This window comes from Notolepis coatsorum, assembly GCF_963971535.1.
Source record: "Notolepis coatsorum genome assembly, chromosome: 17".
NCBI lineage: Eukaryota > Metazoa > Chordata > Actinopteri > Aulopiformes > Paralepididae > Notolepis > Notolepis coatsorum.
This window is the reverse complement of record NC_140181.1, coordinates 93,540,263-93,661,196: the sequence shown is the minus strand read 5'-3', so window position 1 is coordinate 93,661,196 and position 120,934 is coordinate 93,540,263. Positions and strand designations below refer to the sequence as shown.

General features: G+C 44.0%; 4 protein-coding genes across 7 annotated transcripts; 1 reads left to right on the top strand and 3 right to left on the bottom strand.

Moving 5' to 3' along the window:
• Positions 1-3,442: 3,442 nt before the first annotated feature.
• Positions 3,443-5,879, top strand: LOC311244243 (vesicular inhibitory amino acid transporter-like; the record flags this gene model as incomplete). The annotated part of the gene is made up of 2 exons (XM_084333649.1): positions 3,443-3,832; positions 4,692-5,879. 2 exons carry the CDS (start codon positions 3,443-3,445, stop codon positions 5,877-5,879), a joined length of 1,578 nt encoding a protein of 525 aa, XP_084189775.1.
• Positions 5,880-33,604: 27,725 nt separating this feature from the next.
• On the bottom strand, positions 33,605-41,809 carry nsun5 (NOP2/Sun RNA methyltransferase 5). Its single transcript, XM_084333701.1, has 5 exons — positions 41,672-41,809; positions 40,292-41,307; positions 39,659-39,857; positions 36,059-36,220; positions 33,605-35,928 (listed from the first exon to the last, which is right to left on the bottom strand). The coding sequence occupies exons 2-5, from the start codon at positions 41,214-41,216 to the stop codon at positions 35,076-35,078; spliced, it is 2,139 nt and encodes a 712-aa protein (XP_084189827.1). The 5' UTR covers positions 41,217-41,307; positions 41,672-41,809; the 3' UTR covers positions 33,605-35,075.
• Positions 41,810-43,234: 1,425 nt separating this feature from the next.
• Positions 43,235-54,194, bottom strand: mis18a (MIS18 kinetochore protein A). 2 transcript variants are annotated; one of them, XM_084333136.1, is made up of 3 exons: positions 46,077-46,191; positions 44,662-45,332; positions 43,235-43,506 (listed from the first exon to the last, which is right to left on the bottom strand). In XM_084333136.1, exon 2 carries the CDS (start codon positions 45,258-45,260, stop codon positions 44,667-44,669), a length of 594 nt encoding a protein of 197 aa, XP_084189262.1. In that variant the 5' UTR covers positions 45,261-45,332; positions 46,077-46,191; the 3' UTR covers positions 43,235-43,506; positions 44,662-44,666. The 2 variants fall into 2 exon arrangements, with proteins under 2 accessions (XP_084189262.1, XP_084189263.1); XM_084333137.1 differs by lacking the exons at positions 43,235-43,506; positions 46,077-46,191 and adding exons at positions 50,234-50,934; positions 54,091-54,194 and having other exon boundaries at positions 45,086-45,332.
• Positions 54,195-62,160: 7,966 nt separating this feature from the next.
• Positions 62,161-116,498, bottom strand: LOC311243535 (uncharacterized protein). 3 transcript variants are annotated; one of them, XM_084332789.1, is made up of 12 exons: positions 116,448-116,498; positions 110,485-110,587; positions 106,544-106,615; positions 104,605-104,697; positions 104,115-104,335; positions 96,803-96,947; positions 91,105-91,182; positions 84,523-84,704; positions 80,033-80,738; positions 78,605-78,844; positions 74,988-75,188; positions 62,161-66,179 (listed from the first exon to the last, which is right to left on the bottom strand). In XM_084332789.1, exons 2-12 carry the CDS (start codon positions 110,584-110,586, stop codon positions 64,455-64,457), a joined length of 3,765 nt encoding a protein of 1,254 aa, XP_084188915.1. In that variant the 5' UTR covers position 110,587; positions 116,448-116,498; the 3' UTR covers positions 62,161-64,454. The 3 variants fall into 3 exon arrangements, with proteins under 3 accessions (XP_084188915.1, XP_084188917.1, XP_084188916.1); XM_084332791.1 differs by having other exon boundaries at positions 106,544-106,611; XM_084332790.1 differs by lacking the exon at positions 91,105-91,182.
• Between the last annotated feature and the right edge of the window lie 4,436 nt (positions 116,499-120,934).

The window sequence follows — 120,934 nt, the reverse complement described above, 5'->3', positions numbered from 1 at the left end:
TGCTAAATTTAGACCCTCTTAGTCTTTCACGTTTTTGTCTCGTTTTTGTCTTCCAGAGCAGCTCTAAATATTACTCCAAATTGCATCATTATTCTGTACCATTTTCTTTGTTTTGTTTGTCATAAAGTAGGCCTTCCGTTCCTAAAAAGAAAGAGGAAAGAAAAGAAACCGCCGCTATAAAACGGTATTTCCATATTACTTGATTTTTTCGCATTAAATTGAAATGTTAAAAGCTTGATAATCTGTAAGAAATGCTTTGAAGTCGATACATTCCTCACTCTCGTCGTGCCACTATATATCTCGGCAAGCAGGCGGCAGAAATCTGATGACAGTTTTGCTTCATGCGTTCAAGCTTGTCAACGCAGATTATGAAGGGGAAAAGACAAGGTGCTTCCGTGCTTGGTATTCCTGGGGATTTATTTGCGAGTGTGTGGAGCGGGGAGGGAGGGGAGGGGAGCTGAGGGGGGGGGGGGGTGATACTATTTATTTTTTCTCCAGAGATTTTCTTTCCCGCATGCAGCTCCATCCTCTCTTTGTGAATGTTAGGCGCACTAAAGCATAAGCTAATGCAGGGTGACGTGATCTGTGTCGTGTCGTGTTGAATGAGAGAGGAAAAGGTGCAACTATCATCACGTTAGCATGGGATAGTTTATCTACTGGGAGCGTCCATGCAAGAAATCTGTCTATCTGTCTGTCTGTCTGTCTGTCTGTCTGTCTGGGGGAAAAAGCGATAGCGGGAAATGAATAGCCTGCAAAAGTAGCTAATTACCGGTACAAAAGGCGGGGATTTCTGACGGCGCTGTCCACGGTCCTTATCTCACTGTAGCCGCAGCAGGCCTATAGTTACAGCCTGTATGAACAACGAGTTGAATTGCAAACAAAACACCGGGTTCCAGATCTGTACTAAAGAAGACTAAGAGACAGTTGGATAAACAGAAAACGTGAAGAATCTCCGCCACACGGCGGAATTAGTTAACGCTATATGGCTATTTTAGGCTAAAAGATTTGAGATAATTGCCATGGTTCTGAATATTTAGAGGTATACGCTATAGCCCATCCCCTGCAATAACTATTCGTTTTTTCTTTTCTTTCTTTTTCTTTTTCTTTTTCTTTCTTTTACTTTTTCTTTCTTTCTTCTTTCTTTCTTCTTTCTTTCTTTCTTTTCTTTCTTTCTTCTTCTTTCTTTCTTTCTTTCTTCTTCTTTCTTTCTTTCTTCTTTATGTATTTTTACTTACAACATAATGCCATATCATGATTGAAAGATTTATTACAATTTAAATGCAAATAGGCTATTTAGCCTCCTATATTTTCAACTATGTTTATTTTATCATTTTAAAATATATATAAAAAAAGCATATATAGTTGTGCATTAGGCAATATATATAGTATTATTTTTTCTTTTATTTATTAAAATGTTGGATAATACATTCTGTTCTCTAATTGTATGTCAAATGGGTTGCATGTGTGTGTGTGTGTGTGTGTGTGTGTGTGTGTGTGTGCGTGTGCTGCGTGCTTGTGTGTGTGTGTGTGTGTGTGTGCGTGTGCGTGTGCGTGTGTGTGTGTGTGTGTGTGTGTGTGTGGTGTGTGTGTGTGTGTTGTGTGTGTGTGTGTGTGTGTGTGTGTGTGTGTGTGTAAACATGCATGCTCCATTTCACAAATTTCGGATTGATTACATTATTGCCTTAGTCATCATGTGGAATGAAACCAAATCGTATAGTGCTACTATTTTAACAACGGCAAAAATATTAGGTTAAAGTTATTTTTTCTATTGGTTCGCCAATTAAATTGTAAATGTTATTTAAATCCTTTATAAAGGCATACGGACCAAAGTTGCCTTGAGGCTCAGGCATGGCGTTATAGTCCGACACGCTCCGAATTGCAGTCCAAAAGAAAAGATCCGATGTACTTTGTAAAATAAACGGGATTTATTTTAAACAAATTATTTATTATCACAACAGCCCCAATAGCTGCCTATAAAACAAACAAAAAAGGGGTTGGTAAATGAACTAGCTTAAGTGCGGTCAAACACTATGGTACCGCTATAGGGGGCCGGGGCCTATACCTGAACTCAAACACCTGCCATGCTGCATGGGGGAACATGGGAAGTAGACCAGGTAAATCTCCATATTGGATTTCATTATGACATATATTAATAAACACAAAGCACAAAGACGATAATATGTGGGCAATACAGATTTTTCACCCTAGAATTAGGCTCTTATCCTTAATTCGGCATTGTATTTGTTTCTCACATAAGCTGCATGTTTCCTCAGCAGCTATTTTAAAAATATTAAATTAAATTAAATATTAAAAAAGCATACATTTTATATTAGTGAGATAAGCTCATTTAAACACACAGTGGTCAAATGACCATGCAGGGAGAGCGATTCCCATGGGAGTAATGGCGACAGAATTCGCGCGCCTGAAATGGTTCCTCTTTGCTCATTCATAAAGTCAGGGGGGCAATTCTGAACTGATCGTTTTGCCCTCGATTCATCTACCGGTAAAATATTGTGCCATTGTGAGGGTCATTCTCGTGTCATTACTCCCCCCCCCCCCCCGCCCTCCCCCCCCCCCCCCCCATCCCTCCTCCTCTCTCTGTCTTTCTCCTCTCTCTCTCATGCCACCTCACCCATGTTTTCTCTATCTCTCACACACACACACACACACACACACACACATTCTCTCTCTCTCTCTCTCTCTCCTCCTCTTCTCTCTCTTCTCTCTCTCTCTCTCTCTCTCTCTCTCTCTCTCTCTCTCTCTCTCTCTCTCTCTCTCTCTCTCTCTCTCTCTCTCTCTCTCTCTCTCTCTCTCCTCTCTCTCTCTCTCTCTCCTCTCTCTCTCTCTCTCTCTCTCTCTCTCTCTCTCCATGAGGGGTCTGTGTGGTGCATGCTGAACGAGTCATTGCTCTGGCAGTGGATCGCGGACACGTGCCCGGTGACGGTCCCCCCCTCTATGTGACACACAGATTCCAACGTTCGCGGTTTGCGCCTGTCACCGTAGTGACGCGTGGTGAGAGCCAACAACCAACAACTGCTCGCAGAAGAGAGAGGAGAGGTTCCAGAAAAAGGAAAAAGAAAACCTGGGGATTTTTTTTTTTTTTTTTTTGAATGATTATTATTATCATCAGCATTCACTTGCTTCTGTTCTGGGATTTGCAGTTTCTTCTTCTTTGATTCGGATGACAGTATAAAAGGAGGGTCGTCTATTTTGATATGGAGAACCAAGACGCGCGGTTAAAGGGATTTTAACGGTTTGGATCAAACGGTTAGAGGGCTGGAGGTATAGAGAGAGCTTCGACACGGCAAGGCACGGCAAGGCAACAGGCATGGTTTTATAGTGATAGGCTATACAACACGTGCACCTGCCGCTCTCCGCTTTACTTAAATTAATAATCATCCACACATTTCCCCGTGAACAACTTCTTTGCTTCGGAAGAAAGATGGCTCACCTAATCCGACACAAGCTGACCAACAAGCTGACCAACGCCGCCCACACGGTGTCCAACAAGTCCCAGGCCAAGGTCAGCGGGGTGTTCGCCAGGCTGGGCTTCCAGGCCGCGACGGACGAAGAGGGTGTGGGTTTCGCGGAGTGCGACGACCTGGATTACGACTACAGACAGGGCATGAAGATGGACGTCCTTCCAGCGGACGAGGAAGGCGGGGGGGCGGTGGACGGAGACGGGGAGACGGACGGAGACAGCCACTACCAAAGAGATGGCACTGCGGGCCCCACGAGGCCCTCCTCGCTCAAAACCAGTGCTTCGCTGGATGAACAAAAGCCCCAAATCACCTCCTGGGAGGCGGGGTGGAACGTCACCAATGCCATTCAGGTATACACGTGTGGGAAATGTCTTGAAAATAGTGTCAAATATGTGCAATTATGCCAATACAAATGCTTACAGAAATAGACTAAAAGTCACATACAAATGATCCCAAGCATTGACTGGATATATTATATGCAAATGAGGTAAATAGTACACACACATATCTATCTAATCACAATTTAATATTTTAGAATAAAGCATTTGAGTCCAACCAAACGAATACAATTAATTGAAGTCAATTAAATACATGCCTCACTTTAAACAATTTGATCAATATAGTCTAATACAGCTATACATTTTCAATATTTTATTCACGTGGATGGTGAATTCGCCGCTGCTAAAGCCTCGTCGATTTATATATTCAAATCGTTTTATCAGCAGCAAACAGTTCCCTCAGTCTGCACGCGGGCCCTTTGATAGCCCCGAGGCATTATGACATCACAGGCTTATCAGCACCGCCATCAGATTACACGAATACATGTTAGAAATTAGATGTTCAATGGCCCTTTCGAAGGCTAAATTCAACCCATCCCATAGTGGAACGAAAATCATCTTTTCAAAATGCAAGAGAAAATAATAAATACATAAAAATACATAATTTTTTTTTAAATAAATGCTTATATCTGAAAATAAGAGAATAGCCTGCATGATTCATATTCGGTATTTTACACTGCAAATTATTATTTTTATTATGATTATGATTATTGTGGTTATTATAATAATAATTATTATTACTATAATAATAATCTTATTATTATGCAACATGGACTGTGTGATTCACTCATCACATGCCTGAGCTGGCCAGGCCTGTCACTGCGATGAGGGCCTCGTCCATTACCACTCAACTGTGCTTCTCTGTCCACAGGGCATGTTCGTCCTTGGTTTGCCGTACGCCATCCTCCATGGTGGCTACCTCGGACTCTTCCTCATCATCTTCGCAGCCGTGGTGTGCTGCTACACCGGCAAGATCCTCATCGCCTGTCTCTATGAGGAAAACGAGGACGGGATTCTGGTGCGCGTCAGAGACTCTTACGTGGACATCGCCAACGCCTGCTGCGCGCCCCGGTTCCCCGCACTTGGCGGACACGTCGTCAACGTGGCCCAAATCATCGAGCTGGTCATGACCTGCATTTTGTACGTGGTGGTCAGTGGCAACCTGATGTACAACAGCTTCCCGGGTCTACCCATCTCTCAGAAGGCCTGGTCGGTGCTGGCCACGGTCGCGCTCCTGCCGTGCGCCTTCCTGAAGAACCTGAAGTCCGTGTCCAAGTTCAGCTTGCTCTGCACCCTGGCGCACTTCGTCATCAACATCCTCGTGATCGCTTACTGCCTCTCCAGGGCGCGCGACTGGGCCTGGGAGAAGGTCAAGTTCTACATCGACGTGAAGAAGTTCCCCATCTCCATCGGCATCATTGTCTTCAGCTACACCTCGCAGATCTTCCTTCCCTCCCTGGAGGGAAACATGCAGAAGCCCAGCGAGTTCCATTGCATGATGGACTGGACTCATATCTCGGCCTGCGTCCTCAAGGGCCTCTTCGCCCTGGTGGCCTATCTGACTTGGGCGGACGCCACCAAGGAGGTCATCACGGATAACTTGCCGTCAACCATCCGAGCTGTGGTCAACCTCTTTCTCGTCGCCAAGGCGCTCCTGTCGTACCCCCTGCCTTTCTTCGCGGCCGTCGAGGTTCTGGAGAAGTCTCTGTTTCAGGACGGAGCTTTAGCGATATTTCCTAACTGCTATGGCCCCGGTGGTCAGTTAAAGACGTGGGGCCTAGGCCTCCGCGTTGCCCTGGTTGTCTTCACATTGCTCATGGCTATCTTCGTCCCCCACTTCGCCCTCCTCATGGGCTTGACCGGGAGTCTCACCGGGGCCGGACTGTGCTTCCTCCTGCCCAGCCTCTTCCACCTGAAGCTGCAGTGGAGGCAACTCTTATGGCACCACGTGTTCTTCGATGTGGCCATTTTTGTCATCGGGGGCATATGCGCCATATCCGGCCTCATCCACTCGGTTGAAGGGCTCATAGAGGCATACAGATACAATCTTCACGACTGAGAGCATGAGAGAGGAGGCCACTATTGATTAGTGATGTCCTAAAATATCCCATTCTCACCATGGTGCGTAATGGCACAAACCATCGCCATGTTGCCCACTTGACATACAAGCTCGCAAGAAGGATTTATGTGTTAAATGTTTTTAGTTTTTTTTGCCTTTGTGATAATGTGCAATAATAGACTCCACATGCATAGTGTACCTAGCCTGCTCATTACAGAAAACACGTTTTGTTAATCGGAAATGAGAGGGACACCATGTCCTTGAGGATCAGTCATTATACTGTATAGCCTATGAGAGCATTAACAGACCTCTGCAGGTCTCAATCATCATGCAAGTTTATCACAGTTGCTGTGAAAATGTCGGCCACGTGGGCCTAACTGTGAGTGTGTATGTGTTTATATCTGGGGAATGAAATTATGTGGTTCAAATATTGGAGTGAATAATTAATTATTATGGTTTTTGAGCTGCTAGAATCATTATTCTCACTCCAGAGAAAATATAGCCTATGACCAAGGCACTTGTCAGATCAGATGGTGCGTTGTGGTATAATCAATCATGAATAACTTATGTGTAGTTGTTTGAACAGAAAATTTCAATTCGTTTTTTCTTTCTTTTCAATGGTAAGTCTATAGTAGTCGGTGGCACATTTGTTTTCTTGGTGTTTCAGCTGTCATTCTGGATGAAGTGAATTCAAAGTGCAAGCAAGTGGGTCCTAAATGTTCTATGAAAATCGTTTGTCTGATAATATTATATTCCTGTTGAACTTGTTCAGTGTGGTTTAATGGTAATGATGTGTGAGGAAAAAACAAAACAAAAAACAAGAGTATTTGTTGAAATGAGAGATAAATAAATCAAATATTTTATGGCTGGTGATTCTTATGTTTCTTTGCCCCGGTGAAGTGGAAATCAACATTTAGGACTGTGCACATAGACCTGTTCGCTGTTTGCAAACATACCGTGTTCGAGCCAATTAGCAATACCAACTGAGTCACGTGACTAAGTTGCCCCCTACCTGCGCAAGCTGCTGCGCTAAAAGAAGTACAATGGGGCTCTATGGAGAAACCATGTTTGATGTTGTTTCAAACGAGAACGGCTGGATGTAATTTTGCCAAATCAGCATGGCTGTGAGTCTTTCACCTTTTACATATCTAGCTTTGGCATGGATTGATTGTTTAGATTTATTTACTACAATAAATGCAAATATATTGTAGTCTGCCCCAGTGGCGGCCGGTGTGAACTACATTTGGGTGGGCGCGGGGGGGGTGAAGGAGGGGGGGGCAAGCGGACAGCTGACCAAGCGAATACTGACTCATAACGTTACCAACGTTAAGTCAAGTTCATTCATACTACACTAGTACACGTATGACCAATCCAATAATGAACACATATCTTGTCATTTTAAACAAGTTACCATTCATTCATTCATTCATTATGCAATACCCGCGGCGAAATTAACACGCTGTGTTGAGAGAGAGAGAGAGCGAGAGAGAGAGAGAAAGAGAGCAGAGAGAGAGAGAGAGAGAGAGAGAGATAGAGAGAGAGAGAGAGAGAGAGAGAGAGAGAGAGAGAGAGAGAGAGAGAGAGAGAGAGAGCGAGAGAGAGAGAGAGAGACCGCATTAACTCACTTTGTTTAGTTGAAACGTGGTCGATAAAGTGTATATGTCCACTGTCCCACAGTCCCACTGTTGTCAATGTATATCCACTGTCCAGACTGCATCCAAATAGCTTCTTGTTAGCCAGGTTAGGCACCACAACACAACAGCATCGAACAGCCTGCAAACTACCTGGCGTTCTATCGCCCTGCTCTAAGACAAACTCTAACCTTAACCAACTTTGAAAGAGTGCCTAAGCTTAACCGTCGAAAGAACTTGCCGTCACGCTCTAAGACAAACTCTAACCTTAACCAACTTCGAAGAGTAACTACCTAACCAGTGTAGAAACTGGCGTCGGCCAATCAGAGAGCGTCTCCGAGAAATGCGGCTAGAGCGTCTCCGAGAAATGCGGCTACGGAAAGTATAGACGCTGCTTGTTTAGATGATATAGATCGCTTGAAAATGCGCCCGGCTTCCATCATATTACATCATATTTCAACGCACAGTGCGTTACGTGCGTTGACCTATTTGATTGGCTGCGAGGATACAGCGATGAAACCAGTGCACGCCCACTGTAAGCGCTATTGCGTCTAGCCCGAGAGAAATGCGGCTACGGAAAGTATAGAGGCGGTATTATTCTCTATCAGCAGTCACTTCCTGTTAATGAAAACAATTATTTATATTTGATATATTAATGTTATATTGTGCATTGGAAACACAAACATACTTAAAATGAGTAAATATTATTCATTTTAAACATGTTTATTTTATTTCTAGGGCTAAAAAAAAATTAAAAATAAAAGAAAATATTCTTCTTCTCTCTTTTAACCAGGGAGGGCGGCGCTCTAGCGCCCACTATCGGCCGGCCGCCACTGGTCTGCTCCATTGTTCTGACCAGGATTACGTTCCTTTCTGCCCCTGTGATGCGTGCACACCGAGTCTGACACATATACAGCACGGAACGTGCACAGGACTTTAGAGGGGCAGGTGCTCAAAGACTGAAAAGGGCACTATTGTGTGCGTGCGAAGCGAGCGCGTGTAGCGTGAGCGAGCCCGATTTTTGGGGGACCTTTTTGGGCGGGGGGCCCCCTTTTTATGCTTTTTGGGGGGTTTTGGTGATCAAATATTGAATATTGAACTATAATAATCAGTGCAGGAGCTCACTTATCCTTGAAAGACACTTTTATCACTGACTTAAAAGGCCCATACATCTCCATAAATGTTCAGGGGGGAGGGAATAAGTGCTTACCCTACAGACCCCAAGAAGTGCTGTATATTCTGTATTGTTTAATATAAATGCATTTTTTATTCCAATCCCGATTTGTATTTGAGATTCCCAAATCCCATCGGACTTGACTTCTTCGTGTCCCTCAGTGAGTGTAATACCAGCATTCAACTGTATGCGCCACAGCGGTTTCTATCATCATCATCATCACCACCCACGCTATGCATAAAATATATAGGTCCTCGGAGAGGCATGCTGAGGAGGCCGTGCAAACTGCAATGGAATACGGGGCATCTCTCTCTCTTTACCTATATATTTTGATTCTATCCTGACATTTTTCAGTTGGAAGGGCAGTCTATATGCGCAACGGTAAAAAAAAGATTATGAGGCACAAAAGGGCAGGTGCTCGAGCACCCATTGGCGTGAATATTAAAGGCAACCAACTTGTGTTCAGCTTTTTGTTCAGCGTTTCTCTGATTGGCCACACGGCCACGTGACCGCCCTAGCACACGCCCTTATCCGCGCTGTGTGTTGTCAGTAACAGAGAGAGACGCGGAAGACGCGGCAGAGAGTGACCGCGGCCGCGCATGCGCATGAGGCTCCCCCAGGTGCTCTGAGAGGTGCTCGAGAGGTGCTCGTTGGTTAATGTCTCGTTGTGTTTGCGTTGTTGGTTAATGCCCGTTGTTGTTGGTTAATGCCATATCGCTATCGCCGCATCACTTAACGCCATAACTAACTGCCTAACTAACTAACTAACTAACTAACTAACTAACTAACTAACTAACTAACTAACTAACTAACTATTTCGCGATGGACCCTACGTGCAAGCTTTTGTGCCAGCACAGAGCAATTTGCATGTTTCATTGATTAACGCCATTACCTGCTGTGCTGTAGGCGCAAGCAGAGGTACAGTAAGGTACAGTAGGTGTAGGTTACATGTTTCATTGATTAACGCCATTACCTGCTGTGCTGTAGGCGCAAGCAGAGGTACAGTAAGGTACATAATTGTAAGTAGGTGAATTCTACACATCTGACAACGCCATCTGACAATATCATAATGATGTGTTTTCTATATTATATCCACAATCATTCATCTAAAAAATTGTATGGGCGTAAATACATGTTAAGATATTCAAAATCGTCACAGCAGTATAGTTTGTTTATACTTCAGAAGTGATGTACAGTGACGAGTGAATCTGGTAGTTGGTTGTTAAAAACGCGAAATAACATAATAACGTTAGAGCGTACAGTTTCTAGTTCAGTCAGCAGCCTCCACTGATGTTATGACGTTACGAAATAACATTATACATTATGCTCCGCGCTTCAATTATACATTATGCTCCGTGCTTCATTCATTCATTTCATAATCAGTCAGCAGCCTGCGTCCTCCACTGATGCAGCCTCCACTGATGGATTTCATTTGGGACCGCTGCCGCTTCCTCCACTGATGGATTTCATTTGGGACCGCTGCCCCTTGTCTGCCGCGTTCGCGGCAAAAGGGGGCGGGGGGTCGTGGCCAATCAGAGAAAAGCTGAACACAAGTTGGTTGCCTTTAATATTCACGCCACCCCTTGGGCTCTATGTGTGCATGTGCCACAGGTCTATAAGGCTGTGCTGGTGCCATGCAGCAAAAATAATTTCGGGGGATGGGCAGGGAGTCATTTATTTATTTATTTTACCATATGTAGGGGGGGGGGGGGGTTGGAGCCAAATATGTGCACATTTATTGCAATATTGGAACAGAAAATGGCTTAGATAGGCCATTGGGGGATACATTTTAATTCTGGACTCGTTAGAGAGATGTGAACAAAATAGTTTACTTGGATCAATCTTTTTCCTGACAGCTGTGAGAGCTGTTGAATTCAAGGTTCTGTCTGTGGCTTGAAAAGCAGCAGAAAGGGTAACTTTTTCATCTAAATGCTGCAGTGGCTGCTGGTCACACTGGAAAATATGGGGTGCTAATTGACCCTTGAGTCTCCATGAAAAAAAGAATTCAACAATAATCCATAATCTTATCTATAATACTCAGTCACTAACGATTGCCTTCAAAGGGACACGCCAGCATTATGGGAAATGCGCTTACCGTCTTCTACAGAGTCAGGCAAGAAGATAGATACCGATTTTCTCTCTGTGGGTTCAGTAGAAAGTTAACCGGCTACAAGCTAGCCTAGCTTAGCACAAATGAATGGAAACAGATACAGACCACTAGCCTGGAGATGTGTTTTTGGCCAACAGCTATAGGCTAGCTGGTCCGTGTCCGCTTCCATTAATTTGTGCTAAGCTAAGCTAGGTAGCGTGCAGACAAAATTGGTATCTATCTTCTTGTCTGACTCTGGAGAAGACAGTAATCACATTTCCCATAATGTTGGCGTGTTCCTTTAAGGGTATGATGATAATGTCTTCTACAGAAGACCTCCTCCAAATTATTCACACACATTTCACACTCATTCTTGGCAGAAAAGGCCTCTTAAAAAAACAGTGTATAGATCATTCAAATTCTCCATTGAAACCATTACTAATGGACTTATTTTAGGCAGGGTGGCAGGGTGGATTGCCTCTGTCCCCTCTATATTGGTGAAAGTACAGTAAGGGAGACACTGTCGTTTAATGCACATTTTAATTATAGGCCCCTGCAACTTGCAGTGCATACTGTATTTGGAGTTGTAGCATTTTCTCCTATCCTGTGACACAATAATGTTTTTGTGATGAATGAATGAATGAATGAATGAATGAATGAATGAATGAATGAATGAATGAATGAATGAATGAATGAATGAATGAATGAATGAATGAATGAATGGATGGATGAATGAATGAATGAATGAATGAATGAATGAATGAATGAATGAATGAATGAATGAATGAAAACTTTATTTAACAGATTGCAGAATGGGTACAATACAGTACGGCTCAATACACACAATTGTTAAGGGGATGCAGACCAGAGAATGACGTTTGTCTTATAGGGTCCTCCATTTTCAATTCATAGTGACATTTATGACATACACAACATACATGACATCATGACATTTATGGCATAGGGACATACATGACATACAGGTATATAGTACTGTTACATTTGTGACATATATACGATATGCAAATATACAGTACTGTTACCCATAGATCCTAACAGACAATATATATACATATGATGGGGAGGAGGTTGTACATTAGGAGGGGGTGGGTGGGAGAAAATATATATACAGTGAGGAGAAAATATATACATACGGTGGGGAGGAGACTGTCTATTGGGAGGGGGTGGGTTGGACATTTACGGTGGCCAGTTTCGAATTGAAGCCTCCCGTAGGTGCTCTTTAAGAGCGGTTTTGAATGTGGGTAGGGATTCACATCTTTTTACAGCTGTGGGTAGGGCGTTCCACATTGTTGTGGCATAATTGCGAAATGTGTTTAGTCCCTTGTTTGGGCCGAATCTGGGTTGCACATGATTTGTGGAACGCCCTCTGGTGTTGTGGGCGTTGTATTCACTGACCTTTGGGAAGTATTTCGACATGTACATGGGTACCTGTGTGGTGTAGTGTATCTTGAAGACCAGATCCATTGCAAGTTGCTTTACTCTGTCGTCTACTCTAAGCCATCCTAGGTAGTCAAAGTGGGCAGGGGTGAGGTGGGTTCTAGGAGTAAGGTCAAGTAGTAGTCTGACCAGTTTGTTTTGTGATGTTTGTAATCTTGTTTTTAGCTCCTTTGAGGTGCTTTGGTGAATGTACCATGGTTATAAATCAAGTATTGCCTGATGACCACACTGCAATATAAATTATGTTACTTTCACTGTCCACTTGGACAGATCATGAGCCATGATCGGCCTATAGCTCATCAGAATGAGCATGTTAATAAATAATAAAATAAAACAGGCGGGGGGGGGGGGGGGGGGGGGTGTTCAGTATTCATCTCTTTTTTTTTCCATATATTTTTATTTCATTTTTGGATTAAAGGCACAGGTACAGGCATACAATGCACATAAAACATCATTTGAAATTATTTGCCAACTACAAGCATTGGCTTGCCCCTTGCCTCATTTAAAATAAAAAATCCTACCCCCAAACCCCTGCACCAACCACAGTTGACAAAAATTCATAATAATAATCTGCCCCCAACCCACCCCGTCATAGGCCTGAAAAGAAAAAGAATTGAGCGAAGATTTCAACAAAGACCAAAAAAAATGGGGGGAATTATACAGATATAATTAGTTATGTCATGCTAGTTATATAGTAGAGGTCCTAACTTGATAGAGAATATGGTTCCAGCTATCTATTGTTTGATCGTTTCTAGCTGTAGAAAGCTCAGTATTCATCTCTTAATTCAGATCACTCAGTTCCATTTCAGAGAGACACCGGTTGTTCGATGTTCTTCAGCTGAAGCGCAGATATTTGTTTTATCATATTGTAGCAGGGTGGATTATCCCTGCTTCGTGGGAACGGTTGCTGGCAGTCACGAGGTAGCTGGACACAGTAGAGCTCCGTCTGACTGCACCCTCGTCTTTGGGCCTGGAGCGCCGACTGGAGGCTGGTAGTGTGAGTGGATGGGGCCCGGGATTTACCAACCTGGTCTGGTACTCTGGTCTTCCTCCCCTGCAGCAGGGCGGTCAGCAGTACTCCCCAACACGCTCCCACTTCCCCCAGTTGCTCCTTAAACCCTCCCACACCTAGTGACTGAATTGTAAATAAATACCCTGAGTTCCCCCCGCAAGCAGTACCCTCCCTCAATGACCCTAGAAACCTTACAATGAAAAGGGAAAGGTGGAATAGGAAGGGGTTAATTATATTAACGTTACCCACACCAAAAGGGTTGTCAAACGCGGCTCATGGATAGACACACACACAAATCTCCCATCTAATTCTTTAATGTTACTTATTCTGGTTCGTTACAAGGATTTAATATAAGTGACCAATTGGACTGAAGTCCCACTATAGTGCTGCTTGTAACTCCATACCTCCGGAACACGTATATTCTACACCCACCTCTGGGTTACTGTCAGGGATAATATACTTCAATGTGTTTGACTCATCGCCCACGTCTGGGTCTTCACTCTGTATAATACCTCAAAAGGCTTTAATTATACGGCAAGAAGGATACCTCTCTAGGCTTTATTTATAATACACCAGGGCCCTCATGCATCAACGTGGACGTAGAACTTGACCTACTTCCACACGTAAGCACGGAATGTAGAACTAGCGTACGCACAGGGAAGTCGGCATTCATCACACGTGCGTACGCAGGCTCTATGCCCTGCCGTGTTGATGAATACCACTTTGTTCTACCGTCAATGCTCGTGCATGATTATCCATATATGGTCATGAAAATGAGGAAACACCCCCCATGGGATGTGAAATAATGGACCGACCCGAGCGGGACTCCGAGAAACTCCACGGAGAATTCACTGCTGTCGAACCAAGAAGACACTATCGCGTATTATGATTTATGGGATAAATAAAAGGCGGACTTGTAAACGGTGATGTCAGATATCAACGGCTCCCTAAGACCATTGCTGCAATTCTGCCTGGACAGCTCAAAATACTAATAAAGACCGTTCGTTGACCACTGTTTGGCGTTGGTTGTGTGTCATTATAACCGTGCTGTAATATGAATGCCTTTATTAGTTGTGTTCGATTGGCTATATGATTTTTAGAGGCATCTATTTTGTTGTCGGCTAATAAAGACCGCGCTGGAATATGACTGCCTTTTCCCGTGTTGTTTGATTAATACCCACGGATTAAAGTTCTCCTCAATTCTATTCCAAATCGCGATGGATCTCCCGTCAATTTTCTACCTGCTGCATATGATTTCTAGAGGCATACTACAATCTATTTTGATGTCAGTATTGGGTAGCCTATATAAACAATATAATACGAGAGCATATACAAGAACAATGAATCTCACTGCATGTATGATGTATCCTGCCTTTCAATACATGAACTTGAATTCCATCATGTTTGTGTGCGGGACTCAAGGCTGCTGTCACAATGGGTGGTACCGCCGTACAGTAATAATAACAGTCCACACAATATCACGATCCATGCCATAGCCTATGTTCCATTAGGACATGATCTGTGACGACAAATGTTCTAGAATGTTTGATTAAGATATCATACTCTGACAGCATGCCTATGAGCAACAAAAACTCGAACTTGAATCCCATCATATAGTCTGTCCACTATCTGCATGGTGTCATTGCAATGCGTTTTCTATTCTTTCTTGTACAGTAAAAAGGGGGAAGAACACTATATTCATATGACTTATTCTGCTTACAGCTTCGAAATTCCACTTGTTTCGTTTAACGTAAAGCCTTTTAAATATAATCAAAAGTCGTTCCCGTGTTTCGGCGGTCTGTGCGCAAAATAATAACGAGTTGAGCTTTATGATTTATGATGAATTGAAAATGGGGGACCCTGATGTAAACAGGACGAAAGTTGGTCTGCATCCCCAATTAACAATTGTATGTACTGAGCTGTACTGTACTGTACCCATTCTGCAATCTGTTAATAAACTTTTCAATCAATCAATCAATCAAGCTACGCGGAGCGCAGTCAGTCAGTAGCCTACACCCCGTATATTCCGATAACGCTATATAAACCATGCTGCATTCATTCTGAGAGAAAGATCTATTATTCCAAATGCTATTTATAGGGTTTTTACCATAATTACACTACTGTTGCTATTTTACAATGAACTATAATGAACTACGGTTCATACAGAACATCCAGTGTTATTATGCACAGAAGCTCATTTCCTTGTTGTAATAATATATTCTACCACTGGGAGCTAGGTACGCCAGGTCTGACCTGTGCGTAGATGTACGCACGAAGTCAAGTTCAAGTTCAAATTGATGAATCCCACTCTTTGCTTAGAAATGATCGTACGCACGGGTTACGCACAGATCTGTGCGTAGAACACGTTGATGCATGAGGGCCCTGGTCTGTAACTTCACCACAGGGAAAGGGTTAACTAGATGGGAAAATATTATTAAACACCAACACGGTATCACACTCAAAGGAAATGAAAAGAAAGCAAAAGGGTGGGCCCACTAATACCTTACAAAAGTCCTATCTTAATGCCGGCATATATTGTTTGGGGTTCCCTTTATGAACTGTAATAGCAACGCTGACTTCGCCCGCGGGCTGCACCACACTGTGTACGGTGTAAGGCTCCGGAGCATAGCTGCTCATTTAAACTCATCCAAAATGGCCGCCTCGCCGCGCCACTGTTGTCCGGAAGGCAAGATGGCGTTGAACACTCTCGGCGAGGACACCAGCAGGCGGAACTGGAGCAGAGAGGCAGTGCTGGCTGAGAGCGTGTGCTGGGCGATGACAACCTCTGCTGGACGGGGCGAACTCCCGTAGGCTGCAGGCAGCCAGGTGCAGATCTGGTCGCAGGTAGCCGGGGCAGACTGGTTGCAGGCAGCCGGAGCAGACTGGTTGTAGGTCCGCGCGCGTATCTGGGCTCGCACTCTATACCGTCACACTGCTACTGTAACCCGACTACTATGGACTCAGATATGCTGTTAGCCGCACGCTACTTATACCGCCACACTACTACTGTAACCCGACTACTGAACGGTAGTGCTTTGTTCTGTACCGTTTGCTCACACACTATCGCTGGTACTTCTAGGATATCACGTCAACTAGCAAGTACTTCCTATCACGCGTCGCTATCCCACGGGGCTCTTCCAGATCACTCCTTCAACGGGGCTCTTCCGGAGCACACGCCCATTGCGACTGTTCATGGTCAAGTTCACTGCCGAAGAGGCTCGCCTTCCGTCTCGCGCCTCCATATATCTCCTCCCCTCTCTCTCCGACACTCTCTGCCTGCTACCGCCCCCTGCTGGTCCCGCCTACTAGTCACACAGGGGAAAGGATGGTAGAATAGAATCCAGTACTGCCGTTTATAATCCATATTTCGGCCGGGAAAAGAAGGAGAAACTTGCATCATTGTTCGTGAGAATATCAATGATGTCTTTGTGCACCAAAGGGGAGATAAACAGCAAGTCAGCAGTTCTGAATAATAGACAATATTTTCAGGCTGCTACAATATGATGATGAAGGTACACAATTGCACACTGAAAAACACTGAATAAAGCTTCAGTTACATAAAATCTTGCAGTGTATAGCAGATGGATACCACAGTTCTAATGTAAAAGAAGAGTGTGATGATACTGAATTGAAGGTGCAGTATGATATCTCCTGGCCAGATATGGATTTAAAGGAACACTCCCAACATTTTGGGAAATACACATATTTGCCATCTTCCCCCCAGAGTCAAGACGAGAAGATTGATATCAGTTGAATCTCTGTGCGTCGGTTTTGGAGTTGTGTTTGTTGGAGCTAGGCTAGCTGCTCCCTACTGCTTCCAGGCCTTGTGCTAAGATAGGCTAGCATGCCCCTGGATGCTTCCCTTTAACCCCAGTCAAAGAGTGACTTGTTATGCAAGACAATTGTTTTTCAGAGGATATTTTAGTGACTCTCAACAAACAAGCTACTGTTTTGGACGTGTTAGACTATCCAATCAACCATTGTGATCAATATCTTTGGATACTTAACCATTTATTTACATTTCCAACACAGGCTCACCACAAGAAGACAGTTGCATAATCCAGACCACGCCAGGTAAAAAGCGGTACGTTTGATTATTTGCCCTAACTAGATTGATTGATTGATTGATTGAAAACTTTATTAACAGATTGCAGAATGGGTACAATACAGTACGGCTCAATACAAACAATTGTTAAGGGGATGCAGACCAGAAAAATACTTTCATCTTGTTTACATCAGGGTCCCCCATTTTCAATTCATCAAGACATTTATGACATACAGATCATATACAGTAGGCTCAGTCCCGGCGCCATGGGCGGGCATTAGGGGGCCGGGCCCGCCCACTGAGTCAGCTGTGCCCACCCTGGAGAAAAAAAATAAAAAATAAAAATAAAAGTTTTAATTTTTTTTTCAATCAAAGTCAACTATCCAAATCCTTAGTCGGGGACAGCCCTAGTGGGCACTGATGTCAACAACAACACTACTGAAGCTAGCACGGCACTCTGTGAGAATTCGTTTTCTACCCTCAAGAATGTCTTTACAGAACCTCGCCTTAGTATGCTTCATCGACGCAACTAAGGCCAATTTAATTCAGTTGGCATTTGAGAAGGACTTAACAAGGACTTATAAATATCTGGGCATATGGATTGATGAAAAGATGGCCTTTGATGTTCATATTGGGAACCTACTGAGAAAACTTAGACCTAAACTGGGCTTTTTCTTCCGGTTAAAGAAATGTTTCCCGTCTGAAGCCAGGAAGAGAATTGTGCAGAGTTCCTTTCTGCCTGTATTAGACTATGGCGATGTAATCTATATGCATGCTCCTTCCTCCCTGCTTAAAAAGCTGGATTCTGCGTACCATACTGCCATACGTTTTGTAACAGGTGCAGGCTCTCGCACCCACCACTGCACTTTGTATCAGTCATTAGGATGGTCCTCTCTGTACCAAAGAAGACAATCACACATGTTGATTTTTATCCTTAAGTCATTGCTAGGTAAGCTGCCCTTATATATCTCCAGACTTCTGTCCTTTTATACTTGCTTTTTTAATACCAGACGAGCAGCAAATGGGATGCTGTTAAATGTTCCTTTGATGCAGTCAGAGCTTGGTAAAGCTGCATTCTCCCACTATGCTCCCTTTTTATGGAATACGCTGCAAGTGAAACTTTGTCTACAGGCACTTCCTACTGTGAATGCTTTTAAAGGTATGCTACGATTAGCCCTTTATGAAACATGTAACTGTTTTACCTGATGCTATTGTTGATGTGATTATGCTCCTTGCCACTGCACAAATGACCCTCTGTATTTATATTTGAATTGTATGTTTTTTGTTTAATGCCCTGTTTTATGTTGAAACTTGTTGTGTGCTGTGTTGGTCAGGACTCCCTGGAAGAAGAGATCTTGTATCTCAATGGGACATTCCTGGATAAATAAAGGATAAATAAAATAAAAAAATAACAAAAAAGTTCAGGAATGAGTGGAGGGGCAGTGTTTAAGAAGATTTCACTCTGTCCCCAAACACCGCTTGCCTCTCTACTTATGATGGTGAGTAGCCTGTGGAGGAATTTTGTTTGCTTTTTTATGCACCTTATTTTTGTCAGTTCAGTTCAGTTTGTCAGTGAATTCAGAAGTGTTGAAGTCTACAGTAGGTGTAATAATGCACAGTGCTGTTTAAAAAGTAAGAGTCCAGGAAGATGGTAATTGTCACTCTGTGCTCAGTGATGCAGTGAGGCACAGTGATGCATTGTATAGTCTGATGGCTGTCGGAATGAAGGACTTCCTGTGCCGTTCAGTGCTGCATTTAGGTAGTGTGAGCCTATAACATGCTCCTCCTGTCAGCCAAGTCTGTGTATAGTGGGTGGGAGGGGTTTTCCCTGATGGCCTGGAGCTTAGCAAGGTTCCTCCTCTCCGCCACCCTCGCTAGAGTCCAGCTCCACCCCAACCACGCTACTGGCCTTCTTGACCATCTTATCCAGCCTGTTTGTGTCCCCTGCTCTCAGTCCGTTGCCCCAGCAGGTCTGTTATATATATCCGTTCAGTCTGTTTTTGTATACGTGAAAGTTCTTAAGATAGAGAGAAATTCGATTTTTCAATTGCCTCTCTGCTGTTTAGTTCAGCACTGTGGGCAGCGCCAAGCAAGCCACAGCGCCGCTGTCCCAGCTGAAACGTATAAAAGGGAACCTGTGTTGAAAAACCATTGTGCCCCCCCAGAACATTTTATGCCCCCCCACTAATTTGTTTCTGCAGCCTGGTCTGAGTAGGCTACTGTTTCATCAAGACATTTATACATACAAATATACAGTACTGTTTAAGAGAAAGAGATCATAAGAAAAAATATATACATTCGAAGGGGAAGAAACTGTACATTGGAGGGGGTAGGGTAGGTGGGGGTTTTGGCCATTTACCGGGGCCAGTTTCTAATTGCAGCCACCCGTAGGTGCTCTTTGAGAGCGGTTTTGAAGGAGGGTATGAATTCACATTCTTTTACGGCTGTGGGTAGGGCGTTCCACATTGTTGTGGCATAATTGCGAAACGTGTTTAGTCCCTTGTTTGAGCCGAATCTGGGTTGAACATGATTTGTGGAACTCCCTCTGGTGTTGTGGTCGTGGAATTCACTGACCTTTTGGAAGTATTTCGATTGATTGATTGATTGAAAACTTTATTAACAGATTGCAGAATGGGTACACACAGTACAGCTCAATACACACAATTGTTAAGGGGATGCAGACCAGAGAAAGACTTTCGTCTTGTTTACATCAGGGTCCCCCATTTTCAATTCATCAGGACATATATGACATACATGACATACAGATAGACAGTACTGCTACATCTATACATTTATGACATACCAGATTTGCAAATACAGTACTGTTTGTGATACAAAAAGAGTCCAGAAAAGAGAGTATATACATTTGACGTAAAAACTGTACATTGGGGGAGATTGGGTAGGTGGGGTGGGGTTGGGTAGGAGGGGTGGGGTGGGGGGGGGGGGGCTAGGGGGCTGTACATTGGAGGTGGTTGGGTGGGTGGGGCGTGGGGGGGGTAGGGGGCTGTACATTGGAGGTGGTTGGGTGGGTGGGGTGGGGGGGGGGGGGGTTGGGTAGGAGGGGTGGGGGGGGAACACTGTACAACTGTACAAGCAAAACTGTACATTGGAATATTGACAAAACCATACTTGGTAATTTACTGTACATTGGAGGTGGTTGGGTTAGGACATTTACAGGGGCCAGTTTCTAATTGCAGTCCCCTGTAGGTGTTCTTTGAGAGTGGTATTGAAAGTGGGTAGTGATTCACATTCCTTTACAGCTTCGGGTAGGGCGTTCCACATTGACGTGGCATTATTGCGAAACGTGTTTAGTCCCTTGTTTGAGCCGAATCTGGGTTTAACATGATTTGTGGAGCTCCCTCTGGTGTTGTGATCGTGGTATTCACTGACCTTTGGGAAGTATTTTGACATGTACATGGGTACCTTAGTCGTATAGTGTATCTTGTAGACCAGGCCCATTGCAAGTTGCTGTACTCTGTCGTCTACTCTAAGCCATCCTAGGTTGTCAAAGTGGGCAGGGGTGAGGTGGGTTCTAGGAGTAAGGTCAAGCAGTAGTCTGACCAGTTTGTTTTGAGATGTTTGTAATTTTGTTTTTAGCGCCTTAGAGGTGCTTTGGTACCATGAGGTGCAAGCATAGTCGTAGTACCCTTGAATGAGTGCTCCTGCCAGAGTCTTCAGGGTATTCTTGTTTACCAGAGAGGAGATCCGGTACAAGAATCGAGTTTGTTGGTTGACTTTTTTTATTACATTGGATGCCATTTTGTCACAGGAAAGATTAGCCTCTATGATGGAACCCAGGTAGGTAATTTCATCTTTCCTTGTGACAATATTGTCACCCACTGTAACTGAGAAGCCGTTGGCCTTGCCAAGTTTGTTATTTGATCCAAAGAGAATGGACTCTGTTTTACCCAGGTGTAATGATAGTTTGTTATCTGGGAGCCAGGTGCAAATTCTGCCGAGTTGAGAGCTGAGGGCTTTTTCAACCTGCAACTTGTCCCTGTCAGAGACCAGCAGGGCTGAGTTGTCCGCGAACAAGTTGCAGTCACAAGCTGATGACATGTAATTTGCATAAATTAGGAACAGTAACAGTCCTAGTATGCTTCCTTGTGGAACACCACAGCTCACTGGGAGGGGGGGCAGTGTACCGTTCACCTCCACCATCTGTTCTCTCCCCTCCAGGTAGGATTGCATCCAGCTCACTGATGAACTATCAAAACCAATTGCGTCAATCAGTGTAAAGGCCATATGAGTGTTTTGGTTATTAAGTAGTGTCTTATTTATGTTTGACACTACAAGACAGCCTCTATGATTAGAAAGGCTAAAGCTGAAAATGAAGACCTGGATAAAGGAATCGATGGAGGAGCAACAGTAGGACAAGCTCCCTCACCAAAAGGACTCCAGAGGTAAAGGACAAGCTCCCTCACCAAAAGGACTCCAGAGGTAAGAAGATTTATGAATAACACCTCTGTTGTTGAAGACCTGGATAAAGGAATTGATAGTAGCGTGAAGAGCTGAACCAGCCTTCCGTGAAGATGAAATGTATAGTGTCCGCTTGTCGCTCCCCAATGAATCGACAAGCGTCCACGATGCACCCGCAATTAATTATCTTACTCAATCCCACTTTATGTTCCCTCCAGGAAGAAGGACGTGTGCTGAGTGAGTACAAAGCTGGAAAAACTCACGAAAGAAGGACATGTGTGAGTATAAAGTAGAAAAATTCCTCATGGAAGAAGGACGTGTGCTGAGTGAGTACAAAGCTGGAAAAACTCCTCACGAAAGAAGGACATGTGTGAGAATTCCCTCATGAAACATGATAAAAAGGATGTGAGTATAAGTATAGGACAACTTTCCTCACAAAAGAAAGCGAGGTAAGAAGATTTGAAACCTCTGTTATTGGATTACCTGAAATTGAAATGGATAGCGTGAAGAGCTGTAAACGCCTTCCGTGGAGATGGAATTGTTTGGACGCTATGCTGTAATTGCAAATGGGAAAGTGAGTCGGGACATTGTCACATTGCTACATTGTTGCGGTTCCGTGCGAACGCCATGAGGAGGATCCTAACGTCAGTCTAATTAATTGTGATATTGTGGATTATGGAACGGACTGGAAGCCGTATTAAATGGAACGGATTGGATGCCGTATTATGTTGAACCATCACAATTAATGTCGTCTGGACGTGTGGAAACGAAATTGTTCGCTTGGACATTGCGGATGTGTGGCAATAAATTCCCAGTTCCATATAGCCCTACATCGGTGAAAATTTGAAGTTTCTTTTCATTGTATTATTACGTTACTGCATAATATATAAGCAGAAATAAAAGGAAACCCACTTTTGAAGGCTCTGACGTCACACCAAGTGAATGCAACATTCAAACTACAAAGGATAAATAAAAAGAATAAATAACATGTCTGAAGCCAAGATGAGGCCAACCAGTCATGGAGGTAGTAAGACAGCCTCTATGATTAGAAAGGCTAAAGCTGAAAAGGCAGGCCTGATGACACGTTTTGCCTATTTAAAGAAAAGGCAAGAGCTTGAGAAGCAGCAAGCAGCTATAAGGGCCTTACAAGAGGAGCTTGAGCTGCAAACTAACATCGAGGCCATAGCTGCAAAAATAAGAACATTGTCAAGTTTAGAGGAACAAAAACAGCTGTATAATCAAATCTTGACTGAGAAGCGCAGCAAGGAATTGGCAGATGAATATCATAATGATAACGCTGATAATGTTTATATTAATCACTGTGATGATTTCAGCTCCAAGGAGTGCAAGTACAAAACACTTAAACTCCCCCTTAAGCCAAAGTTGGGGTCGGAGTCCAAAGGCAATGATGACGTTGAGGATGAAGAAGGGAACGATGATGGTGAGGATAATAAGGAAGAGGACAATAATGAAGAAGAGGATGACGATTCGATTCCCTTTTATGTTCCCTCCAGGGAGTGGTTGATGAAACATAGCCATGAGGAGGAAGATGAAGATGAGGAGGACGAGTCGATCCCCATTTATGTCCCCTCCAGGGAGTGGATGATGAAGAGCCACCTGCTGGATCCTTCCCAGAGGGTTCCTCAGAATGAAGACAAGGAGGAGGACGGTGATGAGGAGGATGAAGAAGAAGACGACGATTTGATCGCATTTTATGTCCCCTCCATTCTGACTGTGCCTCAAGAGGACATCGAAGATGATGATGAGGAGGAGGAGGACGTTGATGAAGATGGGGATGACGATGACTATTCAATCCCACTTTATGTTCCCTCCAGGGTGTGGGTTGAAGGCGACCTGCTGAGTCCTACCCAGAGACTTCCTCAGAATGAACCAGACGATGATGATGATGGGGACGGTGAGGAGGAGGACAACGTTGATGAAGAGGACAACGTTGATGAAGAGGAGGACGCCGATGATGAAAGCAGAGAGGAAGAAGCAGTGACAGAGGAAATCACTGTGTCAGACGCCGAGAGGGAGAGGTACAGTGTGGCAGCTGTGGGGGAGAGTGCTGCAGAGGAAATGCAGGAAGAACCTGAAACAGCACCAGCAAAACCAACCATTGACTCTGCTACATGTGCACCTGAGGAAGACAAGGATGAGGGTGATGATGAGAGAGAGGAATCAGATGACTCCACAGATGAGGAGTGTACTGGGAAACCGATGTGCGCGGCTGTAGCTCCTCAGAGAGTGAGGCAGAGGAGGAGGAAGATGCACATAAGGAAGATGCACACAACAGGGCCACTACTGAACCTCCAGTGTTTAAAACGAGAGCTCTCAGAAGCAGGACAGCAGCAGTCGCAGCCAGTCCAGGAGGGCTGACCGGGCGGCACCGTCCTGAGGAGGAGAGGGACGGCAGCATGGAGGTGCATCTCCCAAGACGTGGCTCTGCTCTGCAAGGACCTGCTGAGGACGGGAGTGTTGGAGGAGATGACGAGCCAATGGAAAAGCAACTACCTGAAGAAGCTTATCAAGTGAAGCCCATGGAAGTCCATGGTGTTACCGGGGCCGGTAATGGCCGAACAATTTCGAATGTGCCAGTTTCCAAGAGGAGAAACTACAAAAGACGACGGCGTAAGGAAACCTGGGAAAGAATGACTGAGACTTCCCGACCGACTTACCGCCGACAGTCCCGATGACCCTGATGGAGAGTCACAACCAGTAGACATTGGCTATATGACTATCAGAGCTATATGGCTCTGTTGTTTAAAAAAGAAAAAAAGAGGCATTATTTCTTTGGCACAAATAGATCTTGTATGTTTATATTTTAGCTCAAATAGATCTTGTATGTTTATATTTTAGAACAGTACAGTACCCATAATAATGGAACCAGTTGTTGGACCAAAGCCTGACCAACAGCCTAGTGCTTGAAGTACTTTGATATTATGGAAATACCTTGACTGTTACTTGACTCGCTAACTAATTTGTTCTTCCCATGCACAGGGACAACAAGCGAAAAGCAGGACCCAATCAAGCTTATTTGTGTTTGGAATTATGATTTGAAATTGATTATGTCAGTAGCTTCTCCGATATATATATATATATATATATATATATATATATATATATATATATATATATATATATATATATATATATATATTTGTCACTGTGTTTAGTTTAAGCACAATTAGGCGCCGGTATGTAGAAGAATGGCCAGCTATAATGAACACTCACCTGACCATGTTATTTGTTTTATAATTGTGTAGACACAATTATGGGCCGGTGTAAAGGCCATATGAGTGTTTTGGTTATTAAGTAGTGTCTTATTTATGTTTGAACACTAGGGGGCTCACCGCCTCCATTATGGCCCCTCTTCTATAAATGGCTTAGCTAATTGCCGTAATCGCATGCACCTGTGATGAGGCTACATTTTCCTACCTGTCTCACCGTTTGGAACTGACAATGGAGCAATTGACAACTGTTCTGATTTAACCCTTCATTCACCATCATTCACCTTTGGACAACAATAAACCCTGTAAACCGAACCGGTGGCAACTTTGGACATTCAATTCATTCAACATCACAAACTTTGGGACTGAGTAAGATAATTAATTGCGGGTGCATCGTGGACGCTTGTTGATTCATTGGGGAGCGACAAGCGGAGTGTCAAAGGCCTTTTGTAGGTCCAGCATGACCACCGGAACTAGGCAAAATCTGCATATGGCTCGCCGACAACAAACTATCATTACACATGGGCAAAACAGAGTCCATTCTCTTCGGTTGAAATAACAAACTCAGCAAGACCGACGGCTTCTCAGTTACAGTGGGTGACAATATTGTCACAAGGAAAGATGAAATTACCTACCTGGGCTCCATCCTAGAGGCTAATCTTTCCTGTGACAAAATGGCATCCAATGTAATAAAAAAAAGTCAACCAACGAACTCGATTCTTGTACCGGATCTCCTCTCTGGTAAACAAGAATACCCTGAAGACTCTGGCAGGGGCACTCATTCAAGGGTACTACGACTATGCTTGCACCTCATGGTACCAAAGCACCTCAAAGGCACTAAAAACCAAATTACAAACATCTCAAAACAAACTAGTAAGACTACTGCTTGACCTGACTCCTAGAACCCACCTCACCCCTGCCCACTTTGCCAACCTAGGATGGCTTAGAGTAGACGACAGAGTACATCAACTTGCAATGGGCCTGGTCTACAAGATACACTACACAACCAAGGTATCCATGTACATGTCAAAATACTTCCCAAAGGTCAGTGAATACCACGATCACAACACCAGAGGGAGCTCCACAAATCATGTTAAACCCAGATTCGGCTCAAACAAGGGACTAAACACGTTTCGCAATTATGCCACATCAGAGACTGCAACGTTCTCTGCTTCACCGAAACGTGGCTCACGCCGGACGTTCCAGACCACGCTATCCAACCAGCCGAACACTTCTTTATCCACCGCAAGGATCGTACAGCAGAGTCCGGTAAACAACGTGGAGGAGGTATTGCCTTCATGTTTAACAACAATTGGAGCGATCCAACTAACGTGAAGGAATTATCCAACCACTGCTGCCCAGACCTGGAATATATAACCATCAAGTGTCGTCCTTTCTTCCTCCCGAGGGAGTTAACGGCGATCATCCTTGTAGGAGTGTATATTCCACCGCAAGCCAGTAACAACGTTGCGCTCTCCAGACTCCACGACGAGGTAAATAGAATACAAGCGGCGAACGTTAACGCCGCCATTTTAGTGCTGGGTGATTTCAATAGCGCCAATCTGAGAAAGGTATTACCTGACTTCTATCAGCATGTGACTTGCAACACCAGAGGCGGTAACATCCTAGATCACTGTTACACGCAATTTAAAGGTGGCTACAAGGCTCATTCTGATAGTGGCTTTGGTAAATCAGATCACGCGTCCATCTTTCTTTCACCAATGTACAAACAGAGAATCAAAAGTACTCCTGTAGTCTCGCGAGAGGTGCAGAAATGGGATTTGACGTCAGAGGAGACGCTCCAGTCTGCGTTTGACTGCACAGACTGGAATGTGTTCCGCGACACAGATAACATTAATGTCTACACGGAGACAGTGCTGGACTATGTTTGTACTATGGTGGAAGAAACAATCCCCACTACCAAAATGAGAGTTTACCCAAATCAAAAACCCTGGGTAGACAAATCCGTCCGTGAAGCTCTGAGAGAGCGCACCAAAGCATACAACGACGGCCTAGTGGCAGGCAACATGAATGACCACAAGGTGGCGCGATACAACGTAAGGAGGACAGTGTCAGAGGCCAAACGGCGCTACAGGGATAAAATTGAACTCCAGTTTGAACAAGCTGACTCTAGAGCTATGTGGCAGGGGCTCAAAACGATGACAGACTACAAAGGCGCCTCCCTCAAACTGAACAGTGACATCTCCTTAGCAAATGACCTCAATACCTTCTATGCGAGGTTTGATGCTGGTAATAACAACACCAGCTCACAAGCCACGGCAATGGGGGGGGGGGGGGGGGTCGGCTGCTGATGGAGGCGCAGTGTTCAGGGTAACAGAGCATGAGGTGAGGCGGACCTTTAAAAAAGTGAATATCAGGAAGGCAGCAGGTCCGGACGGCATCCCCGGCCGCGTCCTAAAAGTCTGTGTCGACCAACTGGCCCCAGTATTCACTGACATATTTAACCTGTCCTTAGAACAGGCTGTCATCCCCACCTGCCTGAAGAAGTCCACTATTATCCCTGTACCCAAAAAATCCAAGCCTGCTTGCCTCAACGACTACCGCCCTGTAGCTCTCACCTCCATAGCCATGAAGTGCTTTGAGAAGCTAGTAAAGGGCTACATCTGCTCCTCCCTCCCCATCAACATGGACCCCCTGCAATTTGCATACCGCCCCAACAGGTCCACGGAGGACGCCATAGCCCATGTGCTGCACACAGCAGCATCACACCTGGACAAGAGGCAGGGGAACTATGTGAGAATGCTATTCATCGACTACAGCTCGGCATTCAATACCATAGTCCCCTCCATACTCATAGCCAAGCTCAGGGACCTGGGCTTGAACTATGACCTCTGCCAGTGGGTCTTGGACTTCCTGACTGGCAGACCCCAGGTGGTGAGAGCAGGCAACTGCACCTCCTCATCCATCACCCTCAACATAGGGGCCCCCCAGGGCTGTGTTCTGAGTCCCCTCCTCTACTCCCTGTACACACACGACTGTGTGGCTCAGCGGAGTAGCAATACAATCATCAAATTTGCTGACGACACAGTGGTGGTGGGCCTGATCTCTGCCAACGACGAGAGGGCCTACCTGGAAGAGGTCAAGGTCCTGGCGGGATGGTGCCAGGAAAACAGCCTCTCCCTGAACGTCAGCAAAACAAAGGAGATGATTGTGGACTTCAGGAGGTCGGGGGTCAAGGACTACAGCCCCCTCAGCATCGACGGGGCACCGGTTGAGAGAGTCAACAGCTTTAAGTACCTCGGAGCCTACATATCCGAGGACTTGACATGGACCACACACATTGACAGTGTTGTGAAGAAGGCACGACAACGCCTCTACTTCCTCAGGCGCCTAAGGAAGTTCCAAGTCAGTCAGAAGATCCTTAAGAACTTCTACTCATGTACAATAGAGAGCATCTTGACCGGCAACATCACCTCCTGGTTTGGGAATAGCACTGCACAAGACCGAAGCAGACTACAAAGAGTGACACGTTCAGCCGAACGCACAATTGGAGGGGGGCTCCCCACCCTCCAGAACATTTACAACAAGCGTTGCAAGGGCAAGGCTAAGAGAATCATTAAAGACTCCAGTCACCCGAACAACTGCCTCTTTGAACTGCTGCGGTCAGGCAAGCGATACCGGAGTCTCAAGGCGAGCACAGAAAGACTCAGAAGAAGCTTCTATCCCCAGGCCATCAGGCTGCTAAACGAACAATGAACACTACACAACAACAACCACCAAACGCACATAGCACACACATCCACATGCACACACTCACTTTAAACAAACACACTGTAGCACCCACTCCACACACTTTATAGCACACACCCACTTTAAACAAACACACTGTAGCACCCACTCCCCACACTTTATATTTATTGATGAAGGATTGCACTACAACTCGTACACCTTACTGTAAATTGTACCTAAATTGTACCTCATCCCATTTCTGCTTTGCACCTCCCTCGAATATCATGCAGTATCTGTCTCTAATCCTTTCAATCTCACCATTGTTACACTCTATCGCCCTCCAGGTCCCCTCGATCACTTCACAGATGAGCTGGACATGCTTCTAAGCTCCTTACCGGAAGATGGTACCCCGCTCCTTCTATTGGGCGACTTCAACCTGCCTGACTCATCTCAGTCGGTCCCAGTGGTCTCCCTCCTACAACAATTTGACCTGACTCCCACTGCCATGCCTCCCACCCACAAAGCAGGCAACTCCTTGGATCTCATATTTTCCCGTAACTCCAGCATCATTAACACCACGGTAACTCCCCTACATGTATCTGACCATTCCTTCATATCCTTCTCACTAACTCTCATGCTTAACCGAAAAGTCTTCACCCCAACTCAAACCGTCTCACTCAGACGCAACCTGCCCTCCCTATCCCCCTCCACCCTCTCCTCTGACATAATATCCGCTCTACCTTTGAGTGACACCTTCTCTGCTCTCCCCACAGAGATGGCAACCTCCACCCTCCTCTCAGCCCTTGCAACCTCCTTCGACAAGCTCTGTCCCCTCGTTGAGAAACCTGCCCGCCGTTCCCCACCCAGTCCATGGCTGACGGATGCAGTGAGAGAACAAAGACAGGTCCTGAGAGCGGCTGAGAGGAAGTATAGAAAGTCACGCCTCACTGCTGACATCGACACATATCACAACCTCTTGTTAACATTCTCCAAAACCATTACTAATGCCAAAGCTTCTTTCTTTCACCATAGGATCGAGGCCTCTGCCAAGAATCTTCGCAAACTGCATGCTACCATGTCCTCCCTCCTCACTCCCCCCCCACCTCCTCCTCCCTCATCTTTTTCTGCCGAAGACTTTGCGATCTTCTTTGAGGAAAAAGTGGAGAACATCCGCAGCTCCTTCTCCCAACCCCCACCCATTCCAAACGCTGAATCGAGAACCTCATCCTTCACTCTGTCATCTTTCTCTCCCATTACAGAAGCCGAGACCCTGACACTGGTAACGTCGAACCGTCCGACTACATGCCAGCTGGACCAGCTACCCTCCCCACTCCTCCAGACCATAGCACCGGACATCCTCCCATTCCTAACTGCAACCATCAACTCCTCACTCAACTCGGGGGTGGTCCCCACCTCCCTAAAACAAGCCAGAGTCACGCCCCTCATAAAAAAACCAACCCTGAACCCCACCGTCATAGCCAACTATCGCCCTGTCTCTCTTCTCTCCTTCCTTTCTAAAACACTTGAACGTGCTGTATCCAACCAACTTACTGCTTATCTCTTACAGAATGACCTCCTAGACCCCAATCAGTCTGGCTTCCGGACTGGCCACTCCACAGAAACGGCCCTCATTACGGTCACAGAGGCACTTCACTTAGCAAAAGCGAAAGGCCTCTCCTCTGTCCTGATTCTCCTAGATCTATCTGCAGCCTTCGACACAGTCAACCATCAGATCCTCCTCGCGGCCCTCGCAGGAATGGGAGTGGCTGGATCTGCGCTGACATGGCTGACATCATACCTCAATGACCGCTCCTACCAAGTGTCATGGAGAGGGACTCTGTCGGCCACCCGCCCCCTCCGGACGGGTGTCCCCCAGGGCTCGGTCCTAGGACCCCTTCTCTTCTCCCTCTACACTAAATCACTGGGTAACATTATCACATCTCATGGCTTCTCATATCATTGTTATGCCGATGATACTCAACTCTTCCTCTCCTTCCCTCCCTCAGATATCCACGTCTCTGAGCGGATCTCGGCCTGTCTGTCCGACATCTCCGCCTGGATGACGACCAACCACCTCAAACTGAACCTAAGCAAAACAGAATTGCTCCACCTGCCGGCCAAATCCTCCCCCCTGACCGACCTCTCCATCACAGTCGAGAATGCAGCTGTGACCGCGTCGCCGACCGCCAAGAACCTTGGTGTTGTCCTCGACGACCAGTTGAACTTCTCTGCTCACATCGCAGCGACAACCAGAACCTGCAGATTCCTCCTGAGCAACGTCAGAAGGATACGCCCCTTCCTGACAAAAGAAGCCACCCAACTCCTCGTCCAATCAACAGTCATCTCCCGCCTCGACTACTGCAACGCACTGCTAGCTGGCCTCCCGGCCACTGCCACCAAGCCTCTTCAACTCATTCAAAATGCAGCGGCCCGCCTGATCTCAAACCTACCGAAGTCAGCCCATGTCACCCCACTTCTTAGGGACCTGCACTGGCTCCCCATTGCTGCACGTATCCGCTTCAAGGCCCTCGACCTAGCATACCGTGCGGCAAAGGGAACCGCTCCCGCCTACCTCCGGTCAATGGTCTCTAACTACACACCCTCAAGACCCCTACGCTCTGCGTCTTCTGGCCGCCTCAGATCTACTCCTATCCAAGCTCCCGGAGGGTCATCAAAGAGAAGCCGCCTATTCTCAGTCCTTGCCCCACAATGGTGGAATGAACTACCCATCCCAGTTAGGACAGCCGAATCCCGTCCAATCTTTCGCCGTCGACTAAAGACTCACTTCTTCAACCATTATCTGAAATGATAAAAAAAAAAAAAAAAAAAAAAAAAAAATCTAACCCCGACTAACCTTAATGTCATGCACTTGTCCTAATAAACTAACCTACACTGTAACACGCAACACTTTGATGAACATTGTTACTCAGCTGATAGAGTTATACCCTTCTTGCTGTCTTGTCGCACAGAACTTGTAAGTCGCTTTGGATAAAAGCGTCAGCTAAATGACTAAATGTAAATGTAAATGTAAATATAGTACTGTACATTAGTACACTGCATAGTATTGTATATTATATGGTAACTCAGAACATTGTACATATGTCTATACCGAACACTGTGACCTCATTTTCTTCTTCTAAATTACATGCTATACTATGTTATTTGATACTATCTTGTCTAGCACAGTCTCTGGAGCGTAACAGTAAGAAGCATTTTGTATGAAAGTATTCTGTACTTCTGTATGACAACTATTAAAGAAACTTGATTAAAGAAACAATGTGGAACGCCCTACCCAAAGCTGTAAAGGAATGTGAATCACTACCCACTTTCAAAAACACTCTCAAAGAACACCTACGGGAGACTGCAATTCGAAACGGGCCCCTACAAATGTCCTAACCCAGTTGTACAGTAAAGACCAAGTATGGCTTTGTCAGTATTCCAATGTACAGTGTCTCCCCCCCCCCCCCCCCCCCCCAATGTACAGCCCCACCCACCCAACCCCACCTACTCCAATGTACAGTTTCTACGTCAAATGTATATAACTGTTTTTCTGGACACTTTTTGTATCACAAACAGTACTGTATTTGCAAATCTGGTATGTCATAAATGTATAGATGTAGCAGTACTGTCTATCTGTATGTCGTGTGTGTCATATGATGAATTGAAAATGGGGGACCCTGATGTAAACAAGACGAAAGTCTTTCTCTGGTCTGCATCCCCTTAACAATTGTATGTATTGAGCTGTACTGTACCCATTCTGCAATCTGTTAATAAACTTTTCAATCAATCAATCAATCAATCAATGCCGCAGTATTTGTCCGCGTCCCTCTTGTTTGATGTGGTCGATGCGCCACCTTGTGTTCAAAGCAAACATTGCAGATATATAAAACAATTGTTTTCATCTATTACATTTAATGGGGGATTTTTTAACTGTGCATTGAATTTGAAGCCACCACTGCCACCCCTCCCAGGGTGTTGTACAATTTTGGTAACACTGTACAATAAGATTAATTAATGGTGAACACCTAACTATGGCATGCATACATATCTTCATGTTAATGAAGTACTTAACTTATATAAATGCTGTAATTGTCATGTTCCTGATAAAAATTCATACTTATGGAACTTCCTTTCATTGCATAATGATGTACTAACATATTAGCAAAGCGTTCCCAGAACTATTCATACAAAATGTTTTTATATATATTAATTACCAAAATAATGTTTAATTCATCCACCAGTTGAATAATTTGACGTTAGTTAGTGCTTGTAATGCTTAACTGCGTTTACTTTACCTGTAGTATAGCGGCAGCTCTTCATGCCTTACCAATGGCTCACTCTAATCCATCAGGACGACTATTCATTCAAAGGGGTTTCCACTTAAATGTACTTTCAGGTTGAATGTTTGTAGTTTTATTCAAGCATGGCGGCCTTTAACCAATGGTAACTGCCTTCACAAGAAAATGCCCAATTTCTAAGTGGTAGAGTAGGTAAAATTGGAAAATCATTTTACTGTTGTGAATTATTAACAAGATTCAATAATAAGAAACCAAAGGTTTTTGTTGATACATTTCTCATAAAAGCAACCATGGGCTCTTGCACAAAATGGTTGCCATGTTACAGGCAGCCATGCTGCAAGAGAACTACGGTACATAAACATTCCCTGCAAGGTCTCTTCTAAGCTATTCCTTATTAAATTATCCAAGTGGATTTATTCAACTATACCTTATTAAATTATCCAAGTGGATTTTAAGTGCTTCACACCCATGAAATAAGATTTTTCTCACCATAATGTGGCTACAAAAGATAACATCTGGTCACTCGAGTAACACTCCTTGCTTTATCTTCCGCCATCATCTCTCCCATGGTCCCCTCATCACTCTTGACGAGTTTTTAAAATACAAGGCAGCAGGGTGGACAGGGAGGCTTGGATAACAAATGTAGAATACGGAATCAACAGAATAAAACAAAACAAAGAGCCATAGAAATATCTTTATTTTTCCATTAACGTCTATGCTGTTCACAAAACTGATTTGACAACTCCATCCCCAAAGACATCTAGGGGTCAGGATCTCTCATCCAGTCCAATCTCTCTTGCTGCGCTGCGAAGCTCTACGTGAATCTAATTCATTATTATTACCCACAACTGCTAGTGTGCGGCCTTACGCAGAGCTTAATTAACATGCACAAAACAAAACACAAGAGACGGTCTCTCCTCTAGGGGCGTGCCGATTCCCTCAGTTCACAATACGATACACGACATTGGGTTCACAATCTCGATAAGATTCAATATTATAACAATATTTTATATAATGGCAAAAAAGAGAAAAAAAGGACAATTTATTTATTTTACACTTATTTTGGTGGGATTTATTGTGATGTTTCTTCTGGACTTGTTTAAAGAAGACTTGTCCGGCCGATGGGGTCATTGACTTGTGATTTCGGGCTCTACATAGGGCTGGGCGATATGGCCAAAAATTATATTGCGATAACGATAAAAAAAAAAATCGATATAAACTTTTTTTTTTATAAACAACAGATGTATGTTTATTTTGCAGCTATTCTTTGTCGTTTGCCGCCATCTTTAGTGTTACATCCCCTCACACTGCTCAGGCTGCATCTGGTTTGAAAGCGAACGTAAACGGGCTTCTCTGCTGGCTGTGGCTCCAGGGGAGTTGAACAATTCTGGCTCTGCTAGTTTCTTTTCTATCTTTTGGCGCTTTTTTGGTGGACAAACCACCGCACATGTGCACCTTGACTCATGACTGGAGACTAGCTCTGCTAGCACACATAGCCTACTGTGTACAGACGGTTTCAAACTGTATTTTAAATTAGAAGCAAACAAAATAAGAGAAAAATAAATCTCAATTTGGTCAGTATTGTCATTTGGACAAGCAAAGCCATTACTTTAAGTTGCAGGCAAGAAAGACAAGTCTGTCCACTGTCTCTGGTTTTAAAACTGCCCTGTTGCAGGTCAAAAAATAAAATAAAAAAGTTATCCCCCCCCCCATATCGATTATTAAAATATATCGCAATAATTATCGTTATCGTTATATCGCCCAGCTCTACAAATACATTTGATTTGATTGGATTGATGATGAGCATATCACTGTAAGCCCCGCGACTAGTGGGCGTTTGTGCCGCGTGGCAAAATGAGTTGTGGGAATATCTTTACTTGGCCTCATTGTCGGAAGAGACAACGATATTCATCGGTTCACTGCACATGACGCTGTTTCCTGTTTACTCTCAGCCGCAGCACCTAGGTGTTGTGGCTGTTTCCTGTTTACTCTCAGCCGCAGCACCTAGGTGTCGAGACTCTCTGCACTGTGGTTTTGTTGCGTTCCGTGCCGGTCAGCGCCCTCTCCATGTTCCTGCAACTCTCTGTCCCGATATCGGTTTTTCGTCTCTGCGACATATAACACGATATTTGGTCACACCCCTAGTTTCCTCATTCCACTTTAATGACTTCTTCCACTTTAATGACTTCTTCCGCGTCCACTTCCTTGCTGATGCTGGGGTCCTCTACGCAAGCTGTGAGCGTATTGGTCATGGTCTTCTTCTTCTTCTTCTTCCTCTTCTTCTTCTTCTTGGCTACAGCGTTGTCCGTCTGTCCTGCGGTAGGAGCGGGAGCAGGCTGGTCCCCTCCCTCCACACCGGTACTGGGCTTGTTTAGAGAATCTGCGAGCATAATGGTCAGCGTCTTCTTTTTCTTCTTCCTCCTCTTCTTCTTCTTCTTGGCTACCGCGATGTCCGTTGCTCCTCCTATGGCGGGGGGTTGGTCCCCCGTCCTCGCCGCGTTCTCTCCCTCCACGCCCTCTTCCTTGCTGATGCCCTCTAGGGAAGCGGCAAGCGTATTGGTCGTCGTCTTCTTCTTCCTGTTCCTCTTCTTCTTCTTCTTCTTGGCTCCCGTGTTGTTCGTCTCTCCTCCTACAGGGGCGGGTTGGTCCCCCGTCCTCTCTGCGCCCTCTTCCTCGCTGATGCTGGGCTCCTCTCCGTCATTGGTCATCTTTATCCTCTTTTTCTGGGGTCCCATGGTGTCCGTCTCTCCTCCCACGGGAGCAGGATGATCCCCGTTCTCTAGGGAAGCTGCGGGCCCATTGGTCGTCTTCTTCTTCCTCTTCTTCCTCTTCTTCTTTTTCTTGGCTCCAGCTATGTCAGTCTGTCCTCCGGCGGGAGTGGGAGCTCCGGCGGGAGCGGGAGCAGGCTGGACCTCTCTCAATTCTGTGTCCTCTCCCTCCATGCCCTCGCAGGTATTGGGGTCCTTTGGGGAAGCTGCAAGCTTCAGCTCTGTGCTGGGCCTACTGCAAGAGATGATGGGAAAAAGGGGCTGCATTTATATAGTGCTTTTATCCAAAGTGCTTCACAGCTTATGTCTCACATTCACTCACACACAATCAACAGCGGTTGATTCAATTCAACTGATCATCTTACAAGAACTGGAGGGGTGCCTCCATGTCCCGACTCTGGGCCGTGTGTCTCTCCAGCAGAGCCACAAAGAAGCCGTGGGTGAGGGTTCTGGTGGTGCTGGCACGCAGACACTGGGTCAGGGGCTCCAGGCCACGCTCCGGCCACTGGGGTAGCAGAGGAACCAGTCTGAGGAAAGAAGAGAAGAGACAGTTAGGGCAACGTTTGGTTTATTTTAAAGTTAAAAAAAAAAAAAAAAAAACACAAATATATAGTCGTGGATGATTCTGCATCGATGCAGTTGACAGAACATAGATTATTATAGCCTACTAATGTTGATGTGTTAAAAAAATTAACGCAATTAGCCATTTTTTTCCCGCAGTAAAAACGCTTGCACGGTCAAGTATTGACTTTAGGCACATAGCGAAGTTACGCATATTGCTGCAGTGAAAAATAGTTAGTAAAAGTTAGACGTACGTAGTACCTACTTACTGGTCACAGGAGGCTTCAATAACGTTTGGATGGTAATCCATTTTGTGAATCCATTTGTTTAAACAACATATTTGTTGGCAGACGGCACCTGCTATCTTAACTTTAGCAAGCTAAGCATGCATAGCGCGACCTGTGTATCGTTATTTCGTTAAGTAACTTGTGCTGGTAAAGACTGTTCATCAGTGCATACAACTTGGGTTTAATACAAACGTCCATTCAGAAACTTTGTATTATGAAATAAGACATTCTGCGATATCTGTGACTATTACTATGCCTTGGTGTGTTCAGCTGACTATTGACACGCCCACTACGCAAAGCTAGTGCTCCAGTCATGCATCCACTCAACTCATAAAATAGAGCATCAGGCTATTCTAAAAGTATTGATACTAATAAAATGTTGTATTGAACAGAACTTTAACAGATGAGTATTGAGATACTTTTCTAGTACCGGTGTATCATGCTGCAACTAGTAAAGACATTTATTTTGACATTCTGATTTAAGAACTTTCTAAATAAAAGTACATTTATCCGACTGCTTGTATTAATTGATGAAAAAGTAGTCATGTGCAGTAATATAGATTATAAAATTGAGGATGTAATATATTATTGAGCTGCATTGTCAGGAATGGCCAGAAGTGCACGTTACCGGCCTCAAACCTAGGTGGGTCTGAGGCGGCCGCATGTGATACACAGGCAAGGATGCACTCACTGTGGAACTGTGAAATGAGGAGGAATAGATCAATAGACACGTTACTTTTATTGTCTTGCTCAGCTGGCAGCGGTTTATTCTGACTGCATATATACAAAATATCCCTTTAATTATTCCAATACTTTGTCATTCTTATTGTACAAAAATATAATAAACCAAAGCATACAAAAATACAATCTTCAGAAAACGAAATAAAGGTGCAAAACAATAAACATTTGGCATAAATGCAATCTGTACTGTATCCTTACTTACAAAGTGCAAACAATAAACCATTTATCATAAACTCCAGCTGTATCCTTACTTACAAATACAAACGTAATGATACATAATAATGTAGTCAGAACATTGAATCACATTCAAAAAAACAATACATATCCTAAATCTAATACTTTAAATTCATAACCTTAGCTCAAATGCACGTTGACGCTAACAGTAACACGCTGTGCACGCACGCACACACACAGGCACCACGTGTGCTATCGATGTAACACTATGAGAACAGCTAGCTAGCAGTTAGCCATTATTCAAATCGATCAAATAATACTCGTCCAAACTTACAAACATATTCGTGTACACACTCAAAACGTTACACAACAGGTCACCTGACGGTTCACATTAGTTTAAACATCGTATGGAATGTTTTTAGATAATAATTTATATACCTGTGAAATGAGGAGGAATAGGCACGTTACTCAGCTGGCAGCGGGTTCTTCTGACTGTGCAGACTGTGCGTGCTGCTTGGGAGCCAAGACTATACCGAATTCCTCTATCACTCAGAGGAGCGCAGGAGCGCCATCTACTGACTTGGAAGACTAATAAGATGTAGCATCTCATTGAAAAGTAAATTACTGTAGTAGTTGAGAATAATCTTAAAAAATAGGGGGTGTATGTTTTTGTGTACAACTTTACATGGAGGCATTTTCAAACCCTCTACACACACACGCTATGTAAACCTTTACCCTGAGACAGGGAACTTGACTGTGCAGACTGTGCGTGCTGCTAGGGAGCCAAGACTATACCGAATTCCTCTATCACTCAGAGGAGCGCAGGAGCGCCATCTACTGACTTGGAAGTCTAATAAGATGTAGCATCCGATTGAAAAGTAAATTACTGTAGTAGTTGAGAATAATCTTAAAAAATAGGGGGTGTATGTTTTTGTGTACAACTTTACATGGAGGCATTTTCAAACCCTCTACACACACGCTATGTAAACCTTTACCCTGAGACAGGGAACGTTAGTGCTAGCTATCTTATATCTGATGATTTATAAGTTTGCTATAGCAATGCAATCACGGGTTCCTTTATGGACGTTGTCATTTGTAAATTGTGTGTTCCTCTGCAGGAGATCAGAGTAAGACACACACACACAGCCCCTCTCACTCACACAGACACAGCAAACAAAAGGCCTAGAAGTCTGTCTGATCTGACTCATCCTCCTCTCCTCTCCCCTACAGCTGTTGGAGATGGTGGAGCGGAGCCTAGTGAGTGGATCCACGTCACCCTCCTGGACCAGGATAACAGCCCCATCAGAACCGTGGTGCTGGGGCAGAGGCTGCTACTTATTATTTGCACATTATCTTTACATTTAAACTTGCACTTTAATTTGTATTATTTAATTTGTTTATTATGATTGATTATTGTAATCGTTATTAAATACATTTGATTAAGCAAGTAGCTTAAGATCCTAATTCAAATGTGAATTCACCTCTTGGTATAGTAGTCTGCGATGTTGCCCGCGGAGCGGGAGACCCGGGTTCGAGACTCACTCGGGGCAATCCCTCAACAGGGGTCGAACTTTAACACAACGCAGAGATGGCAAGATGAGACCGGCTACAACTGCATTATGATTAAAGACTTCTTCAAAAGTCCAGTTATTATTATATATCGATTACATCAGCCCGGCTGCTCATAGGCACGACGCAAAGCTGATGGACCAGCACAGCCCTGCTGATATGGAGCCCCAGTGGTGCCTAAAGTCTAAGGACGCCCCCTGGGTTACCCCCACACTGAGTGAACCAAATAATAATGCAGATTTCGATTAGACCTCCGTAACGAGGACATCGACTTTGTTCTCTGTGAAGTTTCTCTTTGCCATTATTCCACATTTCACGTACAGACATGTTTCCTCGTGAAAAACGCACGTTTGATAAATCAGTTTTTTTTCTGTGATTCAGAGACATTCTAAATTCTGTGCGTTGGGAGCAAAAATAGAACACTTTCTACACATTGTTGATAAATGAGGTCCCAGGTCTCTGCGGTGGTAGGCGAGTGTTTAAGACCTCTATGCGCTACCTTGCCGCACCTCTTCTTCTATCCTAAAGTTCAATTTAGCAGGTACAATAGCATCTGGTGAATTTATGAATGAAAAGGTTAAAGTTTCCTGCCCTGTAAACATCTACCGTCCACACATCCACCTCAACGCCTACCGGAAGCCAGGGTTCTGTAGCAGGCATGCAGCCACCACCTCCTCATTCTCCTGGGTGTGGATGGAGCAGGTGGAGTAGACCAGCCGCTGGAGGCGGGGGAAACGCAGGGCGTGGTTGAGGCAGCGCAGCTGGAAGGAGGCCAACGCCGCCAGGCGACCCTGGGCCTTCTGCTTGTCCTCGTCCCTCAGACACACCATACCTAGAGCACGAATACACACAATATCTTATCCGCATGTACTCAGGGGACCATAAATATGAGACGTGAATTCCAACCCAATCCCAAACTGAAATGCACTTATAGTCAGACAAGAAGATGGATACCAATATCCTCTCCGTAGAAAGCTATCCGGCTGCAAGCTAGCTTAGCACAAACGAATGGAAGAGTGGATAATGACCACTAGCCTAGCTCAACCCTTTCACTACCACACTACAAAGGGTTTTAACACTTTCACTACCACACTACAGAAGGTTAACCATTTCACTACCAGTGTGGTAGTGAAAGAAGGGTTAAAACTCCAGGAGAGATGTTTTTGGCCGACGGCTAGTGGTCCGTATCCGCTTCCATTCATTTGTGCTAGGCTATCTTTCAGCCGGATAGCTTTCTACTGAACGCCGGTCACCTGACATTATTACCTGATCCGCTACACGATGGGTCCAGCAGTAGGTACTCCACGTCTTTATACAGCGGGTCGCCAGGGTCCACCTTTAAGAAGTCCCGGTTGGCCAGCTGGTGACATGTGACCCCGGCACGGAGCAGGAGGGTGGACATGGTGGACAGACGCTTGGTATCCAGGTCGAAGGCAAACAGCTTACCCTTGTTCTTCATGATGGCTGCGAGGTGACTGGTCTTGTTGCCGGGGGCAGCGCAGGCATCGATCACGTGGCTACCGACCGGGGGGTTAAGGAGGTAGGCGGGCAGACAGCTTGCCTTGTCCTGCAGGATGATGTGTCCCGCTGTGTACAGGAAATGGTCGTGGAAGTCGGTCTTGGGACACAGGACCAGCACGTCGGAGAGATGCAGGTCCCTCACAAAGTGTTTCCCCGTCAGGTTCAAGTCGTCCAGCCTCCAGGCCTGTCCCAGATAGGAGAAACCGTCCCTCTTTAGATAGTCCACGGCATCGTCCACTGTGGTCTTGAGAGTGTTCACTCGCACGTACCGCGGGAGCTGGTCACCTTCCGGTTGCCGGACATTCTCTGGGAGCAGGTCCCGGTTCTTGCTGACGTTGCGTTTGATCTTCATGCGGGCCAGCGCCGCGTCGAGTCTGGAGCGGTGCTTCAGCATCACAACCTTCAAGGGTCCACCGCACTTCAGCCCCTGGCCGATCAACAGGTCGTACACCAACACCTTAGCCAGGGTCATTTGAATCTTGACCATTTTGAGGAGTCTGGTGGACTCTATGATCTCCTGGAGGACGGGCGAGAACTTGCTTGTCTCGCACACCAGGGCGAAGAGCTGCTTGATGTTCTCAAATTTGCTGTCGTAAACCAACGTTTTGATGGCACCCCGTTTCCTCTCCACCTTCTCCAAAATCTGGGCAGCTTTCGCGTAAAGTGCCATTATTATCAATGCCGGTTGCCTAGACAACAATGGTAAGAAGGTGGCACTGTCTTGCTACGTTAGCTAGGACGCTAACTTCCCTCTGAAACGTCTGAATGAATGAATGAAAACTTTATTTAACAGATTGCAGAATGGGTACAATACAGTACGGCTCAACACATACAATTGTTAAGGGGATGCAGACCAGAGAAAGACGTTTGTCTTGTTTACATCAGGGTCCCCCATTTTCAATTCATAGTGACATTTATAATATACACAACATACATGACATTTATGGCATAGGGACATACATGACATACAGGTATTTAGTACAGTTACATTTGTGACATATATGATATGCAAATATACAGTACTGTTGGTTGTCTCTGGTTAAATGTTTTAACTATCTGGGGAATGTCAAGTAACGTAAGTTAACTTAATTAAAGTTACGTTTAATCGTTGCGTTTCAAACATACCTCGACTTTCCACCACCGCCGGGTAACGAACACAGATGTATTTTCTCCTCATAGGACTACCATAATAAACGAGTCGATTCTCCTATAATGATACACACCACGGAGGTATATTATGAAGAACATGCATAGAACAGCACATTATGCACATGGGTAGCAGAGGAAACCAATAGGAGGAAACCCCATGAGTCCGGAAACGGCAAGGCTGTTTTGGTCTGACGTAGGGATATTTTCCAGCCAATGGCTGACTCTGCTTCTTCTTCTTCCTCTTGTGGCCTTTTATGTTTCCGCAGGTTGGACGCCCGTTTGCGTGTGTCGTATTGCTGCCTCTTACCGTTGGACTTGAGTACTGCACAGTTGTTTAGCTCCAGCTAATTATTAGAACTCTTTGATCAGATCTAACACCGCAATGCGCATGCTGTGACTACTGATTGATTGATTGTATTAACAGATTGCAGAATGGGTACAATACAGGTTGAATTGAAAATGGGGGACCCTGATGTAAACAAGACGAAAGTCTTTCTCTGGTCTGCATCCCCTTAACAATTGTATGTATTGAGCTGTACTGTACCCATTCTGCAATCTGTTAATAAAGTTTTCATTCATTCATTCATTCACAGTACAGCTCAATACACACAATTGTTAAGGGGATGCAGACCAGAGAAAGACTTTCGTCTTCATGCCAGTTAGGGTACCTTATGTATACTGCACCTGTCTGTGTATACTGTATACTTTACTTACTCATAGTATATATTCAGATGCTAAGTGATATTTACCATATTTATTGTAATGTATAATATAACTGATAGGCCATACACACTCATCTGCACCTTTGATTACACTGCCTACTTGCTCATATTCAGTTAATTATATTGTTTAGTTTATTTTTCTACTGTACTATTAGTTTATTGCCTAGTTATGTCTTCTATTACCATGCCGATACACCTGTACCCCCTCCCCCCATGATGCCTTTCCCCAAGGGGATCAGGTAGCTAGAGTAGTCGTCTGGTTATCTGGAGGTTCTCGGTTTGATTCCCGGTCCTCCCGGACAGCATGTCGAAGTGTCCTTGAGCAAGACACTTAACCCCTAAATTCTCCCGATGAGCAGGTTGGCACCTTGCATGGTTGCCTCTGCCGTCGGTGTGTGAATGTGAGGAACAAATTGTAAAGCGCTTTGGATAAAAGCGCTATATAAATGCAGCCATTTATTTATTTTAAGGAATATCTTGTCTTATCTTGACATAAAGCATTTCTAATAGGGGGTACACAAACCAAAAACATTTGAGAACCACTGCTATACAGAGCTAGGCTAGGTAGTCCTCTTAGATTTCCTATGTAGACAAAAAATAACTTGTGTCTAAAGTGTTTGTATTTAATCCAACATGAATTCCTTTCCTTTAAGCCAACAAGGCCATGGTAACGGCTTCTCAGAAAGCAAACTCAGATAGAAAGTTGTTTTATTATATATATATAAATGACAAATTTGAAGCTCATTATTATAAAGTGCAAATACAAGACAGAAGAATACAAATACAAAAAAAAAAAGTATTTTTCATACTGCTGATTTTATGTAGGATAAGGGAGAACACCTGGCACCTGACATTTCACAACTTCTTAAACAAAACCTGGAACTACTCTTCAGTGGAATCCACGGGGCAGGAAGAGAGGAAGACAGAGAACCACCCGGAGAAGAATCACAGCACAGGAGACGAAGGGCTGTCATGGCAACAACTGGACCGGAGGGCACAACACCAAGAGAGGGAGGGGTTTCATCGATGGCCTATGTTCCTTGGGGAATTTAAAGGCCAAGCTAAGTATGTTCGGGTTCCTCCTGCACCCTGCAAGCAGGAAATAGAGATCAAAACAGGGCATGGTTGTCATGGTGATATATAAAAAAAATTATTTAAAAAAAGTAACACAGGAGCAATCTAAAAAAGGGAGTTTTTCCCCAATAGATCACTGCACTTCCACGTTACATCGAGCTCATGGGAGAGATAGCGGGGGGAGAAAATGAATGAATGTGGATGAGAGCCTTGACATTAAGTGGTTGTAGCTACGGCTGTGGGGGTGCTGGAGACATGATCCCAATAGACTTGTATACGCCTGAGTCTCCTAAACACGGAGAGACCAATCCCAAGTCGATCTGCACTTTCTCTGCCGAACTATAGTCACCTTTCCGCACCTACTCCCTGAACTCCGGTGACTCAATGCATGTGTGTGTGTTCCTATGTGTCGCCCATCTCGCATGTGTGTTAATCTGCATGATGAATAAATTCTTCTATTCATTATGAATGAAGTGGTTCGTAACGAAACAGTTACAGAGCCTCACAACCACCTAGTTAGCTGATATTCATTATGCATGAACTAAACAGTTACACAGCTGCACAGCCACCTAGATAGCTGGGTAACTACGAAAGGGCTCTAGTACACATCAACCGCATCACCCCAAACAGGGCTAGGGTAAAAACAAAAACAAAAAAAACCTGTTGTAGTAGGGCTGTGCAAACAGTGCAATATATATATATATATATATTAATAAACATTTCTATTGATATTTTTCTCTAGTTTCTATCACCATTGTTGGAAAAACTGTTTTACAGCAGTATTTTAGTCAGACCCTGCTTTACTTCTCTACATGTGGGCTTGCATAACTAACACTTCCAAATAAAAAGAAGTAAAGAGAAAGTGTATTTAATTTCTATTAGTTCAGAGGATTATCAGAAAGAAGTCATGAGCCATGTGGTTATTTTGTAAAGATTTTTTTTTTTTTATTATCGAATTTACAAAAAGAATGACTATATCGTGATATCTTTATCGAGATATGAAATGACTTGTGCCCTGATAAAAGATGTTTCTTCTGCACAGGCCTAATCCATAACCACTTATGGGACATTGTCTACATGGTGGTGTTGCAGTTTGGATTAGATGAATGTGCTGATATTTTGAGTAGGCCTATTCCTACTGAGCATGCAGGCAGTATATTGTTTGTTTACCATGCTTAGATCAGCAACTCTAGGTTAGCCTCGATCTCTGTCATCCTGTTGGCCAGGGTCAACACCAGCGACTTCATCTCGTCAAGCTGTTGTTCAACAGTGCATTTGTTAACCAGGCTGAGAGACTTCTCCTTCGAGCCCACAAACACCTGCTTGTCCGCAGAGCCCAGCACGTAACTCTCAATATCCGCGACGTCAAGACAGAACTTGTACCTCTTGTAGTCCAGGCTCTTGGGTGTGGACATGTACACCATGCCTAGCAACGACGTACAGCCTTGACAGGAGAGGCGGACGACCCCGCAGACGGATTTCTTCTTGCCGTGCTCGTGTAAAACGGGTTCCTTTCCAATCAAGACACTGGCGGTTACGCGATTCAAAATTATTTGGTTCTCCTCTTCCTCGATTCGGTCCCAGGACAGGGAGTCGCCGACAGGCAAGTTGCACTTCCCACACAAGAAGACGACGGGCTGGTCATTCGCGTCGTCGTTTTCCGCCAGCGTTACATCTTCTTTGGCAGTAGTCGTTGAGTAGTCGTCCTCAGTGGTGACATCAAAAGTCATATTTTCAAGGTTCTGTGGGTATTTTGCTCTTCTTGCCATTGTGGTTGTTATGGGTCTAACGTTAGGCAGCCACGTCTAGTCGACAGTCCTGGGTCCCGCTAGCTAGGCTTACTGTAAGAAATTAATTAGATTAGATTCAAATGTTGTCATTATGCAGCACGAGTACAGTACAATGACAATAATAAGTTGGCATCCAACCAGAGTACAACAGCAATATACAATATACAAGGTGATTAAACTGGGTACAGTTGGTAGTTAGTCATAATGGCAGCGTAACTAGTAAGAGTAGGATATGTACAGATATATATCTAGAGATATGTAAAAGGTTTATGTGCAGGTAAGTACCGACAGGTGTGGATATTATGCGTTGAGAATAAATATATATGGTATAGGATTACGTATATAGAGCCTCTATATACATAATGCTGTATAGCATATCTATTAGAGGGGTTATATGCAGGTATATTCAGACAAATATGGATATATATATGGGGTAAATATAAAAATGTAAATATGCGGTATACAGCACTGTTGTACATGGCTATCATAAAGAGTATATTGGTAGACTATAGTATGAGGTAGGTTAGGTAGTTATGATTACAGTGTGGGGCAGTTGTTGTAGACAGTGAAAGCAGTGGGCAGGTATAAATTGAGTAGCTAGGTATACATTGAGTATAGCTACTCAACTGCGTTCACGGTCTACAACTACACACTGTAATGCAACAATGTAGGAAAACGAGTTCAGAGTCGTATGTAGGCATTAATGGAGTCAAATTCGACATACGTCGGGTTAGATAACGTAGCGTTATATCTTTCAAGTTCTGCATGTAGGCTACGACTTTAGAAAACACTTACCGTCTTGTTTTCTAAGCAAATAACTACGAGAGTTCAGCTTGACAACAACGAATAAACATAACTCAACCAAAGCAATTAATTCGCGGGCTGTTTTGAGATGTCCGTCTCTGGCGGCTGTATTCAAAGAGCTTCATGCAGGGTCACAAACGAATCACTAAGGTATATACCGCCACCTGTTGAGTTGGAGTGTGCACTGTTATGATTTAAAGTCCCATTCTGTGATTTCTTTACCCGAATCGTTTTATCTGTAGATGGAAAATAAGCTTTTCGGAACGTTAACTCATTATTTACTAGTTGTCTAGTCCCTATATCAAGAGCACCACTAACTGAATAAATCTACTAGATAATAATAATAAAAAAAAAATGTAACCTTTATTTAAAAGTACCATTGAGATACAAGATCTCTTTTGCAAGGGAGACCACTGGCCAAGATGACAGCAATAACATTTGAATATATCAGACAGCAATAAAATGTGCGGTACATCACACAAGAATATAATAAAAGTGCATACATACAATATATCACATGTAAACACAAAACAGAATAGTCTACATAATAGTAAAAGTGTATGACAGTATAATACAGGATAATACAGTAATTTTGGGACCCGACTACAGAAAGCAGTGACATTCTTCTCGTAGGAAGTTATGTAATACAGATTTAAATTCGCAGAGAGAGACCAGACCAGGGTATCTAAGTGGATATGGTCCTGTAGCCCATTCCATGCCCAAGGTGCGAAGCTTGAAAAAGCTGTTCTTCCTAGTTCAGTGTGTATTCTCGTTTTTTTTTTTTTTTTTTTTTAAATTAGCCATCTTGTGGACCTGGTATGGTAGCTGCTAGAGGCAATGCTAATTAGATTGGAAAGATACTCTTGCTTGGTCAAGCAAAAAGGTGAAATGGTTAGGTTATGGAACCGCCTGGTCCAGCTGCCAAATGACAGGGTGACAAAAAAGATATTTAACTGGGACAGAGCACACAGTCATCCCTGGTCAAGAGAGATGTCCATGATTCTTTCTTCTGCGGACTTAAGTATGATTTTTATGAACAATCTGCAGTGTAAGGTTCACATAATTCAAACAAAATTATCAACAATCCATCAGGATAAGTGGAAGGTGGAGATATGGAAAAAACCTAAACTTAGAAAATATGTTGTAATTAAAAATGAGTATTTTACTGAACCTTATGTAATGTAAAACTTAAAGAGAAGACGGAGGTCTCTGTGTGCCCAGCTGAGGTCTGGCACCCTGCCATTGGCTGTGGAAGTGGGTAGATTCCAAGGTAAACCTGAGGAGGAGCGGTTGTGTGTTCTATGTGATCTGGGAGTGGTGGAGGACACCGCTTTGAGGAGGGCTTTATTTGAGAAAATTCAAATTGTAAATCCAGATTTGTTTTGGCAATCTGAGAGTTGTATGTTGAGTTGTTTTTTTGTGGAGGATTTTTGGAGAAAGCATGGCACTTGAGACAAAACACACTATATCCTATATAATTGTATTTGAATTCCTCGTTTTTGTTTACATACATTGCGTACAGCTTGTGTTATATTACGTTTTATTGTAATTTTCTTTTTCTTGTGGCCATCTTGGTCTATATGTCATTTGTCAAATAATTGGTCAAGTATATTATTATATACTTATTGTTATGTGTCTTGTAAGCCCATATGGGCTGGGCATACAAGACACGAAAATAAAAAACATCAAATCAAATAAAAATGTAGGATGAAAAATGTTCTATGGTTGCTCCCTTTAGCGTAGCAATATGCATATGATTCACTGGCTTTGAGCGAGCCCTTGTGAACATCATGGATTTAGTTTTCTTTGCATTTAGTTTAAGATCAAAAAGGGAAGTTTGGGTGGTTGGGCCCCCATACAACTGTTTTGGGTGGTTGGGCTATCCATTGGGCCTTTAAACGGAGTGAGTGAGTGAGTGATGAGTAAGTGAGTGAGTGATGATGTCGACTATATCTGCCCCAATGAATTCATGTCTTTTATTAGTTTTATAAGTCTATTTTATTTGCTTACCAAACCTGGTCTACTCTACAAGGCTTGCTTTTCTGACGAATAGATAATTCCAGGGAAATTGTGAAAGTGTGGTTGCACCCAATGTACCGCTGACTGTGTGCTGAATGCGACAGTGTTGGACCCATGTCTGTACAGCAATGTGTGTGTGTGTGTGTACGTGCACGTGCACGTGTGTGTATGTGTGAGTGGACCAGTGTCTGTGCCCTGTGAGTAAACTGTCTGTGACCTGCTGGGTCGTTAATGGTAGTTCAATCTCAGAGTGCAGAGAGAGGGGGCCAGTGCACATGTGGAACTTCTGCTGATTTTGGGAGAACAGAACATGCTAGACCAAAAAGAAAATATATATATATACCGGTATATATATTATAAGTGAGCGAGTAGAGAACATTGTGAGTGTTTTGAACCCAAAAAGTCAGAGATAGAGTGAAAATTGAGGGCATGGAGAGCAGGGGCGGGGCTAGGGGGTGGCTACTTGGGCTCAAGCCCCGAATGTTTTCTGAAAAGCCCCGAATCTATTAAAAAAAAAAAAAAAAAAAAAAAAAAAAAAAGATAATGATAATGATAATGATATATATTTTTTTTTTTGACAATTCATCATTGTTACATGAAAATATGTTTGCACCAGATTTAGCAGAAGCTAATTTCCATCTGTGGTCTATCCAGCTGCTAGCTGTATTTGAGTGAGTTAAGTCTTGGTGTTATGGTAGACTCAGACCTAAGCTTTAAATCACAATCAACAAGTTGACAAAAACTTAATTTTTCCACCTTAGAAACATAGTACGGCCATTTATAAATCAAAAGGACGCTGAAAACCAGATCCATGCCTTTATCTCAAGCCAACTCGACTACTGTAATGCACTCCTTACCGGCCTCCCGAAAAAATACGATGATAACTATTTTATTGCAATGCACTATTGCATTATTTTATTCTATTTTACTAACTATTTTATTGCACTGCACTATTTTACTTTGTATCAGTGATAATCAAACCGTAAACAAAGACGCATATTAACACTTTCAAGGTGGTGGTATAAGTTAAAAATTGTGGTGTCGAAGTAAAATAAATCCGTGCCCGCTATCGCGGGCACCTATCTGGGCTAAGCCCCGGATCTCCTACAATCCTAAATCCGCCCCTGATGGAGAGAAGCAGCTTCCACACTCTAGGATCTCAACATTCCACAATTCATTCACGCTAGTGCAGTGACAGTTCATAACCAGGCCGCTTGGAGCGAGTGCCCTGAATGGGCCCGCTTGCTTGGCCCCAAGGAAACTATAAAAGGAAGGGTCATCACGTCAGAATACCAGCATTCTATGCTCAGCTTGGTGCCAGTTCTATTGAAGCCTAGTAGGGGAGATGCACAGAGAAGGATACGAGATATCTGAGGAAATATCAACCAATATATCAAACGTTAGCTAGTTAACAGTGTAACCAATTGCAGATGATTCTGACATCTGAGGTAATAACTAGGGATGCTCGATATTGGCTTTTTTACCGATACCGATATAGTCCAACTCTTAATTTCCGATATCGATATCAACCTATATCAACCGATACCGATATATGCAGGGTTTCCGCCCCCAAAAAACGGAATAATTTCAGGTAATTAACATTACATATCTCTTGTTGTGGAATTAACACAACATTATGCATACTTTTGACAATAAATAAAATCAGAATTTGTTCTTACTTGCTTGCCTGGGTAAATTGCATCCAGCTCACTGATAGACTATCAAAACCAATTGATTAGCTTGTCAATCAGAATGGAGTGATTGACAGTGTCGAAGGCCTTTTGTAGGTCCAGCATGACCATGCCGCAGTATTTGCCCGTGTCCACCTCTTGTTTGATGTGGTCATTCAAATAGAGAAGGCATGTGTCAGTGGAGTGGGATGTTCTGAAGATTAGATTTAGATTATATATTGTAACTACTTATTGTAGGGCAAATATAACTGAGAGGGCATACATACCCTCATCTCGCACCTTGTTGCCCATATGCACATGTCCAGAGTTAATTATATTGATTTGTTATATTGTTTACACTGTTTTTTTTTACTACCTGTACCTCCCCTCCCCCATGCTGCTATGATGCCTGAATTTCCCCCAAGGGGATCAATGAAGGAATATATTATCTTAACTTACCATGCTTAGATCAGCTACTCTAAGTTAGCCTCGATCTCTGTCATCCTGTTGGCCAGGGTCAACACCAGCGACTTCATCTCGTCAAGCTGTTGTTCAACAGTGCATTTGTTAACCAGGCTGAGAGACTTCTCCTTCGGGCCCACGAACACCTGCTTGTCCGCAGAGCCCAGCACGTAACTCTCAATATCCGCGACGTCGAGACAGAACTTGTACCTCTTGTAGTCCAGGCTCTTGGGTGTGGACATGTACACCATGCCTAGCAACGACTTACAGCCTCGACAGGAGAGGCGGACGACCCCGCAGACGGATTTCATCTTGCCGTGCTCGTGTAAAACGGGTTCCTTTCCAATCAAGACACTGGCGGTTACGCGATTCAAAATTATTTGGTTCTCCTCTTCCTCGATTCGGTTCCAGGACAGGGAGTCGCCGACGGGCAAGTTGCACTTCCCACACAAGAAGACGACGGGCTGGTCATTCTCGTCATTGTTTTCCGCCAGCGTTACATCTTCTTTGGCAGTAGTCGTTGAGTAGTCGTCCTCAGTGGTGACAACAAAGGTCATATTTTCAAGGTTCTGTGGGTATTTTGCTCTTCTTGCCATTGTTGCTGTTGTTGTTGTTGTTGTTGTTGTTGTTGTTGTTATGGGTCCAATGTTAGGCAGCCACGTCTAGTCGACAGTACTGGGTCCCGCTAGCTAGGCTTACTGTAAGAAATGTATTCGATTAGATTAAAATGTTGTCATTATGCAGCACGAGTACAGTACAATGACAATAAGTTGGCATCCAACCAGAGTACAACAGCAATATACAATGTACAATATACAAGGTGATTAAACTGGGTACAGTTGGTAGTAGTCATACTGGCAGCGTAACTAGTAAGAGTAGGATATGTACAGATATAGATCTAGTATCTACAGATATGTAAACGGTTTATGTGCAGGTAAGTACCTACCGACAGGTGTGGATATATATATTATGCGTTGAGAATAAATATATATATGGTATATACAGCATTACGTATAGAGGGATTATATGCAGGTATATTCAGACAAATATGGATATATATATATATATATATATATATATATGCAGAAAATATAAAATGTTTAAAATATAAATGTAAATATGCAGTATATACAGCACTGTTGTACATGCTATCATACAGAGTATATGGGTAGACTATAGTATGAGGTAGGTAGTTAATATGAGATTATTATGATTACTGTGATTACAGTGTGGGCCGGGGCGCGTGTATGCCTTCGACGACGGAACTGCATTTCCGCGTTCGAGTTTTGCGCTCTGATTGGCCAGGTCATGCGACATGTGCGCCAATCGTGGGACAGCAAGTTCTGCGCCTATTTCCGGGTCTAACAGCCTGCAAACTACCTGGCGTTCTATCGCCATGCTCTAAGACAAACTCTATGGAGTTATAGCTCCACCAGTAACCCATATTATTAACCTCTCCCTGGACCTAGGCAAGGTACCCACCGACTTCAAGAATGCCAAAGTCATCCCTATATATAAAAAAGGGAGCAAATCTGACCCCAGCAATTATAGACCAGTCTCAATTTTAAGTGTGTTATCCAAAGTCCTAGAGAAGATAGTCCATGAACAAGTCCAGGAATATGCAAGCAGCCATGACCTCCTGTACGACCTCCAATCCGGCTTTAGGAAGTCTTACTCTACTGAAACATGTCTTCTTTATCTTACAGACAGTATCAGGAGGGAGATAGATTCAGGTAAGCTGTGTGGGCTAGTTCTTCTAGACCTACAGAAGGCTTTCGACACAGTGAACCATGACATACTGCTCTCCAAGCTTAAGGCCTTGGGTATGTCTGAGACAGTGGTCAGATGGTTCTCTTCCTACCTTGCTGATAGGGTGCAGCGGGTTGAGGTCAGTGGCACTATGTCAGAGGCCAAGCCCATTGTATGTGGGGTCCCACAAGGAAGCGTGCTAGGACCTCTCCTTTTTTTACTGTACATAAATGACATGTCAGCAGCATGCTCATGTAACTTGTTTTTATTTGCAGACGACTCAGCCCTGCTAGTCTCACACAAGGATCAGAACACACTAGAACAGATGCTAGGTGAAGAAATTGCAGGGGTCAGCAGGTGGCTTTCGGACAACAGGCTTTCTCTTCACCTAGGTAAAACAGAGGCAGTACTATTAGCCTCCAAGCCCAAGCTCAGGAAAGCACGGGAGTTTAATATCCAGCTAGGAGCTGTAACCCTAAAACAGCAAAAAAAAGCGAAGTATCTAGGCTGTATGATAGACGGGAGCCTAGATGGGGAGGCTATGGCCTCCCAAGTACTGGGCAAAGTCAACGCCCGCACCAGGTACCTAGCTAGGAAAGCCAACCTCCTTGGCAGAGATAGCCTCAGGCTATTAGCAAATAGCCTAGTACTCTGCCACTTTGACTATGGTAGCGTATCGTGGTTCGAGGGCCTGTCAGTGAACATAAAAAAGAAGCTTCAGGTTTCCCAAAATAAGCTAGTAAGGGTGGTAATGGGTCTTGGCCCTCGCACCCACATAGGGAGGAGTCACTTCCAGGAGCTAAACTGGCTTCCTATAGAGGCCAGAGTTACCCAGCTCAGACTGAACATAGTGCACAATATTATAAACCAAAGGTCCCCTAGATACCTCCAAAACTACTTCACCCCGGTCAACGAATCCCACAACCACAGAACTAGAGCAAGCATAGCAAACCTGAAGCCTGCTTCTTTCCGATCGAAACTGGGCCAATGCTCCCTTACCTTCTCTGGAGCCCAGGATTGGAACAAGCTGCCTCTCCCCATCAAGCAGAGCTTGAGCCTCCACAGCTTCAAGAGAAGCGTCAGGAAGTGGCTCATGGACAGAATAGAAGAATAGCCCCCTATAGTTTGAATGGGTTTCCAATCAGTTTTTAGTTATTGTGGGGTATACAATTTTAGCGATAGGTTAGTCTTATAATGTTTTAAATGTATGAGTGTTGTGTTATTGTCGTGTATTTTGTTGTGGCCTAACAGCCCTGGGACCATGACGGAAATAAGGGTTTTACTCTCTCATGTTATCCTTTGGATCCTTGTTGTGTGTTTTTAATCCATCAATAAAATAAAATCAAAATCAAATCAAACCATAACCAACTTCGAAAGAGTGCGTAAGCTTAACCGTCGGAATCAGGGCAGGCATTCTATCGCCATGCTCTAAGACAAACTCTAACCTTAACCTACTTCGAAAGAGCGCCTAAGCTTAACCATTGTAGAAACTTGCGGTCCCACGATTGGGCGTACATGTCAGATGACCAGAAATGACCTGGCCAATCAGAGACGCGGAAATGCAGTTATGTTGTAGAAGGCATTCAGGCGGCCGGCGTAGTTGTAGACAGTGAAAGCAGTGGGCAGGTATAAATTGAGTAGCAACAGAGTTCAGAGTTACCCATATGTATGACCCCCCCCCTCCCAATGTGTTCCCTCCCCCTGGCTGTATTTACAGTACTGTATATTTGCATATATTGTATGTCAAAAATGTAACAGTACTGTATATCTGTAATATGTCATAAATGTCATGATTAGATTCGATGATTAGATTAGATTATTATATCTGTATGTCATGTATGTCATAAAGCTGTATGTCACAATTCACAAATGTCATGAATAGAAAATTGGGGACCCTGATGTAAACAAGACGATAGTCTTTCTCTGGTCTGCATCCCCTTAGAGCTGTACTGTACTGTACCCATTCTGCAATCTGTTAATTACAGTTTCAATCAAGAGCCAGGGTGTAAGCAATGGAGTCAAATTCGACATACGTGCGGGTTAAATAACGTAGCGTTATATCTTTCAAGTTCTGCATGTAGGCTACGACTTTAGAAAACACTTACCGTCTTGTTTTCTAAGCAAATAACTACGAGAGTTCAGCTTGACGACAACGAATAAACATAACTCAACCAAAGCAATTCATTCGCGGGCTGTTTTGAGATGTCTGTCTCTGGCGGCTGTATTCAAAGAGCTTCTCTTGAGCTTTATGCAGGGTCACAAACGAATCACTAAGGTATATACCGCCACCTATTGAGTTGGAGTGTGCACTGTTATGATTTAAAGTCCCATTCTGTGATTTCTTTACCCGAATCGTTTTATCAATAAGCTTTTCGGAACGTTAACTCATTATTTACTACTAGTTGTCTAGTCCCTATACCTATATCAAATAACTATGGAGGCTAGGTGGTGCAGTGGGCAAGGCGCTCACCACCAAATTCTCAACAATACTAAACGACATGGCCCCCCTAAGAACCACCAGGGTAAAAAATCGCGCTGAGCCGTGGATGCACTCCGAAATACTGGCCGCTATGAAAACCAGAGACAAAAAATGCTCTGAGTTTCGTAAAAATCAGTCAAAGCTTACTAAAAGCACGAGCAGTGAACTCCAAGCCCACGTGACTGAACTCAAACTAGAAAGAAACAGACTAAGAAACGACGTAAACTCCATGATCAAAACTGCAAAAAAGAATTTCATCAATGTCAAAACTGAGGAAAACAAAAACAAACCACGTGAACTTTGGAAATTACTCAATAATCAACTAGGATGCAGTAAAAAACTTAAAACCAGATTCTCAAACATAAACATAAAAACGGACAACACGCTCATCACAGACAAGCTGGATGTAGCCAATTACTTAAACATTTTCTTCACAAACATAGCCACAACACTGGTAAACAAACTACCCTCCCACTCAGGGCTTTATGGGGTAGAACACATAGTAGCTTACTACAAAAACCTAGGGGTCCGCAAGGACGACTTCAAGCTGGAAATGGTAACAACAGATGAGGTACTCAATAAACTGAGCGCCCTCCAACCTAACAAGGCCACTGGCCATGACAACATCCCCTCCAAATTCCTCAGAGACTCAGCAGCCGCCATCACCCCAATCATCACACACATAATAAACCTCTCCATAAAACAGGGACACGTCCCCAAGGACTTCAAAATTGCGAGGGTGACCCCTCTGCACAAAAAGGGCAGCAAATTAGACCCAGGCAACTACCGCCCTGTTTCTATTCTCACCTCCATCTCGAAAGTCATGGAAAAAATAGTCTACGAACAGGTCGAAAAGTACCTAGCGGAAAAAAATCTAATCTACGAATTCCAATCTGGCTTCAGAACATCCCACTCCACTGACACATGCCTTCTCTATTTGAATGACCACATCAAACAAGAGGTGGACGCAGGCAAATACTGCGGCATGGTCATGCTGGACCTACAAAAGGCCTTTGACACGGTCAATCACTCCATTCTGATTGACAAGCTAAAAGCAATTGGTTTTGATAGTCTATCAGTGAGCTGGATGCAATCCTACCTTGAGGGGAGGGAACAGATGGTGGAGGTAAACGGTACCCTATCCCCCCCTCTCACAGTGAGCTGTGGTGTTCCACAAGGAAGCATACTAGGACCGCTACTGTTCCTAATTTATGCAAATGACATGTCGTCAGCTTGTGACTGCAACTTGTTCCTGTTTGCGGACGACTCAGCCCTGCTGGTCTCTGACAAGAACAAGTTACAGGTTGAAAAAACCCTCAGCTCGGAACTAGGCAGAATCTGCATATGGCTCGCTGATAACAAACTATCATTACACATGGGCAAAACAGAGTCCATTCTCTTCGGTTCAAATAACAAACTCAGCAAGACCGACGGCTTCTCAGTTACAGTGGGTGACAATATTGTCACAAGGAAAGATGAAATTACCTACCTGGGTTCCATCCTAGAGGCTAATCTCTCCTGTGACAAAATGGCATCCAATGTAATAAAAAAAGTCAACCAACGAACTCGATTCTTGTACCGGATCTCCTCTCTGGTAAACAAGAATACCCTGAAGACTCTGGCAGGAGCACTCATTCAGGGGTACTACGACTATGCTTGCACCTCATGGTACCAAAGCACCTCAAAGGCGCTAAAAACAAAATTACAAACATCTCAAAACAAACTGGTCAGACTACTGCTTGACCTTACTCCTAGAACCCACCTCACCCCTGCCCACTTTGACAACCTAGGATGGCTTAGAGTAGATGACAGAGTACAGGGCCTGGTCTACAAGATACACTACACGACCAAGGTACCCATGTACATGGCAAAATACTTCCCAAAGGTCAGTGAATACCACGATCACAACACCAGAGGGAGCTCCACAAATCATGTTAAACCCAGATTCGGCTCAAATAAGGGACTAAACACGTTTCGCAATTATGCCACATCAATGTGGAACGCCCTACCCAAAGCTGTAAAGGAATGTGGATCACTACCCACTTTCAAAACCTCTCTCAAGAGACACCTACGGGAGACTGCAATTCAACACTGGCCCCTGTAAATATCCTAACCCAACCCCCTCCAATGTACAGTCATTTACCTAGTATGGTTTTGTCAATAGTCCAATGTACAATTTCGTTTGTTTGTACAGAGTCTCCCCCCCCTCAATGTACAGTTTTGCTTGTTTATACAGTGTGCCCCCCCCCCCCCCCCCCCCCCCCCCCCCCCAACCACCTCCAATGTAAATTACCCAGTATGGTTGTCAATATCCCAGTGTACCCAACCCCCCCCACCCAACCTCCTCCAATGTACAGTTTCTACGTCAAATGTATATACTCCCTTTTCTTGACTCCTTCTGTATCACAAACAGTACTGTATTTGCAAATCTGGTATGTCATAAATGTATAGATGTAGCAGTACTGACTATCTGTATGTCATGTATGTCATATATGTCCTGATGAATTGAAAATGGGGGACCCTGGTGGAAACAAGACGAAAGTCTTTCTCTGGTCTGCATCCCCTTAACAATTGTGTGTATTGAGCTGTACTGTATTGTACCCATTCTGCAATCTGTTAATAAAGTTTTCAATCAATCAATCAAAAACCAATGCAGGAGACGCTGGGTTCGAGCCCAGCTCTCCGCATTGCTATCAGCTTGGCTGGTCGTTCATACTAATACAATTGGCAGTATTAGGGGGTGGGATGGGAAGCTGATGGGTGGGGATTGGACGTTGTGGACAGCGACTCCTACAGGTCGGTTGGTGCGCCTGCGCAGCAGAATCAGGAAGCGACGGGGGCGGCGTGCCCTCCAAACGCACCTCAAAGGCCCCAAAAACAAGGCTACAAACATCTCAAAACAAACTGGTCAGACTACTGCTTGGCCTTACTCCTAAAACCCACCTCACCCCTCCCCATTTTGACAACCTAGGATGGCTTAGAGTAGACGACAGAGTACAGCAACTTGCTGGGCCTGGTCTACAATATACACTACACCACTAAGATACCCATGTACATGTCAAAATACTTCCCAAAGGTCAGTGAAGTCCACGACCACAACAACCCAGATTCGGCTCAAACAAGGGACTAAACATGTTTCGCAATTATGCCACAATAATGTGGAACGCCCTACCCACAACCGTGAAGGAATGTGAATCCCTATCCTCCTTCAAAACTTTTATGATGAATTGAAAATGGGGGACCCTGATGTAAACAAGACGAAAGTCTTTCTCTGGTCTGCATCTAGCCCCTTTCGTGACTTTCGGTTTGCAAGCCTGTGGCTTTTGTGACCGGAGTCACTTGCCCACCCGCCCCGATCACCCAGTAGCGAAACGACCAAGCGTCGTCAAGGGGCTCGCGGTGTGTCAAGAATACATCAGATCTGAATTTCAAAGATACCCAGCGTACAATATGGGTCTAACACAGCTTCACGATGGGGTCTGGAAGCTCGGAGTTGCTAATAAACAGTTTAAAACATTGTTACTCGACGAGTGGTATTTACAGACCGAACGTCCATCTCCGCCGTTGGTGTCACAGCGCATGCGCACCATGCCGCGTTCACGTTACTGGGAAGAAGCGGAAGAACCAGTTTCCGACTGGGAAAAACCATTCACGTCAGCCTCCTAGTGGTAATTCCTACTAGGACATATGGGATTCTTTTATAGACCCCATATCTCCCACTTCGCGTCACGAATTGCGGAAGTATGGATGTGGGCGTTTCATGCATAGATATATATAGAACACTATCTATGGTTTCATGCATAGATATATATAGAGTCAAAGCGTGAAGGCTTCCTAGTTGTAGCAACGAGATGTCCTCTGGTTCTTCCGCTTCTTCCCAGTAACGTGAACGCGGCATGGTGCGCATGCGCTGTGACACCAACGGCGGAGATGGACGTTCGGTCTGTAAATACCACTCGTCGAGTAACAATGTTTTAAACTGTTTATTAGCAACTCCGAGCTTCCAGACCCCATCGTGAAGCTGTGTTAGACCCATATTGTACGCTGGGTATATTTGAAATTCAGATCTGATGTATTCTTGACACACCGCGAGCCCCTTGACGACGCTTGGTCGTTTCGCTACTGGGTGATCGGGGCGGGTGGGCAAGTGACTCCGGTCACAAAAGCCACAGGCTTGCAAACCGAAAGTCACGAAAGGGGCTAGTCTGCATCCCCTTAACAATTGTACTGTATTGTACCCATTCTGCAATCTGTTAATAAAAAATAAATCAAAATTACACCATTCACCATCGTAGCCTATAATAACAGCATTGCATTGGCCTGTCAACCGGCTTTAATAAACAAACAGAAACAGTAGCATGTGCATCTTTTTGATCAATTAGGCTATGAAAATTAGGCTGCATCTAAATATAAAAAGTAATTAAATAAGAATGTTTGCTTCAATAAAAAAAAGCATTAAAAATAAAAAGAACAAATAAGAAAATAAAAATTATATATATTTTTTTACAAAACGAATATTGTAAAAAAATTTAATCGATCTTAATAACAGAAACGACTATTCAAATTTTCAAATATTCGGTCCCATCCCTAATTTTTTTATGATATCTTTTTCTTACACAGTACTTTTTATGTCTTAATTTATGTCATAAATGTCTTGATTAATTGAAAATGGAGGACCCTTATGTAAACAAGACGAAAGTCTTTTTCTGGTTTGCATCCTTAGTTGTTTGTATTGAGCCGTACTGTATTGTACCCATACTGCAATCTGTTAATAAAGTTTTCAATCAATCAATCCAAGGCATTTATTTTGACCACAGATGAACGTTGAGATCCAAAAATTTATGAACGCCTTGCAGACAAAATTTATTTATTCATCTCTCGATCAGTGCTGCACCTGCTAGCCTACTTCTAGATATGCATCCTTCTTCTCCGTTTGCGCCGCTTTTATCTGATTTCCCCACAGCTTACAACCTTTCAGAGTCTATCTATAAATTACTGTGTATTGTAAGGTATATTGTCATGGAGCTATGCAAAGATATACATTTAAAAAATACCACGTATTATAAAGACTTTGTGATGGGAATTAGATGGCAAAAGACAACTTTCAATAAAGTTGCACCATGTGGCAATTGTATTACAAAATAAAGACAGAGAATATGTCATCACGTTGTAATTTATATGGAAAACTCAATACGGTCATTTAACGTTATACCATAACATTTTTATTTTGGCCAGAGCCATATGGCCCAGTCCTAATCCAAATGAGAAAATGACTTTGGAAAACCCAGAACTGTACATATAGACAGAAACACAATATGGTGGAGGGGTCATTCAATCCTATGAATGAATAAACAATAAAAAAAAATATATAATTGAGTTTCAATGATGTCTTGTATAGGGGTGTAACAATGCATCGCAATTGCAATTGCAATTGCAATGCTAAGGTCGAATCGAATCATGGTCAAGAGATTTCATGATGCATCGAATCGAAGTGGGGTAAAATATTTACACCCCTATTATTGACCTATAGTCCATTCATGCTGAGTGAATCAGTTCCCCCAGCCACATTTGTGTATTCAACATTTCTTGGGGAATTAACTGATCGAAAATTAATCGAAATCGTGGTCAAATGAAACGATTTCATGATGGATTGAATCGTTGCCTGAAGAATTGTAATCGAATCGAAGTGGGGTCAAATATGTAGCATAAAAACATTCATAATTTGTTTCTAAACAATATTAAACACATTTTTGTGCAAAGCATCTTGCAAAATATAAAATAGGCCGTCTCAGTATCATCTCTAGTAGCTATTGAGGCCAAAACAACTTTAACTTATATAAAGCCCCAGTCGTTGTTTCATTACTCATGAATGGTTTTTATCCTGTGTAAAATGTTGAAAGAACAATTTAGTCATGTCCCCATGTTGTCAGCATCCCTGTAGCTTTTGAATGAAAACACCCCTGCTGTTCCAAAAGTCCAGATTTCCAGGAAGTGAAATCCTCAGACTTTTATGAAGTTGATGGTGAAAAGACAAGTCTCATCTTTTGATTCGTTTTCTTTGAATGATGTAATGTGTGACAGAGGGGGACAAGCTCATTGTGTCAACCCTGTTACCACAAAAGCATACGCAAGTTATTTGTTTGAAAACTGAAATGGCAGGGACTACAGATGAAAGCTCATTAGCTAAAGATGTTGATTAATATGCACTGTCCCTTATATATAACATTCAAGCCTCTCATGAATGCACATCATGCTGTGTTTACTACATAACTAATAATGGCTGCCAATAAAAAATTTGGATAACAGGGTTAACAGAAGTATATGCTTTTGTGGCTTGTTGGCTGACAACCTTCAACAATTTGTATATTTAAATACTATTGGTAAGAAAAGTTAATTTGAATGTACACACAAAAGCATATACCTTTGTCAACCAATGGTAACAGGGTTGGCGAAAATGTTTATTGGCAGCCATTATTAGCCATGTAAACGATACAGGTCATGACACCCCATGATGTGCATTCTTGAGGCTTAAATGTTCTTATACATGTTAATTTAATATGTTCAAAATATCAAAAAAATTACTTTCAACTTATGCTTTGGTGGTAACAGGGCTAACACAATGAGCTTCTCCCCCACTGTCAGACATTACATAACTTTAATTTTTTTTTTATATGATAGTTTGACTTGTTTGGCCTCCATAGCTAGTAAAAGTAGAAAAAGCATACCGATGGACAGGCCATTTAAAAAAAATTCGCAAGATGCTTCGCAAAAAGACGCTTGTCGCAGAGGTTCACCGCTGTTATTAACAGGGGTACCACTGATTGCATTTGAGGGGGCACAGCAGACACAGTATTATGCTTTTGTTTATTCTCTTAAGGCCAATTCAATAGATTATTTAATATAACTGTTGGTTTACATTTACATCTGCAGTATCATGTTTCATCATCTTCTATGCTAAAACCTCTCAATAAATCCATCTCCAAAATATTCTGATTAGTCATGTTGAATTAAAGGCTTATGAATGTCCCATTATAGCTCCATAAACCCATAACTGTAACTTAAACAAACAGTATAACCATAACTGTTGTCAACCCTGTTACTTAATAGTAATATAATTTTTTTTAACACTGTCTCAAATAAACCGTCTATATGTTAACCCCTTCACTACCACACTACAGACTGTAGTGAAAGGTCAACCTTCTGTAGTGTCATAGTGAAAGGGTTAACCACCTGTAATGTGGTAATGAAAAGGTTAACCATCTGTAGTGTGGTAGTGAAAGCGTGAACCCTTTGTAGTGTGGTAGTGAAAGGTTAACAGTCTGTAGTGTGGTAGTGAAAGCGTGAACCCTTTGTAGTGTGGTAGTGAAAGGTTAACAGTCTGTAGTGTGGTAGTGAAAGGTTAACCTTCTGTAGTGTGGTAGTGAAAGGTTAACAGTCTGTAGTGTGGTAGTGAAAGCGTGAACCCTTTGTAGTGTGGTAGTGAAAGGTTAACAGTCTGTAGTGTGGTAGTGAAAGGTTAACCTTCTGTAGTGTGGTAGTGAAAGGTTAACTGTCTGTCTGTAGTGTGGTAGTGAAAGCGTTAACCCTTTGTAAACAAAGGGTTAAGTGAAAACAGATCAGTAATCCACTCAAAGAAATTAATACAATTATAATTTTGTTTTCATAACCTTTTCTTGAAACAGAAGATGCTGTGAATATATGCTTACTTTACAATACACTTTGTACTTTGTGTTACACTTTGTGTAACAAGGGGGATTTTATCCTTAAAAATATTGTTGATTATATATGAAGAAAGTAAATAAGATGGCCTGAGAGATGACATGGCACATAGAGGTAAGGATCTACTTAATCCAAAAATGGGTTTAAATACTTTTAACAGTACTTTGAAAATCAAACAGTAAGAATAGGAAACGGCACAGTTTCGTATAATGACTCAGGAAAAGGAACTAATATATTTATTTTCCTGTTACATTCCACGGTTGTCATTTAAGGCAACGTGTTTACATTCAAGTTTAAAGTACAACAAAACATAGGCCTGTAGTGTAGATCCTGAATTAACAACATATTTAAAATGGGCTTAATGTAATACAATGAACAAATAATGTCACTGAACTGAAACTCAGAAAATCTGTCATCATTCAATATGAACTCCCACTATGTTTCAAACATTGGCTGTTTTTTTTAACCTTATTTCTGTGAAACAGTGTGCAAAAGTAGTAACTTAAAGGAACACAGCAACATTATGGGAAATGCACATGCGGTCTTCTCCAGAGTCGGACAGGAAGATGGATACCGATTCCTCTCTGTGCGTTCAGTAGAATGCGGAATACCGGACCACTAGACAACAGCTAGGCTAGCTGGTTCGTATCCGCTTCCTTTCATTTGCGCTAAGCTAGGCTAGCTTGCAGCCAGGTAGCTTTCTACTGAGCGCACAGAGAGGAAATTGGTATCTATATCCATCTATCTGGAGAAGACGGTGAGTCCATTCCCATAATGTTACCTGTTCTTTAAAAAGAAAAACTTTACATTTCCAAAGTTGCTTTTCTTTTTCTTATTAGGTTACTACTCTTGAGTTTAGAATCTTTGAAGCCTGATTTTGACATAGTTTTGAGTTGAATGAGAAGTGAATGATGTGTAGAAGGTAGGGGAATCTGATGACCGTGAGCCTCAACATTCACCCACGCCAGAGTTGTCCTTCAACGAGTTATGCAGGAATAAATACCCCATGGGGAATTATATATCACTAAGGCCTAACCCTCATGTACAAAACCATCAACTCATAATGAGAACATGTCAGAATTACAAGAGGTTATCACTGACCAATAGGAAAGCTAAAAGAGTCCCGATACCAGGCTAAAAACTGGTCTGATACCAGGCTAGAACAGGCCTGATACCAAGCTGAAACAGGGCTGATACCAGGCTACAACAGGTCTGATACCAGGCTAAAGTGACCAATTCCGTCACTAAAGAATTATCCTAAATTCAGCATTCCTACTCTGGCAGGCTTGCATAGTTGTATATCTTGCTGAGAGCGAGACATACATAAGACCATTAGGGATGTTGTGTATGGTAGAATAGTTTCCATAGAATATCGAATTATATCCCTAGAATCCATAAACACTTACTTATCCTACCGACCAAACAGTATCTTGGAATAGAACACATTCTTACCACTCACAGCTAAAGTTTGCTAGCATTTGGCTTGTGGCTGTCCTTCATGTCCCAACCTGTGATTGACTATCTGGCAGGTAAATAAACAACAATTGATGGACAACCTTTCTCAATTTCATCTATTCATGGTTACCAACCCTGGGTTTCCCCCCAAAATAATATCTCGTAACACCTACAATTATTTTCGCCTTAAGGAGATAATTGTAGTGCCAAAATATGGCCAGACCCACTTCTGTGGTTCTAATCTGTGGTTACCATTCTTCTAAGCACGCTAGCTCTGTGGTTACCATTGTGTCGCGACCCGGTCGTTTGCTTTAGTCCTCGTCCTGTCCACATCCTACTTTTATTATAAATATAATTTTAAAACTGTAGCTATACAGGGTGTGAGGACGTTGTGGCAGAAAGAAGGATCCTCAAGTAAGCAAGTATGCAAGTTCTCCAAATGGAAGACAGCTCAAGTCCCCAGGCGCCGCCGCCTGTGCAGCCGGCAATGTTTGGTCGTCCCGTTTTGCGTCTTTGCCCGCTTCTCCCTCACGTGGTCCCTGTAGAGGAGCAGCCTCTCCTCACGTGGTCCCTGTAGAGGAGCAGCCTCTCCTCACGTGGTCCCTGTAGAGGAGCAGCCTCTCCTCACGTGGTCCCTGTAGAGGAGCAGCCTCTCCTCACGTGGTCCCTGTAGAGGAGCAGCCTCTCCTCACGTGGTCCCTGTAGAGGAGCAGCCTCTCCTCACGTGGTCCCTGTAGAGGAGCAGCCTCTCCTCACGTGGTCCCTGTAGAGGAGCAGCCTCTCCTCACGTGGTCCCTGTAGAGGAGCAGCCTCTCCTCACGTGGTCCCTGTAGAGGAGCAGCCTCTCCTCACGTGGTCCCTGTAGAGGAGCAGCCTCTCCGTCGCGTGGGGGGGCACGCGGTTCCTCCTGGCCTTGACGATGCACGTCGCCAGCGGGTAGAGTCGGTCGAAGCCCCCCGAGCTGGCCGGTATGGGCAGCAGCTTCCTGGCGACGCTCTGCAGCTGGGGGAAGCGGGAGGCGCAGCTCCAGAACAACATGGTGGAGTCGTCCCCCTCCGTTAGGGGCTCTGACAGGTAGAGCTGCAGCTCAGAGAGCCTCCTGGTCTTGGCGGGCGGCAGGAAGCTGAAGATGGACTTCCGCTTGACGTGGTTCTCGTCACCGTTGGTCATCATGGTTGAGCCGGCGTCGGGGGCCTCCCCCGTCGAATACACCATCTCTTCATCTGGCTCCTTTTTCACCTCCACAATTCGCGGCTTCCCCCCGGTCTCGGCAGTGGGTGCAGTAGGAGGAGTCGGTTCAACAGTGGGAACAGAAGGAAGAGTAGAAGCAGTAGTAGAAGTAGGAGCAGCAGGAGCAGGAGTAGAAGCAGCAGTAGAAGTAGGAGCAGCAGTAGGAGTAGGAGCCGGAGGGGTAGCAGCAGGAGTAGCAGCAGGAGTAGCAGCAGGAGCAGGAGTAGAAGCAGCAGCAGGAGTAGCAGCAGGAGTAGCAGCAGGAGCAGGAGTAGGAGCAGGAGTAGGAGCAGGAGTAGAAGCAGCAGCAGGAGTAGCAGCAGGAGCAGGAGTAGGAGCAGGAGTAGGAGCAGGAGTAGAAGCAGCAGCAGCAGGAGGGGTAGCAACAGGAGTAGCAGCAGGGGTAGCAGCAGGAGTAGCAGCAGGAGTAGGAGCAGGAGTAGAAGCAGCAGCAGCAGGAGGGGTAGCAACAGGAGTAGCAGTAGGAGGAGTAGCAGCAGCAATAAGAGTAGGAGCAGCAGCAGTAGCAGCAGTAGGAGTAGCAGCAGTAGGAATAGGAGGAGCAGTAAGAGTAGAAGCAGTAGTAGAAGTAGGAGGGGTAGCAGCAGCAATAAGAGTAGGAGCAGCAGTGGCAGCAGTAGGAGGGGTAGCAGCAGTAGGAGTAGGAGCAGTAGTAGGAGGGGTAGCAGCAGCAGTAGGAGGAGGAGGGGTAGCAGCAGTAGGAGGAGGGGTAGGAGTAGTAGCAGTAGGAGGAGCAGTAGGAGTAGGAGCAGTAGGAGTAGTAGCAGTAAGAGTAGGAGCAGTAGGAGTAGTAGCAGTAGGAGTAGTAGCAGTAGGAGCAGCAGTAGGAGTAGTAGCAGTAGGAGTAGTAGCAGTAGGAGTAGTAGCAGTAGGAGTAGTAGCAGTAGGAGTAGTAGCAGTAGCAGCAGCAGCAGTAGGAGTAGTAGCAGTAGCAGCAGCAGTGGGGGTAGCAGCAGTAGCAGCAGCAGTAGGAGGGGTAGCAGTAGGAGTAGGAGCAGTAGGAGTAGTAGCAGTAGCAGCAGCAGTGGGGGTAGCAGCAGTAGCAGCAGGAGGAGTAGCAGCAGTAAGAGTAGTAGCAGTAGGAGTAGTAGCAGTAGCAGTAGTAGCAGTAGCAGCAGCAGTAGGAGGGGTAGCAGCAGTAGTAGCAGTAGGAGCAGTAGCAGTAGGAGTAGTGGGTATGGCTGCTCCTGCCACGTTTCCAATGGTGGCTTCCACAATGGAGCGAGCCTGGTACTTTGTCGGAGCCATCAGGACCGGAGTCTCTGCTTCCTGTTTGGCATCAGAGAAGGGCTGGAAACACAACGTCGTCAAGGTTAGGATGACTTGCTAACTGGCAAGTACAACATTCTACACAGGAGCGGCACTCCGAGAGATGCCCACGCTACAGTACAGTTATATACTCGTACTGGCCAATCGCATCTCGCTCTTCGCCATTGAGATATACCTCATCTCCAGTACCTACTGTACTTCATTAACGAAACAAAACACCCATGCACTTGACCAGGCCCCGCCCCGGTGTACCCCTATAAAGGCACCAGGCGTGGTCACACTCCTTTCCTCTTTTTTCGTTTTCCATCATGGATGTGCATTGCATCCCATGTAACTAGCGGTTGATGAAATGCAGAGAGAAATTGAACAATGTTGGGTTTTGCCGAAGATTTTTCCAGCCCCTGGAATCTTCTCGGCATGTTCCAACGGCGCGTCGGGCCTGCCCTGGGGTTTCCTCGTCTTTTGACAGCAGATCGAGGGACGTCGCGTGATGTTTAGCTATCGGGCTAACTCGCGCCCAGGTAGGATCTGCGCCACTAGGCATAACAATGCTGGCGTTAGTGATGCTGCTCGAGTTGTCCCGGGAGTCAACCGAGTTGTGTATTGGCGCAAGGGGCAGGATATCTGGGTAAACGTTGTTGTTTTCCCGGTTATCCTGGAGGCGTGAATATTAAAGGCAACCAACTTGTGTTCAGCTTTTCATTCAGCGTTTCTCTGATTGGCCACACGGCCAATCAATCAATCCACTAGCACACGACCTTGCGGCGCGGCACAAGCGCTGGTCGAACCAGCGGTGTTCTGTTGTGTGACTGTACTACAGCGGTGTTCTGTTGTGTGACTGTACTAAACTCTTCCACCACATGACCGACATTTGACATACAGTACACCTCCTATCTATGTTGGGATTATGTTTGGTCATGACAAAACAATAAAAATCGCTACTGTTAGTAATGCTGCCACCACCCACTTCAATGACAGAGCTCTCATATTTGCGAATGCATAAACTATATCTTAAATTATGGCGATGTGTCTAATATGGCTGTCGCGAAGTCATTGATAAGCGACAGCCATATTAGACACATAGCCATAATTTAAGATATAGTTTATGCATTCGCAAAATATGAGAGCGCGCCGCTGTCATTGAAGGGCTTCCTACAACAGAGCACCGCCGCTGCTGCTGCTGAAGCTGTATCAAGCCGGCGGCGGCGCACGAAAGCCGGGGATAAACCACCGCGTCGCCCCGCTGGCGCTTCAGGCTCAGCAGCCTCCACGGGCGAAATAACATATAACGTTACAGTTCCACACTGATGTACAGAGAGTGTCTAATATGGCTGTCGCGAAGTCATGCCTCTCCCTCTGACAATATCATAATGATGTGTTTTCTATATTATATCCACAATCATTCATCTAAAAAATTTTATGGGCTTTGATTAAACATGTAACCTACACCTACTGTAACTTACTGTACCTCTGCTTCCTACAGCACAGCAGGTAATGGCGTTAATCAATGGAACGCGAAACATAATAACGCTACGCTTTCTAGTTCTGCGCATTTCATAACTGTATGGGCTTTGTTTATACACGAGTGAATCTGGTAGTTGGTTGTTAAAAACGCGAAACATAATAACGTTACGCTTTCTAGTTCAGCACATTTCATTGCGCTCCACTGCTACCGCAGCCCAACACAAGTGCGTTGGAACAGCAGCCACAAGTTGGTTGCCCGCGCTGCCGCTCGCGCGCGCTCCTTGGATTTCATTTGGGACGTGGGACGACTGCGCTTGCCTGCGCGTGGGGGCGCGGCCAATCAGAGAAAAGCCGAACACAAGTTGGTTGCCTTTAATATTCACGCATCCTGGAGCGCACGGCTAACGTTATGCTATGATGCTGGGTTACTGTTTCTGTTTTGATTCCCCACTGAGGGCTGTCTTTTTAGAAAAAGATCTTCCCTCCTCTTAACCATTCATGCTGATGGTCAATCGGTGTCTACTGTTGGGAGTATTGACAGGGGCTTGTTTACCTTTTTCATGGGTGAATGGGCTGAGGCCTAGGGCTGGTATGCTTTTTGTGAATATTATGAATGGTATGCGGAACTGGTGTTCTCTGGTCTGCATCCCCTTAACGTTGTGTGTATGGGCTAGCCCATTCTGCAGTGTATTGGTGGTGTTTTAGTTCATTTATTCATTAACCCCTTCATGGGTGCACACCACAGTGGAGGTTGCTGGTTGCAACCACCACTGGTGCTCCGTGTTTATGAAGCAGGTGGCATCAGTCCTTTGCCTCTGGCATGTTTAAATAGTGCCCCGCCCGGCCAACGCCATGAGGTGAGTCGGCCCGGCGGGTGGCTGGTGGGCTGTTAAGCCTATACCGCCACAGTATAGACGGTATAGAATTAGCAGCAATTAGTAACTTTGTTCGAATTGGTGTTTTTTTCTGTTAAAAATGGTGTCGGGTGGCGGGGCCATGAAGGCCAGCCGACGTCGAAACATCGTGCAAGGTTTTGACGTTATTAGCTTTGACCTAGCCACAAGCTATAACCGCAGGGAGGGCTAGGATGCTGTCAACGCTTGTTTACAGACATCTTGGTTGGATTAGTCTCCCTTTGCGGGGGTGAGAAGTTAAAAAAAAATCCCTCCTCAGGGCTCCCCTCTCCGCAGAGGGACTTTGGTCTTTCCGCTGGAGCGCGGGCGGTATTTGACCTAGGCCCCACACCGCCTCACGCCGCGCAGCCAGAAGTGAGAGCACGGCCTCGCCAGCGGCTGTGGCGAGGCCCTCGACCAGCGGCCATGTTTCCCCCGCCTGAGGTACCCTGGGCTCAACATCAACAGGTGTCCACAAGGTCGACAGCCTTGGCGGCCGAGGGATCGGCTACATTGGATGAGCACGCCCTAAAAAAACGTCGCCGTCCAGCTGTGTGCAGCTTGCTCTCCGGTCACTCGCTCCCCCAACACCAGCGGAAAAGGGGCTCTGATTTGTTTCCTTTGGCTGCAGGCCGCGTGTCTTCAATGAAGTGCAAGCGGCCCCACGTTCGCTTCTCATGGGGACAGGGGCTGACACCCAGTTGATGGCTGAGACTGGGTCTGTCCATGAGAATGTTATGCTGTCAAGCGGCTCCCACGCCACACGTTCTGCGTCTGTGTTTGGTTGAGCCTGGTGTTACGTCTGTCAACTACAAGGGTTGTCAGCAGGGGGGCTCGAGACCTCTTGAGGCAAACAGTGCGGGCTTCCCCGACCTCGCCAGGCCGGGTATCACGTTGATGCCTCCCACTCCGGAGAGCCTGCAGTGGTCTGGCAGGCACGCGTGATTTGGGTGGTAGTAATATCACTGCAGGGCTACGGTGTGTAGGAACCCATGGGGGCCTCACACCTTGCATGTCCAGCTGCAGAACAACTCCTCAGCATGCTGGAGGGGAGTTCAGTGGGGGAGCTTTTGTCACCTAGTATGATGTCAGCTTCCCCCGTATCAAACCGGCCCTTTCTGTCGAGGTGCCCCCTTGGGTGCTGTGGCGAGGCCCTCGACCAGCGGCCATGTTTCCCCCGCCTGAGGTACCCTGGGCTCAACATCAACAGGTGTCCACAAGGTCGACAGCCTTGGCGGCCGAGGGATCGGCTACATTGGATGAGCACGCCCTAAAAAAACGTCGCCGTCCAGCTGTGTGCAGCTTGCTCTCCGGTCACTCGCTCCCCCAACACCAGCGGAAAAGGGGCTCTGATTTGTTTCCTTTGGCTGCAGGCCGCGTGTCTTCAATGAAGTGCAAGCGGCCCCACGTTCGCTTCTCATGGGGACAGGGGCTGACACCCAGTTGATGGCTGAGACTGGGTCTGTCCATGAGAATGTTATGCTGTCAAGCGGCTCCCACGCCACACGTTCTGCGTCTGTGTTTGGTTGAGCCTGGTGTTACGTCTGTCAACTACAAGGGTTGTCAGCAGGGGGGCTCGAGACCTCTTGAGGCAAACAGTGCGGGCTTCCCCGACCTCGCCAGGCCGGGTATCACGTTGATGCCTCCCACTCCGGAGAGCCTGCAGTGGTCTGGCAGGCACGCGTGATTTGGGTGGTAGTAATATCACTGCAGGGCTACGGTGTGTAGGAACCCATGGGGGCCTCACACCTTGCATGTCCAGCTGCAGAACAACTCCTCAGCATGCTGGAGGGGAGTTCAGTGGGGGAGCTTTTGTCACCTAGTATGATGTCAGCTTCCCCCGTATCAAACCGGCCCTTTCTGTCGAGGTGCCCCCTTGGGTGCGATTGCCTCGTGGGTAGTGTCAGGGTCCGATGTCCCGACCACGGAACGCTCTGCTCGCAGGGTTAGCGGGTCCAGGGTTGGCTACGCACAGCGGGTGGGACCGGGCCGCCTATCTACAGTTCCTAGCGGACCAGCGCCAAATGGCGGCAGTGCGTTTTGGGAGTATCATCACATATGGCTACAGCAGTACCATATGTCGAGGTGGATGGAGAGAACGCTGAGGCGGGGACTTGCGTTTACACAACCGCACCGTTTTCAGGTTTGGTGCAGACCCTATTGTCAGGGTCACCAGCAGTGACAGCTCTGGTCAACGAGATCCAATCTCTGTGGGCGAAGCAAGCCATCGTCGTGGCGTTTTCCTCCCGGTATTATCTGGTGCCCTAGAAATCGGGAGGGGGGGGGGGTGTCGGACCCATGCTGGACCTGTCCCATGGGAAGGTTCAGCATTTTGGACCGTCTCCTACCTGTTGAACACCGTCAGGTGGGGGCCTGGTTCTCCTCCATAGACCTGTAGGATGCGTATTCGCATCCCGATCTTCCATCCTAGGGCTTACCTACGCTTCCTTTGCAGGGTTTAGTGTATGAGTACCAGAGGCTGCTGTTCGGCTATTCTCTGGCTTCCCGCATCTTCACCAAGTGCGTGGAGGCCGCACTGGGGCCTCTGCGTCGTCAGGGGTTACGAAGTGTATTCTGCCCTGACGACGTTCTGGTCCTTGGCGGTCAAGGTGGATCGTCAGGTCTCATACCAGGCAGGTGGTGGAATTCCTCACCAGCCTGGGGTTTGCTGTAGACTGGAAGTAGAGTAGTCCTCTTCCCAGTCAACGGGTGGAGTTATTCTAAGCTCAAGGTCTATATGGGCATCCCTCTCAGAGCATGTTATCGACACGCTCAGGAGGTTCCGTCCTAGGACGGTTACGGCGCTGTCCGTGATGCGCCTGCTCGATATTATAGCATCTGCTCATTCCCTGGTCCCTCTTGGCCTCCTCTTCACCTCATGAGGAGGATACGGAGGTGGTTTTCCAGTCTGGAAATAGACCCGGTGAGAGGCAAGTGGAAGCGGCTAAGGTTCCCATGTCAGTACTGGGGGACCTCGCCCTCTGGGGAGGGCCTGGGGCCCTCACCAGGGGGGTCCCCATGGGCAGTAGGCTGTCACACGTCACGGTCTTCACCGACGCCTCCCTCACTCCCAACGCAGTAGGGGGCAGCTGGCAAGACCATGCTGCCCGGTCTGCGCTACGTTCAATGTGTTGGAATTGAAGGCAGTCCTTCTGGTCCTCAAACGGTGTTTTGATCAGGACGGAAAATACGATGTCAGTGTCGTATATCGACAGACAAGGAGGAGTACGCTCCCCCCGTCTAGTGCGGGGGGCGGCGGTCGGCTGGCTATGGGCGTTCTCCATCTGCGCAGCCTGAGGGCTCTCCATATCCCCGGCAGGGTGAATGTGGGTGCAGATGTGATGTCGCGGGGCGGTCCTCACCCTGACGAGTGGGGATTACGTCCGGACATAGTCGGGCAGGTCTGGGACCGATGCCGTGGCCGCCTGGGATTCTGTACGTTTTTCCCCCCATACATCTGATGGGTCAGTTGTTGGTGCGGATACGTCGGGAGCGCAGGACCTTGGTCCTGTTCGCGCCGGACTGGGGCACAGCTGTGTGGTTCCCGGTCCTGATCCAGCTCTTGTTAGCCCCGCCGTGGCCTGTTCCTTGGTCGTCGCAGGCCCTCTCTCAGGCGCACGGGTCTCTGTGGCAGTTCCCTGTGCTGGGCCAGCCACTGATGGTTTGGCTGTTGAGAGGGTGAGTCTGGAGGGGATGGTCCCTTCTGTGGGCGACACCATCCTTCAACTATCGCGGGTTACGATAAGCCGGTGACACGTTCTCTGTCTCCGAGTTGGGACCTCCAACTGGTCCTCGGCCGGTTGTCCGAGGCCCGTTTGAGCCTCTTGAGCAAGCGTCTTTGGAACAGCTGTCTTCAAGACTGCATTCCTGCTGGCCATCACCTCCGCTAAGCGCGTGGGTGAGCTTTGTGCTCTCTCGGTGCGGCCTGAGTGCTTGTCTATTCGTGTCAATAGCGGTGCGACTCTGAGGCCTAATCCAGTCTTCGTGCCAAGAAATATCCGGAGCTCTTTTGCTCCGGGGATATTGTGGTTCAGGCGTTTCATCTGCCTCCTCACGCTGGTGAGTTAGAGGCAAGCCTTAACCTGTCGTGTCCAGTCCGGGCTTTGGGGGTTTACCTCAGCTGGACTCAGGACCTCAGGGCTACCGATCAGCTCTTTGTTTGTTACGGTGGCTCTCGCGCTGGTAAGGCACTGTCAAAACAGCGCCTGTCACATTGGTTGTGCGAGGGCATTGCCCTACTCGTTGGCTGGGCTGGCCCCCCCTGGGGGTGTCAGGGCGCACTCCACTCGTAGGGGGGGCCTCGGTGGAGAACATCTGTGCTGCGGCCTCCTGGTCCTCCCCGGGTCCCTTCGTTAGGTTTTACCTCATGGACATGACTGGGGGTTCTGTTTCCCAGGCGGTTCTGAGGTCTGGGACCTCCCCTGCGTCCCGCCCTTCGGTGGGTTAGCAGGGGTGTGTGGGTGTGTGCCACGAGGTGATGTGTCACACGTGGTCCCGCCTGTGCTGTGCGTTTTTAGGGGTCTCTAGTTCCCTCTTTTTTCACACTTGGGTGGAGTTGACTGCGGCCCCCTCTTCGCTAGGAAGGGGGGGTGACGGGACTCCCCTCCCCCCTGGTGGTAGGGCTTGCGGGCCCTCAGGGGGTACATTTGTTGGGCCACGCGTCTGCTCTGCCCCATATCTCAATGGCGATGAGCGAGACGCGATTGGCCAGTACGAGTATATAACGATAGGTTATGTATATAACCTAGTTATATGAGTACTGGCTGAGCGTCTCGCTTTTAGCGTGCCCTGAGGTCCCTTGGTGGGGTTTTTCTTGATGGGAAACTTTTCCAGAGGAAGGGTGAGTGTGACCACGCCTGGTGCCTTATAGGGGTACACCGGGGCGGGGCCTGGTCAAGTGCATGGGTGTTTTGTTTCGTTAATGAAGTACAGTAGGTACTGGAGATGAGGTATATCTCAATGGCGAAGAGCGAGACGCTCAGCCAGTACTCATATAACTAGGTTATATACATAACCTATCGTTAACTGTACAACTAAAGATGTTGTATGGGAGATCCATTTGAACCCTTTCACTGCCACACTACAGAAGGTTAACACTTTCACTGCCACACTACAGAAGGTTAACGCTTTCACTACCACACTACAGAAGGTTAACCTTTCACTACCACACTACAGAAGGTTAACCTTTCACTACCACACTACAGAAGGTTAACGCTTTCACTACCACACTACAGAAGGTTAACCTTTCACTACCACACTACAGAAGGTTAACACTTTCACTGCCACACTACAGAAGGTTAACCTTTCACAACCACACTACAGAAGGTTAACCTTTCACTACCACACTACAGAAGGTTAACGCTTTCACTACCACACTACAGAAGGTTAACCTTTCACTACCACACTACAGAAGGTTAACACTTTCACTGCCACACTACAGAAGGTTAACCTTTCACTACCACACTACAGAAGGTTAACCTTTCACTACCACACTACAGAAGGTTAACCTTTCACTACCACACTACAGGTTAACCTTTCACTACCACACTACAGAAGGTTAACCCTTTCACTACCACACTACAGAAGGTTAACCTTTCACTACCACACTACAGAAGGTTAACCTTTCACTACCACACTACAGAAGGTTAACCCTTTCACTACCACACTACAGAAGGTTAACCTTTCACTACCACACTACAGAAGGTTAACACTTTCACTGCCACACTACAGACGGTTAACCTTTCACTACTACACTACAGAAGGTTAAAACTTTCACTGCCACACTACATAAGTTTAACCTTTCACTACCACACTACAGGTTAACCTTTCACAACCACACTACAGAAGGTTAACCTTTCACTACCACACTACAGAAGGTTAACCTTTCACTACCACACTACAGAAGGTTAACCCTTTCACCACCAGACTACAGAAGGTTAACCTTTTACTACCACACTACAGAAGGTTAACCCTTTCACTACCACACTACAGAAGGTTAACACTTTCACTGCCACACTACAGAAGGTGAACCCTTTCACTACCACACTAGAGAAGGTGAACCCTTTCACTACAGGTTAACCTTTCACTACCACACTACAGGTTAACCTTTCACTGCCACACTAGAGAAGGTGAACCCTTTCACTACCACACTACAGAAGGTGAACCCTTTCACTACAGAAGGTTAACCTTCCACTACCACACTACAGAAGGTTAAGCATTTCACTACCACACTACAGAAGGTTAACCCTTTCACTACCACACTACAGAAGGTTAACCTTTCACTACCACACTACAGAAGGTTAACCTTTCACTACCACACTACAGAAGTTTAACCCTTTCACTGCCACACTACAGAAGTTTAACCCTTTCACTACCACACTACAGACGGTTAACCTTCTGGGCTGATAATGGGCTATGAGAAGTAAACCTGATTCGACAGCAGCCCATACAGACATGCGTCAGAAGAAATCACCTGCAGTTTGATCCGGGGGTCGAGGACGGTGGCCAGGATCAGGTCCCTCTCGGCCACCAGGGACTGGAAGTGAGCGTGGAGGCCGGCTCGCAGGGCCCTGGCGAAGTGTGTGTAGCTGGTGGTGCGCTTCTCCAAGGTCTTATCCAGGCCGATCAGAGAGGGGATGATGAAGGAGAAGGTCACCCCGTCACCTTGGAGAACCTTGGAGGATTGGGCCCAAGTCCAATGTTTAAAAAGTACAAAAACGACTGATCAACAGACATTATCAACAGATTGTTTTTGGTAACTCATAACTCATGATCACATGGTAGTCACAAGTTTATTATATGGTAAATGGACTGTATTTATATACACAACTTATGCCTCATATTCACCACGGAGGCGACTATGCAAGGTGCCAACCTGCTCATCGGGAGCAGTTAGGGGTTAAGTGTCTTGCTCAAGGACACTTCAACATGCTGTCGGGAGGAGCCCTGGGTTAATTTCTATCGTTACTCCCCTCATCCCCTGGACCTTCTATTGTTACTCCCCTCATCCCCTGGACCTTCTATTGTTACTCCCCTCATCCCCTGGACCTTCTATTGTTATTCCCCTCATCCCCTGGACCTTCTATTGTTACTCCCCTCATCCCCTGGACCTTCTATTGTTACTCCCCTCATCCCCTGGACCTTCTATTGTTACTCCCCTCATCCCCTGGACCTTCTATTGTTACTCCCCTCATCCCCTGGACCTTCTATTGTTACTCCCCTCATCCCCTGGACCTTCTATTGTTACTCCCCTCATCCCCTGGACCTTCTATTGTTACTCCCCTCATCCCCTGGACCTTCTATTGTTACTCCCCTCATCCCCTGGACCTTCCATTGTTACTCCCCTCATCCCCTGGATTTTCTATTGTTACTCCCCTCATCCCCTGGACTTTCTATCTTTCTGGGGGACGTAACAGGCTAATTGGTGTGATACTTGTTCTGATGCATTGGCACACCAATATCTATCATTGTGGCAAACAACATTTAAAAAATATTTTGGGACAGACCAACAGACTTCTACTAGCTGCTTGGTCACAGCTAAGAGCAGCTAAATACTAACCTTGTACTGTCTTACTGACTATTATCCACTCCGCTACTAAGGAATCTACCTTAGTTACCTATATTATTACCTACTAGGGCTGACCCCCATTAGTCGATTAGTCGACTAATCGGTCGAAAGGAGCCATAGTCGACTGCCAACCTCTTAGTTGAATACAAAAAAATTATATTTTTTTTTATAAAAAAAATGTTTTTAATTATCATTCTTTCCAAAAGAAAAGAGGCCTAGAAGCGTGGCTAATGCTAATGGAACGCATACCAGAGGCTAACTGCCTACGAAAACAGGCACAGAGGCACTGAAAGAGGATTTCACCCATCTAATGAACACACTAGACTAGACAAATATCAAGATGTATCCATCAGTGGACCAATTGCATGCTTTTGCAGAGGACAAGAAGCCTTCAGTCGACTCCTTCAGACATTAACACATCCTGCGCCATAAACTTCGTACGACGGGTTTCAAGTTCATGCGAATTCTGCCAATCCACGGCGTACGACGTTATTGAGATCATATTTCATATTTTCGCCATGTTATTCATATTTCCCTCACGGAGCCTGGTCTGATGCTGTGTGAGCCGGCACAACTCTGCAACGCTTCAATACTGCCCCCTGGTGGATGATCGGCGAGTTGCCAAACCGGAAATGGCTGGTTGGATCTCGGTGCGTCTCCGAAATGCGTCCGGCCACTCGCATATCGTTGCGGGACTCTAGCCACACACCGTGGATATGGATCGCTGCCATAACTCAATAATCGACATGATTTGGGCGTGTATTATTATTATACAAACCGGAAATGGATCGACTCGATCCCCATCAAATAACTGGGATCTTTTTGCTCCAGTCTCATCGCCCAACGGTAAGAGGACGTTGACGTTACTTTCAGCCTGTTTGTTTATTATTATCCATGCAAACTGCTCTGATCTATACATCACCCATACTACATAAAGCATTTAACAACGGGGGTGCTCCAGTAGCACACCATGTACCGCGCTGCGTCGCGGAATACCGTGCTGCGTCACGGATCTGGTTGACTCCGAGTTCGATTCCCGGACTCGCCGTCATTTGCCGAATGTCTTCCCCTGCTCTCTCTCCCGTTTCACCCTACAACTGTCGGTCATACTTGACCAGAAAAGCGATAAACGCAAAAAAATTAAGTTAAAAAAAAAAAAAAGCATTTAACGACGATCACGGAATTATAAACGACCCCCCCCCCCTCTGTTCATCTGCGCATGATCAGTCATAACGTTTAGGATCATGTACAGTTGAAATTTTTTATATAGCGTGGATCGGCAACAAACGGCATTTGATAATCTATATATGCGTTTATGCCAGATATCTCACATTCTAGGAATTACTGCAGAAAACGATAAAAACATATTTATATTCGGGCGGCTACGTGGCGTAGTGGGCAAGGCGCTCGCCACGAATGACGGAGACGCTGGGCTTGCCTGTTCGAGCCCAGCGCTCCACATTGCTTTCAGTTTAGCTGGTCGTTCATACTAATACACATTGGCCGTATTAGGGGGTGGGAAACTGATGGGTGGGGATCGGGCGTTGTGGACAGCGACTCCTACAGGTCGGTTGGTGCGCCTGCGCAGTAGAATCAGGAAGTGTCGGAATCAGGAAGTGTCGGGGGCAGCGTGAGCCTCCCACGCGTTACTCCTCGCCACTGAGAGATCGAGCTGCGCAGGTGAAAAGATGCGACTGCTGTTACCTCAAGTACCGGAGGGGACTTGTGCTATGTATGACTTAGTCCACATTGCAGCCGGCTTGTGGGAGGCAAGAAACAGCGTTCGTGACAGGGGAGGGTTGAATTGGATGATACGAAATTGGGATGGGAGAAAATATAGAAAATGGGAGAAAAAGTGAAAAAAAAAAAAAAAAAAAACATTTATATTCTAGACAGTATTTTCGTATGAATGTATGCATGAAAAAGTAAAACGTTCCTACATCCTGAACGATAGATAATCGATGTTGAATGGGCCATAGTAATGTCAATTTAGCAATACAATTTAAAAAGTTATAGCCCTGCAAAGAATCTCCATAGACTTACAGTACTGGCAGAGAATGGTATAAGATGCTGAAAGTGCGTGGCAGGGAATGTGTTAAGCACCCGTCACAGCCCAAATGGAATGATAAAAAATATATATATATATATATATTATACTTTATTTTTTATTTTTTTACCAATTAATTTTTTTCGTCAAATTTTGGCCAATCATAGTTGACCATCCAAATCCTTAGTCGGGGACAGCCCTATTACCTACTATGCTAATATGTCTTTACTACTATGCACTCAAGACCCCCAAGTTCAACACTGTTTGACGAACATTGTTACTTAGCTGCCAGAGTTGTACCCTTCCTGCTGACTAGTTGTACGGAACTTGTAAGTTCCTTTGGATAAAAGCGTTCAGCTAAATGACTAAATGTAAATATAAGAGATGGAAGAGACAAGCAGCTATAAACAGAGAAATGAAAGGGAGGATTGTGAAAATCTTGGAACAAACAAACAAAGAAAACATTTCTTTTTACCTGGATGGCTTCCTCGAAAGGCTCCAAGAGGCCCAGGATGTCGGCCACCTGTTCCCGCTTGGCCCTCACCAAGGGCGGGGTGCTGGTGGTGTCCTTGGCCTCTATGCGCGCCTGGGCCAGGAGGGTCATTATGGTACTCCAGTCAGACCCCCTCAGCATGTGGCGCATGGAGATCATTAAGGAGTTCCAGCGGCCGCTGTGGGGAGGAGCCAGGGAGAGGCCGCATTCTGCCAACAGCACCTGGGAGCACAGAGACACATTCAAGTGATGGATATATATATATATATATATATATATATATATATATATATATATATATATATACACTTTTGGCTGGACGTAGATATATCAGAATCAGAAAGGTCTTTATTGCCAAGTAAGTTTGCAATACAAGGAATTTGTTTTGGTCGCTTGGTGCAACCCCTTAAGCCCGAGCGGTCCGGTACGAGATTGATATCACGCCATAAATAGATGAATACAGAAGTGTTATACTTAGTTCCACCTAGGCTTGCCGCAGTAGTCCGTGATACCGGTGTCATTCTGTGTTGCCCGCCGGCGCCCGACACCACTTTGGCGACCTCTAGCGGATCGGGTGTGCATATTCTTAATACAATATATATATCAAATTAAAGCCCTATTTGTTGCCTGTCGATTGCCGTTTCACGCAACAAAATCCGTTCAGCGGTTCTCGAGTTACATGCCGATATGTGAGGCGTGCGTAGCAGACTTTAAATTCTTTTGAATACCACTCCCGACGCTCTAGCTCCGTCAATCATTTGGCCATCTCGAAAATTATTGGACAGGGTTGTAACCAATGAGGGTGGCTTTCCAATGATACCCCACGTGGGGGTGAGCGAATCAGGGATCTAGGTGAAAAGTTACGAGCGAAAACAGGAAGTAAAAAATGCCGACCATGCAAGGTTGCCAACCTGCTCATCGGGAGCAATTAGGGCCTAAGGCTATGTGTCCACTAGGGACGTTTTTTTCAAGGCGGACCGCTTTGAAAAAAAAAAGAGAAAAAAAAGCTCAGAGCGTTTTTCTGAGGCTCGCGCCAGCCGCGGCTCCGCCCCTTCCTCGATGAGTTACCTTGATGAGCGTGCTCCTTTCCAAAAAGTTGAACTAGTTTCAACTTTATGAGCTGGGAGCGCTCCGACCAAAAACGCTGCCGCAGAGAGCTCATAAAACGCGAGGCGCGGCTCTGGGAAGAGGAGCGCGCCTGTCGCTTCTCCAGCATAGAAATTAATGACAGAAAGGAGCTGACAACTCATACAACGTCTGCTATGGACACAAGCCCTTAGTGTCTTGATCAAGGAGACTTCGACACGCTGCCTGGGAGTAGCGGACGAACAGGGAACCTTCCGACTACCACACGACCGCTCTACTTCCTGAGCCCCCCCCCCCCCCCCATAGGCTTCTCGGCCTGCCTACCTCACTCCAGTAGCAGCTGGTCCTGAAGAAGGCCACCACGTTGTGAATCTGGGAGAGAAGGTTGTCCACCACCCTGGAGATCTTCAGCGCCTCCTTGATCACCAGCTGCAGCCCGCTGACCACGCAGCCGGCCCTGGTCCCGATCCGCACGTCCGAGAAGGGGCACCTTTCCCCTTCCGGGAGCCGGTCGGCGAGGAACACCGCCATCTCCTGCGTGTCGGGGTCTCCCTTCTGGGACAGATGGACGATCTTATAGTCACAGAACAGGTCGCTGTTGACCACCGCGTCCTTGCCCTGGTTGGTGAGGACGTAGCCGATGTTGTGGGAGAAGAGCCCGTAGCTCAGCAGGACGCCCTCCAGCTCCCCGGCCATGGAGACGCTCAGGTTCTTGGGGTTGAGATGGCGGAAGGCCACGATGGGACGGCGGATCTTCCAGTGTTCGTCGAGGTAGTGGAGCCGCACGGCGGCGGTGGGCTCCGACCACGGGTGATTGGAGTCGCCCGCCCAGAGGTCGATGCTGACGTGGACGACGCCCTGTCCGCTGCTGGTGGCCGCGAGGCAGGTCTTGAGGCTGCGGATGAGCTGCGGCTTGACGTTCCTCTCCACCTCGTCGTAGAGGCGCTGGCCCACGGTGCGCTGGGACAGCTTGTGGAACTGAGGGGCGATGGTGGACATGAAGTTCCTGAAACCCGCGCCTTCCACGAAACTGGTAGAAAAGAGGGACAGAAACCAGATTGTTTTATATATCCTCCAGAAACAGAGAGGTCCATCAGGACTAGGGGTGTAACGATTCGACCTCACAACGATTCGATTAAGTTAGATTATGATTCTTCAGGCAACGATTCAATGCATCATGAAATCTCTTCATTTGACCACGATTCGATTCGATACATTTTCGATGCATTTTCTATCAGTTAATTCCCCAAAAAAATTTGAATACACAAATGTGGCTGGGGGAACTGATTCACTCAGCATGAATGCACTATAGGTCAATAAAAACAATACACAAAAAAAAAATCCCGATTAACACTTTCAGAGCCCAAGCTTAATTCCTTTTTATCCCCTTGAATGCCCAGCACCACTTCAATGTTAACGTTAATATCGCCTAATCTATGTTTTAAATTATGGCTATGTGTCTAATCTGCCCGTCGCTTATCAAAGACTCATTTTCCAGTCAACATTGTCGTAGCAGATTGTTTTTTTTATCGGTCCATTTCCGTTTTCTAGCATTTTGAAAAGCACTAGTTTTCACGGAAAAAATAAGACATTCCATGATAATCGCCCTTTACTGGAATATTCTAGAAGGTTGTCATTTTTCTGCCTATTTATGAATAGTTTTCAAATAAACGCTAGATTATCGATAGTATATGTGTGCGCATGCACGCTCGTGCGCAAGCTGAAAATCGATTATCCTAGTTACTGACCGCACGCACAGTCAAATAGCCATATCACATAATCACATAAAAGCTTATATCTCCGTGAAAACGGACCTGATTATCCTAAGACTGGTAACATAGATTCCTTACCTGAGATCAGATGGTATCCAAATGGATTATTCCAATTCCTGATCGCCATTCGAAAAAATCGATCCTTTTATTGATCCACCGTGTATACTGTAAAAACACATAATCCCCGCTGCTCTGAGGCTCCAGAGTGAAACTGATAGACGGCGGTTGCATGAGTGAGAAGTAAAACGTGGATTCTGTTTTTTTTCTTCTCATTCATTTTCATTGAGTTCAATCCAAAAGGGTGAATTACCATCTGGGAGACTATAGGGGGGCGCTTTTTTCACATCCGAGCGCCTGGAGTGGCTGATTTTCCAACGGTAGACTTGGTATGATTTCAGAATTTTGAGTGATTTATTCAACAGTGACACACAGTATGATGTTTTCGGTCAGAATTGACCGCCATAGGAAAATAATGGGTATGAGTATTATTATGTTCATCCTGCAGATGGAAAACATCCCCACCCACACACAGCGCTGCAATGATATAAATGTATCATATCTTCTCACAGATGCAAGCTCTGTGCCCCTCGAGAAAGAAATACCTCCGACTTTCTCGTGCTAAATGCCCCTCTCATGCATATATCAGGGCTGTACGCTAAGCTTTTTCACTAGGGGCACACTAAAAAAATATTTTTTAGGGGCACATTTTTTAATAACAATTTTACCATTATTAAAAAAAATATGTTCCTCCTGCCTCATTACTGTGGTCCTTTTATTTAACATTTAAGTGCGTTTGTTTTCAGGTTTGTATCTTTTATAATGAACCAACTGAGTGTGTAAATCACTAATAGAACAAAAACAACAAACTGTGTGTGTGTGTGCGCGCGCTTGTGTAGTGCTCCTTGAATGAGATCATCACAACACACACACACCATTAATCAGGAGGAGAAGAAACTCTGCATACATTTGTTTCACAATGAAAAGTGCTTTAGAAATCAAATGAATTATTATTATTGTAAATAACCTCATGAAAGGTTTATTATTTGTATGGGTAATTACCTGCTTCATATTTGTGATGTTACTGGTTTCAGTGTGTGCCTAAAGTGATCAATGTGTTGGGCCGTTTATAGAGATCTATGCCAATTAATGTTTATGTATATCCGGGACTTTTTTTTTATAAGAATTGAGAGGTATTTGTATATATGACCTTTATTTTGAAAACTGTTGCAACGCAACCTTATTTACATTTGCGCTTTTGACAGTGAAATGTTCAGTCCAACTTAGCTCGAAGGAAAGACTAATAAAAAAGGTTTAATTGACCCGTATGAGGCTCTTACGGTAGGACTTTGATTGTTTATAGAAGTGGAATGTAATACTATGCAAAACGAGAAATAAACAGTGATTTTACCAGCAGTCATTTCATTTCATATACGGGGAACCGACAATTATTAGTATTATATTATTTGCATATCGTCTCATTATTAGATAGATAGGTTGATACTTTATTGATCCGCGGTGTCAATTTAAGTAGACAGTATTTCACGTCCTAATAGTGGGGTACTCACGTAATGCATGGCTGATCCTGAACGTTAGAAGTTTCCGTGTCCCCGTCAATCAATCATCACATCATCACGTCAATCATCATCATCTTATCATCTCTCCACATCGGACGTGGTTGTCATAAAATTTACTGATATCCATTATCCACTCCGTTGTTCTTGCGGAGCAAGAGCCATATTATTATTTAAAGGAAGCGGCTACATTCAGTTTCGTTTCGCTAGGAATTATGGGATTTGGTGTTGGATGTATAGACTACGCAGATAGGGACATGGTCTTTAATCGCACGATAGACTACAAGTTCCAAGTATATAGCGTGATCCAGATTCACTCCGCGCAAATCTTTTTTTTCACTCAGGCTATCGGTGATCGCAGTAAGTTCATTCATTGCCGACAGATTCTTTCATAGCACCACGAGCTCGCGTGAGTGGCGTCATCACACGCCTTGGATAATTTAGGAGTGAAATGCGAATGCAAGGCTTGAAAGCACTACTCGCAAGCCCGCCCCCAGATAATATTTACCAATCGCAACGGCCAATTAAAGGGGCAATTCGCGATCATATCATCGCAGTGTACAGGCCTGTATATATTTGTGCCTTGCTCTCATTTGACTCATTGACACAATGAGTACGTGACTGATCAGGCGACTTTCTGTCAGAGAACCAGAACCAGATGAAGAGGAGATTGAAACAGAGATAGAGGAGGATGTCTCAGAAATGGAAGACAACAGCGATCCAGACTATGAGCCTGACCAACAGTCAACATCACAGTGAATGCAGTGAATGCTGAACTTGATGGGCCCACCGGTGGGTCCATATACTGTAGTTGAAATTATACAATGAAACACAGGCTTGCCTTTGTCAAATCAATACACCCCATACATCATTGGGACGGGAGGAATCTCAGGTACAACACTAACTAAAGGATTTCCATCTCCAGTAAACACAGCCTACATGGCAAGCATTTTTATAAAATACAGTAATGTACAGTAAACACTATCTTTGAACTTACTGCAAAATTATAACATGAAATTCACTCCTAGTGTCATTCTGTCTGCCACCCCTTGATTCTACTTGCTTTGACTGTTCAAATGAGATGTCAACCATCAAAATTGGATAAGGGGTTCCAGAGATATCACTGTGCAAAACACACCGGCCAATTTTGACCGAAAATAGTATGGGAAGGGGGGTATGACCGAATGCAAGAGAAGGGTTAATATTCTAAAATAGTATCAGAATAATACCAGTCAAACTAGTTCATTTGGTAAGGGCCAGGCTGCGTGAATATTAAAGGCAACCAACTTGTGTTCAGCTTTTGGCGGGACGACTGCCGCTTGCCTGCGCGGCCAATCAGAGAAAAGCCGAACACAAGTTGGTTGCCTTTAATATTCACGCGGCCAGCCTAGGAGAACGGCCACTGGGCAGTCGAATCCCTTGATTGAAGTGCCTTGCTCAAGAGCACAGTAGCAGCTATCCTAATAGTCACCTCAGAGGCAGCATGTCCTCTGTGATCATCCTCAGCACCTCCTCAGTAATGTTCTTTATGGGGCGGCAAGGCTGGGTTGCTGGTGCGATTCCAGAGCTTGTGCTGGAGTTGGAGCCCTGTTTGGAGGAATCGATGAGCCCCTTCTTCTTGGCCCTTGGTTTCCTGGCTTTCTCTGGCCTACCCTGTGGGACAATAACCAATAGGGAGTTAACAGCTAGAGCTAGGGTAGGCATTTAAATGGTTAATGCATTTTATATAGCGCTTTACAATTTGTTCATCACATTCAAAAAGTCAAGTTAGACCGCGCTCACAAAGTCTGACACTGGGTGCTGTAATCCCGTAGAATTGAGTTGAAGAAAGCAGGAGGCCGGACCAGCACACAATTAAATATTTTTTTAATGGCAGCCTGAAACATACATGTTTCAGAACTATAGTTCCTTCGTCAGTGTTTGGCTAGCCATTCATCACATTCACCCACACATTGACACACGGATGGCGGAGGTGACCATGCAAGGTGCCGACCTGCTCATCGGGAGGAGTTAGGGGTTAAGTGTCTTGCTCACGGACATTTGAATAGAACCGGGAGAATTTCAGATTACCAGACGACTGCTCTACCTCCTGGGCCACTGTCGCCCCCATTAAAAAAAAATGTAACAACCATTTTTTATATTTGGTGAAATTCTCTTTACATCCCGACAGCTACAAAAAAAAAGAAGAAAAAAGCCTCTGTGACTGTTCCAGGCCCCATCATCAGCCACTCCCAAAATCTCAGGATGCCTGAATCTTGACTGGTGTTATTTGATACACCTGTTCAAATTGTCATCTACTCCCTATAACACCAGAGCTGCTCACCATATCTCGCTAGATGTTCCCTGTGTTAACACTTCCTTCGGTCAACCCTCCTTCCAGCAGTTGGAATGAGATGCAAAATACTTTGAAGATTTACAAATTGATCCCCCTCACTACTTTAATTGTATTTGGTTGTTTGTGTTTAATTATTTCCCTTACCTCTGTGATGTATGTATCATCCGTCTCTTTTCTTTTTTTTATCCACTTTTTCTCCCATTTTCTATATTTTTCCTCCCATCCCAATTTCGTATCATCCAATTCAACCCTCCCCTGTCACGAACGCCGTTTCTTGCCTCCCACAAGCCGGCTGCAATGTGGACTAAGTCATACATAGCACAAGTCCCCTCCGGTACTTGAGGTAACAGCAGTCGCATCTTTTCACATGCGCAGCTCGATCTCTCAGTGGCGAGGAGTAACGCGTGGGAGGCTCACGCTGCCCCCGACACTTCCTGATTCTACTGCGCAGGCGCACCAACCGACCTGTAGGAGTCGCTGTCCACAACGCCCGATCCCCACCCATCAGTTTCCCACCCCCTAATACGGCCAATGTGTATTAGTATGAACGACCAGCTAAACTGAAAGCAATGTGGAGCGCTGGGCTCGAACAGGCAAGCCCAGCGTCTCAGTCATTCGTGGCGAGCGCCTTGGCTTGCCCACTACGCCACGTAGCCGCCCTCATCCGTCTCTTTTCTAAGAACAAATTCTTACAATAAGAAATGGTTCCCGTTACCCTTCGAGAGGCTTTTTTGTCCTCTCACCAGGTCGTCATTGTAAATAAGAATCGGTTCTTTGAAAAGAGACCGATGATACATATCGTTAGCCTCATACGATAATTGCCTACGAATTTTTTTGGCCAAATTGAGAGTTCTGAGCTCTCCTCACACTGCTGCATTGCCCTGTTTTAGTGCAATTTAACACTTTGATTGCTGTTCACGTAGATCTACGTTTCTGTCGCCCGATCGTTGAGTGCCGGAAGCGTAGATCTACGTTTCTGTCGCGGTATTTCTTTATTATCTATATTGCCATTCATAATTCAGCGGGGCACCTTGTGCATACTGTTCTGAGTGTGTCTGAGCTGGCAGACGGTCTTATACCGCCCTCTAACGCCTTCCGGTATTATTGCACCCTGTTAGAAACGGGTTAGTTTATTTTCTCTACCGAGCTGCGGCATGGGGGCGGGTCCTAAACATTCCGGCAAAACACACGCTTGTAGGGATGGTTTGGACTACTGACCCCGCCCGCCCGTTGAAGTGCAATTCCCAACAACGTCGGATAGGATCGATGTGGATAACTCGAATAGCAATGAGATTATTGGATTCTTTTTTTTGCATTACTTCAGAGACCAGGTAAGGACACCATATATGAAAGCTTGCGTTGATCTGATATTTATTTCTACAGCTATTGAAGCTATCTGTGTTTTATGTGTATGACTGTGTGCCGTTGGGTTGCAGGAGGGGGGGTAGGGGGCGCGCCGGTCTAAACCACATTGCATGCGTGCACGACAAAGGATAATAGTGTTGATCTAGCGTTGATTTCAGGAAGATCCGATAATCAGGCGAAAAATTACAACGTGTTTATTGAATTACACAAAAACGCTGTTTTCGAGTATTTCCCCTGGAATTGCTCAGAAGCAGCCGGACTATGTTCATATTCAAAACGGAAATGTACGGATGAAAAAATTATCAGTTTTTTGCACGTTGACCAGAAGCAGCTCAATGAGACTCGACTGCGTTATTAGACCCATAGCTATAATATAAAATATAGGTTTAGCTCTACAAAGTACAACTACGTCGTTTACATGGGGTTAATGGACGGCAAGGCCAGGTCACTTCCCGGAAGGGGCGTGGCACTCAATGTGTTAATGTCCTCAGCCAATCAGAACGCTTGTTACTTAAAAAAATCCCCATATAACTCACTTGTGTGATTTGTGACCGACTTCCGAGGCTCTTTTCCAACAATCTTGACAAATTACTTAGGCAATTATCGTATGAGGCTAACACAGATGGCGATCGCATGACTTAGGCAAGTATAACAACTGCCTTAGTGTATGACATAAGTCACCTTATTTTGTTACGCAATGGTTGTTTTTGTATTTTTGCAAACTTGTTGATACACCTTGTGGAACTGATTTTCTTAAATATAAATTAAAAACTCGTACACATTTGCTGGAAAATTTGTTTTTTCTTCTTTTCCAAAAAATTACTTAGGCAATTATCGTATGAGGCTAACTATATTGGAAAACTAACACCACCATTGTGGTCCTCGTTGAAGAGAACCTACTGTGTGCAAAACTGATCAGAGATCAGGGCTGGGAAATATTTTTTTTTATAATTTTTTTAAACTTCCAGTGCCCCTGGGAACCTTCTTTGTGTGTGCATAATGCATGCCATTCCGGCGATGCCAAGCCTGCATTACTTCTGCTCGACAGGTAAGCTCACTCAAGGTTGCTCACCCCTGCTTTAACCCATTCACTGCCACACGACAAAGGGTTAACCCTTTCACTACCACACTACAGACGGTTAACCCTTTCACTACCACACTACAGACGGTTAACCCTTTCACTACCACACTACAGATGGTCTGTAGTGTGGTAGTTCTGTAGTGTGGTAGTGAAAGGGTTAAAAAGGGGACATGCCACTCATTTTAAGAATTCATAGTTCAAGTTCAAGTTCTGTTTTGATGGTCACATATAAGGTACATTACAGTGAAATGCTTGGTTCTGTATGAGCCCCCTGAGAATGTGCTTCATACAGTAAAAAGGTAAAAAGAATAAAGTCCAAACATTATACAAAATATACAATATACAAACTAAAGTACAACCTAAAGTACAAAATTAAGTACAAAATGCAAATAAAAAATGTATTGATAGGTAGGGATGTAGTGCAAATCTTTTTGAAATATAGATATAAATATGGTGTATATAGTGTCTAAAGTGAATGTTAATGGTGAGTGTTTAAAGTGAGTGTGTACATGTGGATGTGTGTGCAATGAATGAGATGGACGGGTTAGTGTTGCATAGAGTCATATATGTTCCTCCTGTGGTCCAGGACAGTCCAGTCGGTATTTGTGAACACGCACCACTCTCTCCTAAAGATAGAAATCAGAGAACCCTCCGATCGATGAGGTCACTGGGATGTAAAAACTAATGAATGGGGGTGACTTTATGGAGGCCATAAAATGTCTGTGTGAGCTCTTACTGTGAAGGTTTTATCCTCTTGTATTCTGCCGTGTTTATATTCTTGCGTTATGTGATGCACCTTGTTTTAATTATTGTGTTATGTGATGTATTTTGTATTATTTCTGTATCATGTGAAGCACTTTGCAACATTGTTGGAAAAGGTTATATAAATAGAAACATACTTACTTACGTACTTGCACCCAAATTAGGTTTTAATTATGGTCCAGGCTAGGGCTGCAACGATTAGTCGACATAATCGACGACGTCGATCATAAAAACTCGCCGACGTCGAATTTTTGCGTCGATGCGTTGTATACATTTTTAAATTTTTTATAATATCTTTTTTTTGCACTACCTATCTTTGTGAAAGTGGCTTCTCAGCTCTGGTCCAACTGAAGACAAAGCAGAGGAACAGATTGGACATTGAGCATGACCTCAGAGTTGCTTTGTCTACCATCACCCCAGACTTTGAGACTCTTGTCAGGAGCAAACAACATCCCCAGTTATCCCATTAGTGCCCTGGGATGTTAAGCTAAGAAGGATATATTATTATTATTATTATTATTATTATTATTATTATTATTATTATTATTATTATTATTATTATTATTATTATTATTATTATTATTATTTTATTTCATTGTGTTTTTAGCCCTAGTTGCACTTTTGTTGCAACCCCAGTTATCCCATTAGTTCCCCCAAACGTACTAGGGATGCCCCGATCGATCGGCCAGCGATCGGTATCGGCCGATATTCAGTATAAATATGAGATTGGTGAATTCCGATAATGCTTTATTTTTTCGCCGATCGTGAAAAACCGATCGAAAAACATGATCCAATTCTTAGCGGAGATCTCACTCGCTGACTCTCTCAGACACAGAGCTGCAGCGTACTGCTCCGCCTCCTCCTCCTCCTGCTCCTCCCGCACCCGTGTAAACACGGGTCTAGTCTAGTCTAGTGGGACCTCCGTGAACTAACGTTAGCTACCGTTACAAAATGACCCAGTCAACTATTCACTTTTAGTTTAATACATGAGGCATTGTCAAACGCTATCTAGCCGGCTAGCTACTGATAGCTCTTGATATCAACATATGCTCCAGCAATAGTCTAGTAGTGTATGATACCTCCGTTAGCTCACGTTAGCTCATTACGAAATATCCCAGTAAACTAAATAGTTCACTGAGGCGTTTCCTTAACGTTATCTAGCTGGCTAGCAGTAGCTACAGATAGCTCCTGATATCAATGTCTTATAACATTGATTCGATGCGTATTCGAGCCCCTGGCTTCCATCGCATGAGGGCATGCTGAATATGATTTGAGAGTATAGGGTCCAGCTGCAGCGCCGGAGAATCCTGGCTGGAGCTGGAGGCTACTCGAGTATACACACAGACAGTGGAGTTGTTTGCAGATAGCGAGCATTTTGACTTGTTGCATGGTGGCGATGTCTCGCAGATAATACAACTACAAGTATGATTATATAATATATATATTTTATTAACATTTCTTTTTTTCTATAAAACCAAAAACGATCAATATCGGATCGGTATCGGCCGATATGGCTCAAGGCGATCGGTGGTCGGTATCGGTGGCAAAAAACGTGATCGGGGCATCCCTAAAAAGGTACTGTCGGTCTGTTATGTTAAGCTAAGAAGTCGGCTAAGAGCCCGGAAAAGGAGCCGTGCCCACAGGAAGCAGAGATGGAGGGTGTGACAGAAATAATCGTTAGATTAGTCGACTAATCGAAAAAATAATCGACAGATTAGTCGACTACCAAAATAATTGTTAGTTGCAGCCCTAGTCCAGGCCTTCTAGCTATGCTAGAATTTAAAGGACTAACACCAAACAACTAGTAAATATGATATATATATTAGGGCTGGGACTTTATCGCATTAATTTCGATTAATTAACTACAGAAAGAATTAAAAGTAAAAGAAAATGTAAGCATTTAATCGTGTGATGATTATTCTTTATTGTGTAAGAATGTTACCTTTCAAAGGAGACCAGACTCATGCATGTGCTATAAGTATAAAGTATAATAAATCGCAAATGACTTTTTTTCTTAAGTCTGGTTTGTTCATAAAAATAAAATAAAATAAGAGAAATTGAGATCAAGAGTTTATTTTTTTCAATGGTCAACTATTCTGGAATGTACTTGAAAGTACTGCGTTTTACTTTTACCTCGGAAGTGCTTGAGTTTACAAAAGGTCCTTTGCGCTATATATATATATATAATTCCTAAAATTGCTGCACTTTGTTAAAAATGGCATTGATCTGTTGGTCTGTGTAGTAGCTAATACAGGATTTTGCTGCTTAAACGTATGTATATTCATTGATTAACTCGTATACCAAAATTCATTTGAATTGAAAATGTTTGCTTTTCACATCAAATATTGATATGCGATTAAAATGTGATTAATTTAGATTAATTAACTATAATGTCTCGAATTAATTAGATTAAAATTTGTAATCGAGTCCCACCACTAATATATATATACATATCTTATTTTTTTAATAAGAATTGGGATAAATATGAGGTGGATAAAAAGTGTTCTTACGTAGACCATGGGTGGTGTCATTACCACCGCAGTCGGTTCTGGCTCAGTGTCGAGAACAACATCACATTTGAAGTCCATCTATAATAAAAACAAGACTGGGTAAATATTCCTCTGATACACACTCCTGCAAATACAAATTAAGTAAATATGCTGCCTAAGACCGAGGAACAAGCAAAGGTTTTGCCAACAATGTATTAAGATTTAAAGGCCCCATGAAATCAAAATTGATGTTTGTCATTTCCGGGAAAATAAAAAATAATTGTTGATGAGTCATCCAGCACACAGGGGCGTATACTAATTTTGCATCCAATGAAATGCTTTCTAGAATGACATTTACAGCACTCTGCCTCTTTAACTAAATTGAACAAATGTTCAATGTCAGCTTGCTAGCTAACATTACTAATGTTGCATAATGTTGCTAACCTATGTTGCTAAGATTATTAGCTATGTTGCTAGCTAATGGGTCGACCGTAATGCACATTCAGCACTATTGGCTACTATAAATGTCAATCAATATCCACGACAAGTCCCTCCCTAGCTTCCTGTTTTTACATAATGTGGAATAAAATAGCATTCCACTAAGCCGTTTCATGGAGACTTTAAAAAGCGTAACGAACTAAAGCATTCCACCGCAGCAAACATCGGAACAACAATATAAAATCTCTCAGCGTGTCGATTTTCCATCATCAAGCTTTTCTTGGAAGATGTTTTATAGTAGACCCCCATGACACAGGATGCAACGACAGGGACGGCTGTTCACTGAAACAACCACCTTCTTCTCCACCTAGTTGCGCCTTCTGACCTGCCCCTTCGATGTAAGGAGCATTGCGTCCGTCAATATGGAATGATGGACGGACGGGAAACAAGTGCCCTTCTTCCGTGGAGTTGATGATTCAGATTCTTAAATTGGGCGACATTCCCCTTTAACACTTTCAGAGCCCAAGCTTAATCTTGATTTACCGCTTGAATGCCCACCATCCACTTCAATGTTAGCGTTAATAACGCCTAATCTATGTTTTAAATTATGGCTATGTGTCTAATCTGCCCATCGCTTATCAATGACTCGTTTTCCAGTCAACATTGTCGAAGCAGATTGTTTTTTTATCGGTTCATTTTCGTTTTATAGCATTTTGAAAAGCCCTCGTTTTCAAGGAAAATATAAATATTCCATGATAATCGCCCTTTACCGGAATATTCTAGAATACACAAAAACGGTCATTTTTCGGCCTATTTATGAATCGTTTTCAAATAAACGCTAGATTATCGATAGTATATGTGTACGTATGCACGCTATATAGGCGATCTGAAAAATCGATTCTCTGATTTCCTCAAAGCGATCGTCCACACACACACACATAGGGCGAACGCTGAGATCTCAGCGAATACAACTCTGATTATCCCAAGACTTGTAAAATAGATTCCTTACCTCAGATCAGATGTTCTCCAAAAAGATCATTCCAATTCCTGATCGCCATTCCAAAAATCGATTGCTTTTATTGATCCAACGCTACATACTGTACATATATATTCCACGCTGTTCTGATGGTCCACAATGAATCCGACGGCTCGGGTTACATGCCTGAGAAGTCAAATGTAAATTCTGGATTTTTCTTTTCTCATCCATTTTCATTGAGTCCATTCCAAAAGGGTGCATTGCCATCTGGGAGACGATAGGGGGCGGTTTTTTCACATCTGAGCTCCTACAGGGGCTGCATACCAACGGGAGACTCGGTTGATGAAATATGAATTCAGATCGCTAATAAAAAAATAAAATTATAATTGTCGTGGTGGGCATTCAGGCATTGGGCTGATAAAACGTCTCATCACGTTTTGGGCATTGAAAGTGTTAAATGTGCTTAACACTTTGGTTGCCAACAACGAGATTTCTCGTCCTAACTCGCCATGCGTTGTGTGCAAATAACGAGTTCTCGTTATTTAATCGTTATTTCTTTTATTAGCGATATCCATAAATTTTTCATCCATCCAGCCTGACGTTATCAATGGGAATGGCTCCGAGTTCGAAAAGGGCAAATACCGCCCCCTATCGTCTCCCGGATGGTAATGCACATCATTGGATTGGAGTCGATGGGACTTGCATCAGAAAAAATAACTCCGGTCCACATTTTACTTCTGGGGCATGCAACCTGATACTATTGCATTCATTGAGGGGACTGGAAGCAGCGTGGATTATGTGTTTCGGAGTATAACGTTGGATCAATAAACGCGATCGATATTTGGAATGGCGATCAGGAATTGGATTCATCTTTTTGCAGAACATCTGATCTGAGGTAAGGACTGTATGTTACCAGTTTTGGGTTAATCAGAGTTTTTTTCCACAGCGTTCACAACGTGTGTGTGTGTGGCGTTAGGCGCGGCACGAATAAATGATTTTTCAGCCCACTTTTGTATCGTGCATAAGAACACAAATACTCTCGATAATCTAGCGTTTATTTGAAAACTATTCATAAATCAGCCGGAAAATGACAACGTGTTTTGTGTATTCCAGTAAATGGCTATTACTGCGGAATCTTTTTTTCTTTCTAGAAATCTCCAAAACTATACTTGTATTCAAAACGGTATAAAACGGAAATGTAGTGATGAAAAAAGTATCCGTTTCATGCATGTTGACTGCAAGCAAGTCTACTTTTTCTCCCCATTTTCTATTTTTCTCCCATCCCAATTTCGTATTGTCCAATTCTACCCTCCCCTGTCTCCCACTGGTCGGCTGCAGTGAGGACCAAGCCTTGCATCACGTGTCCCCTCCGGTACACGAGGAGACAGCCGTCGCATCTTTTCACCTGCACAGCGCGATCTCTCAGCGGCGAGGAGTAGGGAGTGGGAGGCTCACGCTGCCCCCGATACTTCCTGATTCTGCTGTACAGGTGCACCAACCGACCTGTAGGAGTCGCTGTCCACAACGTCCGATCCCCACCCATCGGCTTTCCCACCCCCTAACACTGCCAATTGTATTAGTATGAACGACCAGCCAAGCCGGAAGCAACGCCGAGAGCTGGGCTCGAACCCAGCATCTCCTGCGTTTGTGGCGAGCGCCTTGCCCACTGCGCCACTTAGCCGCCCACAATTTAAGATAGTTTAATCGCTCGCAAATGTGCTCGTCCTCCCATTGATTAAAGTGCCGCACAGAGCCCTCTGAGGTTGTGCTCGTCCTCCCATTGATTAAAGTGCCGCACAGAGCCCTCTGAGGTTGATTAAAGCGCCGCACAGAGCCCTCTGAGGTTGTGCTCGTCCTCCCATTGATCAAAGCGCCACAGAGCCCTCTGAGGTTGTGCTCGTCCTCCCATTGATCAAAGCGCCGCACAGAGCCCTCTGAGGTTGTGCTCGTCCTCCCATTGATTAAAGCGCCGCACAGAGCCCTCTGAGGTTGTGCTCGTCCTCCCATTGATTAAAGCGCCGCACAGAGCCCTCTGAGGTTGATTAAAGCGCCGCACAGAGCCCTCTGATGTTGCCAGCTCAGGATTAAAGCAAAAAAAAGATCTCCTGACTGAACTTTTTTTCAGGCCAAGTCATATTCTTATTTTAACCTCCACTGTATTTTTTTTTATAATAGCGTTAGCGTTTTAAGGGAGCCTACTTGTAGAGCCTACTGTACTGACTGTGACTATAGACCCTACTGTTGTGGTTGTCATGCCAGGCAGGGAGGCTGTGTGCTGGAGAGCGTGAATGCAAGTCTTGTGGCTAGCTTCTGATTGATGGCGAGCTGGCACCCTTTTCCCATTACTGCCACACTGTAATTTCCTGTGGCATACGTTGCAAAAACACACACCTGGCTTTTAGTTTTTTGCACCATGAACTAAAAGGCTTGTTATCATACAAACAAGGGACTAAACACGTTTCGCAATTATGCCACAACAATGTGGAACGCCCTACCCACAGCCGTAAAGAAATGTGAATTCTATTCCCTACCCACATTCAAAACCGCTCTCAAAGAGCACCTACGGGAGGCTGCAATTCGAAACTGGCCACCGTAAATGTCCAACCCCCCCCCCCCCCCAATGGACAGTCTCCTCCCCACCGTATGTATATATTTTTTACAACCCACCCACACCCTCCTAATGTACAGTCTCCTCCTCATCATATGAATATATTTACTGTTAGGATCTCTGGGTAACAGTACTGTATATTTGCATCTCTATGTCATGTATGTCCCTATGTCATAAATGTCATGATGTCATGTATGTTGTGTTAACTTGTGTATGTCATAAATGTCACTATGAATTGAAAATGGGGGATTGATTGATTGACATTTTTATTAACAGATTGCAGAATGGGTACAATACGGGTACAATACAGTACAGCTCAATACACACAATTGTTAGACCAGATCTAATTGTTGTTAGATGCAGACCAGAGAAAGACTTTCGTCTTGTTACATCAGGGTCCCCCATTTTTAATTCATCATAATATGAATTGATAATATGGGACCCTGATGTAAACAAGACAAACGTCTTTCTCTGGTCTGCATCCCCTTAACAATAGACCTATCTCAAACCCTGCCCCTTTTCTTGATCAAGAAAAGAGGGCAGCGTTTTGAGACAGGTCCATTGTGTGTATTGAGCCGTATTGTATTGTACCCATTCTGCAATCTGTTAAATAAAGTTTTCATTCATTCAAGTTTCCACGCTCATATGGGCTCCGATGAGTATCAGAGGTAGATCAACGTGTGAGAAATAAGTTTTGTTTGGGTTTTGTCCGCTAAAGTAGGCCTAATGCAGGATTTGTGCACATGTGTTTTCTGACATAGCCTAATGATGTGAATGTGTTTCTGCTACTGGATATACCAGATCCAGAGAGATACACCTGTGTGATGTTGCTACGGAGTTACGCTAATAAAGGATACTCACAACCACAGCAGAAGACTCACGTATTTGTACTGTGAAGTAACACGACAATGACAAATGTGTTGTTTCTGTTTTTCTTTTCGACATAGCTGCGACACATGGAACAAGTTAACAACTCACCACTACAGCCCCCAGTAGCCTAGCCAGTCTCTTGAAACACCGCTATCTTGAAACTTCCACTCTAAACTTTCTTTTGTTAGGTGGTCCCGCTCATCCTTTTCATCTGAGAAAACCGCAGTGGGTTTTTAGCGGCCGGCTTACTCCTTCCATTTAGCGTTATTAAGCTAACGTTAGCTAATCGGTATAGCAGGCGTGCGTAACGTTACAGTGCAAGCAGGTACATAAGCAGGTGGTGGATGTGACGTCGGTAAACAAGGAGAGATTGACGCACGAGGAGATTGGGGCTGCAAAAAAGGCGACTGTCGTAAGACCAAAACCCAGAGGAGTTTTAATTATTTTACATGACTATTTTGTTACCCGCCATGTGGTGGACAGACCTCTCATTGTTCCCAGTCTACAAATCATATTATACCAGGTAGCCAATTGACGGAAAATCCGCCACGACTCAGAATCAAATTGACGGAAATCCGTCTCAAGACGGAGCGCTTTAATGCATGTAGCTGGCTACTATTCACACCCAGCCGCACACTCTAGACGTGGGAACAACACCCTGCAGGTACCAGGCTTGAATATGGTACAGGGATCGAGAATCTCTGCAATTGTAAGAAATGCAACACACAAAGCAAAATAATCTCTGTTTAAAACACAGCACACAATAATGTTAGATCTCTCAATGCATCTTTGTTCAGTGATCTGTCGACGGCATTGGAGTCCCGTACCTCTGCCTGCTCCAGCTGTTGGGTTATCTGCTGGGTCAGCTTCTGAGGGTCCAGAACAAGGTCCCCGGCCATTTCATCATAAAAGCCAATCTCAGCTTTTCGCTTGATGGTGGAGTTCCAGTGGTTTTTTATGGCGTTGTCCGTCCTGGCAGGCGATAGAAAGCAAGTGTTACTGTGTGTGTGATGGTCTACCACTACTGAATATGTATAGACAATACACCCGTTACTGTGTGTGATGGTCTACCACTACTGAATGAGTATAGACAATACACCTGTTACCGTGTGTGTGTGTGTGTGTGTGTGTGTGTGTGTGTGTGTGTGTGTGTGTGTGTGTGTGTGTGTGTATATGAATAGAATATAAATACTTTATTCATCTTGAGGGAGATTTGGCACTACAAATCGCTCACAGTAAACATTTAGGTAGACAAAAACAAAAGTCACGAATAAGAGTAAAAATAAGCCTAAGAAAAGAATACGGTCCGGGAAATACATTTCCTATGTTATGTATATACATTTGAATATAAAATATACAGTACAAATATACATAAATATACAGTGTACAGTAATGTGTAAAATTGTACAATGTCGGTTTAAAAGTAAAAGTCCAGGAAGATAGTTCTGTCACCCTGTGCTCAGTGATGCAGTGAGGCACAGTGATGCATTATAAAGTCTGATGGCTGTCGGAATGAAGGACTTCCTGTGCCGTTCAGTGCTATATCTTGGGAGTCTTAGTCTAGCACTGAATATGCTCCTTCTGTCAGCCAAGTCTGTGTATAGTGGGTGGGAGGGGTTGTCCCTGATGGCATGGAGCTTAGCAAGGCTCCTCCTCTCCGCCACCACAGCTAGAGAGTCCAGCTCCACCCCCACCACGTTACTGGCCTTCCTGTCCAGCTTATCCAGCCTGTTTTCATCCCCCGCTCTCAGTCCGCTGCCCCAGCAGGTCACAGCGTACAAGATGGCGCCCGCCACCACCGACTCGTTGAAGGATCTCAGCCTTCTGAGGAAGTAGAGTCGGCTCTGGCCCTTCTTGTAGAGTGCCTCTGCGCGTTTTGACCGGTTCAGTTTATTGCCGATGTGTACACGGAGGTATTTGTAATCCTCAACCATGTCCACATCAACTCAACTGATGGAAACGGGGGTCACAGATGCACTCCTCCTCCTCCCCAGATCCACAACCAGTTCCCTGGTCTTAATCACATTTAGCTGAAGGTGGTTCTTTTCGCACCATGTGATGAAGTCCACCACCAGTGCCCGGTATTCCTCCTCATCACTGTCCTTAATACATTCCACTATCGCAGAGTCATCAGAACATTTCTGAAGGTAGAGAGGACTGAAGGGAGAGAGGACTGTCCCCTGCAGGGCCCCGGTGTTGGTGACCAGTCTGTCTGACACACGACTTTGTAGGCGCACATACTGTGGTCTGCCCGTCAGATAGTCAACAACCCAGGACACCAGGGGGGCCTCTACCTGCATCGCCTCTAACTTCTCACCCAGGTGATATCAGGCTAGATATGTGTGTGTGATGGTCTACCACTACTGAAGGATTATAGACAATACACCTGTTACTGTGTGTGTGTGTGTGTGTGTGTGTGTGTGTGTGTGTGTGTGTGTGTGTGTGTGTGATGGTCTACCACTACTGAAGGATTATAGACAATACACCCGTTACTGTGTGTGTGTGTGTGTGTGTGTGTGTGTGTGTGTGTGTGTGTGTGTGTGTGTGTGTGTGTGTGTGTGTGTGTGTGTGTGTGTGTGAGATGGTCTACCACTACTGAAGGGTTATAGACAATACACCTGTTACTTTATGTATGTGTGTGTGTGTGTGTGTGTGTGTGTGTGTGTGTGTGTGTGTGTGTGTGTGTGTGTGTGTGTGTGTGTGTGTGTGTGTGTGAGATGGTCTACCACTACTACAGCGCGACTCGCAAGAGGAGTTGTCACAGGCTGTAGGACGCAGGGCTGAAGAGCTGTAAAATTGAAGGTGGGGGTATCGGGCTCAGCCCCTCCCTTCCAGCTAGAGTTGACGTGAAACGCGCACTGTCGAGTCCTGGCTCTAAGCAGAATAACATGCAACAGCCCGTATTCGGGCCGACGTGCCCGTGGGCGCAACGCAGAAAGTCACGGCACTTTGTGAGCGTCTAGCGTCTGCATTTTTCGCCAAACATATAAATGACAGTTCGAAAGGTATATTAGTTGTCATTCGAACGCCACCTCACTCAACCAAATCCGTGCCTCGGTTCTCGAGTTACATGACGATATGTCAGGCGAGCGTCTTTTTAAGCGGTGCACAGTTTACCTGGATCAACAGATTTTTTTTTGGATATTGCAACCACTACAGAAAAATTGGAGTACACCAGTTCAAGTTCAACTTAAGGTCAGACCTATGTTACTCTATTTCATTAGCACTAAAAAAATAATATTTTTTTTAATCTACTTTTTCTCCCCATTTTCAATTTTTTTTCTCCCATCCCAATTTCGTATTATCCAATTCTACCCTCCCCTGTCTCCCACTGGTCGGCTGCAATGTGGACCAAGCCTTGTATCACGTGTCCCCTCCGGTACACAAGGAGGCAGCTGTCCTAACCCACATAAATGGCACAATCATACTCCCTTATTCAATAACAATGCACTCTTGATTGAAAAACGACCTATAAGATTCCCTATATGGGAAGAGCAAGGCATACACTCATTAGGGGATGTTTTTAACAAACAGGGTTTTTGTAGTTATGGAGAAATATGCAAAAAAATGTATCTCACCAAGTCGACATGGCTTTTTTACACACAGTTACGGCTATGTTTGAAGTCTCACAGTGTTCCATTAGACATACCAATTGAACACCACAGATACCACAAATTCTTCTATGAAAGAGAGACATCGAGAGGTTTTGTTTCAGATTTTTATCATCAATTACTAACGTCCTCGTATGAAACCCTCCAACTAGACTGTCTGGAGGAGGGATATACCAGACCTGGAAAGTGACTTTGATTGGCAAGAAGCCTGGGCAAATGTCCGACTTACATCAAGGAACCCGGACCATCAACAAATCAATCTTAACTATATTCACAGGACATACTTGACTCCTATAAGACTGAACAGAATGGGTCTTAAACAAGACTCCAAATGCTCCCAATGTACAAATGGGGATGAAGGGACATTTATGCACATGTACTGGGACTGCCCACCAGTTAAGATATTCTGGAAAGATGTGACCCAACAATTATCAAAACTCTTATCTTGGAATATACCTGTACACCCCTCTGTATTACTATTGAATGATGTTTTTGAGTTTGCAGTACATCCACAGCTAAAGAGATTGGTTTTATCGGGTATCACAGTAGCTAAAAAGCTGATCGCATCACGCTGGTTTCAACCGGAAAAAATGTGCCGGAAAGTTTGGTTTCTTACATATCTCGATGTGATTTATCAAGAAATATCTACAGCAAGAATGGACCTGTCTCAAAACCCTGCCCTCTTTTCTTGATCCTCCAATCACAGCTGTCGCTTACCTCGGACTTCCTCGTACAAACTTGTTTGTACGAGGAAGTCAGAGGTAAGCGACAGCTGTGATTGGAGGATCAAGAAAAGGGGCAGGGTTTGAGACAGGTCTATTCTGGGTCTCAATGAATCCAAAATGACAATGTGGTTAGAAGTGGTGGAGAGAATAAAAGCTAGCTTATAATGGTAGTGTCTGGTTAGGAGCGAGGGATAATGGAGGTACTATCCAAAGAGGGGTCCGGGAGGGGGGGGTTCGAGCTGGAGCATATGTGTGTAGGTTTTTAGATAACAGGTATTAGGGGTATATCCTGTATAAGACATTGGTATAAATGGTAATTTCGTTGGATATACACTGTGTATTAACACTTTGGTTGCCTAAGGTTAAATTCATGATATACCATAGATTGCCAGCGCTATTTGTCTATGGAGAAAGTCCCCTTCTTTGCAGGGCTATAACTTTTTAAATTCTATTGCTACATTGCCATTATTAGGGCCCATTCAAAGTCCTATATGTATTGTTCATTGTGTAGCAACGTTAAACTTTTTCATTCACATATTCATAGTAAAGTATGGTCTAATGTATAAGTATGTTTTCATCTCTTTCTGCAGCTTTCTCCAGAACGTGATCTATAGCCCCAAATACATTATATTGATGATGCAATACAGTTTTATGGCAATCAGCGCGATATAAAAAATTACAACTAGACGTACTTCTAGAAGTTACTACACGTCATCTGATGTTGACCGGATGGGCTAGGGGCCGTTTATAATTCCGTGGGCAGCGTTATACCAATCATCTAATGTAGGTCAAATGTTGATAATAGCAGTTAGTATCGAAGACGGTAACGTTACACGCTGAAACTCACCCCAGTCTCCGCGCGCCGTTGGGCGATCATCGTAGAGTTGAAATCTTATCATTATGGGATGTAAATTTACCCGGTCCATCTCCAGCTTGTATAATGGTATATACGTCCAAATCATGTTGTTTATCGAGTTATTGGCAATTGATCACTGTGTAGCGTGACGAGCCAGAGTCGCGGGACCTATAGCGAGCACCCGGAAGTACTACGGACATAGCACAACCTCTATGCCACTTCCTGTTAAAGCGATTGCGCCGATCGGCCACCAGATGGCGCTCCTGAACCGCCAGAGAGCTCAGTGGGTCCTGCTGGTGGATCTCAGGCCAGCGGAGGGGACATATGAATCCGATCGCAGATTTTTGAAATATTGATATAAGGACGCTGTACAGCGTCCCCCGGCAACTTGAGCATGGCCAGCAATGACGTCAAAACACGTTTCATGGCAGTCAAAGTGTTAATGCTTGTGTATCTTATCGTGTGTTGTCATGTTTGTTTATATGTGTGTTTAAAAAATAATAAAAAAATAAAATAAAATAAAAAGGAGGCAGCTGTCGCAGCTTTTCACCTGTACAGCGCAATCTCTCAGCGGCGAGGAGTAACGCGTGGGAGGCTCACGCTGCCCCCATTGCTTCCTGATTCTGCTGTACAGGTGCACCAACCGACCTGTAGGAGTCGCTGTCCACAACGTCCGATCCCCACCCACCGGCTTTCCCACCCCCTAATACTGCCAATTGTATTGTAGTATGAACGACCAGCCAAGCCGGAAGCAACAGCGAGAGCTGGGCTCGAACCCAGCATCTCCTGCGTTAGTGGCGAGCGCCTTGCCCACTGCGCCACTTAGCCGCCCACTAAAAATTATTTTATATTCGATGACGTCGACGAATCGTGACCCTAGCTGGAACGATTAATTTTGCACATATACAGTACTTATACTTATAAGTAAACAGTGCGTGTGTGTGTGAACAGTGTGTGTGTGTGTGCTCGCACGCTATTTATTTCTAGCAATAGGAATAAATCAAACCAACAATAGTAACACAATAATATCAGAGAAGAAGACGGTATATGGCAAATTAATACAGTATGTTCCACTATACAGTAGCTATATCCACGGCGATCAGTTTAGTTCTTATTTAATTAGTATGCAGTGTGTGTGTAATTCCAAAAATGTTATTCGTAGTGCTGTCAGGCGATATCTTTTTTTTAATCTAATTAATTACAGGATTTGTAATTAATTAATCTCATTTTAATCGCATAACCATTTTAGGCCTGATATTCTATATTCTATAATAATAATAATATTTCAAATTACATGTGTCCGGATGGCAGAATTCAGTACTGTATCTACAAAACCTTCTTTTTAAATCATCTTCCATTTATTCATTTGCTTAGATTTTTCAGGTCTGGTAAATTTTAGCATAGTGTTATTCACAGTCAAAGATAAAAATAATAATAATAATTTGAATTGATATTCTCATTTGGTTCATTACAATTTACTCAAGCTTTTTTTTTTATTTATCCTTTATTATCCAGGAATGTCCCATTGAGATACAAGATCTCTTCTTCCAGGAAGTCCTGACCAGCTTAGTAACAGAAGTATTTCTGACACTGGGAATACATTCCCTGAGATCCATAGATGTCCCTAGAATCAGATACCAAGAACATGCAAATGGGCCATTTAAAAAAGAAAAGTCTGTAAATGTTTATTCTACGTTCTTATGGAATGAATGAGTTTAAAAAATATATATATATTTTAATCATTTCTTTTCTTTAAATTTTTTTAAATACATTTTGAGTTAATTTTCATAACGCGATAATTTGCGTTAATTTTCATAACGCGATAATTTGTTGTGTAATTAATTTATCTAATTAACGCGATAAACTGACAGCCCTAGTAATTAGTCCTGCAAGGGGCAATTTAAGGCATGAATACGATGCTCTCGATGCCTCATTGAGTCAGGATTATAAATGAAAAAGGTAATTGTTAATGATACAAAGTCATATTTATCTTTATTATAATTATTTAATTCCGAGGATGTCTGTAGAATCAATTTGAACGCAATCACCAACTATTTATCCCAAATGAAGCCTTTTACCAGTTTCATCACCTGTGCATTGTATGTTACTATTGCACTTTACTGTTACATTTGCACTCTGATTGGATGGTGTATTGTACTTGTGCTGTACAATACATTTTAATTAGGGATGTCCAATAGTATCGGCCTACCGATATTATCGGCCGATATTGGCATTCAAATGTGATATCGGAAGATATCTGTATCGGTTTTCAAATTAAATTTTTTTTTTTTTTTTTACATTTCTATAACCTTTATTTACCCAGGCAAGCAAGTAAGAACAAATTCTGATTTTATTTATTGTCAAAAGTATGCATAATGTTGTGTTAATTCCACAACAAGAGATATGTAATGTTAATTACCTGAAATTATTCTGTTTTTTGGGGGGGGGGAACCCTGCATATATCGGTATCGGTTGATATCGGTATCGGAAATTAAGAGTTGGACAATATCGGTATCGGTAAAAAAGCCAATATCGAGCATCCCTAATTTTAATCTAATCTCATTTTGAGATCAGTCGCAACCTACCTGTTGAATGAATACAGGGGTCAGCAGAGCAGATGCAATGCTGACCCTCTCTCTGTTTTGCACACGGCCCTTGCCTTATAAGGAGCTTGTGGGGCGTGTCTGTATGCAAATGCAGGTGTACGAGAACGCGCTTCCAGTTTACAAACTTTTTACCAAGATATTTACAAAGGTATTTACGAACATGTTCGAGAATGAGGACCATTGTCTCCTTCTCTTCCTCAGTGTCTCCTAGCTGGCCACGATGAGAGCACTCCCCTTAGCCAAGCTCATTTAACCTACATGTACAGAAGATCCGTCTACGACTACAATATAATTGATCAATCATAATCCACCACACTAGTCAACCGCATGCACACACACACCTTCCGGGAAGCAGCTTGGCGATCTCAGCCCAGCGGTTGCCGAGGACGCGGTGGGCTTTGTAGATGGCGAGGTCTTCTTCCTTGGTCCAGGAGGACTTCTTGACGCCTGGGTCCAGGTGGTTGTGCCAGCGCTCCCGACACTGTTTCCCCAGACGATACTTCAGCTGCCTGGCGATCAAAGACCAGTGCTTGATACCGTGTTTCTGCACAAGTTCAATGACCTATTAGGGAAATACAAGTATAAGGTAGGTTGAGCAGGTCTGGACCTTTTTTAAAGACAAAGAGTAATTTCTTAATTTTCACTTCTAGAACCTAGATACACTACTCAATATTTATATAGAATTAGAACTAACATTTCTCTAGTTGAAGATAGCTGTATAATTTCCCTTCCGACAGTGATGTAGTCCAATTCAACCCTAATTTCCCTTCCGACAGTGATGTAGTCCAATTCAACCCTGCAAGGCTTTTTAGATAGATTACTTGACTTCACCTTCTCATCTTCCTCTTTGCTCCAGCAGCCCTTGACCAGGTCAGGGTCTAGATATCTCCTCCAGCGACGCATACACTGGTAGTCTGACCGGCCCTGGGCCAAGAGAACACAAGGTTAGGTCAAGGGTTTATGAAAGATTACAACAGAAACACAAGATTCACAGTACAAGATATTTTTCATGTGCAGTCTGTCCTAGACCACACGTACAAGATTTCGGTCATTTCAGCCTGTCGTCGATCGCTATCAGCCTCTGTCCGTGTTATCTCTTGATCCTCTGCATTGTGTTTGTTTTGTTTCATGGAGGCAATCATTCTGTGGAATTTCGTACTCCCGCGGCTGACTGGCTAGAACACCATCTCTTCTCCCGGGTGCATTCGGAACAAACGTACATTGAATCGTCCATTGTGTGTATGCTCCGACACTGGTTGTAAATAGTTATGAGTGTTGTATGTGCCTCCCTGTATTGTAAATAGTTCATATGCGTGTTGTCACTACTGTATGTATAATTGTAAATAAGTTAATTTATGTGTTGTAAATAAATATTGTTAATATTTATTTACCTAATTTATGTGCAATCGTTGCATTTCAGCTCAGTGTAGAGAAATTCACTGATACTAACAACCGCCGTCTATGACGACACTGTTGACGCCACGTATCCGTGACACTGTGACAACACTAGTAGTTTCGGGGGGCCCACCACCCTGTGAAAGAAATCCTAGGGGAAACACTGCACCTAGACCACACGTACACACCTAGACCGCACACGTACACACTAAGGCTGAGCCAGAATGTTCGAACGTTCGTTTGTTACGTTAACATTCGAATTTTAAATCAAGACTGCCAAGTTATATTCATTAAAGAAAGTTGATTTAATTTTGATCTAGACCACACATACTAATTTACATGCTATACTATGTTATTTTATTTCATACGTATCTTGTCTTGCACAGTCTCTGGAGCGTAACAGTAAGAAGCATTTTGTATAAAAGTATTCTGTACTTCTGTATGACAACTATTAAAGAAACTTGAACTTGAACATACACACACCTATCATTTTAATTTCTTCGATTATGGTGCCAAAAACTATACTTTAAAACAATGCCGGTTCTTATTTATTGTTGTAACACACACAAAATAAATCACGAATATGTATTGTGTTTTTAAATGTTTAAATATCAATATTATCTGGCCATCCTCAGTAAATATTATCAAACTCCTCTGACCTCGTCTGGTCTTTCCAAAGACCCAAGAGACGGGACAATAATACCGTAATTCCTCTAATAGTAACCGGGTCTCAAATACAAGCCGGGTCTCTATTAATGGCCGGGTGCGCTCTTGAGCTAAGCAATTATAAGCCGGCCTCCTAATACAAGCCGGGTTACTAATATACTGAGCTGCATACTGAGCTAGTTACTTGATTTCACTTTGAAAACGTTGAAATGACCAGTGACCACCTGTAATTGCACGGTTTACTATTTCATACAGTACTTGGTTTCAATAAATGAACCCAGTACATTTTACTGGGTTCAAACTGACACAAAATGTTGATTTATTCATTATGATCCGTTTGAAAATTTGAAATATAGGCCTCCCTCTTATACAGGCCTCCTCCTAATACAAGCCTGGTACCCGCTACAGTTGAAACAAATACAAGCCGGGGTTACTATTAGAGGAATTACGGTACATATATTTGTGGAAAAGGCTCCCTCTTGTCTAGTATATTACACTCTTATACTAAACATGTAAAGGTAACAGAATTTGGTATCGATTGATCTAGTGTGAATCAGTACTCGGTAGTACCGATGTAATACGGCCGGTACCCTCACAACTACAGAGTTCGGTACCTAAGCCTACTCGGTACTCTGTTGTTCTCGATACCCAGCCAAGGTAGGTGTGTCCTACCAGCAGTAGGAGTAAACACACATCTCCCCAGACTCACCGGTAAGAAGCTGGCGATGGTTTTCCAGTCTTTCGTTCCAAAGTTGTTGATCAGGATTTTCAGATTGTCTTCCTGGACATTAAGGAAGGAGGGCCGAAACAGCTTAGTCACAATATAACATTTAATAAGGTTCAGTTCCAAACCCTATTTGGGAGTAACTTGTGTTCACACAAATATGAACTTTGAACTTTCCTAGGCCATGAAAATAACCCATTTGAATGATTAATTTGCATGGTGTTCCCCTTTAATAAAAAATACACCTTCAAAGGAGCATACAGTAAGCAGACTCTACTATAGTCAAATAACAAGGACACATAGTGGAATAAGTATTGAGGGCAGGATCTGTGAACATGAGTGCCATGCTGACAAACCGCCACTAGGGGCAGAGAGGCTTGGGTGGGTGGCCTATTCTTTAATTGGAGCCGAAGAGTGCTGCCAAGTGCTTCCGCGTTTTCCCTGATTGGCTGTGACACGCCCCGCGGCAGCCGGAGCGGAGCGGCAGAGCTTGCGGCATTATGTAGCCGCAATCCCCGATGTTTTTCCATCGACGCTTAACTCAACTGGTACGCCGCCGTGCTGTGGAGCCTGCGGTGCGGTTGGTCACAAGTTCGAATCACTTCAATTTTTCTTTTTTTTTCTTTTTTACGTTTATCATCTCTCGCTATAAACGTGCATTCTTCCGCTGGTTAAGTTTAGGCATTCTTTCGGAGTTGGTTAAGGTTAGGGTTGCGTTAAGGTTAGGCATTATTTCGGAGTTGGTTAAGGTTAGGGTTAAGTTAAGGTTAGGGAGGGTTAAGGTTAGGCATTCTTTCGGAGTTGGTTAAGGTTAGGGTTAAGTTAAGGTTAGGCATTATTTCGGAGTTGGTTAAGGTTAGGGTTAAGTTAAGGTTAGGGAGGGTTAAGGTTAGGCATTATTTCGGAGTTGGTTAAGGTTAGGGTTTGTCACAGAGAATGCCTGTCTGTCTTTCTTGACGTGGAGGATGCAGCCTATTTCCGCACTGCCGCTCTCTCGCGCTGCCGCGGTCACATGGCCAATCAGAGAAACGCGACGCACTCTTCGGCTGTGATAAATATAGACGCGGGTGGGTGAGGTCTTATGATTATATTCTATTCAAATATATTGTCATCATACAGACCTGCCAACCATGGGAAAATATTTTGAGTACCACAATGGTGTTCGCCACTTCGATTTTCCCCACTTATCTCACACACACACACACACCACACACACACACATCATTCAAATTTTGACTGTTGAAGCACTATTGTATAATTTGACCCAATTCTTAAATCACTTGCACTCCACTAGACTATATTATGATATAGAGTGCTAGTCAAAGGTTTGAGTACACCTGCTTAAAACAGTAAAAACACTGGAAATGTCTCCATGTGGTAAGTACACAGATCATGACATACATACACTTATCGACAAAACAAACAAAACAAAAACCAAACAAAAAACCAGACCAACACCAAAAAATGTGTAGAAAGAAATATATATATATAATAATAATGGTAAAAAAACAAAAAAACAAAAAATAAAAAATAATATATATATATATTTAAAAGAATTTAAAAAAATAAAAATAGATATGTATATATATATATAAATAAAAAAGGTCAAAAAATAAAAAAGGTTCTCAGAGTATTTCGTGTTACAGAGTCGTTCCTATACAGTGTCCTTGTTTCAGGAGGTGAGAGAAGTAGTCACCCGTTCCACATACGAGATAAAGGGTTGCCACACCACATCAAATTTCCCACTTGATCCCCGTAGAGTATATTTAATCTTTTCAACTTTTAAATGGTACATTACATCGCAAATCCACCTGCCAAATGAGGGAGGATGTTCATCTTTCCAGTTCATAAGAATGAGACGTCTTGCTAGAAGGGAGGAGTAAGCGATGCAGTTCAGTTGTGCTTTTGGTAGATGTAAGTCGTCGGAAAGAACACCAAAAAAACCCAGGAAGTGACATGGTTCCAGTACCCGACCTGCCAGGTCTGAGTAGAGCTTAAATATGGACGACCAGAAGTCTGCTAGGCTAGGACATGACCAAAATGTGTGATACAGACCGGCCGGGGCTTGTTTGCATCCGTTACAAGTAGGACTAACCTCAGGGACATTTTTTTGACAGTTTGAGTTTGGATATATGTAGCCGATGTACAATCTTAAATTGAATAAGCCTGTGTCTCGCACAGATAGATGAAGCGTGAACATTTTTTAGTACTCTTGACCACACCTCTTCTGATATGTCTGTTTCAAAGTCCTTTTCCCAGTGCCCCTTTATTATTGAGAGTGACGAGTCCTCCATCTCAAATATGTTCATATAAAGCTTAGACATTGTTCCCTTGAGCTCAGGTTGTCTCCAGAATTGAGTCCAGTGATGTATCTGGAGGCAGGGATGGAAATGTAGTGGATTGACTACGTATAAAATTGCTAACTTGTAGGTTACGAAAGAAGTGGTGTGATGGCAAATCATACTTGTTCTTAATTTGTTCAAATGACATAAATATGTTGCTTTCATAGAGCAGTCTCGTGTTCAAAACTCCCTTTTTTAACCACTGATCAAATACGTTATCTAGGAGGGAGGCCGGAAACAGATGATTCGCTGCAATTGGAGCATAAGTAGACAGAGATTAAACCATAACTTTTTCTAAATTGGGACCAAATTTTCAGGGAGTGTAACACTACAGGATTTAGACAGGACTGGGGAGATTGCAGGGGAATTGAAGAGCACAAAAGAGCTGAGAGTGAAATGTGGGTGGTTTACAGGAAATATTTGGAGTTGTATTTGGAGTGTATTGGGGGTTGACTGTTGGGAACTAGGCTACAGTACACTGGCACACCTACTTCCAGTGTATGATGCTAAGCTAGGCTAACGGTGTGGCTGTTCCCTAAGCCTAATGCATGCACAGAGAAAAAGAGGGTATGTATCTGCTTGTCTAACTCCAGGGTAGATGGCAAATAAGCTAATTTCCCCAAAAATTGGCGTGTTCCGTTAAGTCTCGTAACGAGGCTAATCACGTCTTACAAAGTTACCGAACATGTTTAGCTATGTTTCATATTATGTTAACATTATGGTGACATTTTCTTTTTGTGCTTCATTATTACTACCCCACTTCCCATTTTACCTCAGCAATGTACGCCTCTGTCAATGATAAAGTAGCCTAATGTTACCGCATCAGTAGATGTTTGTGAGTGAAGGTTGATTTGGGTCAGGGAGCGTCCCCAGCCTGTATGCGAGAACTCAGCCGAACTCGCTTGAGTTGAGTTTCCGAGACGTTACAGAAGCACAAGAGGGATGTAATTTAAACACTGACTGAATACATGTACGGTATTGTTTTGTATCGATTGATTGTTTTCTGTAATTCAATCAGCTGCCATTTTGTACCTGCGTATTTTGACCAGGAATTGTGTGGTTGGTACTTAAAATGCGTGCAGGTTGGCAGGTCTGCATTATACAGCACAAGTAAAGTACAACGAAAAGAAGTTTGGCATCCAACCAGAGTGCAAAAGTAACAGTAAAGTGCAATAGTAATATACAATGTACAGGTGACTGGGTATAGAATACATAAATTAGTACTACTGAGTGTAGCACTAATCAGATGCATGTACAGAGTTGTAGTATAATATGTACAAGGATACAGGTATAAAGACAGTAGGTAGTAGTCATACTGGCCAGCAACGTAACTAGTAAGAGTAGGATATGTACAGATACAGATATATATATTAAGGACTATGTGCAAGTAAGTAGAGACAGATGTGAATAGATATACATGCGGTGAGAATAAATACATATATATGGTAATACAGCATTATTGTACAGGCTATCATACAGAGCTTTGCATCGAAATATGACTAGACCCACTTCCACTGCTGGAGTTTCTGAGGATACGGGTGTAAACTAAAAGTCTTCCTACCGGGTGTTTAGAACGCCACTCACCTCCTCCTGCATCCATTTGATCTTTGACTTGCTGCCCTCCATCCTCTCCTCTGTATCAGAGTCCATGTCGATGCACAGCTTCTCCTCGCCTTCTTCTTCCATGCTGTAAACAACACAAACGTAAACAGTGACCGCCATGATTGTCGGCGTGGCGGCTGGACGACGTAGGACCTGGGTCCACGTGGCCTAAATATCACCTCACCATATTTTCCTTGGTTTTGATGGCATCGCGGTAATATGCAACGTATTTCATTTTCCATTACAAGTTGCAACAAGATATGACCTTCCGACTACCAGACGACTGCTCTAACTCCTGAGCCACTGTCGCCCCACATAATGTTTTATGTTTTTTTTTAAATACGGTAATATAATAATAAATTAAATAATAAATAACAATTCAGTACATTTATATCTATGTGTTAATTTGTTACATTTTGTTTCACTAAGTTAGGAAAGTAATGTTTTAAGTCAAGCCTGATGTTGCCTTGCACAAAAGAATGATCCCAGTCTCTTCCACACAGTTTATTAATAGAACAATGGGTATCGGATCGGTACTGATACCCAAAGCCCAGGTATCGGTATCGGGACTGAAAAAGTCGGATCGGTGCATCCCTACTAGGGCTGTCTTAAATACTTCGAAGCTTCGTTCGATGGGCATGGGATTCGAATATGAAAATAAAATTATATTATTAAAATAAAAAAGTGTTTTTTATTTTTTTTGGTAAATCAACTCTGCCTCTCTTTGTTAATTACAACAACAACAAACAATGCTGTTTGTTATTTAAGATGAGGTTGGACTCGGCACTGACAGATGTGTGTTCATTGTGCTGCTTTTATAAAGCCTCAAATGACGACTTACAATATTTCATGAAAGCAAAGTGTTTCGTTTGTCTAAGATTTAAAAAGGTTTAAACTTTACAGCACTGATCAAGTTTAACAAAGTGCTGTACAAGTCCCACAACATAAAAAAAAATTATATATATAAAAAAAATATATATCTATATAATAATTTTTTTTCAATTTTTATTTTTATTTCGAAGCTTCGAATTAAAATCGAATCTCGGCCCCGAAGCTTCGAAATAAAAAAAAACGAAGGTCCGCCCTAATCCCTACTTGTAATGTATCTTTATATTTGGTATACAGTACCTCCCTAGTTGAAACACATTGTTGCATTACCACAGTGTGGCAACAGTGGCCCAGGAGGTAGAGCAGTTGTCTGGTATTCTTAACACTTTGATTGCCCAAGGTTAATTCCTTTTTACCTCCTTGAATGCCCAGGGCCACTTCAATGTTAACGTTAATATCGCCTAATCTATGTTTAAATTATGGCTATGTGTCTAATCTGCCCATCGCTTATCAAAGACTCATTTTCCAGTCAACATTGTCGTAGCAGATTGTTTTTTTATCGCTTCATTTCCGTTTTCTAGCATTTTGAAAATCACTCGTTTTCACAGGAAAAATAACACATTCCATGATAATCGCCTTTTACTGGAATATTCTAGAACGTTGTCATTGTTCGGCCTATTTATGAATCGTTTTCAAATAAACGCTAGATTATCGATAGTATATGTGTGCGCATGCACGCTCGTGCCGCGAGTTGAAAATCGATTCTCATAGTTACTGACCGCTCGCACAGCCAAACAGCAATATCACATAATCACATAAAAGCTTATGAAAACGAGTCTGATTATCCTAATACTGGTAACATAGATTCCTTACCTGAGATCAGATGGTATCCAAATGAATTATTCCAATTCCTGATCGCCATTCGAAAAAATCGATATTTTTATTGATTCACCGTGTATACTGTAAAAACACATAATCTCCGCTGCTCTGAGGCTCACTAGTGGAGCTGATCGAAGCCGGCTGCGTGAGTGAGAAGTAAAATGTGGAATCAGGGATTTTTTTTCTCATTCATTTTCATTGAGTTCAATCCAAAAGGGTGAATTACCATCTGGGAGACGATAGGGGGCGCTTTTTTCACATCTGAGCGCCTGGAGTGGTTGGATTTCCAACGGTAGACTTGGTTGATGAAATATGATTTCAGATCGCTAATTTAAAAAAAAACGAGAAAAAAACGAATATTCTTGTGATGGGCCTTCAACCAGCGGGGGGTAAACTCAAGAAAACTCGTGAAGGGCACTCAAATTGTTAAGGTTCACAGTTCGATTCCGGCTCAAGTGTCCTTGAGCAAGACACTTAAATGAGCAGATTGGTACCTTGCACCCTCCGCCGTCGGGGTGTGAATGAATAGGTGAATGTGGCTTTTGTGACGGTTGCTCATGCGATATCATGCGATTTTGTGACGGTTGCTTGCTCACTACAGACGCTGGTTGCCATCTTTGAAGGATCACTTACATAGGGTGACCAAACGTCCTCTTTTGCCCGGACATGTCCTCTTTTCACTCCCTGTCCGGGCCGTCCGGGGGGGTTTTATAAATTCATGAAAATGTCCGGGTTTCACGGACCGTTTGCATGTACTTAAATTGACTGGCGCATTGCACAGAATACTACAGTACTCTGTTGCGTGTGTGACGTAATCCCTGAGAAGCTTTGCTCAACAACTACGCTCACATACAAACAGAGGAGGGGACAGAGCGGACCGCAGCTCACATTCACAATGCCAAAGCGCAAATATACTTTTACAGATGAACTGCAGAAGAAATTCCAAATGCACCGACCCGTCAGAACAAATGGGAGGCGGAGTGCACCGTGTGCAAAGCTTGCACATACATGTGTGTGTCCAATAAAGGTGCAGGCGATCTTAAAGCGCTGTATGGACAGTCACATGTGCAAGTTGAGAGTTTGTCTGCAAAGTTGACAGACTTCTTTGTTAAACTCTGGGAAAAGAGGATGCTGTAAAGTAAATGCAGCGGAGGGTGCGTTTGCATTTCATACTGTGAAACATCACAATTAGGGATGCACCGAAATTTCGGCCACCGAAGGTTTTCGGCCGAAAATGGCAAAAAATGGCCTTTCGGCTTTTGGCCGAAAGAGTTTTTTCACCGAAAATATATCACAGAAACAGAAACAACCTGTAACCTAACGCGTGTTGTTGTGATGATGTCGCGCTGTCGGGAGCCGCGCTGTTTCTATGTAAACTCTGCGCGCAACGCGTCCAATAAATGAGTCTTTAACATCCTTATTTACTATATGCCCGTCGCGGTTAATCACTGAGTGATCTATATTCTTCAGAGCGAGAGGGGGGGTGGGGGATAGTGTTTCTCACATTGACGCCGTCTGTCGTTGATAATATAATCTTTCTCGAGCATACACGTCGCGCGTCTACTGTGCCGAGTCAAGAGAGCGCATTCATCTGGGGACTAGAAAGGTGCGCTCAGTAGAGCACAGATGTCCGCCGCGGCAGCCAGAGAAAATATGGAATTAATGTACTGTATGCATTCAGAAGTGCTGAATAAATGTTTTATGGACCCATAATAGTGATTATTTATTATTTAAGTTAAGTTTTGCCATAATCATATATTTTTCCATAATCATAATGTTCCACAACATTGGTAAAAAAAATTCTATTCTATGAATCATTTTCGGCCTTTCGGCATTCGGCCAACTGTTTTCTATTTTCGGTATCGGTTTCGGCCAAGAATTTCTCATTCGGTGCATCCCTAATCACAATCTATGGATTGCACAAGTGCCTTGCTAAAAAAGGCATTTCCAGACTCTGACACTGCCAAAAAGTTCAGTACTGTGCGTGCACTAAATCCGAAGCCAATGTGTTTAGCGCCCCACTCGATTGATGAAGCACTCAAATCAAATCCAGTACTGTGGTGTTTCTACAGACAGGAGTAACCACGGAGCAGTGAAAATATTCCCAATCATAATACAGTACTTTGACTGGAAGAGGGGTGGCATGCAAACAAAATGTATCGAGGTTAAATACACCAAATGAGACAGCAGAAACCATTGCACAATATCTCATTGAAACGATTTGTCTGAAAAAAATGCATTGCATTTACTGGCAACAATTGCAACACAAACCTTGGAGGAATCCGACGTGATCAAGGGGGAAAGAATGTGTTTGCAAATTTTAGAAGCAGTTGCTGCAGATCAACACTGATCTGTGTGGGTTGCCCAGCACTCATATTGAATAATTGTGTTCATCATGGGGCAGACACAATAGATGTTGACCTTGATAATATCATGTTCAAAATCTACCAGTACATCCACATTTACACTGTGCGCAGAGAGCCTGAAGGAGTACTGTGATTTAGTTGACATTGAATACAGAAGGATGCTTTCTCACAGCAAGACAAGGTGGCTGTCATTGTTCCCAGGCATTGAGAGGATGATACAGAGGTTGACAAGATACAAAGAGATATTTGTTAACTGGATTTTCTATTATTTCATATATTTTGTTATTTATTTTTGTCCAGTAAGACTTGAAAAGAGAGCTATTATTTTGTTACAGGTTGATTTTTAAGTTATTATTGTGCCATTGAGATTTGTCAGATAATTCTAGGCATAATCAAGCATGTTGATTGTTGAGTAACTTTGGTTTGGTGTGTCTTTGGTTATAGAGCGATATAGTTGTGTTATATACAGTAAAATAATATAAATAATAATTGTATATCCATAGGAGGCATACTTTAAATATATTAAAACAATAATGCATCTTTGAGTAAACGTTGAGTATCATTAAGTATCTCGGGGCTGGGGGGGGGCAGCATGTCCTCTTTTTTGGAAATGAAAATATAGTCACCCTAACTTACATCAATCAATATGCATAAAGAAGTCAGTAGAACTGCTAAATGAAGGGAGTCAAAGGGAGTGATCCTTTTACATGTGGCGGCTTGCCCCAGACATTTTATTTCAGCTTCGTACCTCTGTACTTTTAAGGGTACCGAGTACGACCAAATTACATCAGTACTACCGAGTGCCGATTCACACTAGATCCATCAGTACCAAATGCCGATACCTTTACATGTTTAGTATAAGAGTGTAATATACTAGACTAGACAAGAAGGAGCCTTTTCCACAAATATATATTACTGTCCCGTCTCTTGGATCTTTGGAAAGACCAGACGAGGTCAGAGTTTGATCATATTTACAGAGGAAAGCCAGATAATATTGATATTTAAAAACATAATACATTATCATGAGATTTTTTTTGTGTGGTGCGTTAGAACAATAAATAACAAAATATGTTTTACAACTGAAATTACATTTAATTACCGGTTCAAATGTGAACGGTACCCAACCCTAGCCCTATTGGGTCAGTTTGTGATATACATTAAATTATGCATGTATTTAATGATGTGCCTAAATGTAAACAGACACTCAATGACCATTCATTACTAGAGAGAGACTAGGACAATGTGACCATGCCAAAATCGGCCTACGTTTTCTGATTCCAAATTGGTTTTCAATGCAAAGCTCACTGGCTTGGTTGTTCTAGCTCAAAACAAGCATTATGGTGGTTATTATCACAAGTCCTGGTTCTGTGATTTTAGGCTTGGAGATAAATATTTGGGCAATATTAAAAATAGCTTTAAAAATCTTTAAATGTTTCCATCACTGATGGCCTTTAACTTTAACCCTAATAAACCAAAGTATTCTTCAAAACATACAGTGGAATAAAGGAGGATAGGGAAACCAAATTGTTTACGTGCACTCCATGCTACAAAGTCTGAGCTCTTCATTAGCATCTCAACATCAGTGACAGAAAGTTGCAATAGTTGCCTCAAAAAGCCGTGCAGCTACCAAAACTAGTCACGTGCCCGCCCCTCCCCCACCCACTAGCGCGTGCATACGGTAGTGCCACTAGCTCGCTGCTAACTGCCTTCTTTGCAGAATAGCCAACAACTAGCTGCACGCTTTGTAGGGATAAGACATCGTCTCGTAATATTCCCGATACCAAAACTTGAGCGGTGCAACTGTACTGACGGGATATAGTTGCTTGTAAAAAAATAAATAAAAGACCCGTAAAGAAAGACAATGTAACTTACATTCCAACTTGGTTTATGGGCAAGCTAACACGGGACTAGCCAGCTCCACCGACACACTCGCATGGAGGAGAGGAGACGTTTTTGACGGTTGAGTCAAACGGGCAGCGCCGAGAGGAGACAGTGCCCCTGGTGGTGGCGGTTTACAGTGACTTTGATTGATTGATTGAAAAGTTTATTAACAGATTGCAGAATGGGTACAGTACAGTACGTCTCAATACATACAATTGTTAAGGGGATGCAGACCAGAGAAAGACTTTCGTCTTGTTTCCACCAGGGTCCCCCATTTTCAATTCATCATAACATATATGACATACATGACATACAGATAGACAGATAGACCCATGCAACGCACATTATTCAACATGATCACAACAACAACAACACCAGCTACAAAACCAGTCACTTCGCCCATGTATCGGACAGCATGTACAACAGGAATTCCCAACAAAGTTTAGTTTCGTTAGTAGTTTAGTTCCCAATCCCAACTGCTAACCTGTTCTGATGAATTGAAAATGGGGGACCCTGATGTAAGAATGAATGAAAACTTTATTTAACAGATTGCAGAATGGGTACAATACAGTACGGCTCAATACACACAATTGTTAAGGGAATGCAGACCACCGACGTTTGTCTTGTTTACATCAGGATCCCCCATTTTCAATTAATATTGACATTTATGACATACACAACATACATTACATTTATGGCATAGGGACATACAGGTATTTAGTGTAAAGATTGTAGTCTACTATCAATAAGACACTTGGTTAGTTCTTTATGCTTGCTTCAGCCAGCTGTTTATTGTCTGCAGGTTGTACACAGGTGCCCTAAGTATATAGCCCTCGTAACCATAGTAACAGCTTGCATGATGTTATACTGCCACTTAGTGGTAGCAGCTATGATAGCACTTATCATTACATCCTCTTTCCAAACAGGTGAGCATAACATCAGTCAAATAAATCACCCTGAAACGCTTTGTGTCAACCATACAATAATACATAACCTTGTCAACATACAATAATACGTAACCTTCTCCATCACCAATATCAATAATTCAACTATCAACAAACAGGTGAGCATAACATTACTATTATTATTATTATTATTATTATTATTATTATTATTATTATACTATAATTAAAATAAACACCAACCACAATGTGTCCACCATACAAACCTTCTCCTTCAACACTATCAACAATTCTACAATGTTCTATGATTCTCTCTTTTATTTTTTTTATGTTTAGTTCTTTACTGGTAGGGCTATATAATAAGACACTTGGTTAGTTCTTTATGCTTGCTTCAGCCAGCTGTTTATTGTCTGCAGGTTGTACACAGGTGCCCTAATTATATAGCCCTACCAGTAACCATAGTAACAGCTTGCATGATGTTATACTGCCACTTAGTGGTAGCAGCTATGATAGCACTTATCATTACATTTAGTACTGATACATTTGTGACATATACGGTATTCAAATATACAGTACTGTTACCCATAGATCCTGACAGAGTATATACATATGATGGGGAGGGGACTGTACATTTGGAGGGGGTGGGTGGGTGGGAGAGAAATATACATACAGTGGTGAGGAGACTGTACATTTGGAGGGGGTGGGTGGGTGGAAGAGAAATATACATACGGTGGGGAGAGAATATATACATACGGTGGGGAGAGAATATATACATGCGGTGGGGAGGAGACTGTCTATTAGGAGGGGGTGGGGGTGGGGGGTTTGGACATTTACGGTGGCCAGTTTCGAATTGCAGCCTCCCGTAGGTGCTCTTTAAGAGCGGTTTTGAATGTGGGTAGGGATTCACATTCCTTTACAGCTTTGGGTAGGTCGTTCCACATTGATGTGGCATAATTGCTAAACGTGTTTAGTCCCTTGTTTGAGCCGAATCTGGGTTTAACATGATTTGTTGAGCTTTCTCTGGTGTTGTGGTCGTGGTATTCACTGACCTTTGGGAAGTATTTTGACAGATGTGGGTAAGGTCAAGTAGTAGTCTGACCAGTTTGTTTTGTGATGTTTGTAATCTTGTTTTTAGCGCCTTTGAGGTGCTTTGGTACCATGAGGTGCAAGCATAGTCGTAGTACCCTTGAATGAGTGCTCCTGCCAGAGTCTTCATGGTATTCTTGTTTACCAGAGAGGAGATCCGGTACAAGAATCTAGTTCGTTGGTTGACTTTTTTTTATTACATTGGATGCCATTTTGTCACAGGAAAGATTTGCCTCTAGGATGAAACCCAGGTAGGTCATTTCATCTTTCCTTGTGACAATATTGTCACCCACTGTAACTGAGAAGCCGTCGGTCTTGCTGAGTTTGTTATTTGAACCGAAGATAATGTAAACAAGACGAAAGTCTTTCTCTGGTCTGCATCCCCTTAACAATTGTGTGTATTGAGCTGTACTGTATTGTACCCATTCTGCAATCTGTTAATAAAGTTTTCAATCAATCAATCAATCAATTCTGTGCACTTGTGTGCATTCTTTTTTTCCGTAGCCGCATTTTGCGGAGACGCTCTCTGATTGGCCACTGACGTTTCTGGTGCGCCCAATCGTGTGACGCCTGTTTCTACACCGGTTTGCGCGTACTTCTGCACTCTTTCGAAGTTGGTTAAGGTTAGAGTTTGTCTTAGAGCAGGGCGATAGAACACCAGCCCTGATTCCAAACTCTAACCTTAACCAACTTCGAAAGAGTCGCCTAAGCTTAACCAGTGATAAACTAGGCGTTAGGTAGTTTTCTGATGTTCGACGCGGAAATGGGCTAATCTTTTCCATCTCAAAACAAACTGGTCAGACTACTGCTTGACCTTACTCCTAGAACCCACCTCACCCCTGCCCACTTTGACAACCTAGGATGGCTTAGAGTAGACGACAGAGTACAGCAACTTGCAATGGGCCTGGTCTACAAGATACACTATACGACTAAGGTACCCATGTACAGTACATGTCAAAATACTTCCCAAAGGTCAGTGAATACCACGATCACAACACAAATCATGTTAAACCCAGATTCGGCTCAAACAAGGGACTAAACACGTTTAGCAATTATGCCACGTCAATGTGGAACGCCCTACCCAAAGCTGTAAAGGAATGTGAATCACTACCCACTTTCAAAACCACTCTCAAAGAACACCTACGGGGGGCTGCAATTAGAAACTGGCCCCTGTAAATGTCCTAACCCAACCCCCTCCAATGTACAGTAAATGACCAAGTTTGGTTTTGTCAATATTCCAATGTACAGTTTTGCTTGTACAGTTGTACAGTGTCCGTCCCCCCCTCCTACCCCCCCCCCCCCCCCCCCCCCAGTGGTGCAGTCGTAATATGGGAACTGCCCGGACCGGACGCCACGTGCACACGCGTGAGGCGCATGCACACAGAACAGATTATTATAATGCAGAATAAAAAGTAGGAAACATGTTTGTATAGGAAATTACTAGTTTTAGTTTAGTTTTTGTAAATATTGCCTTGAAATAGAGAAGCTGAAAAAGGTAGCAGGATGTAGCCTTCAATATATAAAGAAATTATATTGTCAAACAGATATGGTTGAAAAACAAACAATGTTTTAAATGTAATTGTAGTTACAATTTCTTTAATTGAATGAACTTAAACTAGAAAAGTAAATACAAACTAAATTAACAATGTAACTTAGTTTACAGAAGGACAGTTTCCTTCTGAAGCACAACTTAATGCCTCATCCTTGATCCTTCCAGTCGGGACCATTGTCACATAGTGAGAGGTTCCACAGCTCAAGCAAACCCCCACCAATTGGTACAGGCTTGTATTTTGGTTTGGCTCTTCTCGTTCTTTGTTATGCTATCAATCCTATTATTATGCAAAGTCTAGGTGATAGATAAGTGCCAGCCGCCGGGTACTTGGCGCACGGCGCGACGAGTCCAGTGACAATTGTGAACGCATTTTTGTGTGCGCGCGCGTGCACATCCGTGCGCGACTGCATGTACACATCCGTGCGCGATTGCGCGTACTTCTGCTCAGCGAACTACTAGGACGGCGTGGTACCCCATCCACCCACCACTGCATCCCTGCCCCCCCCCCACCCCTCCTACCCAACCCCCACCCCACCCCACCCAACCACCTCAAATGTACAGCCCCTTACAATCCCCCCACCCCTCCTACCCAAACCCCCCCCCCCACCCAACCACCTCCAATGTACAGCCCCCCCCCCCCACCCACCTACCCAACCTCCCCCAATGTACAGTTTTAGGTCAAATGTATATACACTCTCTTTTCTGGACTCTTTTTGTATCACAAACAGTACTGTATTTGCAAATCTGGTATGTCATAAATGTATAGATGTAGCAGTATACTGCTACATCTATGACATACCAGATTTGCAAATACAGTACTGTTTATGATACAGAAGGAGTCAGGAAAAGGGACATTTGACGTAGAAACTGTACATTGTGACACAGTACAGTACACAAAATGATCTAACTCCTACTGTGCAAACGGTCACTTTCACTTC

Bases quoted from the DNA above. Each gene is read 5' to 3' on its own strand.
- nsun5 (XM_084333701.1), bottom strand. From the start codon at position 41,216: ATGGCACTTTACGCGAAAGCTGCCCAGATTTTGGAGAAGGTGGAGAGG. The intron at 36,221-39,658 runs GTAGGCGTTGAG...TTCTTTCCTCAG, and splicing joins CTACAGAACCCTGGCTTCCG to ACTGGTTCCTCTGCTACCCC. The intron at 35,929-36,058 runs GTAAGATGATCA...CATCTCTTGCAG, and splicing joins GAGGCACCCCTCCAGTTCTT to TAGGCCCAGCACAGAGCTGA.
- mis18a (XM_084333136.1), bottom strand. From the start codon at position 45,260: ATGGCAAGAAGAGCAAAATACCCACAGAACCTTGAAAATATGACTTTT.
- LOC311243535 (XM_084332789.1), bottom strand. From the start codon at position 110,586: ATGGAAGAAGAAGGCGAGGAGAAGCTGTGCATCGACATGGACTCTGAT. The intron at 80,739-84,522 runs GTGACTATTAGG...CTTTTCTACCAG, and splicing joins GAGGACATGCTGCCTCTGAG to TTTCGTGGAAGGCGCGGGTT. The intron at 78,845-80,032 runs GTAGGCAGGCCG...CTGTGCTCCCAG, and splicing joins CCAGCTGCTACTGGAGTGAG to GTGCTGTTGGCAGAATGCGG.